The sequence below is a fragment of the Diabrotica virgifera genome, chromosome 8, assembly GCF_917563875.1.
Source record: "Diabrotica virgifera virgifera chromosome 8, PGI_DIABVI_V3a".
NCBI classification, from domain to species: domain Eukaryota; kingdom Metazoa; phylum Arthropoda; class Insecta; order Coleoptera; family Chrysomelidae; genus Diabrotica; species Diabrotica virgifera.
Window position 1 is genome coordinate 164,978,888 of NC_065450.1, and position 144,179 is coordinate 165,123,066.

Here is a 144,179-nt window from a genome sequence, read left to right on the forward strand (position 1 = left end):
CTTCCTCCGGAGTAAGATGAGTATTATTAAAACATTTTATTGTATATTTATTATATACCTTGTCTGTTTGTTACCGTGAATTGCCATTAGGTACGTCCGAAACGATACAGACACAGTCCTCGTAGCGTATTTGGTATAGCATTCGGCCAGAGATCGAGAGTTCGAATCCGGTGCAATCCTATACTTTGTTTTTATTTTTTTGAAAGCAGTAAGCACAACTTTAGTTTGGTGTTTAAAAAAAATTAAAACAAACTGTTTAAAGCATATTTATTTTTAAGAAATCATATAATAGAAGTATAACTTCTTACGTGCGTACAAAGTACACACGCATTCTTTTTTTACATATCTAGGTTCACTAGTTACCGCAGATCACAATGTCAGCGAAGAAGTTAAGAGAAGAATACATATTGCTAATAAAACATATAATGGACTCATTAAACATCTAAGATCTAACAACATCACGAGAAAAACCAAATGCAAAATATACAAAACCCTGATAAAACCGGTCCTTATATATGGATCAGAGACATGGACACTGTGGAGAAGCGATGAGAACATATTAGGTACGTTTGAACGAAAAATCCTTTGACACATATATAAGGGGGTGAAAGAAAATGACGTATGGCGGAGAAGATATAATTTTGAACTATACGCAGCATACAACGAACCCGACGTCATAACATCCAAAAAGATCGGACGTTTGCGCTGGATGGGCCATGTTGAACGAATGTTGGAGACCGAAACACCAAAACATATAATGAAGCAAACACCAGTAGGGAGAAGGTCAAAGGGAAGACCCAAACTTAGATACATGGAACAAGTGGAACAAGATCTGAAAACACTTGAGATTAACTTTTAAACTTATTAATTACTAGGTAGACTATGCATTTGCAATTTACTTAAATTTTGCAATTGACTACTTCTGTTTAACTTCATTATTATTGTTATTATTGTAAATATATTGACGATTTATGTAATTTTAGTAAATTGGATTGTTATTGTTTTGTTGTCTTGACTTTTTATAAGCTTTGTCGATAAAATTGTACAATTTTTCATGACAATAAAGCATATTTCTATTCTATTCTATACCCACTGGAAGAACAAAGCATGGAACAGAACAGAATGGTGGAAAATCCTAGAACAAGCCAGGACCCAAAAAGGGTTTTCAAGCTACTGATGAAGATGAACGGCTTCTGGATTCCTCCTTTCTATTTGTCCCATCCATCTGAGTCTCTGTGCCTTGATAAATCTGACGATGTCTTCTCCTTTCAGAAGTTCTCTTACTCCGTGGTTCATAAGTTTTTTAAATTCATTACATATTACTTAAGTTTAGTAGTCCTGCTATTCTCCGAATTATTTTCCTTTCTAGGATCCTCAATCTTTCTTCCTCTTTCTGTGTTAGACACATTACTTGAGCACCATATGTGATTATTGGTCTAATTGCTGCTTTGTAAATTTTCAGTTTTGTATTCTGAGTAAGCTCCTTATCTTTGAGGAAGTTACTGTATTTCCAGTAGGTTCTGTTTCCTGCCTGGATTCTTTCACTAATTACGATGCTTCTATCATTAGTTCTATTAACAAAAACTCTAAGATATTTGAAGAGTTCTACATTTTCAAATTCATATTCACCAATATTTAAGGTTGTCACATTAAGCGCCGGACTCCACTTGCGATTTTCTAGTCGCGCGATTGTTTTGTCGCGGAGATTGGATACATTGGTTCAAATACAAGTCAATCCACGATTATTTAGTCGCAAATGGATTGACTTCTATTTGAAACAATGTGTTCAATCTTCGCGACAAAACAATCGCGCGACTAGAAAATCGCAAGTGGAGTCCGGCGCTAACTGTGTTTTTTCTTGATCAAGTTAGGTATTCTGTTTTGTTTTGATTTATTTCTAAACTATTTTTGGATGCTTCTTTGCATAAAGAAGCATCGTAAGAAGAATTTGCTTCGTAAATTCTTCCTTTAAACTGTTTAGGTTTCCGCTAATTAATGCTGTCGTCAGCATACGCCACAAGTTGCGACGTCGATGTTATAATCGCACTTTTTACTTCTGTAGCTCTTATTGTTCCTTCTATATTACAAATACCTTCCTACATTAAAAATAGTGACGTTGATAGAGAGTGGCCATGTCGTACTCCTTTTGCTATTTCTATATTTTTGGTAATTCCGTTATCTGCAATTATTGCTGCAGTCGATCCTTTCATTGTCATTTTCGTAAGCTTTTTTTTTAGAAGCTTTAATGTGAGCAATCCTTAAGTATTCTGCCGTCTTAGTTGAGTAGGGCGTATCTGCAATTTTAGTGATTTTGAGCTACTACGTGGATCTAAAACTTTATAAATAGTTGCATCTTTATATTAACGGCAAAAGCCGTAACTGTGATTAACAAGCCTGTATATACCTAAAAAAAATAGCCGTATCTACAAAATAACACTTATTTTTAGTTAAATTGGCCGTATCTACTACTATTAGTCGATCAGGGCGTATCTGACAGTCACACTCGCGCGCTTACTCGTAATGCGCAAGCGTGGGAATTTACGATTCTAACCTAAAATATTTACTGGTTTTTCCACGTTGAATCTGGATTACGATAAGTCTTTTAAGACGGTTTTTGGTAAACATTTTTAGTAAATTGACTTTTAAGTTATATGTACTGCCGTCTTAGCTGAATAGGGCGTATCTGCAGAATGTTAGTTTCGAGAAAATAAGAAATTTCTGTTTTTGATGACGCCGTCGTCTTATGTTACGATACAAATAGAGTTTTATTAGGAAGTTATTTTACGTATCATGGGTCGGTCAAAGGAGAATATAATAAGTACTTTTTTTGTATACTTTATGTCAATTAGGGATGTGCAACATGTTACGCTCTGGTTAGACAATTGTTCTGCCTAGAATAAAAATTGGACCCTCTATTGTTTTTTTGTTTATTTGGTAAATTCTTCTGAAACAGCTTTAGATTTTCTAGAACTTAAATATTTTGAGAGAGGTCATACCTTTATGGGCGGGGACAGTTTTCACCATCAAGTAGAGGCTGCCTTAAAGAAGAAAAGCAAAGTTTATGACTTTCGGGACTTCAGAGATGCCCTCAAAGAGTCTAGTAGTCACGTTAATGTTCTAGAGATGAACATTGGAGACTTCCACAAATGGGTTGATCATACATCCCAATATATGAGTCCATATTTGAGAAGTATGGTCCATGTTATTTTCAAAAGACATGAAAATAATTTAATATACAAAAGCTCTTTTAATGAACTTGAAGGAACTAAATTGAATTTTCTTATTGCAAAGGCAAATAAACAAGGTAGGTGTATGTATATGTATATTAGAACTCTAGGTGAGCCTGAAAATTCATCTAATAATATAATGATAATAAACCACTTAATACTTACATTGACCAGATAATATGAGTCTAGTAGCATCTAAGTTAGACCTTAAATTTTATCCCATATGGGGCCAAATTTAAGGTCCCACTTAGTTGCTGCCAAACATATACTTTTCGGTAACTTAGATCAAAGACTCAGTACGTTCAAAATATGGATTCCTATCGCATGGATTTTCAAGCTCGCTTCACTATCAAAATACATAAGTATAAACATATTAAGTAGGTTGTCTTTTTAGAAATATACAAACCTAATTCGCATAAACAATGCAGAGGCTTTCCTAAAAAAAAGGAATTCAGTAATCAGTAAGCTCAGCGAGATGGCCCCGGAAAGCAGATTGGTTTTTTGGAAAAATTTACCAGAAGTTGCTGGAGCCGAATTACCAATACCTAATGATGAATAAGTTATGAACCTTTTATCAATTAATAAATCACTTTCATAAAAAAATGAAGTGTTTCATTTACGACTTTTTAATTTAACATATTTGTTCTAAATTATTGGGTAAATAGGGCGTAACTAACAAGTCATGTTTACAGTTAATTTCACTCGCATCTTATAATTGTTCAATAATTAGAATATAACGTAAAATAATTCCTAATAAAACTCTATTTGTATCATAAGATAAGACGACGGCGTCATCAAAAACAGAAATTCCTTATTTTCTCGAAACTAACATTCTGCAGGTACGCCCTATTCAACTAAGGCCGATGTCACATTATGCGTTTTGAATGGATGCGGTGAAAACGCATCCGTTTCCAACGCAACCGGACCGACCTGTCACACTATGCGTTTAGTCTGGTGCAGGTAGTAAGCGCGTACCGATGACTCAAAACGCATCCGCTTCCAACGCAACCGGACCGATCTGTCACACTATGCGTTTTCACCGGATGCGTCGGAAACGCATCCGGTCAAAACGCATAATGTGGCATCGGCCTAAGACGGCAGTATTATCGATCAAAGATCTCTCTTTTTTCTATTAAACTTATTCATCTTTCAGCGAGCGCACCTGATAGTACGAGATCTGAATCTAGGTAGACCTTCACCCATCTGCTTTCCTGATGAAAACATTTTTTTTTTTTATTAAATTTCATACATAGACAAATATTACTCGCATGGGTTAGGGCGGGGGCGTAGGGTTTAAAATCAACATTTCAAGCACATTTTTGTGAATTTTTTTTTAAAGTATGATAGAATTATTTTATTTTTAAATTAAATAAGCATATTCAGTACAATTTATAGATAATTCAAAAACAAATCAAGGAAAAATATTGAGAAATTAGCCAGATATGCGAAAATATATATACAGTCAAATCCGCTTATTAAAATAGCCTTCGTGTCAAGCAAAAGTATTCCTATAACCGGAATATTCTAATAACCGATCATTGGTGGCAAGTAGAAACGTTTCGGGACCTCAAATTTCTATTCTTTAAACCGGGATATTCCTATAACCGATATTCCAATAAGCGGGTGCGAGTGTATTATACCGGGTGTCCACTTATATTTTCCCCCATTTTAACTGCCTATAACTTCTAAACGGCTCAAGATAGAAATATGCGGTTTTCGCTGAAATGTTTTATTTTAGTAAAAGTTTTGTCTGAATGGATTGAACTTTTTATATCGCTTTCAAATACAAAAACAAAAATGGCGGATTTTTTAAAACAACTTTGTTGATTTTTTTTAAAGGAACACCCAGTATATTTTTTTGTAAATTGAAAGAAAGGTCCTTCACCTATCCAGCAATATAAATTTTTTCAAAATCGGTTGTCAAATCACTGAGTAATTAATTTTTAAAATGAGAGGTGTAACATGAATATCACATAACATATTATCAATTTATGTGATTTCCACATTGCATCTCTCATTTTAAAAATTAATTTCTCAGTCATTTGACAACCGATTTTAAAATTTTTTATATCGCTGGAGAGGTAAATAAACGTTTTTTCAAGTTTTTAGGTAAATAACCACTTTTTATAACGCTTTTAAATAAAAAATTGCGGATTTTTGAAAAAAAAAACCGTTGTTGACTTTTGTTATTAAAACACCCAGTATACTTTTTTGTAACTTGAAAAAATGGTCATTTACCTATCCAGCGATATAAAAATTTTTAAAATGGGTTGTCAAATGACTGAGCAATTAATTTTTAAAATGAGAGATGCAATGTGGAAATCACATAACATAATCAATTTGCTTATATTAGTCATGTTATTTAGGTATGTGATATCCACGTTGCACCTCTCATTTTAAAAATTAATTACTCAGTGAGTTGACAACCGATTTTGAAAAACTTTATATCGCTGGATAGGTGAATGACCTTTATTTCAATTTACAAAAAAATATAGTGGGTGTTCCATTAAAAAAAATCAACAACGTTTTTTTTTCAAAAATCCGCCATTTCTTTTTCGAATTTGAAAGCGATATAAAAAATTTAATCCATTCAGACAAAGCTTTTGCTAAAATAAAACATTTCAGCGAAAACCGCATATTTCTATCTTGAGCCGTTTAGAAGTTATAGGCAGTTAAAATGGGGGAAAATATAAGTGGACACCCGGTATATAAACCGGGCAGTATCGTCGCCCTCGCTAGCGAAATTATTCCGATTCGATTTTTTTGCACAAACTTACTCAAAAAGAGGTCCTTATAACATATCCACAAGGTGCCGGGCGGTGCCGTGGTCGAAAAATTGTTTAAACAATTTATTTTAAGCAAATTCACAAAAATAATTTTTTCATTTCGAGTAATTTTTTTAGATATTTTGTGTCATTCTGAGCAGAAAAGGTTTCTTGTCATTTATTTCTTAAATTGATTGTTATCGAGTTATATGCGATTAAAAATTTGAAAAATGCGAAAATGCACCCCTTCTTCAAGGTCCTGAAGAGATTTTTGTCATTATTTTATTACAAAGCTGTTATTTTTAATTATTAACCATTAGCTCTATAGTCCAGGATGTATCGTCGCCCCCATTAGTGAAATTATTCCGATTCGATTTTTTTGCACAAACTTACTCAAAAAGAGGTCCTTATAACATATTCACAAAATGCCAGGCGGTGTTGTCGAGTTATGCGCAATTTAAAATTTGAAAAATGCGAAAATGGCCATATAACTCGACAACGATCAAATTTAGAGAAAAATGACACGAGACCTTTTTGCTCAGAATGTTCCAAGTTATCTAAAAAAAACTTGTTCGAAGTGGAAAAATTATTTTTGTGAATGTGTTTACAAAGATTGTTTAAACCACAGCACCGCCTGACATTTTGTGAATATGTTATAAGGACCTCTTTTTGAGTAAGTTTGTGCAAAAAAATCGAATCGGAATAATTTCACTAATGGGGGCGACGATACATCCTGGACTATAGAGCTAATGGTTAATAATTAAAAATAACAGCTTTGTAATAAAATAATGACAAAAATCTCTTCAGAACCTTAAAGAAGAAGTTTGAAACTTGATTTGATCACTTTTTGAATTTCATAATAATAATTTTTAATCGAGTTATTAAGCCTTGAAAATGGCCATTTTCGAATTTTTCAAATTTTTATTCGCATTTAACACGATAACAATCAATTTTAGAGAAAAATGACACGACACTTTTTTGCTCAAAACAACCCTAATTAACTAAAAAAAATATTGTTCGAAATGAATAAAATATTTTTGTGAATTTGTTTAAAAAAATTTTTTAAACAATTTTTCGACCACGGCACCGGCGGGCACCTGTGGATATGTTATCAGGGCCTGGATTCCGTGCACTGTAGATATCTACAGTCGCCTTCTATCGATGTCAATTGTCATGAAAATATTTGAATTTTTAGCTTTAATTGAATTATTTTCTAGTTTTGCTAGGTTATACTCTAATTGATGCTGAAGTGACACTTAGTAAAACAAGAAAATATTTGAATTAAAACTAAAAATTCAAATATTTTCATGACAATTGCCATCGACAGAAAGCGACTGTAGATATCTACAGTGCACGGAATCTAGGCCCAGGACCTCTTTTTGAGTGAGTTTGTGCAATAAAAATCGAATCGGAATAATTTCGCTAGCGGGGGCGACGATACTGCCGGTCTAATACTGATGTAACTTTATATTAGGGCGTAAACACATACAATTTTTAGTCATTTTAATTTTATCTTCTTCCTTATCTAACTTTTCTGTCGTTATTTACTGTTCAAGCTGGTGTTATTACTTTATTAATATGGGAAGTAACAGAAGTAATCACAATGCATACTAAAGTTTTAAAAGAAAGCTTCGCAGATATTATTCGTATAGATCAGATAAAGGATCGAAGAATACGCATTAATTTATGGCTATTATATCATCTTCATGTCATAAGGTAGGTAGGTACATAATAAAATATGTTCTGAATTGAATTTCTTTATGTCGATGTTTTGTATCTGTCTTAATTATATAATAGAATAGAATAGAATAGAATTGATTTAATCAAATATACAAAATTTCTTTTGTTTTTGACAAGTCAAAAGAGTACGTACATTACAAAATTTTGACAAAATTTAAAAGATAAATATTATAAATTATAATGAAGATATATACAAACAGGTACTAACAAATTTAAACAATTTAACACACTATGTAAAAACGTAAAGACATGAAATAAACTTAAAAACTTGAAATATCGTCATAATCGGCAAAAAAACCCTGACCAAACTAGTACATATTATAAGCGGTACCTAAGTAATCTGTCTTTGTGTAAAAACAATGTTTTAAAAAGTGTGACTTTATCTTATTTTTAAACGACTGTAATGAAGACTTTTTACTTCTTCTGGCAAAAAATTGTACAAACTAACATCAGTCGAGTTTTTTATACTTTTTGTCAACCTAAAACGTTGTGCTCTATTAGCATCTCTCGATCTTGTATGGTGATCATGGAAGTTGGAGTTTATGTTAAACTTACTTTTGTTGGAATGAGTTTCAATCAGCGTCTCATATATATAGAGTAAAGGTAGTGACATTATACCTAACTTCTGAATAATATATCTATCTATATAAATAAAAATGAATGTTTGTATGTATGTACCTTATAGTAGGGATGGCGGTTTTTGACAAAACACCGGTTTTCGGTTATACCGTTTTTTTTTACTTACGGTTTAACCTGGCGGTTATAACCGGCCAAAAAAACCGGTTATTACAAAAACCGGTTTTAGGTTTTTTGAATAACATATTCAATAAATACCATATTCAATGAATAACATATTCAATAAATACCCAATAGGTTAGTTTAGTGCTAGACCGTTACATTTATATTGCACTTTAGGTATGTAGTTTGTGATAGTCCACATGTCCATTTTCATTATAAAATCCCTACAGTTTTCTTTATATTAAAAAAATCAATTTTCATTTGGTAAATCCAAAGGGCTGTAACTTTTTTTAAGTACAAATTTGTACTAAGTTAAGTTAGGTTCAATCGATCTATTTTTGGTTCCAGAACATGTGATTTAATTTATGACCTACCTCTCTGTTACAATCTTTATAATAAACTAACGCAATGAAAATTTCGGGCCCAATCAAAAATAGTAAAACTTATAAAATCATTCTTAAAATTCTGAACTGGATATACTACTGTCCTAAATGATATTGCAAATTTGTTGTATGTATTTCCGAAAAAAATCCTTTTTACACAACAGACACAAAACAATTTTATTTTTTTCATTTTTTTCAAGTCATTCATAAGTTCATCGAGATAGCCAATTCAGCTTATAGTCCAGAGAAATAAGGTTTTTGTCGGGACACTTGAGCAGCCAGGTTGCAAATAGATTTTTTGGGTACTATATACCTAATACATTATAAATACAAAAATGCCCGTCACAGTTCGGACGAGAAACTTAGTTATTAACAAATAAGGGTCAAAAATGGCAGTTTTTTCGTTTAAATCGCTACAGGTACAAATAGGGTAATTATATATATTATTTAGACTATTCGTGTTTTAGTAGATCAGCCAAGATTTAAAATGGCACTTTTTGAATTTTCGTCCTATCATTTTTTGCTTCGGAAATTGCAATATAAAACTAAAATTTCAAAAATAAAAAATGTGCTATAACTTTTGCAAAAATGGCCTTCAGACTTTGATATTGCACGAAAAGTTGAGTCAAACATTCCATATAATGCACAAAAGTTTTTAAGACGATTCGTCAATTATTTTAAATTTTATTCAATTTGTTTATCGCAATGTTATTGTTCAGAAAATAATAATGACATAGCAATTCTGTGGAAACCACATGCAAGAAGAATAGTTATGTTTTCAAAGTGTTGAAAAAAATCATTAAAAAGTCGTTTTTATCACTCCGAAAAAAGTTTAGCAAAATAGAGTCATTTTTGGCTTATAAATAATTTGAATAGCTTTGTTAATATTGACTATAGAGTAAATCTACTTTAGGATTTCAAAAGCTGGTATTTTTACACGAATTTTCAGAAAAAACTTTTTGCCTAGGTTAATTAGGCTCAAAGTTATCCACTTTTATTATTTAATTCGCTGTTACTTCTATATACATCAAATTCTCCTGTAACAGTGTTAGTTACCATACTACTCCGAAACGGCTTGGCCGATTTTTATGAAATTTTACACTTATAGGACGGAGAAGAGGTTTTAACCTATTTTTTATACCCATAAGTTATAAGGGGGCTGCTCCCCTGACATTTTTTTTTATTTTTTTGGACAAAATTATTTACCTTAATTTTATATGATGTAGAATTAAAAAATACATTCAACCCTTAATTTTCACTCTTTTATCACCAACCACTATTTGTTAATAGTCATGTATATATTTACATCTATAAAATTCTCCTGTCACAGTGTTAGTTTCCATACTCCTCCGAGACCGCTTGACCGATTTTTATGAAATTATATATGTATATTCGGTAGGTCTTAGAATCGGTCGTAATCTATTTTTCATATCCCTGAGTGATAAGGGGAGTTCCCCCTAACATTTTGTAATGTTAGGTGGGGATGTGGGTACATAACGTACTCTATAAGACTACGAGTACATACAAATTAAAAAAAATATGATCAAAATCCATCAACAAGCTCCGGCGATATTAATCGCAGCATATGTTTGCAGAATCAATTTCAGTTTTTGAGTGCACGGATTTTATTAATTCCCCTCCACCGACCACGAATTAATTCCGTTCGGACGCCATTTTTGAAACTTTATTAACCACTCTGTTGAGGTTCAAAGTTTACTCAAACTTTTACAAATAAAGTATATATCTTCAACTTCAAAATAGCTTAAGCTAGGTTGCTTAATTGTTATAAACAAAGTAGCCATCAATTAAATAAAAAAAGTGGCTAACTTTGACCGTAATTAACCTAGGAGAAAAGTTTTTCTTTGAAAATTCGTATAAAAATACTAGTTTTTCAAATCCCAGTGTCGTTTTAGCCTACAGTCAATATTAACAAAGTTATTCAAATTGTTTATAAGCCAAAAATGACTCTATTTTATTAAAATATTTTCTGAGTGATAAAAATGACTTTTTAATGATTTTTTAAATGCTTTGAAAAAACTATTGTTCTTTCATATTGTTTTCACAGAATTGCTATATCATTATTATTTTCTGAACAATAACATTGCGAAAAAAAAGCTCTTTACGATAAACAAATTGAATAAAATTTAAACTAATTAATGAATCGTCTTAAAATTTTTTGTACATTGTGTGGACTGCTTGACTCAACTTTTCTTGCAATATGAAAGTCTTAAATTCATTTTAACAAAAGTTATAGCAAATTTTTTATTTTCAAAATTTTAGTTTTATTTTGCAATATCCGAAGCAACAAATGATCGGACCAAAATTCAAAAAGCGCTATTTTAAACCTTGGCTCATCTGCTAAAAGAAAAATATTATAAATAAGACATTTATGTTGTTCTGAAGCTATTTTCTTGTGGCATTTCTACAACGGCACCCGATTTGGGCGTCGAAACGTTAATAAAAATCATTTTTTAATAATATTGTGGCTTATTTTATACAGGGTGTCCCAAAAGTAGTGGAACGGTCGAATATTTCGCGAACTAAACATCGGATCGAAAAACTGAAAAATACGTTTTCAATTATTTTCAAAAATCTATCCAATGACACCAAACACCAACCCCCACTACAGCCCCTGGAGGTGGGGTGGAGGTTAACTTTAAAATCTCAAATGGAAACCCCTAGTTTTTCTTGCAGATTTGGATTCGTTACGTAAAAGTAAGCAACTTTTATTCAAGACATTTTTTCGAACTGTGGATAGATGGCGCTATAATTGAGAAAAACGGTTTATGCTGATACCATAGGGAAATTATAGAAACGGTCTAATATCTCGAGAAATACACTTCCAAACGAGAAACCAAAAAAAAGGTTTTTAATACTTTTCGAAAACCTATCGAATAACATTAAACATGACCCTCCAACCCACCCCCTGGAGGTGCTAACTTTAAAATCTTAAATAGCAACCCCCACTTTTTATTACAGATTCGGATTCGTCATGAAAAATTAAGCAACATTTATTCAAAACATTTTTTAAAATTGTTGATAGATGGCGCTTTAATTGGAAAAATACGATTTATTAGCGCCATCTATCAGCAATTTTAAAAAATGTTTCGAATAAATGTTGCTTAACTTTTCATGACGAATTCGAATCTGCAATAAAAAGTGGGGGTTGCTATTTAAGATTGTAAATTTACCCCCCACCCCGTCTCCAGGGGTGGGTTGGAGGGTCATTTTTGGTGTTTATCGATAGGTTTTCGAAAAATATTAAAAACCTGTTTTTTGGTTTCTCATTTGGAAGTGTATTTCTCGAGATATTAGACCGTTTCTATAATTTACCTATGGTATCAGGATAAATCGTTTTTCCCAATTATAGCGCCATCTATCCACAGTTCGAAAAAATGTCTTGAATAAAAGTTGCTTACTTTTACGTAACGAATCGAAATCTGCAAGAAAAACTAGGGGTTTCCATTTGAGATTTTAAAGTTACCCCCCACCCCACCTCCAGGGGGTGTAGTGGGGGTTGGTGTTTGGTGTCATTGGATAGATTTTTGAAAATGATTGAACAAGTATTTTTCAGTTTTTCGATCCGATGTTTAGTTCGCGAAATATTCGACCGTTCCACTACTTTTGGGACACCCTATATAATAAATAGTTAAGACACTTAATTACCCTATTTTTACTTGTAGCGATTTAAACGAAAAAACTCCCATTTTGACCCTTATTTGTTAATAACTAAATTTCTCGCCCAAGCTGTGACGGGCATTTGTGTATTTATAATGTATTATGTATAATATAGTACCCAAAAAACCTATTTGAAACCTGGCTGCTCAAGTGTCCCGAACATGGTATATTTTTGCCTTATTTCCCTGGTGTATTATCACATGTCTTAAACATATTTCGGTGAGTGCGAGAGTCATTAACGAATATAAACATTAAACAAATCAAGAATTATTGATGAATTTAAATAAAATTTTTTTCTTATTCCTTATTTTTTTTAGAAGTAACTCAACTTGTACTGTTTTTCACCGGTTATTACTTTAAAAAGAAAAAACCGGTTATAACCGGTACAAAAACCAACCGCTAAAACCGGTTGTTGCGAAGTCAAAAAACCGGTTTTAGGTTATAACCGGTATGTTTTTCCCATCCCTACCTTATAGACTCACAAACTATGCATGTGATCATATTGATGACCTTAATCAAAGTTGTTGTATATGAACCTGGGAAGGTTTCTGAGTTGGTACGACCAAACTAAGTAAAAAGGCTTGCCTCCCCATAATTATTTTTTATTTTTTCGGATAAACTGTTCTTTTTTAATTTTATACAATGTAGAGTGGTATTCTAGGTTCAGATTCAATGGTTGTTTCACATGGTAAAACAGGACAATCTATTTCACGATGACCTTTTGTCATGCACTTAGAGCAGTTTAAATTGTCTGTGGATAGATAATATATTCGATTGTTGGTATTGTCGAAAGATATTGAAATGAAGTCTGGTAGACTTATATTTTCATCATGAGTGATAAAAACTTGACGACGGAAACTTAATACGTGGTTATAGGCAATGTCCGGTACTCCAACTCGCAGAAACGTTATTTGAGATACTGCATGAAGCCCCAATTTTTTTAACTCATCTTCTAGTATTGAATTCAGCATAGTGGGAGAAACATTCCAAATGATCAGTCTTGTGGCAGGATTAATTTAACGGCTTATTTTGACTACGGTATTGTTGATGGATAATGATGTGTGTGATTTTAGCAATGTATTGACGACTTCAGTATTTGCAAAATAGATACAAATTCTGTTGTTAGAGATGCGGGATACAAATAATACATTTTTCTTCTTCTTTGAGTGCCTCTCCTATCGGAGATTGGATATCATTAGGGCGATTCTAATTTTATTTACTGCTGTTTTGAACAATTCGTTAGTGGTACAGCCAAACCACTCTCTCAAATTTCTCATCCAGGACATTCTTCTACGGCCTGGATTTCTTCGTCCTTGGATTTTTCCTTGCATTATATTTTGTAGGAATGTGTACTTTTGTCCCCTCATCAGGTGGCCTAAGTATTCAAGTTTTCTCTTTTTTATATTCAGTAGAACTTCTGGCTTGTTATTTATTCTGCGTATTAATTCTTCATTTGTAATTTTATCCACCCAACTTATTCTTAGTATACGGCGGTAGCACCACATTTCAAAGCTTTCAAGATTTTTAATATTCCTCTGTTTAAGAGTCCATGACTCAACACCGTAGAGCAAAGTACTGAATACATAGCATTTTAACATTCTAGTTCGTAGATGAATACTAATATCACGATTACAAAATAATTTTTCATTTTTATAAAAGTAGACCTGGCAATTTCAATACGTCTTTTTATCTCGTGATTTTGGTCACCTGTTTCATTGATAAGGGTTCCCAAGTATTTGTATTCGTTTACTTTTTCAAGTTGGGTACCGTTTATTGTGATACTAGTGTCATTTATTGGATTCTTACTGAAGGTCATATATTTGGTTTTTTTGACGTTCATCCTTATTATATATATGCCGTAGTTTTTACATATCTCATTCATACTTTCAACTAGATGTTGTAGATCTTCCGCTGTTCTTGCCATTATCACAGTATCGTCAGCATATCGAATGTTATTGATAACTTCTCCATTGACTATTATCCCTTCGTTTGCATATGAGAGAGCTTCTTGGCATATTTGTTCGCTGTAGATATTAAACAAGAGCAGTGACAATATACAACCCTGTCGTACCCCTCTACGTATTTCTATTTCGTCCGATGTTTTGTCTTCTATTTTTATATTAGCTCGCTGATTCCAGTACAGATTTAATATTATTTGTATGTCTCTGGTGTCAATGTTCTTACTCTCCAGGATTTCTTTGAGTTTACTGTGGCGTACTTTGTCAAAGGCCTTTTCAAAGTCTATAAAGCAGGCGTGTACCTCTTGGTTAACATCTAGGCATCTCTGTGTTAGAACGTTCAAGGCAAAGAGAGCATCCCTTGTACCTAATCCTTTTCTGAATCCCATCTGTGTATCGTTAATATCGATGTCTAGTTTTTGATAGATTCGGTTGTGGATGACTCTAAGAAATATTTTAAGCAGGTGATTCATCAAGGAGATTGTTCGATGATCTGAACATTGCACTGCCTTAGTTTTCTTCGGTATGGTGACAAACGTAGACAGCAACCATTCTTGTGGTATTATACCAGTACTGTATATTGTATTGAATATATGCAATATTATGGTTACGGATTGATCATTAAAAAGCTTCAGCAGTTCTGTAGGGATTTCATCAGGTCCGTTTACTTTTTCATTTTTAGCGTTTCTTATTGCGTATTCTACTTCTGCTTTCAATATGTCTGGCCCAGTTGCATTGATTATCTGAGTTAAGTTGTTAATACATTTTTGGGTTGTATCAAATTTTCTATTGCAATAATATATTCGTGTATTTTGACTCACTTTAGAGCAGATAGAACAACGGCTTGGTTTTTTTTTTGGTGTTTTTTTTATTGTTGTAATATTTACAATCTGTCCTTAACTACGAACAATAGGTAAATTCTTTGACAAAAATTGAAAATTTGACCTGTAGAGGGAGATCCAGTGATCACCCTCTTTACATAAATTAAAACAAGTTAAAAGTTTAGTTATCACAGATTATTCGAATCTTCTTGCTAGGTCCACTACTTTGAATCTCTTCAGGCGTCGTACATCATTGTGGTCATCAGTGAGGTTGCTGGCTAACTCGTTTGGATGAGATTCTGATCTCTTGGAATATTTTTTGTAATATTCTGTTATTACTGTTTTTATAGATGGCACATTGAGGTCTTGCTCTATCACATAGTTTGGCACGTACCAAGGGGCATTCAGCATTGTTCTAAGGACTTTGTTCTGGAATCTCTGCAGTATTTCTAGGTTAGTTTGACTGGCTGTCCCCCAAAGTTGGATACCATAGGTCCACACTGGTTTTAATATAGATTTATATATCAGCAGTTTGTTTTCAAGAGATAGTTGAGATTTACGACCGATGATCCAGTACATTTCTCGGAATTTTATTCCTAGTTGTTTTCTTTTTGTAAAAATGTGCTTTTGCCAAGTTAATCTCCTATCAAGATGGATTCCTAGGTACTTGACAGTATCGGTTTGTGGGAGTTGCGTATCATTTAGTGTTACAGATGGACATGTTTGTCTTTTCATGGTGAAGGTTACATGGATGGATTTACTCTCATTTGCCTTTATCTTCCATTTTTTAAGCCATCTTTGTATATTATGAAGGTCTTTTTGAAGGATTCCGGATGCTGTATTTGGATCATGGTGAGAGGCTAGTACAGCAGTGTCATCAGCAAAAGTTGCACACGTTGATCTGTTACTTGTGGGTAGGTCAGCAGTGTAGAGCAAGTACAATATCGGTCCCAAGACACTTCCTTGTGGTACTCCGGGTTTTATTGGTCTTAGGCTTGTGTATTCATTATCCTGCTTGACTAGGAAATGTCGGTTGGAAATATAGCTTTTTAAGATTTGATAAAAAGGATGGGGAAGGTTTTTCTTTAGTTTAAAGAGCATACCAGCATGCCATACTTTGTCGAAGGCCTGACCAATGTCCAGGAATGCAGCAGAACAATACCTTTTATTTTCTAAATCACTTCTGATTTGTTTTACCAGTCTATGTACCTGTTCTATTTTTCTGAATCCAAATTGGTGTTGGGGAATTAGTTTCCTTTCTTCTGCCACTGGGGATAATTGTTTAAGGAGAAGTTTTTCCAAGATTTTTGATAGAACAAGTAGCAGGCTTATTGGTCTGTATGAAGTCACCAGAGGATTATTTTTCCCTGGCTTAGGTATGAGAATAATTTGAGCAACTTTCCATTGTTCTGGGTAGTATCCTAGCCTAAATATTGCCTTAAATACTTGCGTTATCATTTTCAGACCTTTGCATGTCAATTGCTGCAGTACTTTCCCGTTGACCAGGTTATACCCTGGAGCTTTTTTGGACTGATTTCATGCTGGATAATATTTCTAACTTCTTTAGTGGTGATTTTTTGTATAGGCAAGTCCATCTGGTAGGGCGATTTCAGGTAGTCATTTATTTCTTTCTCTGTGTCACCATCTTCTATGGGATGTGGCTGGAATACATTTGTGAGGTGATTTGATAATGCTTCGGCTTTTTTTTATTATTTCTACACCAGTTTCCCTCTTGGTTCCGTATTGGTGGTATTTGTTGTTTCGGGTGTTTGATTTGTCTCGTGGCCTTCCAAAGGGAATATTCACTATCTGCGTTTGCTAATAAACCTGTAAGATATTCTTGTATTTTATTATTTTCGATATTATGCAATTGTAGTTTAATTCCCTTGGTGATTTTATTTAATTCCTCCTTTATTTTTCCCTTTCTAGCAATCATTTCCTTTATTACAGTTGGGCAATGCTCTTTAAATTCTGTTTGGTAGCAGTCAGGGATAGCATACCAAGCAGCTTCTTGTATAGATTTCTGAAGATTTTCTACTGCTGCGTAGATGTCACTGTCTGTTTTCAATGGGATGTTTATGTCAATTATTTCATCTAGTTTAGTCTTGAAAATGCTCCAGTCTGTTCTGTTACTGTATAGTGATGGTTGTTTAGTACTGTTTATTATTTGTGCATACCATATCGCGATTACGCTAGAGTGGTCAGAGGGTAGATCGTAAAAAGATTCTACTTTTGCCAATTAAAGATTAATTCCTTTAACAATATAGAAGTCGAGTAGATCAGGTATTTTTGCATTGTCGGTAGGCCAGTAAGTTGGTTCCCTTGTGGTGAGATAATTTGCATTGGTCGCGTTTATAGCTTTAAGAAGTTCTATGCCTTTTGTGGTAATAATTCTGGATCCCCAGGTAGTATGCTTAGAATTAAAATCTCCTCCTGCTATAAATCTATTTCCTAATGTTTTAAAGAAATTTTCAAACTGTTCCGTTTTGTTACTGTGCTTTGGCGGACAGTATATAGCTGATATTGTTAGTGGGCATAGTTGATTTTCCACAATATGCTGGTGGCCTGTAGATAGTCGCATTCATGTTTTTGTATTTCGTAGTGCTTTGTTTATTACTAACTGGGTATTTAAATGAGGTTTCATTTTAATATGAACTTGGTTGATTATTATTAGAATAATTAATCCAACAGAATCTTCATCCATTTTTATTTATATTTTCATACCTCGGTATAAATAATTATTTGGAGACGATACTATTTTCACAAGAACAAAACGACAATGAGCTGCCGATAAAACGTACTTGTTATGATGAATGTGTAATACTCACAGTTGTGATTTTTCCGTAGAAAGTCACTGTAACTAGAGTGTTTCACTGGTATAATATTTATGTATTTATTTAATATATTTCTTACACAATTTTATATAAATCTCGGAGTTAATGTATATTTTATTTACTCACTTGCAAAAAGGACTTTTACTCAACAAAAGTTGAAACTTTGCAAAAAGGACAATCACACACAATTAAAATATTTTAAGTAATTTTAACTAATCTATGACATTATGTCGTGTCCATGGTTCGTTGTTCAACATGTATGAAGTATGTACCATTTCTTTAGAAGGAAGCAAAACCAGTAACAATAGTTTATTATAATTACATTTATTATATTCGAAATTATATATATTTTTATATAACTTTATTTTTAGCTTATCACACCGACTAAACTTTTTAGCAAAGAAATGCATGGGTATATATTCTTTTGTTGCCGCCATGTTATTTGGATGTATTGTCAATCAAATTTACAATAAGGTGAGTAGGGAAAATAGTGGCTTCATTTTTATTGAATACAGCAAAAATTTGGATTCTGGAATAAATGGACTGCTCTGAATTTTCTTAAAGGCTAACTTATTAATTAAGTTATTTAATTAACGTTAAATGAAGTAGCTAGTATTTGTCTATGTCAAAGTTTAAGTCAATATTTTAGAAAGCAAACAAAAAACACCTCAAGAATTCCAGAGACACCCTCCACAGGAAGTGACTCGAAAATGACAACAATACCAACAAAATTAAATGATGTGTTTTGTATTTTACACTGATTATTTTATTCATATAGATTCTGACCAATAGAAAGCTACAGAAATAAAAACTACAGTGATTAAAAATCATACTGATTAAAAAAATCAGATTAAAATTATACTGAGAATTATCTACTGTAGAAAATTACCGATATAATTTTTTAAAGTAGATTGTTTCTGTATAATGGCAACCAGTTTCCTAGTTTTTACAACTGTCACATTTAAGAAAATATCCATAATATACGTATTAAAAAATAATCTTAAGAATATCACACGACAGTAAGAATAAATAAGAAAATAATGCTTCATTTTTACTCAAATTTGTTGTCATTGGGCAATAGCCACTCGAGCCCTGCGGGCTCTCATGTCTATTGCCAGACAACAAATTTTCGAAAAACTGTCGCATTATTTTCAATTTATTCTCACTCTCTTGTGATATTATACCCGATTATTTCATTCATAGGAGATTCTGACCAATAAAAAGCTACAGAAATCTAAATTAGACTGATAATTTTTGATAATTTCTCGTCGTCAAGTATATTACGTCAGATGTCCTTCGTTTCTATGAAAAAATACATTCAGTGACATTAATGACAATAATTAATGTTTTAAAAATTATAAAAGTGATGACTTTCAACCGTAAAATATTTATAACAACTGTGTGTTTAATTTTATCAATTTTTAATTACATAAATAAATTACAGATCGTGTACAGATGCAATATTCGTCATAAAGCAAATTACTGAGAAATCACTAGAGTATAATAGACCAGCATTTCTATGTCTGATTGACTTAAAGAAAGCATTTGACAGAGTAAGACTCAGGGATGTAATCCACCTTCTGTATAATAGAGAAATCCCTCTAGATATCATAAAAACTATTGAGAACATCTACCAAAATAACAAGATGGAAGTCAGAATAGATGGACAACTTACAGAACCTGTAGATATAGGCAGCGGAATAAGACAGGGAGACTCATTGAGTCCTCTGCTTTTCAATTTAATCATGGATAAAATCATCAAAAACGTCAACAAAGGAAGAGGATATAGAATGGGAAACAAAGAAGTAAAAATACTCTGCTACGCAGACGACGCAATATTGATAGCCCAAGATGAAGATAGTCTGCAAAGATTAGTCCACAGATTTAACATAAGAGCAAAAGAATCCAATATGACAATTTCATCTCAAAAAACTAAAACTTTAGTAATCAGTAAAGAACCAATCAGATGCAAAATAGAAATTGATGGTATCAGTATTGAACAAGTAATGGAAGTAAAATACCTTGGAATTACATTGTCAAGTTACGGAGACCTAGACAAAAGAAGTGAGAAATCAAGTACAAAAAGCAAATAGATTGGCAGGATGCCTTAATAACACTATATGGCGAAACCGACATATTAACACTGAGATGAAGTCAAGAATTTATAAAGCCAGTGTAAGACCAATAATGACATATGCATCAGAAACAAGACCCGATACAGCCACAACACAAAGACTACTGGAAACGGCAGAGATGAGAGTACTGAGAAGAATTACAGGAAATACACTGAGAGATCGAAAGAGGAACGAAGATATTAGAAGACAATGTAACGTACAGTTTATAAACGAATGGACACTAAATAGAAAAAAAGAATGGAACAACCATATAACCAGAATGGGGGAGACACGTGTGGTCAAAATAGCACGAGATAAATCACCAATCAGCAGAAGAAGTATCGGCCGACCGCGCAAAAGATGGAGCGACAACCTTCCATAGAGGTATCAATCCGCCAATGAACAAGCAGAATTGCTTATAAAGAGGAAGAAGAAGAAGAAGAAGAAGATAAATAAATTACATAAAATTTTGGTTTTGAACAGTTTTATTCATGAAATAATCGAAACAAATTGCACTCGATCTCTAAAATTAATATTTTTAATAATAATTTTAGAGCTTTTATGCAATACTATTGATAATTTTTGATAATTCCCCGTCGTCAAGTATTACGTCAGATGCTCTTCGTTGCTACGAAAAAATGAACATTAAGTGACAGTAATGACAATTCATGTTTTACAACTTGTCAAAGATAACACCAGGCAAGATATCAATCAAATATTAGTTAAAATGATTTAAAAAAACAGTTATATTTATGAAATAATCTTATCAAATTACACTAGAACTCTTAAAAATTATGGACTTATTTTGCCCTCGTGACACTTTGAAATAATTTCACTCCCTTTCTTGTCGTGAAAATAATAGGTAGTCTCAAACTTCCATTCGGGATACAAATCGATAATTTTAGAGCTCTCGTGTAATTACTACTGATAATTTATGTTTTCGTTCTTCTTCTTCTTTTATATAGGCAGTACTGCCTGTTTTTTTTTTCAACGGTGCCTTTCATTCTGCCCCTAAGTTGCAATTCCATCTTCTCCTTGGGCGTCCTATACTTCTCCTGCCTAACGGTGACTTGTACTTGTATGTTTTCGTTGATTGTCTAAAAATACATATTATTAAGAAAGAAAAATATTCTGATATGTTTGAATTTTAGGACTTTATTTTTTATTGTGTCGGTGTGTGTCTACATGAATAAACCGGCTGCGATAGAGACCAATATTACTCGAGTCATTGGTCAAATACCAATCGAAATTCTATAACGCGTCATCGAGAATTGGAACTTAAAAAGATTGAAACAGAAAAAAAATATTTTTTGGGCAATATTTTTTGGATAAATAACATCTGCCTCTTGAAAGTTTGAACAATGAATTATAGCGAAAAGCAATGTTCATATTTATCAAATAAACATTTTCTTGTCTGTTTTCTGACAGCAGTAGAATGCATTTTGAATTAAATAAATTACATATATTCTTCTTTTTGTGTTAATTGATTTAATATACAATAATTTTTCTTGGACAGCCTGTATAAATAATTATGTCAATATTTATATTCCTGAATAGAGAATTAAATAACCTTTTAAATGAGCTAGCACATGACTCATAGTCTCATTAAAAAATCAATTACATCATCACGCCCAGAAGGATGATGTGACTAGTGTGATATATTTATATGTCAAAGAATCATAATTCAAAAATAAAAATCGACCTATTTCAGGATTTTTCCTTAAAGTCACTGGCTTACGAAATAACGAATTTATTCCAAACATTTGCACCATACTGTATACAGCATTGCTAACGCAATGGACAAGACATCAAAGGACGTGACTCACATACGGCAGACTAAGGCCGCTATTATATTAGGCAACTGGTGACGCCACCAAGTTGCTCCACCAGTGACTCATGACGTCACAGGGCATTTAAGTAAATGAGACCTATTAGACTACGGCAACTGGTTGCGCCACCAGAAATTGTTGTCGATCTGGTGGCCGAACCAGTCCACCAGCCGGGTAACCGGGTCTGGTGGCTCCACCAAGCCGGAGCATTATGTTATATGGACCCTATTAGACTGAGCAACTGGTGTCGGCCACCACTAGTTCATTTGTATTGTAATCAAGTGCTTCGTATTTCTTTTCTATTAACTTCTATATTTTCTATTAACAAGCGTATATTTTTCTAAAACCTTTTTTGTTGATTTATAAATATGTTATATTAAAAAGTTCTTCTCGCAGATTTAGCCGTTAATTGTTTATTCATTGTTTAAACAATAAAAGCTCTTTTTATATTTTAGAAATTTCGGTGAATTCATCACTTTACTTTGATCAAAAATGTTTCTATTTTGTTTTTAATTATGCTGTTCCGAATGTGACGTTAATTGGAAAATTTAAAAAAATTTAGCTTTTATATATAGGTACAGTATGTCTGCGTAACTTGGAACCATATGGGAAACTTTTTTCTTATCAATTTTACGAAAAAAAATATTCTTTATAAAATGCTCTGCATAGTCTATGTTACGAGGTATGTCAAAAAAATTGTATGTAAAGTACCTTTAGATTTCACAACATCGAAAATTGTTATTATAAAAAGTTGTTAAGAATTAAAAAAACTATGTTTTGGGACGCATTAATTTTATTACATCATTCTAATTGAAAAAAAATGCAATTTTTTTTTTAAATTACGGATACCCAACATCATTTTATTACAAATATCTATAAGTATTTTATTATTAATTTTACGAAAAAAGTTATTTTTTACAAAAAGCTTTATATGGTCTAAAATCTAAGATGCAATCATAATATATAAACTTTTATCAATTCTATACGAGGTATGTTAAAAAATATGAATTTCGTCCGAGAGTAAAGTACTTTTACAGTTCACAATATATCAATTAGAAGAATGTAATTGCATATTCAAACATAGCTTTTAATTCCGAACAAACTTTACTCTTGAGCGAAATTCATCTTTTTTGACATACCTCGTATAAAATTCACAAAATTTGAATCTGATTGTTGCATCTCATATTTTATACTATTAAGAGCATTTTATGAAGAATACCTTTTTTTCGTAAAATTGATAACAAACAAGTTTCCAATTGCATTTGATTATTTTTCCAATTCCAATGCATTTTATTATTTTTGCTGGTGGCTATTCTCGGCCACCAGTTGCCCGTGCTCACAATTTGGTGGGCCCACTAGTTGCGCCACCAGTTACCTAGACTAATAGAGCCCTAAGACCGCTATTATATTAGGCAACTGGTGACGCCACCAAGTTGTTCCACCAGTGACTCATGACGTCACGGGGCATTTAAGTAAATGAGACCTATTAGACTACGGCAACTGGTTGCGCCACCAGAAATTGTTGTCGATCTGGTGGCCGAACCAGTCCACCAGCCGGGAAACCGGGTCTGGTGTCGGCCACAACTAGTTCATTTGTATTGTAGTTGACATGCTTCGTATTTCTTTTCTATTAACTTCTATATTTTCTATTAACAAGCGTATATTTTTCTAAAACCTTTTTTGTTCATTTATAAATATGCTATATTAAAAAGTTCTTCTCGCAGATTTAGCCGTTAATTGTTTATTCATTGTTTAACCTTCCGATGACCAACCTTTTTTTGTTACACGGATGACCAAGGGGGGGGGGGAAATGACCCCAGGTCAGAAATGTCAAAAATGACAATTACCAAAAAAATAAAGTTTTTTTTTTTAATTTTTAATTTTTTTTTGGCATGGACTTTATGTCATTCAGCCAGTCAACATGAGTATTACTGTCATATGTATTGTGTATGTTGAGTAAGTGTCTTGTTACTTTGCAAAGTCGACGTCATTAGCGTAAAACTACTTGTAATTACACATAATAGACGCTATTTTACTAAACATCAACTTTGAATATATTTTTTATTTGTAAAATATAGGGAATTTTTTTTATTTCAAAATATGAGGATATCTAGAATGATATTAAAGTCAAATAAAAAAATAATAAGTTAAAAATTAAAAATACTTTTGAATTTATTAAAGAAAAACATACGCTGGGGTCACAATTTCCCCCACTTGGTCATCCGAAGGTTAAACAATAAAAGCTCTTTTTATATTTTAGAAATATCGGTGAATTCATCACTTTACCTTGATCAAAAATGTTTCTATTTTGTTTTTAATTACGCTGAATCCGAATGTGACGTTAATTTTAAAATTTAAAAAAATTGAGCTTTTATATATATAGGTACAGTATGTCTACATAACTTGGAACCATATGGGAAACTTTTTTCTTATCAATTTTACGAAAAAAAAATATTCTTTATAAAATGCTCTGCATAGTCTATGTTATACGAGGTATGTCAAAAAAAATTGAATGTAAAGTACCTTTAGATTTCACAACATCGAAAATTCTTATTATGAAAAGTTGTTAAGAATTAAAAAAACTATGTTTTGGGACGCATTAATTTTATTACATCATTCAATTTTTGCAATTTTTTTGAAAAAAAAATGCATTTTTTTTAATTACGGATACACAACATCATTTTATTACAAATATCTATAAATATTTTATTATTAATTTTACGAAAAAAGTTATTTTTTACAAAAAGCTTTATATGGTCTAAAATCTAAGATGCAATCATAATTTATAAACTTTTATAAATTCTATACGAGGTATGTTAAAAAATATGAATTTCGTCCAAGAGTAAAGTACCTTTACAGTTCACAATATTTTAATTAGAAGAATGTAATTGCATATTCAAACATAGCTCTTAATTCCGAACAACTTTTTATAAAACATTTTTTGATATTGTTTAATATAAGGATACTTTACTCTTGAGCGAAATTCATCTTTTTTGACATACCTCGTATATAATTCACAAAATTTGAATCTGATGGTTGCATCTTATATTTTATACTATTAAGGGCATTTTATGAAGAATAACTTTTTTTCTTAAAATTGGTCAATTTTCCAATTGTATTTGATTATTTTTCCAATTCCAATTCATTTTAGTATTTTTGCTGGTGGCTATTCTCGGCCACCAGTTGCCCGTGCTCACAATTTGGTGGGCCCACTAATTGTGCCACCAGTTACCTAGACTAATAGAGCCCTAACAGTGCCAAGCCAATTAAAGAGTGTTAAGAGCCGATGTTGCAATAAACTAAATCTCTCTCTCTCTCTCTCTCTCTCGCTCTCTCTCTCTCTCTCTCTCTCTCTCTCTCTCTCTCTCTCTCTCTCTCTCTCTCTCTCTCTCTCTCTCTCTCTCTCTCTCTCTCTCTCTCTTGGACCATCATTCCTAGTGGAGTATTGGGCGCATCTGCGCTTCTTGGCCGATAGTGTAAGTGCGATGCCACATTATGCGTTTTGACCGGATGCGGTGGAAACGCATCCGTTTACAACGCAACCGGACCGACCTGTCACACTATTGCCCGATTTCACCAACTATACCTAAATATTTAAGAATTACCTAAGTGGGTTTAGGTACTTCCTAACTCTAAAACGCATTTCACCATACGATAAGAATTACCTAAACCGCTTAAGCATTACCTTGCGTTAGGATACGGATTTCGATATCCCTAAAGTTTAGGTATTACTTATCGTTGACAGTCAGGTTATATTTTTACAATTTTGACTAATGTATTTGTGACGTTTGTCAATAATTTGCTTCTTACCTTAATTTTTCTGTTATTCTGTAATATTAGGTATATTAGTTGTAATTTTGTATTTTCTTTTATATTATTAATATAATATGTCGTGTTGGAAAATATAGAAAATCCTTTGGAGTTTTTTACAAGTCTGTTGACAAAATTATGTAGTCTACCTACTACCTAACAAACTAGTGTTGTGTTTCAAAAACCCATTCATGATATAACTAGAAGTGTGTAATTAAAAAATTAATAACAAAAAGCAATTTTTAACATATTATTTAATTTAAAATTATTTCATTAATGACAATTCAACTAACTTCAATTTTTCGTCAATATGTGAAATTTAGAACTCTTTTCTTTTCCTCCATTTCACTGTACATACACAAATAACATACAAAACTATATTTGTTATATACAAACTTAATGCACAAATAACTAACTACTGATTAAAATAACCATAACAGTACAAAACTGAATAAAACCAAATTGGCAAACAAACAATTATGACAAATAATCGAAAAAGTAAGGAAATGTCATCTTATTCTTCTTTTTATTTATCAAAAATAGTTCAAACGTACCCTAGGTAATACCTAGGAAAGCATTTCCTAGATAAGCAGTTCTTTTAGTTGTGAAATGCGATTGTTCCTAAGTATTGACTTAAGAAGTTCCTATCGATAAGAATTACTTAATAAGGCAACCGTTTAGGTATCGTTGGTGAAATCGGGCATTAGCGTTTTGACTGGATGCGGTGGAAACGCATCCGGTTAAAACGCATAATGTGGCATCGCACTAAGACGGTTGGTGGCCAACTCAGCGCGTCTTCTTGTGTTTATGCTCTGGTTAATTTGCGTACCAGTTCCTTCCACTTTCCTCTGTTTCTTGCATTGTTTTTCACTTACGTTCAACTTAAGCCGATTCTGTTGTGTTCTCTGGTTACTGTTTTCTTCCAGGTATTATCTCATCGTCCCCTCTTCCTTGTCCCCTCAGGTTGATATTTGAGTGCTTGTCTTGTGATGCTAGTAGAATCTTTCCCTAAGGTATGGCCGATCCATTTCCATTTCTTCTGTTTGATTGTTGCTATTATACTGGTTTGTTTCGTTCGTTTCCACAGTTCTTCATTCATTATTTAATTGAGCCAGTAAATTTTTAGGATCTTTCTTAAGGACCTATTTACAAAAGTCTGTAGCCTCTTTGTTGTGCTTTCGTCGTGCTTCCAAGTTTCTGCTCCGTAGAGTAATATGCTTTTCACAAAGGTATTGAATATACTGATTTTTATTGACTCTGTTATTTCACTTGTTTGCCAGATTTTATTTAAGGCATTGAAGGCGAATTGTGCCTTCGATATTCTTGCTTGTAAGTCTTTCATGCATCCTCCTTTTCTTTCCATGATTGATCCCAAATAAGTGGCTTTCTTTACTCCTTCAATTTCCTTGTCTTTTTTTTATTTTATTAATTTGCGGGTTAACATTTTTTTAAATTATTGTCTTCTCTGTATTTATCCGGACACCAATCATGTCAGAGTACTCTGTTAGCTTATCGAATTTTGTTTGAATGTGAGTTCTGTGTTCTGTTTACAGGCAGACGTCGTCAGCAAATTTAAAGATCTTGAAGCTGATTGAAAAAGTTTCATCTAATGCCTGTCCGATCATCTATTACTTTCCTCATAATCCAGTCTACCAACATAAGGAATAAATTAGGAGATAAGATACAACCTTGTTTAACACCGCTTTTAATAGCTATTTTGATGTATGAATATTGGAACAGGGAAAGTTTTAATTGTGGAACAGGTCAAAAATTTGAAACATCAGACTACGAAAACGCTCCATGTTTTTTGTCGGAGAGAACTTCCAATTAATTTTTTACCATGTCATTAAACTCTCATGCAAAAATCAGACTGGTGTTTATCACCAACTGGGCATTTTAATGAGTTTAACACGAAGAACATGTCAAATGACAAGAATCATATTGGTTAGCGAGTGACACTTTGACAGTTTTAAGAGTCACGAGGTTATAAGTGTCACGAGGGCAAAAATTCGATAATAATTTTAGAGATCGAGTGCAATTTGTTGTGATTATTTCATGAATAAAACTGTTCAAAACCAAATATTTTATTGTAATTTATTAGTACAAATTAGTACAATTAAACACACAGTTCTTCGAAGGCGAGTGAAATTATGTCAAAGTGTCACGAGAGCAAAAATTCTATATTAATTTCAGAGGTCGAGTGCAATTTGTTGCGATTATTTCATGAATAAAACTGTTCAAAACCAAAATGCTTTTGTAATTTATTTATGTAAGTACCATTAAACACACAGTTTTTATAAATATTTGACGGTTGAAAGTCATTACTTTTATAATTTTTAAAACATTAATTGTCATTTGTGTCACTGAATGTATTTTTTCGTAGCAACGAAGGGCATCTGACGTAATATACTTGACGACGGAAATTATCAAAAATTATCGGGTATAATATTACAAGAGAGTGAGAATAAATTGAAATTAATGCGACAGTTTTCCGAAAATTTGTTGTCTGGCAATAGACACGAGAGCCCGCAGGGCTCGAGTGGCTATTGCCCAATGACATCAAATTTGCCAGTAATTTGACAGTAAAAATTAAGCGTTATTTTCTTATTTATTCTTACTGTCGTGTGACATTCGTAAGATTATTTTTTAATACGTATATTATGGATATTTTCTTAAATGTGACAGTTGTCAAAACCAGGAAACTGGTTGCCATTAAACAGAAACAATCTACTTAAAAAATTCTAACGTTAATTTTCTACAGTAGATAAGTCTCAGTATAATTATTTATTTTTTATTTAGCGTATGGCTTAAGTATATCACAGAATATATTTAGATTTATGCATTATACAATGCATCACAAACAGATGTCCAATTTTTTTATATATTCGATTGACCCTTCGGTTGCCATTACAAAGTCTATAGGGTCGCCTGTGTATGCTCTGTGTGGGCAGTCCTGAACAATGTGACTGATCGTCTGTCCACAATTCGATTAAGGGCTGCCCAAATCTTACGGGGACGTTCAAATTCGCCAGGTTTCCCTATGATGTCCGGTAGACTATGGTAATGCGGATCTGTCCTACTTTCCCAATCTTCTCTCCATCGGGTATTTAAGTCAAAGTTGGATTGCTGCAGCGCTTGAGCAGATTGTAGAGGGGGTAACCTGGATCGGAGACGGTTTCCAAGAATATCGGGGATGTCGTTGTGGACTAGAAGCTGGCGACTGTCCATTATTTTGTTATATTCTTTAACCAATGCATGTTCGCGGCGTAGGTTGGGTGGTGCTATATTACTAAGGGTAGGTAGCCACATTGTAGGGGTGGGCTTAATTGTGCCTGTTATCATACGCATAGTACGGTTTAGTTGGGTGTCGACCAGGTGGGTATGCCTGCTATTTAGCCACACTGGAGCACAGTATTCTGCCACCGGATATATCAGGCCAATAGCAGAGGATCTTAATGTTAATGCTGTGGACCCCCATGTAGTGCCGCAGAGTTTCTGTATTATATTGTTGCGTGTTTTCAATTTTGCTGCTGTTTTCGTCAGGTGTTCTCTGAATGTGAGCGTTCTGTCTAGAGTAACCCCAAGGTATTTCGGGTATTTATTGTGTTTTAACAGCTTGTTATTAAAATACACTCGCAATTCTCTGTTTGCCAACTTGTTGTTTAGATGAAAAGCTGATACTTCAGTTTTTGTAGTACTTGGCTGTAGTCTCCATTTCTTAAGGTATTCGCTGAGGATGGATAAGTCATTCGTGAGAGTGATTTCTGTAGTTTCTAAAGATTGGTGGCTTGTTGCAAGGGTCCAGTCGTCAGCATATCCAAACTTCCGAGATTCGGTTTCAGGCATGTCAGCAATATAGAGGCTGAAAAGTAAAGGGGCAAGGACAGAACCCTGTGGAAGACCATTGTTAAGTTTCATCTGTCTACTCGTCTCCTTTCCCATTATAACCTGGAAGGCTCTGTTGGTCAGCATGTTGTCAATGTGGTTAATTATCTTTCTGCAGGGGATAATGCGGGCCAGTTTATATATTAATCCCTGTCTCCAAACAGTATCATATGCTGCTGTTAGATCTATAAATACTGTTGCTGTCTTTTGTTTCTTTTGAAAACTAGCTTCTATAAAATTTGTTAATGACAGCACTTGGTCCGTACAGCTTCGATGAGGGCGGAAACCAGCTTGTTCAATGGGGACATTTTCTAGTATCCTGTGACTAATTCTGTTGAGGAGAAGCTTTTCTAATAGTTTATATACCATGCTGAGTAGAGCTATGGGGCGGTAGTTTTCTGGTTTATCGTTTGATTTGCCCGGTTTCGGAGTTGCAATTATCTTTGTTCGCTTAAGTGAGAAAGGAATGTTACCTGACTGAAGTATATCATTAAAGAACATTGCAAGCCACTGTTTCGTGTATGCACCACTGTGTATCAAGAACTCTGGATGGATACCATCAAAGCCAGGTGCTTTACCTGATTTCATTTCTTTCAGCGCATGTGTGATTTCAGAAATAAGTATTCTTGCTGAATATTCGGAGTTCGTTCTGTTCATAATTTGTTTTAATGCCCTTAGGTCTCTTTTCACGTTGGTAGTATGTGTTCGATCTCGTGAAGCTCTGGATAGAGATACTATATGGGAGGCAACCTTGTTAGGAGACATTTTAGACTCTCTAGATTCCAGCTGGTTAGCTCCTCTAATTTTCCGCAACAAGGGCCATGCCTGCCGGCTTGATTTTTTGAAGTCAAGGTTTTCGACAGTCTTTATCCATTTTTGGCGTCTAGCTGTATCGATGTTGTGTAAAAGCTCGTCGGCTATTTCTCGGTAACAACTTTCGAGAAACTTCGTGTATAAGTCTTCACATGTTTCAGTCCATCCAGGCACATATTCTTTGCGATACCCCCTAGGGATGGTTTTCTTGGCAGTGCTTATTACTGCGCCCACAAACCTCTCATAATATTTGCTGGTTGGAGGGACCCAGCTCAAGGTCCGGTCTAGTTGTTCAGAGAACTTCTTCCAGTTTGCTTTTCTAAGATTCCACCTGGGTCGAGGATATGATCTAATTATTGGAATTGATATTCCGATGGTGATAAGCACCGGACGATGTTGAGTATGTGGGAAGTCTGCAAGGACACTTCTCGCAGTTGTTAGTGGTCTGTCATTGGTATCTTTTGAGACAAAACATAGGTCTGGGTTATATTCTTTTCTCCATGCAGCTGATTTAAATGTTCCTCTGTCTTTGGCATCAAAAACTAGATATGTGTTTTGCTCTTCGGACCATTCTACTAGTGCCTCCCCATTTTCATCATTCGTGGTGTACTTCCACATTTCGTGGTGGCTGTTGAAGTCGCCGATGTATATAGTAGGATGTGGATGAGTCTTTAGCACTTCTGGGTTCCATGTAGTGGCTGGAGGTTTGTATATGTTAGCTACGGTAATATCTCCAATCTTGGTGACTACTTCATGTATATTATTTTCATTGGAAGCAGAAAGTAGGAAACCATTTTATATATTGCAGCGAATGTAGGTTGCGACGCCGTAATGTTTATCATAGGTGGCTCCCAGTAAATCGTAGCCAGGTATCTTTCCCCTTAAATCAAGCTGGACTTTGTCTTCAGTATGGGTCTCTTGTATGGCAACCAGGTCAATGTCGTTATCGTGTAGGATTTTTTGCAACACTTGGCATTTTGCCTGGCTTATGCCCTCGATGTTAAGGTGACAGACTCGGATACACGGTCCGAGATCTCTAGTCAGTTGGTTCTGAGAAGAACCTTTATTTGTTCCCATCGTATGTTTACGTATAGATAAGATTTCTATTTGTGATCTGTGATGTTGGCAGGATATTGTTTTTGTTTTTCGTTCGTCTGCCGCCAAATTTTTGCTAGTTCATTTAGCGTTACCCAGGGTGCACCACATGGAGGCGAACTAGCATTACACCCCAGTATAATTATAATCTGATTGGACAGAATTAAACACGTGATCAAATACCTTACTATACGATTGTAAGTTAAAATCATCAAAAAATAATCAGCTTAATTTAGAATTCTGTAGCTTTCTATTGGCCAGAATCTATTATGAATGAAATAATCAAAAATTATCGGGTATAATATCACAAGAGAGTGCGACAGTTTTCCGAAAATTTGTTGTCTGGCAATAGACACGAGAGCCCGCAGGGCTCGAGTGGCTATTGCCCAATGACATCAAATTTGCCAGTAATTTGACAGTAAAAATTAAGCATTATTTTCTTATTTATTCTTACTGTCGTGTGACATTCGTGAGATTATTTTTTAATACGTATATTATGGATATTTTCTTAAATGTGACAGTTGTCAAAACTAGGAAACTGGTTGCCATTAAACAGAAACAATCTACTTAAAAAATTCTAACGTTAATTTTCTACAGTAGATAAGTCTCAGTATAATTATAATCTGATTGGACAGAATTAAACACGTGATCAAATACCTTACTATACGATTGTAAGTTAAAATCATCAAAAAATAATCAGCTTAATTTAGATTTCTGTAGCTTTCTATTGGCCAGAATCTATTATGAATGAAATAATCAAAAATTATCGGGTATAATATCACAAGAGAGTGAGAATAAATTGAACATAAGGCCACAGTTTTTCGAAAATTTCTTGTCTGACAATAGACACGAGAGCCCGCAGGGCTCGAGTGGCTATTGCCCGCAATGACAACAAATTTGAGTAAAAATGAAGCATTATTTTCTTATTTATTCTTACTGTCGTGTGATATTCGTAAGATTATTTTTTAATACGTATATTATGGATATTTTCTTAAATGTGACAGTTGTCAAAACAAGGAAACTGGTTGCCATTAAACAGAAACAATCTACTTAAAAAAATTCTATCAGGAATTTTCTACAGTAGATAAGTATCAGTATAATGTTAATCTGATTGGAGAGAATTAAACACGTGATCAAATATCTTACTATACGATTGGAAGTTAAAATCATTAAAACATAATCAGTTTAATTTTTATTTCTGTAGCTTTCTATTGGTCAGAATCTCCTATGAATGAAATAATGAAGGAAATCAACTTTGATTCTCAAAATTCCACGAGAAAATGGCTATTTATTGAATTATAAAGTATAGCTTTTAGCTTTTCATTTTTTTATTGTAGGAGAATATTAGTGGAGCTGTTATAACCTTTTTTGGGTTTTTTGGGTCAATTTTTCTTCTTTGTCAAGCAGGAGAGAAGATAGCTCAACAGGTAGGTACATGACCATAAACTCATCAGATATAATAATATATAACTAGATTTTTTAGGTAAAATATATAAAAGATGATGATTTACTCATAATCAGTTTAATTCCCTATTAGGGAGTTTTTGTTGCTACGTAACGTACGCATCTCCGTATACGTAAAGCCACTAACGTGTCGTAGAGGATGAACGTTAAAATAGGTAGTTTTTGTGACTGCCTTAACGTAACGTAAAGCAAATCGTAAAGTAATTTTTAAATTCCGTTGACATTAAAAAAATAAAACAATGTTCACACAATATACAATTAATATACAAATGTAAAAAAAGATAAATGAATGATGAAATTGTATGGTTTTTATTGCTTCTATTTAAATATAAAAATATTATTTTTCCTTAGGTTAAAATTTTTTTATTTTTGTTTATACCTACTTTTTAGTTGTAAATTATTGTACCTACATCAGAATTCCAGTATAATGTAAATAGTTTGTTCATATTTATTTGAAAATTTTACAGAAATTAGGTCATTTATTTATCAAGTTATTAATTGTGGTGATCACAGTATTTCTTAAATTAATACAAGATTTGTTTGTTTTGCTTTATTAATAGACAACTTGAAAACAATAAAATTTTAAATCTATTATGAAGTTCCAATTTCCAATTACAAACACAGAATAATTTTACTCAATTAGACTAAACCAATAACCAATATAACCTTAAATATTTATAAACGGGTAGTACGCTGATGAAATGTTCATTTGGTAGCCATTGGTAGGTAATCGCCAATCGGGCAAGATCCTCGTGTGCATTCGGTGACTTTCGTCTCGATAGGGATGCGTTCTCACGTACGTATCAGAGCGCTACTTTAGGTAATACGCATCGAGATACGGGAGTTCAACCATTAATGCGCAAGCGTATATGTCAAAAAGATGGGTTACGTTTACGTATTTGTGTGCACAAAAACTCCCTATTAACTAAGACCATTCAACGTAGAATTAGAATATTTTTTTCATAATTTAATCCAGCCATTTCTATAGCTTTTCATGTACATTTTATGGCATTTAAGTGACCTTACATATTCCATAAGATATGTGTGATGTCCTTTGGTCAGTGCTTTTATTTCTTTACAGCGTTTTTTCGATAATGATTTTTTATACAGGGTGGTTGGTAAAGAATGGGCCAAACTTAACCTTAGATTCCTGAGCTTAAAATAGGTCTATTTAAGCTAACTTACCTTAGTACCAAAGTTGATAATAACTGAAATACAGGGTGTCAAAATTAAACTTTTATTTTATTTATTCTTGAATATTTCCTGAGAGGCATGAGCTCTCAACACGAATTTGGGTAAGCGGGGGTTTCTTAGGACGATAAATCTAAATTCACCACCAAAAATAATATATTACCCAGAGGGCGCCACATACTTCTTTCAGGGCTCATTTAATACGTTCAATATTTTTTGTCCCCCACTCTACATACTTTTGAATCAAAATTTTTATTCTCTTAATATTTTTACTTAAAAAAGATTTACTACATTCATCTCGATAAACTCAGCGGTTTTCAAAATAAACGCATTTTAAGTCTGCGAGAATACACATTTTTTTGCATAATATCATTGTAGAACACCAGAAAAATAAACTTAAAACCATCATAATTTCCAAAAATGTATCGGACATTTCTTCTATTGGAATTTGCGATGCAATAACATAAATATGAAAACTTGTACAATTATTATGGTTTTAAGTTATTGTTCGGGTGTAACTACAATGATATTATGCAAAAAATTATGGCACATGGCAGATTTTAAAATGCATTTATTTCGAAAAAGGTTATGTGTAGCGAGATAAATGTAGTATCTTTTTCAACCCGGGAGCAGTCGCGCTCACTTCTGTAAAGTAAGTAGTCGCGCGTAGAGAAAAAATATCACAATATAGATTTAAATACGAATTTAAATCAAATTTCTATTTTATAATATTTTTATTTACTTGTTATGTTAAAAATATCTATTTCTAACAATTTTAAAGCAAATTAGTTCTGACCAAAGCCATAAATTCTACACACAAAAAATAAAAAAATAAAAAGAAAACTAAAAAAAATTGAAGCACCCGTGGGAGTGCCGAGAGAAGCGAAAACTTCTTATAGTAAATAAATTACGAGCTTAATGCTTTTTCCCCATCCAAAAAGAAGTGCTATACCTATATCATACACGCGATGCTTATGCCCTACGCTATTTATGTATACATACGCATAATTTATATACGTACAAAATTTATTCCAGCGAAGTGATGACGGTCGCAAATTCAATACTCTTTCCCCTTCTAAGAAGTGCACAACGTCCCTAAAGAAATTTTCAATTTAAAAACTTATTTATTTCGTCGAAGCGATGAAGTTCCCTAAATTAATATTTTTCCCCATCCAAAAAGTGCACAACGTCCGTCAAGAAGTTTTCACTTCAAATATTTATTTCATCCAAGCAATGATGGTCGCGATGACGGTCGCTAATTTAAAAATTTTTCCCATTTAAAAAGCTCACTACGTCTCTAAAGAAATTTTCAATTCAAAAATTTATTTCGTCGAAGCGATGACGGTCGCTAGTTTAATACTTTTCCCATCCAAAAAGTGCACAACGTTCCTAAAGAAGTTTTCACTGTTACAATTAATGTAAACATTAATGTAACATGTATAATTTGTGTTTAAGTTTAATTTCAAACTCAAAATATTTGTCACATTTTCAAATTTTATTTACCCGTTATCGGCATAGTAGGCACGGCCGATTTTCGTCGATTAACTGGTTCCGTAAATAGATCGAAATAAATTATTTTAAACAATTTTATTTTGAGCTTTAGTTGTTCAGTATGTGTTAGCTGCTCAAAGGCGATTGTAAGTACTTACTTCCAGCTTCGTTTTTTCCTTCATTAAGGTAATTTTTTCTCTTTCGTTTTCTTTTAGAGAAATCGCCAATCAGGTTAGGGCGTGTGGCCTGTCTTTTGAGGCTGAATTAAAGCTTAAATTGCCTAATCCTCTGGATGTTACTGATCAAAGTAGTCTAAGATAAACCCTTATTATTAAGGATTTCTGGAGCTTTTCATAGGATGTCAGATTTTTGGTTTGGTTTATTCCCGGTGTCCCGATATAGAGGAGCACGTTCCGTAGGATTTGGGTTATTAGGATGAATATGGACTTCATGGTCTAGTTCCGGAGTGAGCACGTATTTTATGGTTGGACGAGTTCACATTTTTTGTTTGGAGTATGGCAATGTCAAAGTTAAGTACATAGTGTTTTAATCTTAAGAACTATTTGGGAATTTAACTTGAATTCGACTACAAATTATTTTAAATATTTATAGCTGTTCTGGGCCCTAGATGCGTTAAGCATAGTGGTACATTTTTCTTATTAAGTTAATTTTTTGTATCGGGTGACCAGGCGAGAAATTATCCGATAATTTTTTTCCTGGTCATTAACAAGCGATTCAAAGGTCCAAGATACATTTATAACGAACAACCTTGTAATTAAGTTCGTTAGTATAGAAAGATTTGTAAATTTTTGAATTAAATTATTTGATATGTTTTCTTTGTAACTTTTGATTGATCCTTCAGGAATTTATATAAAATAAAATAGAGTTTATTTTCTTTCAATAAATATATTCTTAGATTTGGTTATGAAGGTACGTTGTTTTATTTTATGTTTTATTTTATGTTTTATTTAATACACCCCAGGACGTATCTTGTTCGATGGTGATCCATACACCGTAAATACTCTTTCTTTTTTGTTTGCGTTTTGCTATTTAGTTTTTTTAGTAGGTACCTTGATGGTATTCCCAGGGTACAGTTATTGTAATAAGTAAGTGAATACCTGGCGCCCTATAGAGTATTTATTGGTGGATGATTCATTTTCGAACCTCCTAAGAAAGAAGCAATTACCTTAGGAGAATACTCCCCTTGAAGATTGAAGAGGTCTCAGTGAAATTTTAGTTTCAAAGCCGGAGCTTTAAATTTTTTTGGCACTTTTGAGTAGTAAATTTTCTTGTACCTTCACAATAATTTTTTATTCTGTAACAGTGGCGCCCAACGTGGGGCCCGACTTGAATTTTTGAGATTTTGATTTAAATTATTTAATTTCTGTTCATGTAAAACAACTGCCTTCATAGATTTATAAATTTTGTTAGATTTGTTGACCATTATACGTACTGTTGTACTTAATTTTTGACATACAATTTGTATTTAGATTCTAATACCTACTGTTTTATGTGTTTTAGTTTGGGAAACCATTAGAAACCATTTGTAATCCATACCTACGCATATGTAATACTGGACCTTTGAGTAGAGAATCGAAAATTGGATGAAGTAGATTTTTTAGTCAATATTTCAAGCTGGAATTAGCTGTTACCATACCAAAGTGGACAGAACATCTGTTATTAAGAAAAATTTAAGGGTAAGATGCATTGTAAATTTATTTTATAACCTTTATCTGTGTTACCTATTTTTTTTGAGTTTATTGGTTTGTAGTACATTTTTTTTTTGGGTTTTTGTGTAAAATTTTTGAGTAAATATGGCGACTAGGTTTAAGGTAGAGCATTTGTTGACTGGAGAGTTGGAGTATGAGTTGAGAAGTAGAGGAGTATTGGTTCCTGACACAGTAGAGTTAAAGAGATCAGTTTTACGTGGTGCTTTAAGTCAGGAGGCTTCTAATCGGAGTGTTTTAGATCCTACAGTGTGTGATTATGCTTTAGAGAAAGCAGGTATTGTAGCTACAGTTGAGGATTTAGTAGGTAAGGTAGTTAAATTTTGTGGAGGTGTTAGAGATCCAGAGTATGGTAGGCTATTGTCTAGGTTGAGTCATGTTACAGGTCGGATTCAAAATTGTACGAGTAATGAAGATGAGAAGGAGGCTGAAAGGAAAGCATTTTTGTGTCAAGTCTTAGGTTTAGAAGGAGATTTGGAAGTTAAGGTACATCCTAATCCCCCTGCACAGTCAACACCTGTCTCTTTTGCTACTAATCAGTTTACCTATTCGAAACCTTATTCGATACACAAACTAGGTCTGACTTTTGATGGTGAGTCTGAGGAAAATTCTGTTGTAAATTTCTTAGAGAAATTAGAATGTTTGAGATTATCTCGAGGTATTTCCGAAGCTGAGCTATTAGCATCTGCAGGGGATTTATTTGTTGGAGTTGCTTTTACCTGGTATCTTAATAATAGATCTTCTTTTGTTGATTGGAGTGATCTGGTGAAGCAGTTAAAGCTTGAGTTTTTGCCATATAACTATCAAGAGGACTTGTTAGATGAAATTCGTGCAAGGAAACAAGAAAGTAGGGAACCTGTGTCTCTTTTTGTTAATTCGATGCAACGTTTATTTGACCGGATGGAGACAAAGTTAGATGAGGCAACGATGGTGAAGTATATTCGTCGTAATCTTTTGCCAAAGTTCATGCAGTCGTTAGCTTTAGTAGATATCTCTTCAGTAGCAGAATTAAAGGTTAAGTGTCGACGATTAGAAGAATCGTTTGATTTAACAGAAGCTTCTAGTAGTTCGTATCGTCCTAGGAATGATATGGAGTCCAACGTTAGTACTCGATCTTCAGATACCCGGACTTTCCGTCCTATCCGTCAACAAATAAATGCTGTTACGTCCAATAACAGGAAGCCAGGCTGTTGGAATTGTGGAGGAGGTCATTTTTTTGTTCAGTGTACACTCCCCTTAAAAATGTTTTGTTATGGTTGCGGACTTCCTGGAGTTATTAAGCGTAGGTGTAAGGTTTGTTGTGCAGGCTTACGACGTCCCTCTAGCTACAAACAACCCATCGTCAAACGGTCCTTCTCAAAGCACCGACAAATCTCGCAAAAAGGGGTCCCATACAAAAACGTCTCCATCAAAAGACAAATAAAACACTTGTCAACTCGTCGTCCATCATCTGTTAGGTTTAGTAAGACGTCCAAGGATGAGTGGTGTTCTTGGCTTCAAGTTGTGAAAAAATTTTGTTGTGCAGATGTTTCGTTACCTTTGTCTATGAGTACTCTGTTGTTTAAGAAGGAGCATGATAATCGTCCTTATATCACTGTGAGTGTACTAAATAAGGAAGTTTCTGCTTTAATTGATAGTGGTTCGAACATCTCAGTTTTAGGTTTTGGGTATAAAAAGTTGATGGACGCGGATGTTTTACAGTTTTCTTTTCTGGAAGGTGTTGCAGTTACCACCGCTGATGGCCAGGTTCAGAATGTTAGTGGTTGTATTGATATTCCAGTATTAGTTTCAGGAATTAGCAAGGTTATTAAATTCTTTGTTATTCCAACTGTCACTTGTCCTATTATTTTGGGAATGGATTTTTTGCGCTTATTTAAGGTTCAGTTAGATTTCTCCCTAAATTCTTTTGATGTGTCGTCTCTCTCGCTTATGGTTGTGAATACAATTACGGATTTTTCACGGTTGTCGGATTTGCAGAAAAGTCAGTTAGAGTTAGTCTTGGATCAGTTCAAAGAGATTGGACCTGAAGATCGTCTTGGTCGAACACATTTGTTGAAGCACACTATAGATACTGGTGATTCACCACCTTTTAAGCAACGTCAATATCCATTGTCAGTGGCTATGCAGGATCATTTGTATACAGAAGTTGATAACATGCTTAAGTTGGGGATAATTGAGGAAAGTCATTCTAGTTATTCTTCACCAATATGGTTAGTTAAGAAATCTGACGATACATATCGAATTTGCTTTGATGGTCGTAAATTAAATTCTTTAACAGTTAATAAGGATGATTTTCCCTTACCATTAATTGATACCATTTTAAATAAACTTCGAGACACAAAATATATTTCTTCAATTGACCTTAAACAGGCATTCTATCAAATTCCGTTGGATGAAGAATCTAAATGCAAAACTGCATTTGCTGTGCATCAGAAGGGATTATTTCACTTCAATGTTATGCCATTTGGTTTAGTGTCTGCACCACAGACAATGTGTAGATTGATGGATTTAGTTTTGGGTCCTGCGTTTGATCAGTATGTGTTTTGGTATTTAGACGATATTATTGTTGTTACTCCTACATTTGAAAAACATTTAGAAATTTTGAGTCAGGTTAGAGAACGGTTGAAGGCTGCCAACCTTACTGTTAATTATAAGAAGTGCAATTTTTGTCGACCTTCGTTGAAGTATTTAGGTTACATCGTAGATGATAAGGGGCTTCGTACCGATCCAGAAAAGGTTTCAGTTATTTGTGATTTTCCTACCCCTAGAACTACTACTCAGGTTCGTAGATTAATTGGTATGATTGGGTATTATCGTCGGTTTATTGCAGATTATTCTTCTTTGGCTACCCCAATTACGAATTTGTTGAAAGATCGGAAAAAGGGACAATCTATTGAATGGACATCAGAAGCTGAGGAAGCTTTTACTCGCATCAAGTCGTCGCTCACCACCGCGCCTGTTTTAAGTAGCCCTGATTTTCAGAAACCGTTCTTTTTGATGTGTGATGCTAGTGATTTTGGTGTTGGTTGTGTTATTTTTCAACTTGAAGATGGGTTGGAGCATCCAATTGCGTATACTAGCAAGAAATTCAATAAGTGTCAAAGAAATTATACTACTACGGAGAAAGAGTTAATGGCTGTGTTACATGGGGTGGAACATTTTCGTTATTTTTTGGAAGGTCGACATTTCACTGTCTTTACTGATCATTCATCGTTAGTGTGGCTGCATAACATGAAAAATCCGTCACCAAGATTAGCTCGTTGGATTGTTCGTTTAGCGCAGTATGATTTTACTATACATCATCGTAAGGGTTCAAGTAACGTGGTAGCTGATTGTCTTTCTCGTATTCATGATGTCAATGTTCTGGATTTATCGTTATTGAAACCAGACTCGTGGTATAAACGAATGGTTACTCGAGTGTCAAGTGATCCTGAGAAGTATCCTACATTTAAGGTAGAAAATGGTGTGTTATACAAGCATATTTTTAACCGTTTCGAACCTTTGTCTAATGCTTCGAATTGGAAAATTGTCGTTCCTTTCTTGAACCGTAGAGAAATCATTTCAAAATTCCACGATGATCCCACAGCTGCACATTTTGGAGTGTACAAAACTTTAGGTAGAGTACTGGAGTTATATTATTGGCCGAATATGCGACGAACCATTTATAATTATGTTAGGAAATGTGAGGTATGTGCAGCTTGTAAAGTTGACAATCTTCCACAGGCAGGTTTGTTAGGGTCCTATAGGAATATTAATTTTCCATTTCAAATGTTGTCTTGTGATTTATTAGGTCCTTACCCTCGTTCGAAGAATGGAAATACTTCATTATTAGTTGTTGTGGATTGGTTCACTAAGTTTACGTTGGTTCATCCTATTCCTAAAGCTACAGCGGCTCGTATAGTTCGTTTCTTGGAGAACGATGTGTTCTTGATTTTTGGTGTTCCGCAAATTATGTCGTGTGACAATGGAAGGCAGTTTATCTCTCAAAATTTTAAGGATTTGATGTCGAGGTATTCAGTCCAAAAGATATTCTATAACGAAAATTTTCATCCTCAAATTAACCATACAGAGCGTGTAAACAAATCAATTGTAACTGCTATTCGATCTTATTGTCACGACAATCATCGTGATTGGGACAAGAATATTTATCAGATTGCCCAAGCTATTCGGTTGTCCAAACATGAGGTTACTGAGCAGACTCCTGCTTATTTGACTTTTGCTCGTCATGTGCCAATAGATGGTGGTTATTTTGGGAAAATTAGTGAGAATGCTGTTAATTTATTTGAGATTGAGGATAAACTTCACCGTCTTGAAGATGTTCAAGTGATGCCGAAAATATTTAGTGATGTTAGGAAGCGAATTCATAATTCGTATGTCAGATCGAGTCAGAGGTATAATTTGCGAAAACGAAATGTACAGTTTCATGTGGGTGATGCTGTTTGGAAACGGAATTTTACGCAGTCTAGTAAGGTGGATTTTGTTGCAGCGAAGCTGAATAAGAAGTATATTCCTTGTGTGTTTAGTAAGGTAGTGTCTCCAGTTATTTATGAATTGAAATCGAGGGATGGTAAAAATTTAGGTCGTTGGCATATTAAAGATTTAAAGGCTGATACAAGTAGAGTAGAGTCAGAGTCACAGTCGTCCTCTGATTCCTCCGAGTCATCCGTTGAGTCGGATCAAAATTAGATGTGACTTTTGTGTTGTAAGGACGTACGGAATGCACTTCATAAGTATGTACTTTCATTTAGTATTGGGATGTAAATCCACTTTAGCGTTATGTTACTTATTGCATTGTTTTGGTCAGGGTTGAGTAAATTTAAGGTAACACTTCCTGTATTCCTATATTTCCCTACAATGCATCTTTTCTTGATTATGTATATTATTTAATATCTACCTTTATGTTGTACTATATATACTTACATGAGTTAACATGATAATAATCAGTCTAATTAACTATTAATTTGATGCTTTATGTAAAATGTTTTAAACACACTTATTTGTTATATTTTAGGTACCTTTTAGTTAACCTTTGAATGGTGTGTTATGAATCATTTTAGGTATGCATTTTTATTTTTTTTAATGAACGTATAGAGTAATTAGATTGTGCGAACTGGACTGTCATTATAGTGGACGCATTATAAGGATGGTTGTGATTGGTGTTGTGCGAACTAGTCTCTTTATAGTGGACGCATTGTAAGGATGACTGTGATTGGTACGAAACCATGGTAGTAGAATACTTGTTATGGTATGTATAGTGTATAGGTATAGAAGGTATGAGATTTTTTTTTTTTTGATATTGAGATTTTTCGGTTTGGTGTAGTGTGTATGGTGTCGGTAGTGAAAGATCTATCCGCATGCCCATAATTTCAGTTTTGAATGTGACCTGGTCAGTAGTTGTAACGGATGAAAGACTCTTAGTCTACGTGATGATCACGTTTTTGTCAGGTTTTTCTGTACAGTATTTTGCATACGTTTTGAATGTGGTTTTGTCAGTGCAAGTATCGGATGCAAGACTCCTAGCGTACGTGACGATCACATTATTGTGAACAAGTATATATGAGCTTATTTAGTTGAGAATTTTTAGGTTTAGGTAAGCTTGTTTATATTGCCATATTGATTTTGACGTTTATATTCTCGATTTAGACCATTTACCGATTTTGACGTTTTGTAGTACCGATTGTGACGTAGTTTGTTAGTCCTCTTTTGTATATTAAGTAAAACTTAATATCTGGGTTTAATTTTTTTAGTAAGAATGTTTGTATTGGTAAGCTTATATTTGACATATATTGTTAGGTTTTGTGCTTCCTTAATGTATACTAGGATGAGTAGATTCGGTGGTTGTTTCCTTGTAGTGTCGAAGTTATTGTAGTAGTGGCTATGCATGATAGAGGGAAGGAAATTATGTTTGAATTTTCAAACCACTTCATTGGTGATCGTTCCTGTATTGAGTGTCATATGTCTGTGGTTCCAGTATCCAGTGGTACACGAAGAAGGGTTAGGGTGGTAATGCGAATCCCACTCGCCAGCGACTTGTATGTTTAACATTGATATGGTTCCATTGGCTTTATCGTGTTTGTGCAGAGTTGTCCATGGGTGGTAGTTGTGAATTTTCTTTCCTTTTATTCTCTATAGTTTTCCTTTCGACGTGTGAGGGGAGAGTTTACCGGATTTGCTTGGTTCAACAAGTTCCCTTGATTAATTTCTATTGTACACATGGTTTGGTTTAGTGGTCAATTGTCACCTCTATTCATGAAGAGTGAAGGTTGCGTTAAGTTTGAAATCGTGTTTCTCTTTTTTGATATATATTGAGGTTGAGACATGTTGTGGTATGTAGATGTGATCATATATAATTTTTGAGATATGTTGAGTTTGAGATATGTTGAAGTTGAAATATGTTGAGGTTGAGATATGCTGTGACATGTAGATATTAGATCATATATGGGGGATGAATTTGTGCGTCTGTTGGGTATGTCAGTGTTTGTATAAGTGCGGTTTGATAAGATCACCTTACCCTCTCTTAAAAGACTGAATATTATTGTGTTTTTTTTATTAAATTTAAGTTTGATTTTGAGTAACTTGGATATTGCCATGTTCTTTGACCAGTTAGTAAACTTAGGGTTGTGTGTGTTAGAGAAGTAAATGTCCTATTAAAAAATTTTTCGCAAGCTGCAAAATTTTTTTTCGGGGGTTTTGGGAGTGTGTTACAATTAATGTAAACATTAATGTAACATGTATAATTTGTGTTTAAGTTTAATTTCAACCTTCTCAAAATAATTGTCACATTTTCAAATTTTATTTACCCGTTATCGGCATAGTAGGCACGGCCGACTTTCGTCGATTAACTGGTTCCGTAAATAGATCGAAATAAATTATTTTAAACAATTTTATTTTGAGCTTTAGTTGTTCAGTATGTGTTAGCTGCTCAAAGGCGATTGTAAGTACTTACTTCCAGCTTCGTTTTTTCCTTCATTAAGGTAATTTTTTCTCTTTCGTTTTCTTTTAGAGAAATCGCCAATCAGGTTAGGGCGTGTGGCCTGTCTTTTGAGGCTGAATTAAAGCTTAAATTGCCTAATCCTCTGGATGTTACTGATCAAAGTAGTCTAAGATAAACCCTTATTATTAAGGATTTCTGGAGCTTTTCATAGGATGTCAGATTTTTGGTTTGGTTTATTCCCGGTGTCCCGATATAGAGGAGCACGTTCCGTAGGATTTGGGTTATTAGGATGAATATGGACTTCATGGTCTAGTTCCGGAGTGAGCACGTATTTTATGGTTGGACGAGTTCACATTTTTTGTTTGGAGTATGGCAATGTCAAAGTTAAGTACATAGTGTTTTAATCTTAAGAACTATTTGGGAATTTAACTTGAATTCGACTACAAATTATTTTAAATATTTATAGCTGTTCTGGGCCCTAGATGCGTTAAGCATAGTGGTACATTTTTCTTATTAAGTTAATTTTTTGTATCGGGTGACCAGGCGAGAAATTATCCGATAATTTTTTTCCTGGTCATTAACAAGCGATTCAAAGGTCCAAGATACATTTATAATGAACAACCTTGTAATTAAGTTCGTTAGTATAGAAAGATTTGTAAATTTTTGAATTAAATTATTTGATATGTTTTCTTTGTAACTTTTGATTGATCCTTCAGGAATTTATATAAAATAAAATAGAGTTTATTTTCTTTCAATAAATATATTCTTAGATTTGGTTATGAAGGTACGTTGTTTTATTTTATGTTTTATTTTATGTTTTATTTAATACACCCCAGGACGTATCTTGTTCGATGGTGATCCATACACCGTAAATACTCTTTCTTTTTTGTTTGCGTTTTGCTATTTAGTTTTTTTAGTAGGTACCTTGATGGTATTCCCAGGGTACAGTTATTGTAATAAGTAAGTGAATACCTGGCGCCCTATAGAGTATTTATTGGTGGATGATTCATTTTCGAACCTCCTAAGAAAGAAGCAATTTCCTTAGGAGAATACTCCCCTTGAAGATTGAAGAGGTCTCAGTGAAATTTTAGTTTCAAAGCCGGAGCTTTAAATTTTTTTTGCACTTTTGAGTAGTAAATTTTCTTGTACCTTCACAATAATTTTTTATTCTGTAACATCACTTAAAAAATGTATTTCGTCAAAGTGATGACGGTCGTTAATTTAATAATTATTCCCCATCCAAAAAATGCACAACGTCCTTCAAGAAGTTTTCACTTCAAAAATCAATTTCATCGAAGCGATGACGGTCGCAAATTTAATACTTCTTTCCATCCAAACGTGTACAGCGTTTCTAAAGAAGCTTCACTTCAAATATTTATTTCGTCGAAGAGATGACGGTCGCTAATTTATTACTTTTTTTCATCCAAAAAGTGCACAACGTCCCTAAAGAAGTTTTCACTTCAAAAATTAATTTAGCCGAAGCGATGACTGTCGCGATGACAGTCGCTAATTCAATACTTTTTCGTCATCTAAAAAGTGCACAACGTCCCTAAAGAAATTTTCACTTCAAAAATGTATTTCGTCGAAGCGATGACGGTCGCTAATTTAATATTTTTACTTCATCCAAAAAGTGCACAACGTCCCTCAAGAGGTTTTCACTTAAAAAATTTATTTCTTCGAAGCGATGACGGTCGCGATGACGGTTGCTAATTCAATACTTTTTTCCCATCTAAAAAGTGCAGAACGTCCCTAAAGAAATTTTAACCTAAAAAATTTATTCGTCGAAGTGATGACGGTCGCGATGAAGGTCGCTAATTTAATATTTTTCCCCATCCAAAGAGTGAACAACGTCCCTAAAGAAGTTTTCACTTCAATAAATATACGTACAAAATGTATTTAGTCGAAGAGAGGACGGTCGCGATGACCGATTTTCCCCATCCAAAAATAGGTTTTACGTTTGAAGGGGTGGCTGCAATAACCAGGTAGCTCCAAATTTTAAAACTTGTGGGAAATCGAAAAAAAACCTCCTAAAAATTCAAAGGAGGATTCTCCAGGAGCTGCCCGGTTCTTGCTTCAAACCGAAAGCAAGGTAGCTCCAAATATCGTTGCCAGTTATGTGCCGTTATTAAGAGATACCCGTTCGTTGCAGGGAACGATCGGCCGATTTTTGTTAAGAGTAAGTGGAGCTGCCTGGTTGTTGCAGCCACCGCTTCATTTATTTTAAATTTAAATATTTCTATACAATTTATGTATACATATACATAATATAGATGCGTACAAAATTCATTTCGCTGAAGAGATGACGGTCGCGAAATAAATCCTTTTTCCACATCGTAAAAGCGGATTTACATTTATTTTAAATTTAAATACTTCTATATAATTTATACAGAGAGAGTCTGTAAAGTGGAATAAATTCAATATCTCAAATACTAATTGTTTTTTTGGAAAATGCTCAGACCCGTCGATTAGTATTTCAAATTGTCCTTTTTGACATTCAATAATAATGTATACAGGGTGTCCCAATTTAGAGATATGACGTCATCGTCGATTTTCTTAAATGGCGACACTGTCATTTTGATAGCTAATTTGATAGGGTTTGTAAAGTTATACATAACTGCAAAATATCAAATTTTTATTCTCTACCATTTACAAGATAATAGAAAATAACAAAGTTATATCTGTAATTTGGAATATATTCAATAATTAAAATACTAACTGTTTTTTTGAAAAATGCTCAGACCCGTCGATTAGTATATCAAATTGTCCTTTTTGACATATAATAATAATGTATACAGGGTGTCCCAATTTAGAGATATGACGTCATCGTTGATTTTCTTAAATGGCAACACTGTCATTTTGATAGCTATTTTGATAGGGTGTGTAAAGTTATACACAACTGCAAAATTTCAAATTTGTATTCTCTACCATTTAGATGATAATAAAAAATAACAAAGTTATGAAAAAGAAGTAATCAACTAATAATTGAATTTAATTATTTCAATAAATTAAGCAAAAACTCATAATGTTGCCCTCAATTATTGTCAAATTGTCAATGGGCAACGTTATGAGCATTTGCTTAATTGAAATAAATAAATTCAATTATTATTTGATTACTTCTTGTTCTTCATAACTTAGTTATTTTTTATTATCTTGTAAATGGTAGGGAATAAAATTTTGAAATTTTTCAGATGTGTATAACTTTACACACGCTATCAAAATAGCTATCAAAATGATAGTGTTGCCATTTAAGAAAATCAACGATGACGTCATATCTCTAAATTGGGACACCCTGTATACATTATTATTATATGTCAAAAATGACAATTTGATATACTAATCGACGGGTCTGAGCATTTTTCAAAAAAACAGTTAGTATTTTAATTATTGAATATACCTATTCCAAATTACAGATATAACTTTGTTATTTTCTATTATCTTGTAAATGGTAGAGAATAAAAATTTGATATTTTGCAGTTATGTATAACTTTACAAACCCTATCAAATTAGCTATCAAAATGACAGTGTTGCCATTTAAGAAAATCGACGATGACGTCATATCTCTAAATTGGGACACCCTGTATACATTTTTATTGAATGTCAAAAAGGACAATTTGAAATACTAATCGACGGGTCTGAGCATTTTCCAAAAAAACAATTAGTATTTGAGATATTAAATTTATTCCACTTTACAGACTCTCTCTGTATATCCTCTTCAGCCACAAGAAAAAATTTTTGTTATTTTAACATTATATTCTATTTTCTCTCCTCATTTGTGAAAACAATAAACGAAAATCTATAAAAACTATAATAAAATTATTTGACAAACATAATATGACATGTCCAGCATAATGGACATCAGGACTTAGCTTTCATATAATTTAAGTATGAAACTGAAAAAACATTCTGGTTCAGGAGAAATACACATATACATTTTGCATTCTGTACCAAAGAATCTCGTCTTCTTAGTTCATCCAAGAGGTTTAGGCAACGCGATCAGAATTTCTATTGCTGAGAGCAATAGAAGTTTCTTTCTACAGCATATTGGCAAATGATCATGGCATCTATAGGCGGTAACTTGGTGGTTTTCTTGAAATAGACGCGCTAGCTTGTCTCCCACTTGAAGGTTTACCACCTAGAGCTAGTGACCTTCCAACATACAGCTTAAATCCCTGTAAATCCATTTTCTTTGATCATTATCGCTATCTTCACTGACGAAAAAATCGTTATCTGTCAAAATAGCCTCCAATGCACTTTCCATCAATATCCTTTTACTATCTGTAACTAAACTTAAAAAATGTGAGTATGGTAACATATTTGGCTAACTAAGTCCCAATGTCCAAAATGCTGGACAAAAAGTTTAGACGACCGCTAACGTGTCCAGTTGTAATTATTTTCAAATATATATTTACCACAAATACGTCCAATGATCAAGTAACAAACAGTAAAAACACTCAATACTTTAAAGTACAGAAAAACACTACAACTTACTGTATTTTTATGGAGCCGCCATCATAACTTAAAAAGTTTCACCACATGTAACAACAAACTACCTAGGTAGGCGCTGTTGTCGAATTTTTCAAATGAGTAAATTTGATTGATAAATAGGAAGTCCAATATGCTGCAATATAGGACGCAGCGATGCCCAACCCGAATAGTAACCGTGTAATAAATTAGTAAACATTGTCCAGCCGGCTGGACCTATGGACTGAAGAGGTTATACATAAAAATAATATATATCATAAGCGATGACGGTCGCAATGACGGTCGCGATGACGGTCGCGAATTCAATGCTTTTTCCCCTATCCAAAAATCGCACAACGTCCCTAAAGAAGTTTTCACATCAAAAAATTTCTTCGCATTACTACGATCTTCCTCGAGGTACTTACGAGTGGAAAGCAATGATGAAAAATGTTTCATCAAGTTATCACGGAAAAGGATAAAATTATGTGAGACATATCAAAATGAATGTGTTAAGGACCAGATTTTGTTATTCTGTTTTTGGGGTTTTCGGCACTAAATTGATATAAACGGATTACTCGGGGTTTTTTGATGGCTGAACACAAATAAGCTGAACACAAATAAGTCATCAGAACCCACCCCAGGAACATCTGGTGCAGGGGTTACTGCTGAGGCACGTTATCTTCTGGAGAGTTTCGTGGGTTTTCGGCACTAAATTAATGCAAATAAATTACTCGGAGGGTTTTGGAGGTTGCTGAACACGAATATGACATCAAAATTGACCCTCGGAGCGCTTAGTGTACAGGGTGACTGATATACAAGTCATTCAGAATGTCAAGGGTTTTCGGTTTTCAGAGGTCGGTTCTGGTTCTGATGGAACTAAAATTCGTGTACACCAACCCCAAAAACCCCCGAGTAAAATATTTGCATGAATTAAGTATCTAAAAGCCTCGAAACACCAGAAGATCACGTGCATTTATGAAATTAGAAATAATCGCAACTTTCTACTTTTTAAAAAGTATAAAAATAATATGTAAAATAATATACGAGAAAAAAATATTTTCACCTTCGTCTGTGCTGCCATCTTGAGAGCACTTTCGCCATCTATGGCTCATCAGTCAAGCTATGCAGAACAGACGAAGACGTACAATATTCTTTCCTTTTACCCGAGTCCGCAAGATAGCCATGCAGTCATTATGAGACTAGCGCACTCTGAATTAGTTAGAAGCAACCTACCTTGCTCGTTTAGGTAAGAAACCTACCTGTCCCTCTACTTTGAGGGCACTAGGTAGCGCCTGATATTTATTAGAAAATACCTACGACGTCAAACAAGCCGGAAATAATCGCACCTTTCTAATTTTTAAAAATTATGAAAATAATATGTAAAATAATATACGGGAGAGAAATATACGGACCTTTGTCTGTGCTGCCATCTTGAGAGCGCTTTCGCCATCTATGGCTCATCAGTCAAGCTATGCAGAACAGACGAAGACGTACAATATCTTTTCCGTATACCCAAGTCCGCAAGACAGTCATTATGAGACTAGCGCACTCTGAATTAATTAGAGGCAACCTACCTTGCTCGTTTACATATTATTATCATACTTTTTAAAAAGTAGAAAGTTGCGATTATTTCCTGCTTGTTTGACGTCGTAGGTATTTTCTAATAAATATCAGGCGCCACCTAGTGCCCTCAAAGTAGAGGGACAGGTAGACTTCTTACCTAAACGAGCAACGTAAATAGGTCTCTAACCTCGATCGTATATCCACTAGATTGTTGATCGAGCGCGCCTCAGCCCACTGCCCCATCTGATCGACGACCATAATATCGATGGGTTTTTGACAAAACAACGCATCGTAACCGACAAAACGCACATTTTACAGGAGACTACTTTTTCTTCTACCGACTTTTTCGTTAATATAATTCAAATTTTGAAACTATGATAAACTAGTACAAAAAAAAATAAAAAAAAACTGTAATATAACATTTTTTTATTAAATTATGTGATATACGATATTTTGTTAGACCTTGTCTGTGTAAAATTTAGTTGAAGCTTGTCGCTTAAGATAAACATACGATAGTTTCAAGGTATCAATCTATAAATGAATATTTATAAATAACGTAAGTAACTTAACAGAAAAAATATTATTAATAATAAAAATCGACAAAGAAAAATAAAATTAAATACGTATATTAATCTGTGACACTGTATTAAATGATGTACTATTAAAAAAAATCTCAAAAATTGAATTCAAATGATACGACGCGACGTCCCAAAAAATGTAATTTTTGAAAAATTCGTAGTTTTACAGAATTACTACCACCTTTAGAGCATTAAGATGTAGCTTAAGATATAATCCTTAAAATGCACTAAACTATTTTGCTTTAGACATGAAATAAACAACTTCTTTTTGAGAAAATTAAGAAAGATAAAAAAAATGTAATAAAAAAGCCCAAGAATATCAGTTAATAAACTGTCTGTACAAAGTCTTCAAAACCTTTTTCTGTACAACTTACCTAAAATACATTATTTAATAACAAGCTTTTTTGAGCTCTTATACAGTATGTCTGCCTAACTTGGAACCTATTGATAACTTTTTATTATCAGTTTAAAAACAAAACTATCAGATAATAAATTTTTATTAATTTCATACGAGGTATGTCAAAAAATATGAATCTTGTTCAAGAGTAAAGTAGCTTTATTAATATCGAAAACTGTTAATAAAAAAGTTGTTTGGAATTAAAAACTATGTTTCAATATTCGTTCTATATTGACTCACCTACATTTGTTTCAGATTTCAGTGAACTCACTACAAGTTGATTTATTTTTTTTGCAAATATATAATATTTATGATATTTGCACAAGAACAACTAAAAAGCATAAGTTATGTCATTACCAAATTAGTCAATTAGACTTAAAATTCTATTAAAAAGACAATAAACTAGGGCTTACAATACCGAGCCAAAATCTTAATACCGGTATTTGGTATTTAAAATTTCAAATACCGGAATTCCGGTGTTAAAACCGGTATTATGAATAAAATATATACACGTTATTTATACTATCCTCAGTTGTTATATCGACTTGTTATTAAACAAATTATGAAATAATAATATATTAAATTTTGTTTTGAAATGAGTAGATGTTGTTTATAACATTACATAGAGAGTAGGAATAGATAGATACAAAAAATGTGCAAATATAAAAACTATACAGAGAGAGTCTGTAATTTGGAATAAATTCAATATCTCAAAGACTAATTGTTTTTTTTTTTGAAAAATGCTTAGACCCGTCGATTACTATTTCAAATTGTCCTTTTTGACATACAATAATCATGTATACAGGGTGTCCCAATTTAGAGATATGACGTCATCGTTGATTTTCTTAAATGAAAACACTGTCATTTTTATAGCTATTTTAATAGGGTGTGTAACGTTATACACAACTGCAAAATTTCAAATTTTTATTCCCTGCCATTTGCAAGATAGTAAAAAATAAAAAACTTATGAAAAACAAGTAATCAAATAATTTACCTAATTATTTCAATTAAGCAAATGCTCATAACGTTGCCCATTGACAATTTGACAATAATTGAGGGCAACATTATGAGTATTTGCTTAATTGAAATAATAAAATTCAATTATTATTTGATTACTTGTTTTTCATAATTTTGTTATTTTTTATTGATTTGTAAACGGTAGGGAATAAAAATTTGAAATTTTGCAGTTGTGTATGACTTTACACATCCTATCAAAATAGCTATCAAAATGACAGTGTTGTCATTTAAAAAAATCAACGTTGACGTCATATCTCTAAATTAGGACACCCTGTATACATTATTATTGTATGTCAAAAATGACAATTTGAAATAATAATCGACGGGTCTGAGCATTTTTCAAAAAAACAATTAGTATTTTAATTATTGAATTTATTCCAAATTACAGACATAACTTTGTTATTTTCTATTATCTTGTAAATGGTACAGAATAAAGATTTGATATTTTGCAGTTGTGTATAACTTTACACACCCTATCAAAATAGCTATCAAAATGACAGTGTTGTCATTTAAGAAAATCAACGATGACGTCATATCTCTAAATTGGGACATCCTGTATACATTATTATTGTATGTCAAAAAGGACAATTTGAAATACTAATCGACGGGTCTGAGCATTTTTCAAAAAAACAATTAGTATTTGAGATATTGAATTTATTCCAAATTACAGACTCTCTGTATATGTATTTGATTCTAGGCTAAATTTTGCATATAATAGGATAGTACTTTTACTTATGAAATTTGCTATTTGTAAGTTAATTTAAGTTTAAAATGTATTAATACAAAGATTAACTTAAGTGTGACAAATATTTTATATGGATTACTCTGTATTTAGACCGCTATATATTTTCAATTATTATTAAGAATTCAGAACATAAGTGAGCCTAATTTATACACCACAATACACAAAAAAATGAAAAATAGATCTGAAAATGTAAAAACAATTCTGATTAATAAATATTACGGCTTATTTATAAAATAAAGTAGTCTAATTTTAAATATTTCAAAATTTTTATATAACTCATTTTATTTATTTTTATAGACGAGATTTAATAATTTGGTTGTATTAGAAGCTGATATAACCCTTCGCCTTAAATTAACGACATTCACGCTTTTAGAAAGCGCTATACTTGACTTGTATGTGTAATAAACGTGATTAATATAGTTATTTATGAAACAGTTCGTGAAGTATGCTTTTTGCGAACGCACGCGATGTTTAGAGCACGAGCTACAGTGGAGCGAGTGCTATACATCGCGTAAGTTCGCAAAAAGTACTTCACGCACAGTTTCATACAATATTTTATCTACGATAAACAAATAAAAAACTATAACTCTTCGTCACTGGAATTCATTTCTATTCTACAATTTTTAGAACTTTGACATTTGAAAATTCTAACTTCTTTCAAACCACAAAACTGTCAAAACTTTTGTCGTAATTTATTGCTGAAAATGTCATCACCATGACAACGCGAAAGTTAAGGATATTTGATTACTTATATGAAAGTGTGCCAAAAACGGTGCGAAAAAGTAAATCCCATTTAAAATACATTGTTACTTCACGCACACTTTAAATCCTTCACGAACTGCTATCTATAATGACAGTTTTCACAAACTAAAAACTTATACATAATATGAGATAGAGTAGATAAAATATTTTTTACATCGATATTGGTTGTTTATCTTCAAAAATAATTTCTTGTAATAGCAAAAAATATCTTAGAAGTTTATTGTGCATCAATTCACTTTTTATAAATTAAACTAATATCGAAATACCGGTATTTTTATTATAAATACCGGTATAGAATACCGGAGAAAAATCGTCCGGGATCCCGGTATTCGGGATCCCGGAATTCCGGTATTGTAAGCCCTACAATAAACCATGAAATTACCGCATCTATTGAATAAGAGGATTGATCAAAACTACCACTATTTTCGTTTTAAATTGTACTAGCGAAATAAAGTTTGCACTGACTGAGTTCTAACTAATGAACTGTCAACACGGATGGAATGGCCCCGTCCCATTCAAACAGTGAAGCTAGATTGCGGCCAACATACAAGTGAGAGGTCCTAGAGAGAAACAGAGCTTGCCAGGGAAAATTTGCTACAACATACCACCAGAGTTGCCAGATGTGATTTTATAAATCCCCCACTTAGAAACTGATATTCCCTCAAATTGAAGCTCAAATTCCCTAAATTTAAATTTTTGCCGCATTTTAATAAATTAATAGTCAAATGTAGAGAACAGTGAACCAAAATTATAGTACTTATCAACAGAAGGCCCTGGAAATAATTCATAGGTCTTATCGTCTTCGATTATATGAGAGTATAATATACAGTTCTATGTATATAAGCAAATTTAATTTACGATGACGCCTTAAAATCTTTCATATTTGTTACTCCCCAACCATTTCTGCTTAGAAAAAATCCTCTAGACGCTTTCAAATTACTCCAAAGTTATGGGAAAATACCCCAAGCTGGCAACCCTGACTACCACTATCAATTGCTTTGTTTACGAAAGATGGCGATTATCTTCTATCCTTCCCTGACTAGACTCTCTCATCCTGGCCGCATTAAATTCATTTCTTGCCCATATTCCATCCGTGTTGACAGTTCATTGGTTCTAATACATTTAAGATAACACTGAGTAATCCTCCTAACGGTCATTTTGGTCATTTAATCTTATCGTAAGCGGTAAAACATGCAAACGTAACCGACAAGATTTATGGCACTTACTATCATCTGTCGGTACTACCTTGCCGTTTACGATACCAAAGGCACAAAATAAGCTTGAAATGCGGTGGTTACGATAAAAATTAAATTCAGTTTTAGACACTTAAAATGTTATTATGGGAAAAATAATTTTGAATCAGCTGTAAACTATCGTAAGGAACCATTTAAGGTAAAAATCCCATTTTCGGAAAATTGATGCTTACGATGTTTTGTCAAAAACCCGTCGACATTTAAATATATTTATTAAAAAAAACTATATTAAGTAACTTTTTATTTTTTGTATCGAGAAAACTATTGGAAATTTTCCAATGATGATCAATTAATTCATGATTTTTGCGATCACCACTGTTTTCATATCCTAAGCTGAATTACAGCATATTTATAATATATTAATCTGGTTATTTCTAATCATATTAATTTTTTAGAACAAAGATATAACTGATGCAGTCTACCACTCGTTATGGTACATGACGGATATTAAGACAAGGAAAGATATTATATTTATCTTAATGAGTAGCAACATTACGCTTCAGCTTCAGGCATTACCATTAGGACAAGTTAATTTCGCTCTCTTACTTATGGTAGATATAGCTCTTTTAATATTATTATAATATGTGCTTTCTGTAGTTTTCCTGTATTTACTCCACGATGAATAATTTTGGTCTTTACAAAAACCATTATTTTGGTGACATTTTGACAAGGTCGTACTTGCCATTGTCAAGTCAGGTAGTTCCACTTCTCGCTTTTGCTGGAAGTTGACTAGAAGTTTTTTGAAAAATATCTATGGTTAACGATTTAAAATGAACGGTTCTTCGCCGATAATTGGAAGATAAAAATTAAGTTCTGTAGAGAAAAAGGCCGATTTAGTCCAACTCCCTGCAAGAAGAAGCTTTGATCCAGAAACTTATGTGTTTAAGGATAAGAATGGTGCTGTGGTTTCCTCGCCTACATCGTTAGAAAATAAAGTTTCTGTTGATATCTCCAAAATTTCGAGGGACATTGTGTCTCTGGAGAGCAAAGTTTCTAATGAAATATCTCTTTTGAACTTCTGGAAAGCAAAGTTTATACATAGATAGAAGATATAGAAATATGCTTTATTGACACTGAAATTTATTTATTATCACAAAGCTTACAAACAGTCAAAAGAAAAATAATATCAATAACAAATAACAACTACAATTTATTACTAAAATTAGATAAATCGTCAGTATACAGTATATAAGATATAAAAGCAAAGCCAAAAACAATATATTGCAAAATTTATATACATTGCAAATTGAAAATACTTACAACAAATAAAATACAATATTAGGAACAGATACCTTATTGCTCTTTTTTGCAATTTAAAAATAACTTTAAATTAAGCAGCTGTATTAGAACCCCAAAAATGGAAGACCATATCGAAGATGAGACTCGAACAACGAAAAATAAGTTATTTCAGAAGATGCTAAATTGAGTATCCTTGAGACAGATCTTATTGCATAGCAAGCTGAGGTGAGTTTCTTACTTAACGAATCGATAAGAAGGGACCATTTGAGGTTGCTCTCTAAAAAAATACCAAGAAATTTTACAGAATCAACGGTACTGATCTGGCTGTTATTAAGAGCCAAAGGTTGAAGAGCTCCTTTATAGGATACTGCTACTGTTTTATCTACGTTAAAAGAGCGTAAATTAAACACAGACCAGGTCTTTATCGTCAGTAGATCCGAAGTTATAGTTTCATGAAGAGATGCAATAGCTGAGGTGCTCCAATTGATACTGGTATCATCAGCAAAAAGAAAAATTTTCATATCGATTTTGAAATTAGTGATGTCATTTACAAAGATAAGGAGCGGAAGAGGACCCAATACTGAACATTGTGGTACTCCACGTGTAATGTTTTTGAGACTAGAGCCAGTATCATTTGCTCTATTTGCAGGATTATTTTTATAATTCTTCTTAAATATGCAGATTGGTTTCGTTTCGATTTAGAGGTGTTCATTAGGGTGGATCGAAAAATCGAAGTTTCGAAAACTGTTTTGGAATAGTGCAAAGTTGCCAATTAATATTACAAACCTAATCTTTATTTGAGATTTTTCAAAAAAATTTCATCTTCTGCCCTCTACCGGGGGTTGAAAAAATAAAAAAAAAATACGAACTTATGATTTTAATTGAAAAGTTAAGTAATATAAGTACTTACATGTTATTATTGTAAAAATGATATCCAATTAAAATATTTTTGACATATGTCATATTTATTCTTCTACCCACTTCCTACCCTCCCCCTTAATTTTGATTATATATTGTTTGTAGTCTCTTTTTGACTCAAATTTTGGCATATCTTTGCGCGAATCAATTTTTTCCTTAATAAAATTGTCTATTTTTGTGACCCAATAACCGATGAAGATACTTCAGTTAAGAGCTTCACGATTCTCTCTACAGATTGGGTGTGACAGGGAAATGTTTCGATGACAATGATTTTCTCAGGAGATCCGGAAATAATATTTTTCAAATCCTCTACTTTCAAACCTTGAAGCAATGGAGGGCAAGTTATTTTATTGTTTTGTCAATCAATAAAATCAATCTAGTCATCTGCTTCAAAATTAATTTGTGGAATAATAAGAGGTCGGATGTTAGATGAATTATTATTGGCCTTAGTTTTTGCATTGAGAATACGACGAAGTGCAAGCTCTCTTATATGCGGGCGAGTGTCATGCAGCCTGCGTAGCAGAAGATTTTCCGGATGTACAAAATAGGCATTTCTTTGAAGTACAGGGTCTATAAAACTTTTCAAATTTTGCTCTTAGTATCAACTACGCTTAATTGTTTGTAAAACATGCTTTTCACGATTTACACATGATGAATGGCATTTGATCTAAAACCATAAAGGAGCATAAACCGTGACAATAAATTTGGTCAGTTCCTTTAGTTCTAAGGTTGGATTTTCAGTGCATAAAGACGTATAATGCGATTCACCAACGGTAGCCATCGAGAATGACTTAACTTTCCAGGGCTTTGGTTTAATAAATCCACAGAACATTCCCCTGTAGAAATTGCGACACAAATTTAAAACAAATATTTCTGATCGGCACTTAAGTCAATTAAATCTACTTCTGGTTACTCACAGTCCGGCATATTTCCGCAATGCACTATTTGATTTCCTATAGTACCTGCAAAAGCTCTTGGACTTTGAGTTTGACCGTCAAGCTTTTGGAAAAGATGCCGTAAAAGCAATTAATTAGCGTGAAGCTGACAGATAAATCTTTGTAACTGGCGGCCTAATTTTAACTCCAGTTTAGAAATTATACCATTTTTTCTTCACGTATTTACCACAGTTCCGTCATATCCTACTACCACTAGTTCTTCTAGATTTTACCTACAACTCTCTAAAACGTTTACTTTGACAAATGCTTAGTTAGAGCCGATCCAGAAAGGGGTACTGTGTGACTTAAAAATATGGGGCATGGCTCTTAAACTAGTGAAACGTGCTCTTCAAGTGAGGTCCTCCTGTGGGGCTTGCCTTCAATATTTTCCATAACGAAGGTTTTATCTTTCCTTCCGTCAAAATATATGGCCTTCAAAGTTTCGGGGGAGTTTTGCGTAAAACCTTTTCTTGATTGATCTCTTGCGCTTCTCAGGTTGTTTCTTGAAAGTCCAAAGTCGCAGCACCCCGCACCCCGAAGGTGGGACTAATAGACTAAACAAACCAAGACCGGGCTTCTGTTAATAATGCCAAAAAATTGTTTTTTTCGGTTTTCAAAAGCCTGTAGAGGGCAGAATATGTAATTTTATCCAAAAGACGTAATAATACTTTCTTGTTGTCGTTACTAAAGGTAAATTTTGGTGGATATTCCAATTCAATTTGTCAATTTTTTTTTATTTTGTGATTATTACGCCAACATTTTTTTTTTCGTTTTTCAAAGGCCGGTAGAGGGCAGAAGATGCAATTTTATCAAAAAGTTGTAATAACAGTTTTTATTGTCGTTACTAAAGGAAACTTTTGGTGGGTTTTCCAAATCAACGTGTTAATTTTTTTAAAATATTGCGATAATCGATCCACCCTAGTGTTCATCTAGCCCCATTGAAGAGGTCTGGAGGGACCGAAACGTACGCATGGGGATGGTGGATCACCTCTGAACCGAAATGAAACATAAGCTATTTTTTTTTTATTTTTATTAAAAATTTATTTGCTTGTTTATATTTTATTTGCATTCCAAATAAATTATCTGATGTGATATCTGATACATTTTTAGAATAAGTAGTCGTGTATTTTTAACATGTACTTATTTTGTTTTCAGATAATGAAAGGCGCATTCTCCTATTTAACTCTACTCCAGAATTCAGCCTAAACTCTATGTTTTTTTTAATTTTAGATTAACAAAATATGCTTATATAGAAAAGGAGATTAGAACTAACAAGAACTCACACGCTTATGTCTATTGTCTCTTGTATCAATAGAACAAACACCTTAAACGAAATACCTTAAGGATATCCAATTTGCAACTAATGAAAATACTATAAAATTTTTTTTTAAACTTACACATATATATGTTCTTGGTTGGTTGTTATATTTAGAGTATCTTAAGAAAGGATAATGTCTCGAATTTAACCTTTAACTACCCGCGCATCAAGTTATAACATAAGTATACGCGTGGCGTACTTAAGTACAACGGTTTTGTTTATATTTTCTTGAAAAAATACACTTAGTTGTTTGTTATAAACATTATTCGGCATCAGCGAATACTTGGAGTTCTTTTTCAGTAAGTCAAATGGGATTTCTAACTGGAATCTGATACTTTGAGAAATAAAATTAGTAATAAAAAAATGTTTGAAATGTGATCCTTTACATAAGAAAAAGTATTGTTTATAAAGAAAAATATGTTTTGTGCCATAATCGCTAAAAACAATTGAAAGATGTACTTACATTACTAAAATCGTGGCATATTTTATACACCACTGGAAACAACAAATTAATAATAATTGCGATCTTCTCAGAACGCCGATTTTAACGAAACTAAAACCGATTTGTAAAGCACATTTCAGTGATAGATTAGATAAATAATCAGGGTCAAAAATTAAACTTTTAAATATATTTGCAGTAGAATTTTTATATCTGGCGTACAAAATACGCCAGCGCGTGTAGTTAAAGGTTAAAGATGTTAATAATTGAAATTACAATTAAATTATTATTTTTTATTGGTACACATTGATCACACTGTATGTTAGTATAAATAAAACATTAAAAATATATACCAAACAAATTTTTTGTTTTATTAACATTGTTTTATTAAATTTCAGTGGTTTACTGTAAGGAGTCCGAAATCATTAGACCGAAAGCAGTAGACCGAACTTATTAGACCGAAAAGCATTAGCATAATACAGGGTGCTCAAACAGGATTGTAATCTGAGCAAGGGTAACATCAACCTCCAGGCTTAGGACTGGCAGCACAAAGTACTGGCGAGTTTAGAGGTTGTTTTTTGTCTATTTCTTTGTTTTTATTTGTTTTTGGTTTATTTTTTATTTATTATGTACTATATTAAAACTTAAATACAATACTAAAAATTAAATACTAAAAATAGTTTTGATGTTGTTTTTTCTTTGCTTGTTTTTTGTTTATTTTTTTGTTTTTATTTGTTTTGGGTTTATTTTTTATTTATTATGTACGATTACTAAAAATTAAATACTAAAAATAATTAAGAGGTTGTTTTTTTTGCGTTGTCTTTTGTTTATTTTTTTTGTTTTCAATAATACATACAATCAACAAAAAGATAGATATACAAATAAGAATAATTTACTGCAATCTTTTTTTAATGTATGTACCATTTCGGTCTAATGCTGTTCGGTCTAGTGAGGTTTCGGTAAAGTGCTTTTAGGTCCAATGAGTTCGGTCTACTGCTTTCGGTCTAATGATTTCGGTCTAATTTTCGTGTACCAACTTCAGTACACATCCAGTTATACAGTATGGTGCAAATGTTTGAAATAAATTCATTATTTCTTAAGCCAGCTACTTTAAAATTCCTGAAACACGTGGATTTTTATTTTTAGATTATGATCTATTAAAATTAACTGTTTAGATGGGAAATAAGCCACAATTAAATTGAAAAGAATAATTTTATTAACGTTTCTACGCCCAAATGGGGTGTCGTTGTCAAAATACAAAATACTACTGTTATTATGTTATATTGTCGAAACGTTAATACATTTTTTTTTAATTTAATTGTGGCTAATTTCCCATCTAAATAGTTAATTATAAAAATGCCATAATGAAAGAGCTTCAGAACAACATGATCTATTAAAGTTATAGGAAGCCCCAAAAGCCTTAACATTGACAAGCTCCTGCTATAGATGATTATACAGATTAATTTATATCAACGTATAAATAGAAAAAGGTTAACACTTACTATTTTTTTTAATGTCGCCAAGGAATTAAGGCAGTGTTGCACCATGCCTCCTCTCCTACTTAATCTGTATGTAAAAGCTGCGCTTAAAAGTTGGAGGAGGAGATATGGTGGAATGGGAATATCTATAAATAACAATAATACGAATTTTTACTTAGTTTTGCAGACGTACAAGTTGTGTTGGCCCAAGTCTCGAATTCAAGAATAACTTACAAGCTGCAAATTGTTCAAAGTTATTTTTTGCAATTTTCTCTATAGTTTTAAGCAGGTCTAGGAACGTTGGTCGACAACACTTCGTCGACGGAAAATTAGTCGACAACATTTGGTCGACAAACAGTTGATCGAATGCACAATTCATCAAATGTTCAATTCGTCGACGAACATTTGTTCGAATGGATTTTTCGTCGACAAACTATTATCCATCTTTAGGATAAAGGTATTAATGGTGACAAACGACGGATTATTGGTTTTTATTTTGTTAACTGGAATATTGTATTATACATATCTGAATTTATTTATTTTTTGGAGTTTTGTTAATTTTGTTTTCTAAATCTTAATTATTTTTAAATTTATTGAAAAAATTGGCTGCGGTGGGAGAGTAGACAGCAAATATAAACCAATATTTTAATTAGTGATGTTGTACCGTTCTTCTTTTTGGTGTCGACGCACTTGCGAACGGAGCATTTCCGGATAATTGATACTTATCAACATTTTAGACTACAGCGAAAATTTAAACAAAATAAAAAAAAAATAAAAATCAATAATCCTTTATTTGTCACCATTTTTCCCTTTGGGTCTTTGTCGACGAAAAATCAATTCGATATTCGTCGACGAATCATACATTCGATGAATTGTGACCAAATGTTGTCGACTAATTTTCCGTCGACGAAGTGTTCTCGTCCAACTTTCCGACACCGGTTTTAAGCTCATTTACTTTTAGATGAACTGAATATGTGTATGGATTCATATACGAAACGTCTTCAATAAAGGATGAAGTAAACATTGATTTTTTTTCTTTTCCAATATTGTGACCGATAAACCTCCCACAAGGGTCCAACCTCAGATAAACAGGCATAAATGCAAAATAGATAATTTTCACCAGAGCGTCCCTAGCTTTTTACAATTAGAACAGTTCGAAGTTTTAGATCCGAACATAATATAGGGTGTCAATTTGAAAAGTTGCCAATCCCTATAATTTGGTCCCTATAGAAAATCTAAAAATACACAAAAACACGTCAAATTAATTTGTGAGAGGGACATTTTATAGACCACTTTTCAACTAAATTACATAAACCCTCTAACGGGGGCAGACACAACCCCCAAAATCTTAAATGGAAAGGGGGTTGAGTGATACCTCATTCTAAAGATAGTTTGATTACCTTTTCAAAAATACAACATGCGTTATATTTATTTTCAGTACTTTTGGAAAAATTAAGTGAAACTATACAGATATTAAGCATCCAGTTCAGAACTCCAAAAATTTTTTTTGGAGTATTGAACTCAAACTTAAATTTTTTTTTTGGGTATTGGAGTACTTAGAGTATTTTTTGGAAAAATCAAGTAAAACCGTAAAGATATTAAGTATCGAGTTCAGAACTCCAAAATTTTTTTAGAGTATTGAGTCCAAGATTTTTCCAAAAGTACTAAAAAGAAATATAAGGTATGTGGTATTTTTGAAAAGGTAATTGAATGACCTCTAAAATAAGGTATCACTCAACCCCCCTTTCCATTAAAGATTTTGGGGTAGTGCCCGCCTCCGCTACAGGGTTGATGTAATTTAGTTGAAGACTGGTCTACCAAATGTCCCCCTCACAAATAAATTTGACTTGTTTTTGCATATTTTTAGATTTTATATAGGGACCAAATTTTAAGGGGTGGCAACTTCTCAAATTGACACACTGTATAAAGAGTTCTACTCTAACCAAGTTCTGATAATCAACCCAAATTCGTGGTTTCTAAAACTTGCAATGCAAACAAACGATGAATTCGAAGAAGAGTAGGGGAAATCTAAAATTGCATTCCGCCATCTCTATTCATCTAGGTAAAAATTCTATCGAATCTTGGGATAACTGAGTACAGTTATCCCTCTACTCAGATAGGAGTAGAACTAATACAGAAAAATAAAATGAAGGAGATCTTATACTTCAATTCGTTTCAGATGTTACCAACATCCTTTTGCGTACGTTTTACCCTCTTAGAAATCATCAGATAGGCTCTATGGTCTAATAGGCCTGGATCCCGCGTACCAAAAAAAGTTTATTATTAGCAAGCTGAAAATTTGTTAATAGCTTAACGGTGTCTAGTCGGACCAACTTTGATGTATAGGGACACTGGAACGGGGGAAGTTTTAATTGTGGAACGTGCCATCCTGACAAGTTTATGATTGTGAAAACTAGCAGGTTGTTTTTAAGTTTTTTCAATAGCAAACTTTATAAGATAATAGCTGACACGGCGAACTTCGCACCTCCATAGAAATGTATAAAATTACGTCAAAGTTCAATAAATAAAAATTAAAAGAAAACAAAAAAAAACTTAAAAATATTAAAAATAGTATGTAATAAAACAGAATTAATTTAGTTATTTCTCATTAGCAATGTTTTATTTGCGGTGTGCAAATCTACAACGACAGCGGTTTTCCAACGCTTGATTAATTTTCAATGCCCGTAACATAGACACTCTTAAGTTCCAATAAACTTAATTTGTTCATCATAGTGGCAAAATCCAAGGGCACGGTAAATTGTAGATACTGGAAATCAAATGGAAAATCTGTCAAAAACCTCGGAATATGCGGGATAAATATATCCTCTCCTTTGAATTTCTATTTGGTGATTGTCTCATATGTCCTTAGAACTTATTTATGTTCTAAGACTATGACAACCACCATGGCCAACTTCAGGCAACGGGAACATAACCCTCTCTTGCGAAGATGTAACATGTGACTAAAGTAAAAATACTAAAATATTAAAAGGTATATTATTTCAAGAATATTAAATATAAGACATGGTGTCAGGTTATTAAAAATTCAGATAGATAAAAATCTTAATATGGAGGGAAACTTCAAGCCGCCGAAAAACCTGGTGTTCGACCGGAACGTCCACGTGAATTTGGATAATTTTTTAAGAAGCTTGGACATTTATTTGAAGGCGACCGGTTTGAGCGAAAAAGATGATGAAATCAAAGTAGCAATATTACTCAACCTTGCTGGTGAAGAAGCCCAGAAAAAGTTCGAGACATTTAAGTTGTCAAATGAAGACCAAAAAATATTTACTAAAGTTGTTGGGGCCTTTCAAAATCATTGTAAGCTAATGAGGAACGAGACTTATGATAGATACAAGTTTTTCACGAGAGTGCAGCAAGAAGGTGAGAGTTTTGACCATTACGTCACCGATATAAAGACCCTTGCATCTCCTTGCAACTTTGGGGACCTGGAGGATTCCTTAATAAGAGATAAGATTGTAAGTGGCATAAGAGACTTGTCCTTACAAGAAAGATTCCTTCGTGAAACTAATCTAACTTTAAAAAAGGCAGAAGAATATTGCAGAGCCGCTGAAATAAGTTCAATTCAAGTAAAAGAAATAAGAAATGACATGGAAGTGGATTTTGTAAGATATAGTAACAAGAAATCAATGGGACGCAGTAGTAACAGACAGGGTGATGATGTGTACAAATGTTTCAAGTGTGGAACAACCCATGGTAAAATGAACTGTCCAGCATATGGTAAAAACTGTCAAAATTGTGGAAAACTTAATCATTATGCAGTAGGTTGTAAATTTAATAGAAGACAGGTAGGATCAGATCAGGCAGGTCAGTCTAATAGTAGGTATCATAGTAAAAGTTTTGGTTATAAAAATAACAATCCTTTAAGAAAAAATGTACATGCGGTTGATAATGAGAGTTCAGATGAAGATGTTTCACTTTGCATTGATTATTTAACAATAGATTCAGTTGATAATAATAATAATAAGGCTTGGTATGTACAAGCGCAGATTAACAATCAGGTAGTATCGCTAAAATTAGATACTGGGGCTAGTTGTAACTGCATGCCTCTCAGTTTATTTAATAAATTAAATCTAAACAAAAATAAAATTGACAAGTCTAGTGTAACGATTGTGTCATATGGCAATAATAAGGTTAAAACAGTTGGGAGTATCATAATAAAATGTTTAATAAAAAGTGCTTTCTATAATATAAAATTCTTGTTGGTTGAGGAGGCGTCGGTGCCTATTTTGGGTCTGAACGCCTGTGCAAAACTAAATTTAGTACAAAAAATTGATTCTCTAAAATCGCAGTGTGATGACAAGGAAAATTTTATCAAAAATAACATTGAAGTTTTTGAAGGGACAGGCAAAGTTCCTTTTCAATATAAAATAATGCTTAAAAATGATTATAAACCATATATAAGTTCTTGTCGTAGAGTTCCAGATACAGTAAAATCATTGTTAAAAAATACATTAGAAGACTTAGAACGTAGAGACATAATTTGTAGGTTGGATGAACCAACGGAGTGGGTTAACAACATTGTAATTGTTGAGAAGCCTAATAAAAGTCTTAGAATTTGCTTAGATCCAATGCATTTAAATAACAACATATGTACCGAGCAATTTCCTATACCCACTGTGGATGAGTTGTCATTGAAGTTACAAGGTAAGTCAATATTTACAGTATTAGACTTGAAAGAGGGTTTTTATCATGTCCCTCTTGACAAGAAAAGTATGAATCACACTGCTTTTATCACACCTTTTGGAAAATTTTGTTTTAAGAGGTTAGCATTTGGTTTAAATATTAGTCCACAAGTATTTCAACGTATAAATGAAAAGATTTTTGGAGATTTAAATATTGGGATATATTTTGATGATCTTATTATTCCAGCATCTGATGAGGAAACACATGATTTAATTTTGTCAAAAGTGTTGCAAAGAGCAAAGAAATTTGGAGTAAAATTTAACAAAAATAAAATTCAATATAAAGTAAGGGAAGTAAAATATGTAGGTCAAATATTTTCAAGAGAAGGGGTAAAACCAGATCCTTCCTATGTTGAAGCCGTCTTAAAAATACAAGATCCGACTAATAAAAAAGAGTTATTAAGAATAATTGGTATGATTAATTACCTAACTAAATACATTCCAAATTTGTCTCAGTTGTTAACTCCTTTAAGAGAGCTAACTAAAATTAATATACCTTGGTCTTGGACTACAGAACATAAAACAGCCTTGAATGATGTAAAATGCTTAATTACTAAAATTCCTAATTTAAAAATTTTTGATGCAAATTTGCCTATTGAAATACAGTCTGATGCGAGTCAATTTGGAATTGGTGGGTGCCTTTTACAACAGGGACAGCCAGTTGCCTTTTGCTCAAGCAGTTTAACTGAAACAGAAAGTCGATATCCACAAATAGATACAGAGCTTCTGTCAATTTGTTTTTCACTGTCTAAGTTTCATAACTATGTATATGGTAGAAAAATTTTAATAAAAACTGATCATTTGCCATTGATCTCAATTTGTAAAAAAGATTTTTATAAAGTTAGTGGTAGACTGCAACGTTTAAAATTAAAACTGCTTAACTATGATTTGGAGGTACAGTATTTACCTGGGAGATATATGTATATAGCAGACTTACTCTCTATGTCATTCATACAAACCAAGAGTAAAGTTGATACAGAAATGTTGGTAACAGTGCATTCTCTTGAGATAGATTTGCCCATATCTGAAGAGAGATTAATGAAATGACCCAAATTTGTCTTCAGTTAAAAACTTTCTAAGTAATGGCTGGCCACAAAATTCTCAAAATTTTAATTCTGAATTAAAAACATTTTTTAAAATTCAAAATGATTTATATGAAAAAAATAACTTAATATTTTATGATGAGAGACTAGTGGTTCCCAAAAGTTTACAAAGCCTTATGCTCTCTAAATTACATATTGCACACTTGGGAATGGAAAAAACTAAGTCAAGAGCCAGGAAAATTTTCTACTGGTTAGGTATGACCTCAGATATTGAAAATTATATTTCAAAATGTAATACTTGTCTAAAATTTTCACGTAAACCAACAAAAGAACCTTTAATTCCACATGATAGGCCTAACATACTAGTCCTGTCGCCAGGGGGGGTACAACGGCCTCGTTAATTCAGATGGACTTACCCAAGTTTTTTTTATGTATTTTGACCCGTAGAACCCGAATTTTTTGGGTAACAGTTGATCCGGATGTCGATAAGATTGTTACAGACCAAGAACTTGAGGAAACAAACAAAACAAAACAATATTTTGTATTTTTTGGGTCATTTTAAGCAAAAAATATTTCTACAAGTTTTTTAGTAGGATGCACAGTTTTCGAGATAAACGCGGTTGAACTTTCAAAAAATCGAAAAACTGCAATTTTTAAACCCGAATAACTTTTGATTAAAAAATAAAATAGCAATTCTGCTTAGCGCCTTTGAAAGTTCAAGTCAAATTATGTCGGTTTTGATTATTTGCATTGCTAAAAATTTATTGTGTTATTGTTAAACAAAGCTACAAACAACTAGTGCGTGAGTGATGTTTCTATGATTTCTCATTTAAAATCGAACGAGTAGGTAGAATAGGTACTAGTGCAATCAAGACTATTTCTACGTTACATGCGTTAAAACGCATGTAAAAGCACGGGAAACCCTACGTGTTTATAGCTTTGTTAAACAATAAAAAAATAAATTTTTACCAACGCAAATAATCAAAACCGATATAATTTGACTTAAACTTTCAAATGCGGTAAGCAGACTTGCTATTTTATTTTTTAATCAAAAGTTATTCGGGTTCAAAAATTGCAATTTTTCGATTTTTTTAAAGTTCAACCGCGTTTATCTCGAAAACTGTGCATCCTACGAAAAAACTTGTAGAAATATTTTTTACTTAAAATGGCCCAAAAAATACAAAATATTGTTTTGTTTTGCCAAAAATCGCTGTTATTTGATTCCTCAAGTTCTTGGTCTATAACAATCTTATCGACATCCGGATCAACTGTTACCCAAAAAATTCGTGTTCTACGGGTCAAAATACATAAAAAAAACTTGAGTAAGTCCATCTGAATTAACGAGGCCGTTGTACCCCCCCTGGCGACAGGACTATACCTTTTTATAAAGTTGGATGTGATATTTTAACTTTTGGTGGTATAGATTATTTGGTACTAGTGGATTACTACACGAATTGGATTGAGCTAAAAAAGTTAGAGTCAAAAACCTCTGGTGATGTGATTAATAAATTAAAACAAATATTTTCAACTTTTGGTATACCTATGATGTTGATTGCTGACAATATGCCATTTAACAGTGCCGTCGTCACAGTTTTGCTAAAGACTGGGAATTTAAAACAAACATCAAGTCCGCTATATCCAAAATCTAATGGTCTTGCAGAAAGGGCAGTAGGTATATGTAAAAATATTTTGAGAAAAAGTCTAGAAGCAAATACAGACGTTTTTAAGGCGTTACTAGAATATAGGAATACTCCTTTAGCAGGGTGCAATATTTCACCTGCAGAATTGATTTTTAAGAAACAGTTACGTAGTGTCCTTCCCCTTTCAGGTAAACATTTGGAACCATCCTTGAATAATGAATCACAGAAACTAACCGAAAAAAGGAACATGGATAAGATTCATTACGATCAAAATTCGAAAGGTAGGTCAGAGTTTAAGGTAGGTGATAGTGTAATAATCAGGTTAGAAAAAGAAAAACATTGGATACCAGGGGAAATAGTAGGGAAATGTGATACTCCTAGGTCATATATGGTTCGGGATAACTTTGGCAGAGTAAAGAGACGAAATACTTCATTTTTAAGACAATCACCAAATGAATGTCCTCCCATTCAGAAAGAAGATAATATGTTTCCATTCATTAGGTCTGAACCTAGCTCCTCACAAACAAATTTAAATATTAATAACTTTAAACCTGAGATTTGTTCAAACGAACCAATTGTTTCAACCAAAATTGTAGCTAGTAACTCAAATTGTAATAGTAACTTGAATTTAGGTGATAGTGAGACAGTTACAACAAGGTCTGGTAGAGCTGTTGTTAAACCAGCTAGGTATAAAAATTAGTTATAAGTTAGACATAATATTTTGTAGATGTATTCCTAGAGTATAGTCAGAATAGTTGTTTTTGTTAGTTTTTTTTTAAAGAAATATAAAGGGGGAGATGTCTCATATGTCCTTAGAACTTATTTATGTTCTAAGACTATGACAACCACCATGGCCAACTTCAGGCAACGGGAACATAACCCTCTCTTGCGAAGATGTAACATGTGACTAAAGTAAAAATAGTAAAATATTAAAAGGTATATTATTTCAAGAATATTAAATATAAGACAGTGATTGTGGCCCAGCAAATTAATAATAAATTTATTTGTGAGTTACACTGAGAAGGTAAAATGACAATAATTATAAACGCCACCACTATTCTCGATACATAAACAACTATGTTGCTATTACCTTCCATTGAATTCATTAATTTCGTCGATTCTCGATAATCACGGCGGAGGCGGCAGCGGCGCCGCAGATTAAGATCATCATACGATCAAATGCATAGTTTGCGAGTCTGTAAGGTGCATACATACAAACATTCATTTTTATAACATTGAGAAAGAACAGTTTGTCCAAAAAAATAAAAATAAAATTCGGGCGGCAAGCCCCCTTTTTATTTTGGTTGATCGTACCAACTTAGAAACCTTCCCGGGTTCATGCACAACAACTTTGATTAAGATCTAGACCAGTAAGGATCTGTTTTTAGGTGGATGTGAGAGGTGGCATTCAGATTTTTGCGGATAAAGTTAGGTGATAACTTCGTTAATAATAATTGAATTATGCTACTTCTCAAATATGCCCGGAAAATTAATAAAAAAAATAAAATATTTAAAAATTTTAAAAAATGTCATTTTTTTTTCTAGTTTTTTTGCTTATAACTTAAAAACAATTCATTTTAGAACAAAGTCGTATAGTAATAAAACAAAGATAATTAAATTTTCTATCAGATGCGATTGGTTAAAAATGTCTTAATTTATCACCCTTACTTCAAAATAGCAATAAATTTAAAAAAGGGGGCAAAACAAGCCTGTCATTTTTCAATGATTTTCCATAACTTAGGTTAAATTTGGAACCTTCCTAATTCGCTACAAAAAATTTTTGTAATGTGCTAAAACCGTACACCAAATTTCATTAAAATTGACTTACTAGATTTTGCATAATAATTTTGCAATCTAAACTTTTTTTAAAAAATTCAAATTTTTTAAAATGTTGCACAACAAAAACTAGAGCATACAAAGATTTGTCAATTTTTTTACATATAAAGAAGCACTCCACCTATCCAATGCACTTTACAGAATTGAAATCGGATTATTTAAGCAGCCTCAGCAATGTTTTAAAGTTATAAACAATTTTTTGGCTTATAAACAAATTAGTGCTGTGCAGGAGGGGGTGCTACGGGTTCCTTTATTTAGATGGACCTACCCAAGTTTTTTTATGTATTTTGACCCGTAGAACACGAATTTTTTGGGTAACAGTTGATCCGTTATGTGTTAATCCGATGAATTACATAACATCGATTTTTCGCAAAATAAAATATTTTTTTGTATTTCTTGGGTAATTCTAAGCAAAAACGTTCTTACAAGTTTTTTCGTAGAATGCATAGTTTTCGAGATAAACGCGGTGGAACTTTCAAAAAATCGAGAAATTGCAATTTTTGAACGCGAATAATGTTTGATTAAGAAATAAAATAGCAATTCTGCTGACAGCATTTGAAAGTTTAAGTCAAATTATACCGGTTTTAATTATTTGCATTGCTAAAAATTAATTTTTTTATTATTAAACAAAGCTATTTGTTTATAAGCCAAAAAATTGTTTATAAATTTAAAACATTGCTGAGGCCCCTTAAATAATCCGATTTTAATTCTGTAGAGTGTATTAGATAGCTAGGGCACCTTTTTATATGTAAAAAAATTAGCCAACTTCTAAATGGTCTACTTTTTGTTCAGAAAGATTTTAAAAAATTTGAACTTTTTTAAAAACATTTAGATTGCAAATTTATTATGCAAAATTTATTAAGTCGATTTTAATGAAATTTGGTACACGATTTAAGTATGTTACAAAGAATTTCCTAAGCAAATTACAAAGGTTCTAAGTGCCACCAAAGTGGTTAAAAAATATTGAATAACAACAGACTTATTTTGCTCCTTTATTTTGTATTTATTGCTATATTGCAGAAAAGGTAATAACTTAAGACATTCTTTACCAGTCGTATATCATACAAAATTCAATTATCTTTATTTTATTTCTGTATGACATTGTTCCAAAACGAATCGTTTTAAAGTTATAAGGAAAGAAAGCAGAAAAAAATCGATGTTTTTCGAAATTTTTAAATATTTTATTTTTTTTTTATTAATGTTCAGGGCATATTTGAGAAGGAGCATAAGTCAATTATTATTACTGAAGGTGTAACCTAACTTTATCTGCAAAAATCCGAATGCCACCTCTCACATCCAAAAATAGACGTTTTTTCGCAGGTCCTTACAGGTCTAATCATCTTACGATCAAATGCATAGCTTGTGAGTCTATGAGATACAGATACATACATACAAACATTAATTTTTATTTATACAATAGGTAATATGTATATGAAAAAAAGAATGTGTGTGTACTTTGTACGCACGTAAGAAGTTATATTTCTGTTATATAATTTCAACGAAATAAATATATGATTCTAAAAAAGAACACACCTACCGCCTAAATATTTCGTGTTGGTATCATGTTACAAGGTATGACGCGGATGACGTGCAACGGTAAGTAAATTGGACGAAGTATACTTAACAGTTACAATACAAAAAATTAACAATAATTACCAAAAATTAACCAAAACTTAACAATACCAAATATTAAAAAAAAAAGAAAAAAGTATGAATCGTCCGGGATTTGAACCAGCAATCTCGCGATTTCTCGATCTCTGGTCCAATGCTCTACCAACCAGGCCATCAAGGCACATGTTACTGACGTTTCAGATAAACATAATTACACATCACGGTGACAAGTGAAATATAAAAATAGATGTTTTATTATTTTACGCCCAAGGAAGACAAATCCAAAGACGCAAAATTATAATAAATAATACATTTACTAAAAAACACTAATATATTATTTTAATGGCTTATTTGCGCTGATACATAATTTGGAAGATTAGCAACTAAACGTCATACTGTCTGTGTGCGCATGCGCGCTGATTTATGAAAAATTTTACTCTCAATCGCGCCTAAAGAAGTATAACTTCAAAAATGTTTGTCCGGCAAATATGTTGGGCATTTCAATAAGTCCGACACGTAGAACATGTCAAATGACAGGGAATATATTGGTGGTAAAGAGCAGTCTGATATTTGCATGAGAGTTTAATAAAAGGGTAAAATCGATTAGAAGTTCTGTCCGACAAAATACATGGGACATTTTCGTAGTCTGACGTCCGAAATGTGTAACCTGTTCCACAATTAAAACTTCCCCTGTTCCAGTGTTCCCGTACATCAAAATTTGTCCGACCAGACACCGCTACCAAATTTTCAACTTGCTACTAATAAACTTTTTTTGACACGCGGGATCCAGACCTATAATGTCTAATCTGAACAGAACAGAAAATACGCTATCGCCCTGTGCCGAATTATACACATAATTCGCTTACAGACGCTGCTAGCAACATCTAGTACTTAATTATCCCTTAACTACTGTCATGGATGTTTCAGGATGTAGACTCTGGCATGCGGTATGTCATACCGTTGCCTATTCTCTTTTGTTTTTAATATGAATTTGTCTTATTTTTAAACGCTTTTATTTAGTTCAATAGTTTGCATCAAATCTTTAGACGTTAATTTGACTGCCTTTTCTTCAATGCAAATGAATGAAAATTTTCAGACATATGTATTCGCGGGAACAATACACGAATACTCAAATAAAATTTTGTTTTATGTTTATTAATTGTTTAAATAAAAAAAAACGATTTTAATGGAAAATGCTTAAATTCTCTTGTTTTTTACAATGTAGAAAATTGAAACTTTACCTTTTGTAGCTAATGATATGAACTATACATAATTTCCACTTTTTACGTTAATTGTTTACGTTATGCTTCATAGATAAACAATAAAGTTTCAAATTTTGAACGCTTATATTTGTTTATATAAAAATCGGCGCTTATGGTAGGGGAGCCCAATCGGGGATTTTTGCAGTTACTTGAGCTCGTCAGATTATCATATGGGGAGAAACCTGGTACCCTGCAGATGTACCTCTGCCATATATTGGCTCTTAACACTGGGAAGTTCGTTATAGGGGGCCCGAAAAAAAATCTATCCTTAAAAATATTCGAAATTGTCAGATTAAGATAAGGTAAGTTAAGTACATGCAAAAGAGTGTATATTTCAAAAATCTAACGATTTGAGCGAGGCGTAAGGAAATGCGTGAATCAAAAACTTTCACAAAAAAAGCGAATATTTCGTACATGGGGGTAAATTTAAAATTTTAAATTCAAACCCGCGATATTTCGCAAAATAAACATCAGATCGAAAAACTGCAAAATACATTTTCATTATGTTTTTGAAAAATTTATCGAATTGTATCAAACATAACCTCCCACGGAGGTGGGGTTTGAGGTTACTTTAAAATCTTAAATGGAAGCCCCAAATTTTTATTGCTGATTTGGATTCCTTACGTAAAAATAGGCAACTTTTATTCGAAACATTTTTTCAAGCTATGGATAGATGGCACTAAAATCGGAAAAATCGATTGTTGGAAATGGAAAATTAAATTAAAAAGTGGAAAGTTTCCACTAAAATGGAAAATTATACTTAACTTTTTTTGGTTTTAAGACCTAATAATCACAACCCAATAGGTCCCCATAACGCTCGAGTGACTGCAAATTTAGCATACTTTGCTCCCCTATTATTCGTGTCAAATTTCAATATAATACGAAACAACAACCAAACCTCGAATTAAAAAAATTCCTGTTTTTATCGTAGTCTTAGAAAAACCACCGGTAGAGAGGTTTTGTGCTACAATTAACATTAACGCATTCGTTTTGGCGTATTAATGAAACGCTTTTCTTTAGTTCAATCGTTTGGATCAAATCTTTGGACGTTAATTTGACTACTTTTTGCTCAATGCCAATGACTAAAAATTTGCAGACATTTGCATTCGCGGAAACAATACACGAATAATCAATAAAAAATTGTTTATGTTTATTAATTGTCTAAATAAAAAAACCATTTTAAAGGAAAATGATTAAAATCTCTTGTTTTTTACAATGAAGACACTTGAAACTTTTACAGATTGTAGCTAGTTATATGAACTATACATAATTTCACTTTTTACGTTAATTGTTTACGTTATGCAATAAAGTTTCAAATTTTTTGCCGATTCCGACTACTTTTCATGTTTGTACCTACATCATAATATGTTTAATACATATTTTAATAAACATGACGATATATTTTAATGTTTGAAAAGTGTAAGACTAAAAAGTAAAAAATAAAAAAATATGAAAAAAAAAATTTTTAAGAAACGCTTTTCTTTAGTTATGAGTGCCTAAAATTAAAAATATAAAAAATCAACTAAAAAGCAAAAAATAAAAAAAATTGAAAAAATCTAACACATTCGTTAAAGAAAAGCGTGGGGTGAAAAAACTGTTTATTCGATGAAGACGCGCCACGCTTTTCTTTAACGAATATGTTAGATTTTTTAAATTTTTTTAATTTTTGCTTTTTAGTTGATTTTTTATATTTTTAATTTTAGGCACTCATAACTAAAGAAAAGCGTTTATCAAAAAATGTTTTTTCATATTTTCTTATTATTACTGTATTTTTTTACATCAACTACGTAATGATTCTTCATACTGCTGTGGAACAAAATACTGCTCCAAATAAACTAAACTTTGTTTTTTCAAGAAAATAATTATGGACGCATGCGCAACATTAAAAAAATAGTGGAGGTTTTTACAAAATCCTTTATAACCTGAATTACAAAAAACTTGAGTATTGGTAATTCAAAAATAGTAAAATAGTGCATTCCACTTGAAGGAAGAAAAAAATGGATGAATTTGCTGCCATACTAATAGCGAAATAATAAACTAGATTGCTTTTACATACAGGGTAGCGAGAAAGTATGGAAACACCGTAATTTCTCGGAAACCGCTTGACCGATTTTTATAGATTTTGGTGGGTAAGGGTCTTCTAATACGACCGATATTATAGTGGTAATTACATTGTTGTCACATCTTCCGTTTTTCTGAAAATCTAATGAACTTTCTTATTTTAAATGGAACACCCTGTATATTTTTGCTTTTTAAAGTCCTTAAGAAATACTGAATATGTTTTATGTTATATTTCCTATACCTAAATGCCATAATTACGGAATTATTGCTACATTTATTAAAAAAAAATAAACAAATTTTAAAAATTTTACATTTCTTCGGTTCGTGTAGAAATTATTTTAGGTTCTTTAGATCATTGGGAACAAAAAATGTCTTTAGTAATTTTCCTCAAATGTTAATCGTTTTCGAGTTATAAACAGTTTAATACTGAAAAAAATCGAAAAATGACAGTTATCATGGTTCAAAAACACAAGAAAAAAATTTTTTTTTTTGAAATTACAAGGTACCGACATACTTAAATTCAAACTCAAACCATCTTCTATTAGCTCCCTATAAGAATGTTTGGCATATTTTATTCTAAAAGATTGTTTTTTTTAATTGTCAATAAAGCGCATATGAGAGGACGGGTGATCGGGATGCATTAACAACTAAAAACCAATGTTTTAAAATTACACACCAAATTACTTATAGTCTAGGCGCCAGAGGGGTCACCGTGTCATATTCAATTCTGATGGACAAATTCAACGGTTTCTTATGGATTTTTGGCTGCTGATTACAAATTTCGAGGGGGGATTTCGATGCGAGTGGTCAAAAAATTGGTATAAACAATTTAATTGTTTATAGATTTTTTATAAGGCTCTGGCTCATAAACCAAAAGAGATAAAAAATATGTTTCAAATAAAATTTGTTCCCTAATAAAAAACGAAGAAAAAACCGTTTACTAAACTTAAATCTAACAATTATAACTCAAGATATTGTAAAATTAGTGCACAATGCAAATTGCAAATTGCAAAATAAGTATTTTTCGAAGCTTTATCGATCGTAACTCGGCTTTTACGCAAGCAAATAAGTCTTAGAAGGTGTCGTTTTAAATCTTAATTAATAGGATTCCAAACAAAATTTTGTTAAATTACTTGATCTTCATTTGTTTTAAAGTTATATCCGTTTGAAGTTACAATTTTCTTAAAAATATTGTACATTCATTTGTTTATAAGGGTTTCAAGCAAATTTGAGCTATAAACATTTATACTTTAATGAACAATAATGATAGAAAAATTCAAAAGGAACAATTTGAGGTTAAAAAAATGTTCGTAAGTTTATTTTTGGCCAAGATGTCGATATTTTAATGGCGCGCGCTATGAGGCGCAAGATCGGCTCACCGCGTAAAGGTTCACGCGCTAACTTCTCGATGCAAATTATAATTTCTATGTATACATACGTTATCTTCATTTTTCATTTTTGAAGATCCTAATAAAATTTTATCATATAATTCTTATAATTTAATCATCATACTGTACGTCGTATCACCTTTCATTCTATTTACATTGTCTTCTATTTTTTGCACTAAATGAGAAAAAACCATTAAAAACTAATATTTCAGAAGTATAACTAAAAAGTAAGTTGATATTATTCATTAATACTATTTTTACAAACTTTTTTTCATGCATCTGCAAATCTGCATTGAGATATACAGGGAATATCAGCTTTTTTACATCTGCATAAGTTCTTAGCGAAATTTTAACAGTTACATGGTGGTACAAGTCTGTTCTTCTAGGCAGTAAAACTAAAACTTTTCGAGGCTTCAGAGTCTAATTATCTAATATGATATCCATATAAAGTGGATCTAGTTCTTTTGCAGCATCATCAAGGCCCGTCAATTGTGTGTATGCCGCCACATCATAAATGCTCGTTTTATATGCAATGATGATGCTGCAAAAGTACTCGATCCATTTTTATATGGATATCACATATTGGCTCATTTTCATGCGTAGAAGCCGAGTTACGATCGATAAAGCGTCGAAGAATACATACTTACTTGACTGTGAGCCAATCTTGCGCCTCATAGCGCGCCATTAAAATATCGACATCTTAGCCAAAAATAAACTTACGAACATTTTCGTAAGCTCAAATTGTTCCTTTTGGGTTGTTTTATCATTATTGTTAATTAAAGTATAAATGTTTATAGCTTAAGTTTTCTTGAAACCTTTATAAACAAATTAATGTACAATTTTTTTAAGAAAATTATAATTTCAAACGGGTATAACTTTAAAACATACAAAGATCAAATAATTTAATAAACTTTGTTTGGAAGCCTCTTAATTAAGCTTTAAAATGACACCTTATAAGGTTCATTTGGATGCGTAAAAGCCGAGTTACGATGGGTTAAGCTTCAAAAAATACTTATTTTGCAATTTGCATTGTGCACTAATTTTACAATATCTTGTGTTCTAATTGTCGGATTTAAGTTTAGTAAACGGTTATTTCCTCGTTTTTTATTAGGGAACAAATTTTATTTGAAACATTTTTTTTATCTCTTTTAGTTTATGAGCCAGAGCCTTATAAACAATTTATAAACAACTAAATTGTTTATAACAATTTTTTCACCACTCGGATCGAAATCCCCCCTTGAAATTCGTAATCAGCAGCCCAAAATCCATAAGAAACCGTTGAGTTTGTCCATCAGAATTGAAAATGACACGGTGACCTCTATTTGGCGCCTAGACTATTATCGGTACCTGATAAAATAAGATTTGAACTTGAATTTAGACGCTTTGTGGTTTCAAAAACAGTATTTTTACTTGTGTTTTTGAACCTCGAAAATCGTCATTTTTCGATTTTTTTCAGGTTTAAATTGTTTATAACTCGGAAAATATTAACTTTAGAGGAAAATTACAAAATACTTTTTTGTTTCCAATGATTCAAAAAACCTAAAACAATGCCTACTCGGGACGAAAAAATTGATTTTTATAATTTGGTTAAATTTTTTTTTAATAAATGTAGCAGTAACTCCGAAATTATGGCATTAAGGGATAAGGAATATAACACCAAAAATAATCAGTACCTTGTAATAATTTTAAAATGCAAAAAATATATAGGGTGTTCCATTTAAAATAAGAGAGTTCATTAGATTTCCAGAAAAACTGATGTGATAACAATGTAATTACCACTATAATATCGGCCGCATTAGAAGACCCTTACCCACCAAAATCCATAAAAATCCTTCTAGCGGTTTCCGAGAAATTACCGTGCTTCCATACTTTCTCGCTACCCTGTATAGAAACGTAAACATTGACGTGCAGTACGTGATACCGAAAGAAAACTTTATGTCAACTTAGCTCAAAAACTAAACCATACTAAAAGTGCCGCAGTTGGGAGCAGGTACAACTACACACCACTTGAAAGTACACAAATGGTGTTCAAGAAACACGTTTTACAACAACGTTATGAAATAGTTCGTGAAGTATTCTTTTTGCGAACGCACGCGATGTTTAGAGCACGAGCGACAGCGGAGCGAGTACTATACATCGCGTAAGTTCGCAAAAAGTACTTCACGCACAGTTTCATACAATATTTTATCTACGATAAACAAATAAAAAAGCTGTAACTCTTCGTCACTGGAATTCATTTCTATTCTAGAATTTTTAGAACTTTGACATTTAAAAATCCTAACTACTTTCAAACCGCAAAACTGCCAAAAATGTTATTGTAAGTCATTGCTCATATTGTCATCACCATGACAACTCGTAAGTTAAGGATATTTGATATAAAAGTGTGCCAAAAAACCCATTGAAAGTGTGCGAAAAAGGAAATCCCATTTAAAATACATTGCTACTTCACGCACACTTTAAACCCTTCACGCACTGCCATCAATAATGACAGTTTTCACAAACTAAAAACTTGACATAATACATCATACATAATATGACATAGAGTGGATAAAATATATTTTCAGCAACGAATGATATACCGCATGTCAGAGGTTAAGCGTTAAAACAGTTCAAAATTTTAGATCCGAAGATTTTAAGATTTCTATTGGAACCAAGATGATAAACAACCGAAATTCGTGCTTTCTAAAACCTGCAAAGCAAACCAACGATGAACTAGAAGAACACTAGGGGGAATATAAAACTGAATTCCATTATTTGTTTATTTATCAGTGGCGGTTGGTCAGGGTCGGCAGGGTCGGCAGTGCCGACCCACACATTTATGGACACATTATAGATTTTTTAAAATATTTAATTTAATCAGAGTTGATGATATTCGTTTCTGTGAAATAAAAAAAATATCTGTGAGATAGTACAGACTAAATTTTATTCATTGTTTTTAAAAGAATTCGATCAATCCCATACGTTAAGTGATCCCTGTGCGCTGTGCGTAAGAGACTTTTCAAAAATGATCCAGATCCTATGGCCATGGATGTGGAAGCCGTCCCCAGATTGAAGATTTGCTTGTAATAAGAAGCTATGGAATATTAGCCAATAGGCAACCAATTATACATTTCCCGTACTATTTGAATGGCAAGTTCGAGTACGGCAGAAACCAATCTGCCAAGCGGTGATCTGCAAACGGTAGCAAGGCACGTCGTACAGCCACGTACCTTGCTATCGCGCCCGGGATGAAATTATGAAATAGGTAAGTAGGTAGTTTTACGTCGTTTAATGATTGATAATGTAATTTTTTTAAGTTGTTAGGAATTACCATTTAGGTGACAGGATGAATCGGAGGATTCGTTACATCAAATTAATTATAGAGAACAAATAAAATTGTTTAACAAATTTTCTAATTTACTTTCACACTCAAAGACATCTAGCGGCGTACCTAAAACAGCACAGAATGAAAGAATCAATTAGTAGTTACATTTTGATGTTTTTCGGTAGAAGTAGACGAAACTACTGATAGAGGTAACATGTCATTCACAAGTATCAATTGTTCTTCGATACGCGTTACGTATAATATTTATGAGAGGTTTTTAGATTTTCAGACGTGAGTAGAAGCCATAAGACAGAATATATTTCTGGTGTTTTAAGGACATATTAAAATTTTTTTATATCAAAAATAAATTGGTAAGGCAAATTTATGACGGCGCTGCCTTGATGTCCGGTGAATTGTATGGTCTCCAGGCAAAAGTTAAAACTATTGCACCAGGCAGAACTATTACTATTATTTACTCACTGTTATAAGTCATTGACCTCTTTGACGATTCAAAATTTAAAAGTTACGCCAAAGAATTTTCAAAATATCTATTAGACAAGTTCATTAAAAATTATCCATCATTCTTTAATCAAATAAAATAAGAAAATGGATTAACAGGTTTATATGCTGATCCAAATATTTTCGGAAAGTGGGATAAGTTACAAAATATGTATAATTTTATATCCTGCAATTCATTAGGTACAACAAACTGTTCCCGAAATTAATAAACTATTGTGCTCAAATGTGGGCAATTTCCGCCTCAAATGAACGGGATTTCTCTTGTCTGAAAAGAGTCAAAACGTATTGTCGAAACACCATGAAACAAGCGATAATGTCAAACTTGTCTCAAATTTCAAATGTCAATAGAAAAAAACTTTTAAAATATCTCCAAAGCAATAATAAATTTTACAATGACGTTATAACCCATTTTGCTACTTCGAAACAACATAGACTAAATATGCCTAATTTATAAACAGGTTTAAGTTCTAATTATAGGAAAAAAACAAAAAAAAAACAAAAAAAAAATAAAAAAAAAAACAAAAACTCCTATGAAATTAAAGCCTTTTAATTAGATGGCATACCTATCTGAGGAGACCAACCTTGCCGACCCTGTCCTTAAAGCCACGAGCCGCCACTGATATTTACCTTTCATATCAGGTAAAAAATCCATCAAAGCTTACAAGCGGATACCTAGACATTCTCAGCCATCGTCCCGGCACAGGAGCGCTTGCGCGAAAACTATTTGTAATTTTAAATCTCAACAATTTGTTAGGTTATCAAATTATTGGTTACATACAATAAGAAATAATTGTTTTTCTATTTTACTAGTCTATTATAATTAATGGGTTGCCAGAGTTGTAGCTAGCCAATATTATTCAGACTAGGTGTATTGTTTACTTTTCTGACGATAAAATTAAAAATACCCTCTCTATTATAATAATTATTGTACCTATACCTTGGTAAAAGAATTCGCGGTTGAAACGGAATATAGAGGGCAGGTGGAATGCAGGAAAATGGCCGATATAAATGGTATAAACATTTGAACATGTAATTTAAGCGAAAAGCAATGTTTATTTGCGAAATAAACATTTTTTTCTATTTTCTGACAGCGACAGAATGTATTTTCAGTTAAATAAATTGCATACATTTTTATTTTTTCGTCAATTAATTTAATTCAAAAATGGTATTTTTGGCCACCCTGTATAAATAATGATATTAATGTTTATATTACTGAATAGAGAATTGAACGCCCTCTCAAATGAGGTGCCACACGACCCCTATTCCTGTTTAAAAAAAATCATCGATTACGTCATCAAGCTCAGATAGATGACGTCACTAGAATGAAATATATGCAAAAAAGTTGTACTTTTTGAAAACAAAAATCTACCTGTTTCGGGATTTTTCTCTATAGTCGTCCATTTTAGAGAAAATGAATTTATTCCATGATTTTTAGAACCTCTCTGTATAATAAGTATTGGTATTAGTAATGAATTATTGTAAACTAAATCCAACAAAATGCTTAGGTACTATACAGATCCATAGACTCCTAAAACTGAAACAATGTGTTAATTTGTCTACAAGACACATTTTGTTGTAAACAGCCTGCACAATTCAAATTATTTTGAAATATTATTCTTCTACCAAGGTATACAATAATTATTAGAGGCGGTATTTTTAATTTTATCGTCAGAAAGGTATTCTTGTTCTCATGATCATTTTTCAGTGCGTCACTAATTATGACGTCATATACTGTATTGGGTGTGTCGAGACTTATTTCATGTAATTATTGACGAATCTGACAGATGCCAGAATCGTACTTAGCCATAGGTGAAAAGCTTGTGGAATTAAACTACAGTGGTACCTCGATATACGAGCGCCCTAATATACGAGTGTTTTGAGATACGAGCCGCCGAGCGAGCGATGTTTTGCTTTGAGATGAGAGCAAAATTTGAGATACGAGGAACAGCTTTTAATAAAATTCATGCCTCTTTTTGACTACCTATTTCTAACTTGAAGGAGGTGATAAATGGTATAATGCCAGCTAAGGGCGTTACAATAATTTCCAAGCTCCGTACCTCCCTCAATGAAAAGATGGAGAAACTACTGATGGTGTGGGTGACAGAGAAGCAGCTTCAAGGAGGAACCTTAACACAAAGCATCATATGTGAGAAGGCACGAGCGATTTATGAAAGGGAGGAGAAACAAACCTCTTTGGACAGTTTTTTAAACGAGCTGCAGATGAAAATGAGCAAAGTGTGACGAAAATAGCGGAAACAACTGACGAAAATTAGCGCTTCCGTAAGCACCTCACTTTTTCTTATGTTTTTACAGATTATGTGTGTATATTTTGTTATTTATAAATTAATGTTTCTTCTTGTAAAAACATTTTTCTTATTTAAAATCACTTAACAAAAACAACTAAGGTGGTTTTTTTGGGGCTGGAACGGATTTAATAACATATCAGTTAATTTCAATGGGGAAAATAGGTCTGGATCCCGCGTATGAAAAAAAAGTTGATTAATAGCAAGCTGAAAATTTGTTAATAGCTTAAGGGTGTCTAGTCGAATAAACTTTGATATATGGGAACACTGAAACAGGGGTAGTTTTAATTGTGGAACAGGTTAATAATTTGGAACGGTCACAGCACGAAAACGGCACATTTATTTTGTCCGACAGAACAGACTTAAACTCTCCGAACAGAGATTAAACTCTCATGAAAAAATCAGACTGCTATTTATTACCTGTCATAATTCCTGTCATTTGACATATTCTACATGTTCCACTCATTAAAACGCCCATTTGGTGATAAATAGCAGTCTGATTTTTGCATGAGAGTTTAATCTCTGTTCGAAGAGTTTAAGTCTGTTCTGTCGGACAAAATAAATGTGCCGTTTTCGTGCTGTGACCGTTCCAAATTTTTAACCTGTTCCACAATTAAAACTACCCCTGTTCCAGTGTTCACACATATCAAAGTTTATTCGACTAGACACCCTTAAGCTATTAACAAATTTTCAGCTTGCTATTAATCAACTTTTTTTTCATACGCGGGATCCAGACCTAAAATTGCTTTGACATACGAGCAAGGTTACAGAACGAATTACCCTCGTATGTCGAGGTACCACTGTAATTAGTAATTTGATAGATTTGATTTTTACACAATATTTTAACATGTAGGTAATTTTTATAAAGGGGAATAAAATTAAAAAGTAAACAATATTGTTAATTAAATTTATAAATATGGAAACATTAAAAAATGACACACAACTATCCATAAACTGTGTTTTTATCTTCTTCTCTAGGTGCTGTCTCCGCTTCAAAAGTTGATAATCATCAGAGCGATCTTTATTTCTGAAACCGCGGCTCTAAATAATTCATTGTTATTACATCCAAACCATTTCCCAAGGTTCTTCAGCCATGAGTTACGTCTCCTTACTATGGATATTTTTCTTGCATAAAGACCTGGAGTATAAACTAACTTCTAACGAATTAAATTCTAAACCAAAATACAAAACTAACTTTTAACGAACTAAATTCTAAACCAAAACACAAAATAATGCACAAAAACGTTGTGAAACACAAGGGAAGTCGAGTTCGAAATTTCAAAATGACAGGTACACAAAATACTGACCTGAATAATAACCGTCACTTGACTCTTTGACACTTCTAAAAAATGGCCAAAATGGACGAAGTTTTCGTCAAATGTTCGTAATACGTGTATTTGATTAGCTAGAAAAAACGCGCATTCTAAATATCAACGAATCAAACGTAGGTTAGGAATAGACATCTTATGTATATGTTACAGTTCAAGTTGATTCTCAGTTAGAGTTGACTCCAACTAGTTGGAGTCAACTCCAACTGAAACGAGCAGTAAATGTTGATTTTAAAATTTTAAATCAACTTTTACTAGTTGGAGTTGACTCTTCCTGGATCGATTCAGTAAATGTTGATTATACGAGAATCTCAAGTGCATTTTTGATGAGTGTGCGTTTCTTTGTTTTGACCGTTTCAACTACTTATTAGTATTATAGTCATTATAGTCTGTAACGTCGCCCCCGTTAGGTAAATTATTCTGATTCGATTTTTTGCACAAACTTACTCAAAGAAATACATCCGTATAACAATCCTTATAACAAATACACAGGGTGTCAAGCGGTACCGCGGTCGAAAAATTGTTTAACCAATTTCAGTAAAGTCAGTCAGTAAAGTGACTCTTTATCGAACGAGTCTGATATTACGAGCAGAGGAACAGACGCGTTCGATAAAGAGTATTGAGGTGGTGCGTACAAAATTGTATTGTTAATCATAAAAAACATTAACACTTACTTACAACTTTGAGGAATTTTTTTTAATTTTAGACGAAATAAAAAAATTCGTATGACAGTAATGACAGTACTGACAGATGACTTTTGCATGATGGCCGGTTTTGATGTTTAATCGACAGTTATCAATATTGTATACCTACCTAATTACTAAATCTGTAAAGTTTTGATTTATTTTGTATGAATATAATTGCGAAACACTACAGAATTTTACTTTTTGACATAAATTTTATTAATAATAAGATAAATTTTGTACAATATTTTTAATAATTAAAGTAAATAAATTTTAATTTCACTCAAATAAATAATCGATTGCTGCCATTGACCACTTACATTCAATCTCGGTTAATTTGATTAATTATCGCGGCAGGTAAAGTAACATTCTTCTTTCAATACAACAAAGTGTTACTTTACTGCCGAAAATGAGTACAATAATGAATGATTTTAGTGAAGTTTGGCGATAAACAATGATTTTAAACAAATTCGCAAAAATATGTAATTTTTTCACTTCGTACAAATTTTTTTTATAGATCCGTTGGGCCTTTTTTTCTCTAAAACTGACTGTTGTCGAGTTATTAGCGACTTAGAATTTGAAAAACGCCAAAATAATCATTTTCGAGGTTTAATAACTCGGTTAAAGATAATTATTGTGAAAGTCGAGCGAGCGGCCGTGGAGTAACGGCATAATCGTTGGCCTCATACGCCAGTGCACGTGGGTTCGAGCCCTGCTAAAGACAAACCATTTTCATTTTCAATAATGACACGAGCCGTCTCACCGTGCCTCGGAGAGCACGTTAAGCAGTCAGTCCCCTGGGCTAGTGTACATCGACACTAGTTACTTGAATCAGGGTTAAAGATGTAATTGGCGCCGGAACTGTCCGAAAGGCAAAAATGCCATACGATAATATATATTATGAAAGTCAGAAACTAAAAAAATCAAAGATTAAAGCTACCTCTATAATATCCTGAAGAAATTTTTGTCATTATTTCATTAATAATATATTATTTTTAATTATCAACAATGAGCGCTAACCGTATATTGAGGCGCCGTCAATGTGAGTGCGAGTGAGATTCACCATTGGATGGCTGGAATGGTGCATCTCTTTCATTGACGGCCGCCTAATACGCACTTAGCGCTCATTGTTAATAATTAAAGATAAAGCTTAGTAATAAAATAATGACAAAAATTTCTGCTGGATCTTGTAGAGGGGGCTATAAACTTTGATTTGGTCACTTTCTGACTTTCATAATAATGGATTTTAACCGAGTTATTAAGCCTTGAAAATGGCTATTTTCGCATTTTTCAAATTTTAAATCGCGTATTTTTTTTTTTTTTTCCCTGGAAGCCGTCTGTTGTGAACCGGTTGTACTGCAGCCACTTGGCTTATTGTACATCTTCCATTGTTTATGAAACCCATTCCCGAATTCTGGAACCATGTACCAGCTTGTACAGGTCTAGTGGGTGGGTGCCATATAATTTTGGAGTCATTTCGATGTCTCCGAAAAGTGTTTGCCGCCTCCGATCCAATGCCTCACAGTCATGCAAAATATGGTTGACTGTTTCAGGTTCTCTGTTACAGAGTCTGCAGCTCAAGTCTCCATGAAACATCCCCATTGTATGCAGGTGACCCTTAACTGGCGCATGTCCAGTGAGGAAACCTGTTATGACTCTGAGCTGATTCCTGCTTGTTTTCAGCAGTAACTCAGCTCTACTAGCACATGTCCGTCCAATATACATCTTGCCATGTGTTTGACCGGGTACACTCTCCCAGTGTGAGTTGTGTTGGCTTCGGATCCAGGCTTTTTTTCGTTTGCGGACGGTGCTTTTTGGCACTCCCACGGCCGGCTCTGGACCCAGGTATTTTGTAGCTGATGCTCTCTTGGCAAGTGCATCAGCTCTTTCATTGCCGTATATGCCCCGATGACCTGGAACCCATACCAGTATAACACTGTTATGTTGTGCCAGTCTATCAAGTTCTTGTCGACATTCCCACACCAGCCTAGAGTTCACCTTAGGGCTTATAAGAGCCCCAATGGCTGCTTGGCTATCTGTGCATATGTTAACCCGCTGCAGTTCGAATGCCCTCAGGTTGTTTTCTCTTGCACACTGCAAGATTGCAAAAATCTCTGTCTGAAATACGGAGGTACATTCTCCCAGTGGAATAGAAATGTTGAAATTTCCACCACTATAGAATATTCCTGCGCCCGAACCGTCTGCAGTTTTAGACCCGTCCGTATACCAGGTGCAACCCTGCAGTCTGGGTCGAGAGTTTCCTCTGTCCCATTCGTCTCGTGGGCAAATGTCCACTTGAAAAGGTACTTCAGGCATATATCTTGATGTCATATGGTCAGAAATCATCATCCATTCGGCATCATTAATTTCATTCGTTATTTTACTATGTCCTGATTTAACTGGTACGTTGCTCAGGTTTTCTCGCAGTCTATAATAGCCCATTCTCGCTTCACCTCTTATTGTTATATGTAAAGGAGGGAGATCCAGTAGTGCCTCCATAGCTGCCGTAGGTGTGCCCCTCATAGCCCCCGTGATCCCGAGACAAGCAAGTCTTTGCACCTTGCTTAATTTGATGATGGCACTTTTTTGCTGCACTTTTGGCCACCATACCACTGATGCATATGTAATTGTGGGTTTTACTACCATGTTATAAGTCCAATATACCATGTCTGGTCTCAAACCCCACATTTTTCCATGAGTACGTCTGGCTACCATTAACGTAGATACCGCTCTCTTCGTTATTCTTTCTATCTGCTGATTCCAAGTAAGTCTTGAGTCTAATATTATCCCGAGATACTTTACTTCACTCACCAGATTTAAATGTATACCATTTAGACTTAGAGGACCCAATTCCTCTGAATTCCTTCTTTTAGTAAATTTCATGATTTTGGACTTTAGAGGACTGATGTTAAGCCCTACATTTGAAGTCCATTCTGTAACTACTGTCAGAGCCTGTTGCATTCGATCTCTGACTGTACCATTAAATTTTCCGTGGGCTAAGATGACTAGGTCATCCGCATAGCCCAGGACGTGATGCCTATCGTTGTCGAGTCTAGCTATCAGGCCATCCATGACCAGATTCCACAATAGAGGAGATAAGACTCCCCCCTGTGGGCAGCCTCTGGCTACCTGAGCTGACACTGTATCCCCTAGCAACGTAGCATATATCACACGGCTTCTCAGCATGCAGTCTATCCATCTACAGCTTGTTTCGTCTATTCCTTTTAGACGGATCGCCCTTGTGATCGCTTCGTAAGAGGTGTTGTCAAATGCTCCCTCAATATCGAGAAATGCACCCAACATCACCTCTTGGTTTTCTAGAACGTACTCCACTCTCTGTACAAGATGGTGCAGTGCCGTTTCTGTGGAGACTCCCGCTCGATATGCATATTGTCCCCGATGTATCGGACTTTCAACCAATACACCATCCCTGATATGCCTATCGAGCAGTTTTTCTAAGGTCTTCAGTACGAATGACATCAGACTTAATGGCCGCAGAGACTTGGCCCTTTCCTGTCCGATTTTGCCAGGTTTGGGTATAAAAGCCACCCTTATCAGCCTCCATGCTTTTGGTATGTACCCCAGCCCTAAACTAGCCTGCAGTATCTTACACAATTTTTTGAAAAGAAGGTCGTTTCCCTTCTGTAGAAGTATTGGATAAATCCCGTCCGGACCCGGTGATTTATATGGCTCGAATGAGTTTATTGCCCATTTGATTTTGTCCTGGTTTATAACTTCTTTTGCCACATGCCAGTTTTCCCTAGAACCATAATTCATGATATCCAGTCCGGTTTGCCATGTGTCTAGTGGTATCAGTTTTGTCTCAGACTCAGGAAAGTGCACCCTGAAAAGCTCTTTCAGGGTGTCTTCACCATTCTGAGTGTATTCACCTGACTCTTTTTGGAGCGAGGGAATACTTATCTGAGGGTCCTTTGAGAGAACTTTATGGAGCCTTGCCATTTCTGAAGTCCCTTCTATCTCTTCACAATGCCTTCTCCACGATTCTCTTTTTGCCCTTCTCAGTTCCTTATTGTAGTCAGTCAGAGCTTTGCGATAATCGCCCCACTCGCCTGACCTTTTGGCGAAATTAAATTTTCGTCTAACCTCTGTCCTTTGATTTGCAAGATTATGATTCCACCAGGGAACTTTCCTGTTGGAATTCCTGACTATCTCCGGACAGTTGTCTTCGAACGCTGACGTGACAATCTCTTGAAATTGTTCGGCAGCCATGTCTAGGTCCAATGTATGCCTTATCTTCCCGTTAATCCTGCCTAAGCTATATTCTATGTCTGCTTGATATGCTTCCCAGTTTGTTTTACGAGGATTACGATAAGTTTCCTTGATAAGCTCATTGCCTGTCATTTCAAAACAAATGTGTCGATGGTCTGAAAAGGACACCTCATCTGACACATGCCAGTTTTTCACAGTTCTAGCCACGTTAGTCGTGGCAACTGTTATATCAATCACCTCCTTCCGTCGTGAAGTCACGAAGGTTGGTTTGTTTCCTACGTTTAATATGTCTAAATTATGTTGCATTATAAACTGTAGTACTGACTCACCTCTTGCATTGGTGTTTGTACTGCCCCAAGTCAGATGGTGCGCATTCGCATCACAGCCAATGATCAATTGCAATCCATTTTTCCTGCAATCTCTCACTAGCTGCTCCAATTCCCTTGATGGTGGTTGTTCGGGATCATCATATGGGAGGTATGCTGATCCTAAAACTATCTGCTTCACCCCTCCTCCATCTATGATCTTCATCTTTACCGTGGTTAAATCCCTGGAACAGTGATTTATCAACGGCAGTGTTTTGATGTTTCGTTTGACTATTATGCAAGTTCGCGGGACATCGGCAGACCGGCTATATATAAGCTCTCCACCAATACCCGATAGACCTCTTATTTTGCCCTTGTAAACCCAGGGTTCTTGTATCAAGGCTACATCAAACCTTCTCATGGCGACAGTAAGTTCTGCCGAAGCTGACTTCGGTTGCTTCACGGTTGTCAAGATGGCGCCGAACGATGCGCACGTGAAATTACTCCTCTCTGTAAATGATGAGAATTTTAAGGAAAAAGCATTCAAATGTTGCCAGAAAACTACTAACGTTATAGTGTGCATAAAATGTGGAAGTATTTTTCATTTATCTTGTTCATCAAGAAAAAAGCAGAAATGTATAAAGTTATGTGATACTAGAATTGTATGTGAGACATGTGAACAATCTGAAAATCCCAAAGGAAACTCAGTAAGTCATACTCAAGAGGTAAATGCACATATCCTACAGTTGGAAATTGATTTTCTAAAAACAATTTTAAGTGAAAAAGAGGAAAAATATAAAATTTTATTTGATAATAATCAATTGTTAAAAAGAACTAACGAGCTCCTTGAAGAAAAAGTAAAACAAAAAACTAAAGAACCTGAATTCAAGGTAATTAACGTTGACAAAAGAAAAAACTGGACTTCCCCTGGTAAAGATGATAAACAACTACAAAATGTTAATGACCTTACTAATAGTAAACAAACTGAATTAGTAGTGACTAAAATTCCTGCAGACGGAACGCTAGCGCGATCCTCAACATCGACAAACTTTGGAAATGAAGTGCCAAATGAAAAAAAATACATTACATCAAGACAAATGAGTGCCGCAATGCAAGAAGCCAAAACTCAAACTGTTTTACATAATCTGTTGAACACTGAAAATAATGCTCCGGTTCTTTCAGAGTCTTCAAGCAACGGTGCGTGGACACAGGTAGCTCATAGAAAAAAGAGGAAGTTCTTAGTTGGAAGTACCGAGTCACCTTGCAACATTGAGGCTGTTCCACAAATGATCAACCTACATGTGACTCGCCTAAAGCCTGACACAAAACCGGAGCAATTAGAAAAGTTCCTGGAAAATCATTTAGATGGCGTAAAATGCGAAATCCATCAGTCCAAAAAACCTGACATATATGCATCCATGAAAGTGACCATTAGACGAGACTTAATTAAGAATGCATGGAAGCGAGAAATCTGGCCCAGCGGAGCATTAGTCTCGTTTTTCAGGATGAGGAGGACGCTGTCGCATTAGGTGGGTCCTCAAGCAATACAACTATTTCACGTATAGTAAATGACTTTAAATTGAAGTTAATCTCGGTTAATGTACAATGTTTAACAAACAAACTTTTAAATCTTGAGCTTTTTTCTAATGCTGAAAAACCTGACATTCTATGTATTCAGGAGCACTGGTGTAATGAGGATAATATTAATCTTATTTATATCCCAGGGTACACTTTAGTAACCCACTTTACTAGAAAAAATAAAATACATGGTGGAACTCTTATTTTATCTAAATCTGGGACAGACAAGTATGCAGTCTCAGTCGTTGATTGCCGTAAATTCTCTGAGGAAGAAAGCTTTGAATGTTGTGCTGTGACTATTTTAATCAGTAACTGTAAATTTCTAGTCATTAATGTGTACAGAACGCCTAACAGCAATCTAGATTCTTTTATAAATAATTGTTTTAATATTTTAGGTCATTTTCACAACCGTGTTGATAAAATTTATCTCTGTGGAGACTTTAATATCAACTACTTAATTCAGAGCAATGAAAAACTTCGATTAGATGATCTTTTTCAATCGTTTGGTTTGTCTCTTAATATCCCAAATATACCAACACGTATTTTCATGAATAACAATAAAGTAACAAAAACAAAAATTGACTACATTGCTACTAATAATATCACTATGAATCATACTTGTCAAGTCAATCAACCCAATATGGGTGACCATCTTGCCATTATTTTTGACATTGTTGTAGGTCGTAATCAGGATAGGATGGAATCTAATATAAAACAGCAGTGTTTTAGGTGTTTAAATGATAATAATTTAGACATCCTAAAACAAGACTTAATGAGGATTGGTTTTTGCGAGGTATACAATGAAGGTAATATTAATAACGCTTTTATCGAATTTATGGATACTTTAAACTTTGCTATTACTTCAAACTGTCCCCTTAAAAGTAAAATAGGTAAGGACGTGCATAAAAGTAAAGGTTGGGTTGATCATGACATATATGCTAGGAGTAAACAATTAAAAAACCTATTTAATGAAGCTAAAAACTCTAATAATAGTAACATCTGGAATGAGTATAAAGCTACCAAGAAGGAATACAATAATCTTATTGCTGAAAAGAAAAGGGAATTCAATTATCTTCAAATTGTAAGTAGTAATAATAAACAAAAAACTATGTGGAGTATAGTAAATAAAACTATAGGGAGAAAGCAAAGTACTAATAAAATTAAACTCAAAATTGAAGACAAACTAATATCAGATGATAAAAATTTAGCTCAATATTTTGCATGCCATTTCAATGACAAAAATAATGCACTAAAAAATAGGCTTGACAATAACCCTCAAAACTGTACTTTATCACATAGGTGGACTATAGACAGTTTTGTTTATTTTCCAGTAACATCTGATGAAGTTCTTGATATTATTTGTGGTCTTAAAAATAAACATTCTTTTGGAAATGATGAATTGAACACAAGAATGATCAAACACATCAAGGATGTTATATCAGAACCGCTGGCATATTTAATTAACCTAGTATACAACACAGGTGAATTTCCTGAAAACCTAAAATTAAGTAAAATTGTTCCAGTATATAAAAAATCCGATCACACTTGTATTGATAATTATAGACCTATTTCTTTGTTAAATGTAATTTCAAAAATTTTTGAACGAGCTTACTACACTAGGATCATACAGTTTTTGGACAAAAATAATGCACTGTGTTCAGAACAGCATGGCTTTCGATCCGGAAGATCAACAGAGGGGGCTACTGAAGTATTTATGGAATCTGTCTATAGGCATCTTGATGATGGTCTTCTTGTAGTGGGTATCTTCTTTGATCTTTCCAGAGCATTCGACAGTCTTAAATTTGAATTTGTCCTTAACAAATTGTATGTCCACGGAATAAGAGGTAACATGTTAAATTTATTGAACTCATATCTTCTGGAGAGGAAATTCTATGTTGAATTAAACAAGGAAAGGTCAGACATCTTCAGTGTAGATGTAGGAGTGCCGCAGGGATCTGTGTTGGGACCACTGCTATTTCTTATTTTTGTCAATGACCTACCCGATCATATTACTCATGACCACATTGTAATGTACGCAGATGACTCATCTGTGATTGTATCAGCACATACATACGTAGAGCTTCAAAATAGAGTGTCAAGGGTTATCAGATTATTCCAAACATGGTGTACACAAAACTTGCTACAACTGAATATTGATAAAACATCGTATATACATTTTAGATGCAAACGAAATATGCCAGTTGTGTCTATTCCTGAAATTGTAAATATTCCAAACATAAAATTTTTAGGTGTATTCTTGGACCAGTTTATGAGTTGGGATGTTCACGTTGAATATGTTAATAAGAAACTAAATTGTTCATTCTATGCTTTAGTACAGTTGAAGAGAACACTCAGTATTAAAACTCTCATTAATGTATATTATTCTTTGGTTTATTGTCACCTTACTTATAATGTTACGTTATGGGGTAATTCCACAAAATCAGACACAGTGTTTATTAAACAGAAGAGAATTATTAGACTTATCTTCAATATTCCTTTTGGGCATACTTGTAAGCAAGTTTTCATTAATAACAATATCTTACCGTTGCCTTCCATATATATCTTGAGATCCATATTGTATATTAAGCATAATTTACATTCATTCAAGAGAAATTCTGATTTACATGCATACTCAACTAGGAATGCCAATCAGTTTGTTACTGTTGGTCACAAACTATCCAAATTTGAGAAGTCCACAGATTATGTGGGGGTCAGGCTATATAATCATCTTCCAAATGAAGTTAGATCTTTGCATCCGGTGAAATTCAAAAGAGTTGTGAAAAGTATACTATGTAAACATGCATTCTACAGTGTAGAAGAATACTTAGCAACTAGATTGCTGTTATGAGTTCTGTCTAATATTAATAATTTTCATATTTATCAATGTACATTATGTTAAACCTAAAATTTAAGTGTATGTATAGGTATTTGATTATGTGTCTGTGACTATATTGTGTTGTATATCTGACGTGTATATCCATCTTTATGATGGCAGCTGTAAAGCTATACCAATAAAGTATTCTATTCTATTCTATTCTATGCTGGAGATTCGCTTGCAGGATTCTGATTGGAGCCATCAATGCCTCTGATGGTTTTGAAGGATATCTTTTCAAGTCTGTAATACGCCTTGAAATTTGCAGCCTTCAACGTTTTATAGGAGACCTCGTCGATCGTGTATACGAGGATTTGCATGTCCTCTCCGACCTTCCGATTTTTCAACAACCAGTCTTCCGTCTTAAGGTCTTTATTTTGCCTTACTAAACGGGTTCTGACTGTTGATTCTTCAGCCTCTTTCTCGGGGATGCGGGCGAGGACCATAGGGCGTTTTGGCATGTGGCTGGGATCGACCACATTTAAGTCGACTCCTTCCCACAGGCCCTCCATAGTCCTTACCACCTCAGTAGTCCATTTTTTGGTATGTTCGTTAGCACAGTTTACCCACAGAGTACCTGCGCTAAACGATGTTTTATGGAACTGTAGCAGTTGATTTTGACTTCCTACACGAGCCTCATCCACTGCTAGCTTTAGTTTGTTGATGATCAGGTCTGCGTGAGCCTGATCTAGTTGAGTATCCGGATGGTGCCTGTGTGCCACCGCTATCCTGAATGCTTTTGTGACATTGCTGTATGACCTAGTCTGCTCATGAGAGCTCCTTGGTCTCTTAGCAACCCTTTGTTGCGGGGGGGTAATGGTATTCTCCCGCGGTCTCTTTTTACCCTCGGGTTTTACCAGTACTCCCGTTTTGTTTTTATGGGGATTTGCTGTGGTCCATGTTCCAGCAGCCATTTTTGCCTTTTTCGTCATCTTTCTTTTTTGAGCTCCAGAAAGGCGTTTTTTGCTACTTTGTGCAGAGTCTGTTCCGCTTGGAACAACTTCTGGCTCAGTATTTGGGACAGATACAGAATCCACGACTGAAGTCGCCTCTGTGTCCGTTCCCGTTTTTGTGTTTGTTTTTTCAATCTCGTTCTCCATATTTGTTCCCACGAGTTGGGACGAATTGCTGTCAGGCACGGCAGTGCGCCCTTACCGTGCTAAGGCTATAATCCCCCAGAGTTCGCCATCTCTCTAGGGCATCGCTTTAGATACACTTTACTCCCTGTACCATGCATCCCGTCGGCACGATGGTGTTACACCTTAGGATTGGGAGGATGGATCATTTGGCGTTACCCAGGGTGCACCACGTGGAGGCGATCCATCGCTACACCCCTTAAATCGCGTATAACTCGACAACAATCAATTTTAGAGAAAAATCACAAAATACCTTTTTTTGCTCAGAATAACCCAAATGATCTAAAAAAAATTGTTCGAAGTGAAAAAATTATTTTTGTGAATTTGTCTAAAAAAATTGTTTAAAAAACAATTTATCGATCAAGGTACTGCCTGGCACCCAGTAGATTTGTTATAAGGACCTCTTTTTTAGTAAGTTTGTGCAAAAAATTCGAATTGGAGTAATTTACCTAACGGGGGCGACGATACAGCCTAGACTAATTTGAACATATTCAGTAACATTTAATTTCTAGAATCGGCTGTTTGTGTGAATCAGAATCAACTTTTACTAAATGGCATTGGGAAGAGTATACTTTTCCTAGTTGGAGTCTACTTTTACTAGTAAATGTTGAATATAAATCTTCATTTTATATTTATAATCAACTTTTACTGAAACCAGCCGTTAGAGTTGACTCCAACTAGTTGGAGTCAACTCCAACTGGATAATCAACTTGAACTGTAACATATATAACCATTGTAATGCTGCATTATTTTTGTGTTTAATCACGGAGCTACCGCTTTTTCCGTCTCATCAAACTTAATGCATTAGAGAGAAATCGAAAACTGTGACGCACTGAAAAATGATCATGAGAACAAGAATAAGTAATACCTACGTATTTTTTATGGGAAATAAGCCACAATTTTACTAAAAAATGAATTTATTAACGTTTCGAAGCCCAAATCGGGTTTCGTTATCAAAATACAAAATACTATTAAAATAAAACAAACATGTTGTTGCTAAGTAAAAAAAAATTCTTCTAATAATTTATTTAATCTGACTCATTTATATTGGCAATTCAGACGTATATTATACATTTTAAAGTAGAAGACTTTAAAATGATATCGCCAATATTTATGAGTTGCGTTCCTGTGACGACTTTACTAAAAGATAGTTCATTCGATTACATGAAATCAATCCCAACTTAAGAATATCCGTCGCAAAAAAATCATAGTATGTGATCTATCATTAAAAAGACAACCAAATGCAACGATGACAGTAAAATTCTCGCGTTATAGATTCCATAGTAAATCACGAGGGAAAACCAGTAAAATTGTGGCTTATTTCCCATAAAAAATACGTAATTATAAAAATGCCACAAGGAAATAGCTTCAGAACAACATTAAGTAATACCTAGTCTGAATAATATTGGCTACAACTCTGGTAACCCATTAATTATAATAGACTAATATAAAAACAATTATTATTTCTTATTGTAACCAATAATTTGATAACCAACAAATTGTCAAGAATTAACATTACCAATAGTTTTCGCGCACGCGCTCCTGTGCCGGAGCGATGGCTGAGAATGTCTAGGTATCCGCTTGTTCAAAGCTTGGTTCCCTGTATTCAGACAGAATCAAAACTAACAGAAAATGAAAATGAGAGACAGCCAGTGGCGTCGGAACAGTGTGGGCTGGGTGGGCTTGCGCCCACCCATGGATTTTGATGGGTGGGCGCAGCCCACCCATTAAAATGCATGAGATTTTTCTTTTTACATTACATTTTCTATAGAATATTTGATATCAGTTAAGATGATATCATAAAGCTGATATCACTCTTCATTTCAACATTCATATTTCAAACAGTTTCGCGCGCTCATGTTTCACTCACTGTGTGTGCGTGACTCAGGGATACTCTCCCTTCTCTCTCTCTTGCTGCCCCTCATCAACAGTTTCTCTTCGACGCACATCGCATTGCTTCGTCTCTGTCGGGAACGTTCGAACCATAGACGAGGGGCAGCGGCGGCAAAGAGGAGAAGAGTATCCCTGAGTCCTCTGTGGCTATATGCACATCATATAACCTATAAATAAACTGTCGATTAAGTGATTGCCAAGCAACCTGAAGAGAGAGTGTTTTCAGTAAAATCTTTTCCTTGATTGAGATCGTCGCTAGTTCAACTTCAAAGGTAAGAATGAGATAGTTATTATATTGTTACGTCAGATCTATCGTAAATTACGAATTATTCGTAATTCATGTAAATTTACGTAATGTAAATATATGCAGTTATATCGAGAATTTTTTTTATAAAAATTTTGCTTCTTCTACATATTCATTTTTATATTCATTTTCCACATATTTACTTTGTTTGTATTGAAATATAACAACCATATGTTTTTGTTAATAAAATATTTTTCCATATAATTTAATTGAAAATCTACTTCTAGATGCTCTTCATGGAAAAGACATTCCGAGCTTGGATGATATCCAAGAGTTATTGAAACCTTTCTCAGACGACTTCGATGCAGATCTTCTCAGAACAGAGCTGAAGATGTTGTCAAGTCTTCAATTGGACCAACGCCCAGAATGTTGTCAAGATTTAGCTGAATTCCTTTCCAAAGAATCTAAAACTGTCAAATCGATGCTTCAGCAAGTCCTTCAACTGCTAATTATCGTGTTGACTGTTCCGGCATCAGCTGCTTCAGCGGAACGTTCGTTCAGCGCTTTGCGACGTTTGAAGACGTACCTTCGCAGTACTATGACCCAAAAACGTCTTAATCATGTGATGCTTTTACATGTACATGAAAACTTGGCTGGCCAACTCAAACTACAGGACATAATGCGTGAATTCGTTTCCAGAAATGACGAAAGAAAACGTGTTTTTGGTCGAGTGTAGACCTATATGTAAAAATTTTATATGCAAATAAAGCATTTTTGTTCGTTTCATACTATTTTAACATGTTTTATCTGAGCCCACCCATCAAAATTTACCTTCCGACGCCACTGGAGACAGCTTATATTTCGATTCGTTTCAGAGGTGTTTAAGAAAGTCAAGAGCTTAAGGGATGCCAAATTAAATTTATATGCCAAACTAAAGCAAAAATAAAACACAAAAACGAAGATTTTTATTTAAATCACATGCAAGCCAACACGTACAATTTTAGTTTATCGTTTTATTTTAGAACACTAGTTTTTACTTTAGTTAAATTAAAAAACAAATTATGAAGAATTCTGAAGAAGTGCCATGTAGGAAAATGCCCCTTTCATTATCTATAAACAAAAGAAGCACAATTAATAGTAATATCAGTAATGGTATTCTTGTTCTCATGATCATTTTTCAGTGCGTCACAGTTTTTCGATTTCTCTCTAATGCATTAAGTTTGATGGGACGGAAAAAGCGGTAGCTCCGTGATTAAACACAAAAATAGTGCAGCATTACAATGGTTATATACATAAGATGTCTATTCCTAACCTACGTTTGATTCGTTGATATTTAGAATGCGCGTTTTTTCTAGCCAATCAAATACACGTAAGGTAAATGTCCCAGTTATAGACACTGTCCCAGTTATCGACAAAATACGTGAAATTATGCAAATATTAAGGGTTCCAAAGTTGTTTTTGTCATGCGTACACCTCTAGTCGTCCACCTCTAACTGTTTCCTGTCATAATTAGCGCCAACTAGCGCCAATAGATCTACAGTTTTCAGCAGTATTTAATAAACGGTGGTTAATAGAGGACGTGTTTCGGTCACCGTCTGCTACGACTAGTTCACTTAGTAAAAACGCTTAGAATCCTTCTTGAGGGAATAAGCTTATAAGAGTTTAAGGTGAGATATATTACTTGTAGTGCATGTTCTATATGTTTTTTAATATATTTTCTCCAATATTATCAATAAAAAATAGTTTCTGATTCTTATAATTCCCGAATTTTTTGGTTATCCTTTAGTGTCTATTACTGGTACAGTGATAACCAGTTATTGACACAGGTGTCGATTACTAGGTCTCAAAAGAGAAAGATTTTATACTTATCCTTTTCTAATCTGTTGAGTTTATCTATATTCCAACTTTCTCTATAGTTTCTACAAAAATCAATCTAACTACGTACCAGTTATTGACACCCTTTTTTATGAACGAGTTAGTGATAATCTTCTAAATATAATCGGTGTCTATAACTGGTTCCCGTGGGTGTCAATTACTGGTGCTAGAGATATTTAGGCTCTGAAATGTACTATTATACTTTTTAATTGTTCTAGGATGGCTCCAAAATTTAATTACAGTCAAGAACAGATGCTGAAAGCTTTGGAGGCCGTTGGTCAAGGTATGCCGATGAAAACAGCTAGCAAAACGTTTGGTGTCCCTCGAGTTACCTTGATGTACAAATTTAAAGGGAAGTCTCCTGTTAATAGAAAAATGGGACCAACAACTTTTCTTACAACAAGAGACGAAAGTGAGCTTGAAAGATGGATTTTTTATTGTGGAAATTCTGGTTTTCCCATTACGAAAGAAATACTGTTGGATAGCGTACAGATCCTCGTTAAAAATCTATAAAATTTCCTAAGAAGGCATCCGCAAGTTTCTGCAAGAGTTTCACAGAATTTAGCACCTGGTAGAGCTTCGGTAACGGAAGACAACATAAGGTCGTGGTTCTCTGAAGTTAGGCAACATCTGAATGAGGTCGATTGCCTTAAAGTATTGGACGATCCTCAAAGAATATTTAACTGCGACGAAACAGCCTTTTTTCTTTCTCCCAAAGGATCTAAAGTTCTTGTGAGAAGAGGCGACAAAACAGTGTATAACTTTATAAACTGTGACGAGAAAGAATGTATTACAACATTATTTGTTGGAAATGCTTCTGGAAAACTGGCTCCTCCAATGGTTGTGATGAATTTTCAAAGATTTCCTAAAAATATTATACAATCTATGCCTAACAATTGGTCATTTGGAAAGACAGAGAGTGGTTGGATGACCTCAGAAACGTTTTACCAATACATAACAAATGTCTTTTACCCATGGTTGACTAATAATAAAATTCCACTTCCTGTTGTTTTATACGTCGATGGGCATTCATCACATATTACGATGCCTTTAAGCCAATTCTGTGAAGAGAATAAAATAATACTTGTTGCCCTGTATCCTAATTCAACTCATATAATACAACCTATGGATGTCTCTCCTTTTCATCCCTTGAAAAATCAATGGAAAAAAATGATACATAATTGGCGAATGGAGAATAATGGAGAACGATTAAAACGTGAAAATTTTGCTCCAGTATTGTATAAAACCCTTGACGCTATAGATATTGAAAAAATATTACCAAAAGGATTTAAGGCTTGTGGTTTATATCCATTTAATCCTAATGCTATAAAATATTCTAAATTAATTAAAAAACCTTGTATAAATGTCGCAAGCCAGCGTCAAAATATTGATGAACTCAGATCGCAGCTCATCTTTTTTGAAAGAAGATTACCTACAGAAAAGTTGTGTTTGTTTAAAGCAACTTCTACAATTTGGAATGGAAATATCGAGGATACAAGTTTGTACGAGTACTGGAAAACTTTGGTAAATGATGCAAATCCCGATGCCAATAATACTGTTCGGAAAAGTGTAGATGCCTCAGAGTTAAATTATATCCACAATGAAGACCAGTATACATGGCTAGATGCAGTTCTTGCCAACGGTACAAGCCTGGAATTGGAAGTCGGTGCAGATGGTCAGGTAAGAACATTAATAAATTTAGAAGATGTGCTTTCTGGCGATACTGAAGATGATACTGTTAATGATAAAGTATTAGCAGAAAAGGACATATCAATCGAAAATAATGAAGGAATTGTATTCAAAGAAGCAAATGAAACAGTTTTAGCGGACAACTGCATTTCTGCTGTAGACGAAATTAAATTACAAAATCAGACCAATCTAGAACCATTAGAATTCATAACAAATAATACTACTATTCGACCGCAGACTTCAGAACTCGTGAATTTAGAAACTGTTTCCACTCTAGAGTTACAAAATCAGACCAATATGGAACCATTAGAATTAACAACAAATGATATTTTTACTAGACCGCAGACTCCGGAACTCGTGGATTTGGAAAATGTTTCTGCTGTACAGAAATTCAAGTTACAAAATCAGACCAATCTAGAACCATTAAAATTGACTGCAAATGATATTTTGATAGATCCTGATCATTATAACCCCACCAAACCAGTTTTAAATGATATTACTTTGGAAAACCAGAATAATTTGAATATTCAGTGTAATTCATCAACAGCAACTGATGCCGAAAATACTATCGTTTCGCTAGAACAGTCTAGCCCTAAGGAAAATATATTAAATCAAAAAATCCCTAATGATGTACCAAGCCCATTTAAGAAATCATTATTTTGGCCTGATCCGCCAAAGCCCAAAAAGAAATATAAAGAAAAAGTTCCTTCGGTTGCTACATCTCAAGCCTGGAAGGACTATTACAATAAAAAAGAGGAAATGAAAAAAAAGAAAGCCGAAGAAATTGCAGAACGAAAACGTAAACGTCAAGAAAAATCAAAGGCAATCGAAGAAGCTAAAAGAAACAAAATAAACAAAAAGCAGAAAAAACAACTGATGTCTCGGATTCCAATTCAACCCAGTCATCTATAATTACCGGACAAATTGAGCAGAAAAAAACAACTGAGGTCTCGGATTCCAATTCAACCCAGTCATCTATAATTACCGGACAAATTGAAAAAGGCTCGTATGTCATCGTAAGATATGATAATGATATATTTCCAGGGGTTGTGTTGAATAAAACCGATCGAGAGTTCCATGTTAATGTATTAATAAAGAGTGGTTTAGGATGGAAGTGGCCGAGCACACCAGATGTACTCTGGTATCCAAAAGACGATATTTTGAAAATCATTAATGAACCTAGTATGCTTAATAAACGAGGTGTATACTCTGTACCAGAGATTAAAGACTTTATTCAAAATGTTTCAAACTGATTACATACTTATTGTTTTATATTTTTTAATCAACTTTTTTAAATATTTTTTTATTAGTTAATTACTTGCACATTTAACAATATTATCGCAATTAATTAAATAAGTAAGTTCTTACCTAAGTACTTTAAGCATTTTCGTATGCTAAACTTCCTAGTGTCAAATACTGGGACATGAAATGTCTATTATGAGGACAGTTAAAAACTGCTGGTGTCGATTACTGGTACAAATGGTATTATTCTTATTATTTTATTTTTCATTTTAAAATATGAAATTTTCCGCCATTTTAGAACATACCAATTAAAAGTAAAATAACAGAAGCTCATGAGGAGCTTAATATATTATATTAATATTAAAACAATATTGACATATTGAAAACCACATTTCAAACTTTACCTTAACGTGTCTATTACTGGGACATTTACCTTATTACGAACATTTGACGAAAACTTCGTCTATTTTGGCCAATTTTTAGAAGTGTCAAAGAGTCAAGTGACGGTTATTATTCAGGTCAGTATTTTGTGTACCTATCATTTTGAAATTTCGAATTCGACTTCCCTTGTGTTTCACAACGTTTTTGTGCATTATTTTTTGTTTTGGTTTAGAATTTAGTTCGTTAAAAGTTAGTTTTGTATTTTGGTTTAGAATTTAATTCGTTAGAAGTTAGTTTATACTCCAGGTTATTATGCAAGAAAAATATCCATAGTAAGGAGACGTAACTCATGGCTGAAGAACCTTAGGAACTGGTTTGGATATAATAACAATGAATTATTTAGAGGTGCGGTTTCAGAAATAAAGATCGCTCTGATTATTACCAATTTTTGAAGCGGAGACAGCACCTAGAGAAGAAGATAAAAATACAGTTTATGGATAGTTTTGTGTCATTTTTGAATGTTTCCATATTTATAAATTTAATTAACAATATTGTTTATTTTTAATTTTATTCACCTTTATAAAAAATACCTACATGTTAACATATTGTGTAAACATAAAATCTACTAAATTACTAATTAGTTTAATTCCACAAGCTTTTCACCTATGGCGAAGTACGATTCTGGCATCTTTCAGATTCGTCAATAATTACATGAAATAAGTCTCGACACACCCAATACAGTATATGACGTCATAATTAATGACGCACTGAAAAATGATCATGAGAACAAGAATAGGGGAGCCCAAGCGGGGATTTTTGCAGTAACTCGAGCGCGTCAGATTATCATGTGGGGAGAAACCTGGTACCCTGTAGATGTACCTCTACCATATATTGGCTGTAAACACAGGGAGTTCGTAAAGGGGGGCCAGAAAAAAAATATATCCTTAGAAAAACTCGAAATCGTCAGATTAAGATAAGCAAGTTAAGTACATGCAAAACTGTGTATATTTCAAAAATCTGACGATTTGGGCGTGGCGTAAGAAAATGGGTGAGTCACAAAGTTTCACAAGAAAAAAGCGAATATTTCGCGAAATGAACGATAGATCTAAAAACTAAAAAATAGAGGGGTGGGGGGTAAATTTAAAATTTTAAATACGAATCCTGCGATATTTCGCGAAATGAACATCAGATCAAAAAATTTAAAAATACACTTATTCAATACGTTTGAAAAATCTATCGAATGGCACGGAGTGCGACACGGAGGAATAAACACGACCCCCCACGGAGATGGGGTAGGGGGTTACTTTAAAATTTTAAATAAGAGCTCCCATTTTTATTGAAGATTCGGATTTGTTACGTAAAAATAAGTAATTTTTATTTGAAACATTTTTTAGAATTATGGATAAATGGCGCTGTAATCGGAAAAAACAATTATTAGAAATGGAAAATTAAATTAAAAATGGAAAGTCGCCACTAAAATGGAAAACTTTACTTAACTTTTTTTGGCTTTAGGACCTACTCTTCACGAACCAATAGGTCCCCAAAGCGCTCGAGTGACTGCACATTTAGCATACTTTCCTCCCCTACTATAACATTTATTGGGTTTATCCCATAGGCGTGTTACCGTGAGTATGGCACCCACCCGTAATCTAGATGGGGAGCTGTAATGAGATAAAATTTATCTAGCATTATTTAATAATGTAGTCTCCTAAAAATATAAGAAATAGTTATTTAAATAATCGAAAATAAACCACCCACTCACATTGTAAACTTGCATACTCTGTGGTTTTCAAAATTTTGGAGTTTCAAAAAGAGTGATCTGTTAATCGACATTAAAATAAAAAATCTTCACTTCACCACCATCATAGAATTAATACCAGAAAAACAGCTTATTTTGTACGGACAATACAAAGAATGTCAGGCCATGGCCTACCAAGCTAATATTGGAATGATAGCCATCTGAGCGACAAAAAAAAAAGACGTTCACATACGATGTAGCATTTGAAAGAAGAGCATGTTTTTAATCTACAAGATTATCTATTGTATTTTGTATAGGTAATACCATTTATTTAAATTTATTTAATATTGTTGAATTTTTTTAATCCACCCTGCTGTTTTAAAAAAAGGTTATAAGTAAAGTTTTGAATAAACCCTTGGATCATATCCATATGTTTTGTATATTTATACTACCCTCTGGGAAAAATGTTAACAAAGTTACTAATATAAATGTAATGCGAGTTTTAGTACAAAAGAAACAGGAAAAGTGGCATAAAAGCCTAAAACGAAGGAAAAGTTGCCAAGTTAGACTCAAAAGAGGAATCTCTTGTGACTGTCGCCCCAAATGGTATCATTAAGTCGAAAAATCTACCCAGTAAGTACCCAGTAGAGAATTAGAGGACATTTTCCAAACGGCGTCCTTTTTTAAATAGTAGGAAGGTCGTACAGTCTGCGTAAGTATCCATTGTTCATTTGGTAATGGTAGTTAGCTTTTCTTCTTAAACCCTTCATTTCTACCCCATTACCTAAATAGTTTGTGTTGACCCCTGACCCCATCTAAGCAAGCATTCTAAACGCTTCAACGAAAATATCGTAAACACGCCTATGGGTTTATTATTCCAAACAAAAACTGACACAAAATAATAAGAACACATATACCTACCATAAGCAACAAAGCAAAATTCATTTGTCCTAACGGTAGTGCCTCCAACTGAAGCGTGATATTACTGCTCATTAGAATAAATATAATATCTTTCCTTGTCTTAATATCCGTCATGTACCATAACGAGTGGTACACCGCATCAGTTATGTCGTAATTCTAAAAATATATACAGCAATAATCGATCTACTTTATTTAACAACAGTGGACCATAATTTTCATTAAAAATACGATTTATTTTAATGTTTCTATTTCTACCTCCAACATCATTCATAGTATGTATTTTATGAACCATTTCAAAGATTGAAATATATCTACCAAAAATGGCGTATGTTCAAATTAAAATTGTAATTTATTTTTAACCCTCAACTGGTATGGTGGGTCAATATTGACATAACAAAATTTAATTAGATTATTTAATTCATAGAGATTCTGGCCAATACAAACCTAGAACAATAAAAACTACAGCGAGAATTTTTTTCGATAATTTCCCGTCGTCAAGTATTACGACAGATGACCTTCGTTGCTAGGCAAAAATGAACATTCAGTGACATAACCGACAATTAATGTTTTACAGCTTGTCAAATAGAACACCATGAACAGGTTTAGCAAATATTCAGGCGGATTTATCAATATAATTTTAGATAAAATGATTTAAAAAGACAGTTTTATTCATGAAATAATTTTACCAAATTACACTCGAGCTCTTAAAAATTACCAATTTGTTTTGCCCGCATGACATTTTTACATCTCAAAACTGAAAACTGTAACTTGGGATACAAATCGATAATTTTAGAGCTCTCGTGTAATTACTACTGCCATTTTAACCAATATTGCAATCTGCGCACGGCACTGGCCAGTTGTGAATTCTCCTATTTTCTACAGTACATTTCTACAGTACAGTTTTTTTGAAAACTTAAGTTTTCAAATAATTTCAAGGTACCAACAACTCTAGACTTTTTGAGATTTTGACTAAAATGGTTATTTTTTCATTTCTTTTTTTATAGGACGAACATAAATAATTTGTAAAAAAAGTATTTAACCAGATTGGCGTTTTTTTTTAATATTTTCCATTATTATTTTGTTAGTCTTTGTATTAACGTGCAAAAAATGCAATTTTTATGTTTAATTCATAATATTAAGGTATATAATCTGTATCCATTTATTTTCTTGTTTTATATTTTTCCTAAGGAAAGAATGATATAGACATAATATAAGCAGAATGGGAGAAGGAAGACTAGTAAAGATACCACGAGATAGATGACCAAACGGCCGAAGGAGTATAGGAAGGCCAAGGAAGAGGTAGTGACAACCTGGATATCTGATGAGGAGGCATCCGAAGATTGAACAGGTGCTAGCCTATTAAGGAAGCAGGAAGAAGAAGAAAATAGTTATTTTCCTAACTAGTGCGTAAAGTGATACTTTCACGCACGAGATTGCCGTTGATCCGAACGACGCGAATAGCGGAGTTCGGGTAAGCAGTCGAGTGGAAGACGCTTTCAAATCACCGAGGAAAAATTCAATGTAGAATCAGTACGGAACGACTCTACAAGAGAAATGTACCAAAGGAGGCTAGCACAGAAGATTGAAGAGGCAGCATCAGAATCTCTAGGAAAACGCAAAATCATACTGAACAAAAAAAAAACAACAACAATACACCATGGTTCAGAAAAGAAATTAAAGAGAATCGAGAGGCCTACATAAAGTGTAAAACATCAAATACTCCAGAATCCAGAGATACCTGTAGAAGAATAATACGAAATAAAACAAAGCAGTTAGTAAAAAGAACAAAAAATGAACACTGGAAACAGATTACAGAAAGGATGGAAAGCAACTTCTACGGCAGAATTAAAGGAATACAATAATATACCAGCAAACGAATAGGAAAGATAGTTGTCCGAACTGTTTAAAGGAAAGGAAAATTATAATCAACACAATAATGTACCTGAACTAAGACACGAAATAGATCTCAGTTTTCAGGAAGTAGAGATAGCCATAAATTCGCTCAAAAATAGAAAGTCACCAGGACCAGACGGAATAACCAGCGAGCTTATAAAATACGGAGAAGAAAGTATAGCCCTAGAGATGACAAAACTTATACAAAAACTAATATTGAACTGCAAGATACCAGACGCATGGAGAAAGAGCATAATGATACCAATGTTCAAGAAAGGAGACAAAGAAGACCCTAACAATTATAGAGGTACAAATCTACTGCTCACCGCACTTAAGCTAACCATAAAAGTCCTAATAAAAAAAATCAATAAACTAACAATTTTATCAGATGAGCAACAAGAATTCAGATCCGGAAGATCCTGCGTGGACGCCGTATTTGTACTAAGACAAATCACAGAAATGGCCATCGAGTACAATAAACCAGCATATCTATGTTTTATAGACCTGACAAAGGCTTTCGATCGCATCCAAGTCAAAGACGTCTTACACTTACTGTATAGAAGAAGCACACCAATCAATATTATACAAACTATCGAAAACATCTACTACCATAATCGAATAAAGGCAAAGATAAATGGAAAACTAACACAGTTTATACCAGTACAAGGCGGAGTCAGACAGTGACTTGTTAAGCCCACTGCTCTTTAATATAATAATGGACGAAATAAAAGAAGCAGTACGTAAAGGTGATGGAGTGATGGTTACAGAATGGAAAACAAAGAAAACCAAATATTATGTTATGCAGATGACGTCTTATTAATCGCCGAGACAGAAGACGATCCCCAAAGATTAACTCACATCTTCAATACAACAGCCAATAAATACAATATGATAATATCAGCAGGAAAAAACCAAATATGTGACAACATCTAAATACCCACTATGATGTAAAATCGAGATTTAAAGCAGCAAGCAAGGTTTAGATATCTAGGAATAGATATAAACAGTTACGGAGATGTTGAAGAGGAAGTACGACAACAAAGCTTAAAAGCAAGTTAAGCGCCGGGATCTTTTAATGACACAATCTGGAAGAACAATCACCTAAGACAAGACACAAAAGCAAGAATCTATAAAGCAGCAATTAGACCTTTATTGACATACATGGCGGAGAAAAGACCTGACACATCTAAAACGAGACGACTACTAGAATCAACAGAGATAAAAATACTTCAATGAATATCAGGGACAGGTCTGTTGGATGGGAGTAGAAGCGAAACCTTAAGAAGATCATGCAATGTAGAAAACAGAAATTAATGGGTGACAAAACGGAAACAGGAGTGGAATGAACACATTAGTAGAATGGCAGAGGGTAGGATAGTACGAATAGCACGAGATAACTGACCAAATGGACGAAGAAGTATTGGGAGACCAAAAAAAAGGTAATGCGATAATTTAAAAAATTTAGGAGGCTAATATTGAAGAAGAAACAATTTTAAAGCCTACAGCCTACATACAATAAGGAAGAAGAAGGTGAACTAATTATAACATAAAATATTTCGCATATATGTAAAATGGTGCAGGATTTATACTCGCGGGTCACCATTGTCCCAACATACCTTAGATGGTTATCTAAATCACCATACTAGTTGAGGGTTAACACTAGATAATATCAAAAATCTAAAAACAAAAATTTCAGAACTTTAAAAATGAATCCATTGAGAAAAATCTGCTTAATTTCCAGCCAGCACTTAAATAAAAAAAATTAATAAGATAAGAGAATACATCAAATATATATTATTATCGACAAAAGTAAAAACATTAGAGGCAACAGTAGCGATCAACGGGTAGCAACAAACGCGGTCCAAGATTGCGGCTATAATTTTGAATAATTTATCGAAATATTTGGCACACATATCCGTAATATAGTAAAGAATGGCGATACAGAGCCCAATTTGAGAAATATATTAGTACATAAATATGTGGAAATTACTCTGTAATTAAATAAAATATTAAAACAAGGAGCCTGGACCAGATAACAGCAAAACTACAGGGTAGCATCCCATGGTGCCTAATGTATGCTGATGATGTGGTGTTAATAGGAAATAGTGAAAGAGACTTAGAACAAAAACTGGAACAGTGGAGACAAGCTCTGGAGGAAAAAGGTTTAAAACTTAGTAGGACAAAAAAACAGAGTATTTGGAATGTTCATTTAAAGATACAAAGGAGTTACTAAAAATAAAATGGTATCTTTGGATGGTGACATGATTGTGAAAAGCAATAGTTTTAATTACCTAGGATCGGTATTACAGAGTAATGGAGAAATAGATGGAGATGCATGCAATATAATTGGGGCTGGATGGATGAAAGGAAAGAAGCGAGTGGTGTGTTGTGTGACAGAAAAATTCAATACAATCTAAAATCAATCAGAAGAATCTAAAAATGTAAACAGTACATTTATTTATTTAAAATGGATGAGGGCGTTTTATGAAAAAAATATAATTTTGTGTCACCCTGTTAATACGGGTGACCCTGTATATTGGAAAATATTTTTAAATTATGGTACTGTCTATGTTCCCAACTTTCACCTAAATATTTTTTTCGTATCTCTTACGACAAACGAGAAATTTGAATTCCTTGCACTAATGCATTAGCCTATATTTAGGAACTCCAAGCACTCCCTGCAACGAAAATATAGTCCGATATATTAAGACAAATCGTAAATTGGAGGAGCTAACCAGCTGGAATCCAGAGAGTCTAAAATGTCTCCTAACAAGGCTGCCTCCCATATAGTATCTCTATCCAGAGCTCCACGAGATCGAACACATACTACCAACGTGAAAAGAGACCTAAGGGCATTAAAACAAATTATGAACAGAACGAACTCCGAATATTCAGCAAGAATAATTATTTCTGAAATCACACATGCGCTGAAAGAAATGAAATCAGCTAAAGCACCTGGGTTTGATGGTATCCATCCAGAGTTCTTGATACACAGTGGTGCATACACGAAACAGTGGCTTGCAATGTTCTTTAATGATATACTTCAGTCAGGCAACATTCCTTTCTCACTTAAGCGAACAAAGATAATTGCAATTCCGAAACCGCGCAAATCAAACGATAAGCCAGAAAACTACCGCCCCATAGCTCTACTCAGCATGGTATATAAACTATTAGAAAAGTTTCTCCTCAACAGAATTAGTCACAGGATACTAGAAAATGTCCCCATTGAACAAGCTGGCTTCCGCCCTCATCGAAGCTGTACGGACCAAGTGCTGTCATTAACAACTTTTATAGAAGCTAGTTTTCAAAAGAAACAAAAGACAGCAACAGTATTTATAAATCTAACAGCAGCATATGATACTGTTTGGAGACAGGGATTAATATATAAACTGGCCCGTATCATCCCCTGCAGAAAGATAATTAACCTCATTGACAACATGCTGACAAACAGAACCTTCCAGGTTATAATGGGAAAGGAGACGAGTAGGCAGATGAAATTTAACAATAGTCTTCCACAGGGTTCTGTCCTTTCCCCTTTATTTTTCAGCCTCTATATTGCTGACATGCCTGAAACCGAATCTCGGAAGTTTGGATATGCTGACGACTGGACCCTTGCAACAAGCCACCAATCTTTAGAAACTACAGAAATCACTCTCACGAATGACTTATCCATCCTCAGCGAATACCTTAAGAAATGGAGACTACAGCCAAGCACTTCAAAAACTGAAGTATCAGCTTTTCATCTCAACAACAAGCTGGCAAACAGAGAATTGCGAGTGTATTTTAATAACAAGCTGTTAAATCACAATAAATACCCGAAATACCTTGGGGTTACTCTAGACAGAACGCTCACATTCAGAGAACAGCTGACGAAAACAGCAGCAAAATCTAAAACACGCAACAATATAATACAGAAACTCTGCGGCACTACATGGGGGTCCACAGGATCAACATTAAGATCCTCTACTCTTGGCCTGATATATCCAGTGGCAGAATACTGTGCTCCAGTGTGGCTAAATAGCAGGCATACCCACCTGGTTGACACCCAACTAAACCGTGCTATGCGTATGATAACAGGCACAATTAAGCCCACCCCTACAATGTGGCTACCTACCCTTAGTAATATCCCAGATAGCATGTAAACTTGTAGCAAGTTTGATTCTTCTTTGATTTTTCATTGCCGCGTCAAATATGACGAGGCAAGTTTGTGATAAGTTTGCTGCAATATTGTTATGACAAAGATGACTAATCAAGTTTGTAGCAACTTTGCTGCAAGCTTAGTTTTGCACAGCCCGGTTCGATTCGGTTTTCGTTCGGCACCCCGACTGATGTCCCGCCCACGACAACGAATGTGTTGCCACCCGGAGGGAAATTTCCGTGTTTGCGAGAATTTTCAACATATAATTGAAAAAGTTATCTCAAAAGGGAATTTTTGCTCCAGTCCAAATTGCACAATTTAAAAAAAATCAAAATATTTGACAATAATTCAACATATTTTCGCAGATTTTGTAAATAGGAGTGAATTTTTTCATAAAAGTGAGAATTTTTAAGGAAAGTTGAGGGAAAAAGTTTACTCGACGGCTGGCAACACCGGAAAAATAATCTGCTACGCGCCGTACGCGGTGATTTGTTGTGGTTATGTTTTATGTTGAATGTTGATATTTTTCTTAAAAAGTTTTTTACAACTTAAATTTTCCGTACAATTCTCCGAGACTATTACCTTACCTTAATTATTATTACTAAGCTGAAGCCTATTTTCTTCATTGTTAATAGACCAAACTGCATGCTTACTGCATTACAAACTAGTACTCCTACTCATTTTGCTCTGGTGCCATTGAGGTAAGTCTTTTTATGTTTTTTTTTTGTAGCTTCTAACTGTACTCACATACTATTTAAAATAAATTATATATTATAAAATAGGTATAATAAATAAATTTTAGGTTTTATTGTAAAATTGTTACTTTAACATCTTTTTCCCTCTTTAATAACATAGATTAATTCTGTTCACACAGCAAGAGTTTTTAACAATTTCTATTTGTTATTTGTTTCAGAGCTATTAGACAAAACCAAACATCGGAATCTGAAGCTAGGGCGTTTAATGTAAGTTCCAATGAATAATTTTATACAATAGATTGAATTTTAGTTGATTGATTAATAAATAGTTATATAAAATGGTATTCTATTTTTTATTCAAATAAAACAATTATTCAAATTGTGGCTAATATGTCAAAACAAATCTTAATCAAGTCTGTATGAACTTTGAAAAAACAAAATTTATGCAACAAAACAAAACAAACCTTCAGCAAGTTTGTTAGATATATCAAGTTTGTATCAGGTTTGAAAAAACAAACTTCATGCAAGTTTGTCACACTGTAACTAGAAAGTTTGATTTAAACTTGCTGCTAGTTTGCAGAGCTGCCATGGCAAACTTGCAGCAAGCCTTTAAGTTTGATGTATCAAACTTGTTGCAAGTTTGAAACAAGTTTATATTGCTATCTGGGATAGCACCACCCAACCTACGCCGCGAACGTGCATTGGTTAAAGAATATAACAAAATAATGGACAGTCGCCAGCTTCTAGTCCACAACGATATCCCCGATATTCTTGGAAACCGTCTCCGATCCAGGTTACCCCCTCTACAATCTGCTCAAGCGCTGTAGCAATCCAACTTTGACTTAAATACCCGATGGAGAGAAGATTGGGAAAGTAGGACAGATCCGCATTACCATAGTCTACCGGACATCATAGGGAAACCTGGCGATTTTGAACGTCCCTGTAAGATTTGGGCAGCCCTTAATCGAATTCGAACAAACTGTGGAAGATGCGCCGACTCCCTCTACAGATGGGGTAAACTCCCCTCGCCTTCTTGTGACTGCGGCGCTGCAAGACAGATGATCAGTCATATTGTTCAGGACTGCCCACGCAGAGCATACACAGGCGACCCTATAGACTTTGTAATGGCAACTGAAGGGTCAATCGAATATATAAAAAAATTGGACATCTGTTTGTGATACATTGTATAATGCATAAATCTAAATGTATTCTGTGATGTACTTAAGCCATACGCTAAATAAATAGACAAATCGTACAAGATGAGCAGGACTTCTTCTGGAAAGGTGCCATAAAAAGGTCATGTCCGGGGTCCTCTCATCAGACAGTTCGGTATGAATACAGTATGATTAATGTAGAAAGTCAACATAAATAAAATATCTGTAAATATTTGGAGAATTTATGAAAATATCTAAATAACCCTATAGTACAGGAACCGAAGCTTTCCACCTCGCAATTATTACAGAATGGATCGATTTGCTTAAAAATTTGAGAATAAGTAGTGGATAGTCTAAGGATCAAAATCTATATGATGTCGAAGGGAGCTTTTACCATGGGGGTCGTTGCCACCCCATATCTAGGGGGGAAATTTTTTATTAAATTTTGACCGCAAAAGTTGATAAAAAAAGTTCATTATAAGCAAAAAATGTTATATACATTTTTTTGACAAAATCAACAGTTTTAGATTTATTCGCTGTTGAATGTGTTAGTTTTATATCGAAAAAATCAATGTTTTCGAAATTACACTCATTTACGATTCACTCAATTTTGCCGTAGAAAAGATTTTTTCGAACCAAGTTCTTGGAAATTAAATAACCTACAATTTCATATTTAAACATTTTTTCGCATCTCTGATGCTAATCTTTCTAGTCTGAAGAAAATGGCATTTTTTACCAAACTACAAAAATTCGTTATTTGTTTTTTACTCCAGTTATTTTAAAAATATTCTAAGCCAGTCAAACTTCCAGAATCTATTAAAAATATCTAAATAAATAAGAATAAATAAGGCTAATGACTAAAAACACCACTAACTTACATTATTATGCTTTCAATTGGATTCCTCCTTGTTTTTTTTTTTCAAAAAAATATATTGATTCTTTACCCGTAATTTTTTCATTTTTCGTCTTAGAAAGTTTGCTAAAAAAGAATTTTGTAGGTTTTTACAAGGTCTATAAGGCTGTTAATATTAAATCCTTTTAAAGTTCTTAGTCGCAAAAAGAAGTGACTTTGAAAGGGTTGGTAAAGGTGGTTTTTGCATGTTATTACAAGATTTAATTGTGACTAGCTCACTCAATTTATGCCGTAGAAAATGTTTTTCAAACTCTGTTCTTGGGAATCTAATAAGCTATAATTTCATATTTCACATTTTTTCTTATCTCTGATGCTAATCTTTTTATTCTGAAGAAAAGGCATTTTTTACCAAACTTCAAAAATTCGTTATTTGCTTTTAACTTCCATTTTTTTTAAATAATCATTTTAAGCCGTTTAAACTTCCACAACCTATTAATCATACACAAATAAAGAAGACCAAATAAGGTCAATGACTAATTTAAATTAGGGTGGTGATTAGGAAGTTGTGTCGGATCACTTCTTCGCTGAAAGAAAATAGGGACTGACATTCTTTTCATTATAAGTCACTTAATTATTGAGCTATTTTTTTATTTCTAGAGATAGATATTTTTAAACACTTTAAATTAATTTAAACAAGTTATCCTCGAAAATGCATATTTTTCCCGTCTTTTGACTTTCAAACTACAATATTTAGCATTTGACGAAGAAGGGGTACCATATATTAAAGTGTAGCTCGATTACTATTGGTCTTAAAGAAAATTAGAAACAACTATTTTGTTTATTTTTTTAAAAGGTTCATTTTTGTTAAGCAAAGTTGTTTTGATAAAACGAAAACTTTTTGAGTTATCAACAGAAAACTGATTAAAAATATTTATTTTTTTGATATAAAACTAACACAACATAAAAAAATATTAATTTTTTCGATATAAAACTTTTGATAGCGAATAAATCGAAAACTATTAATTTTATCAAAAAAATGTATAGAACGTTTTTTGCTTAGAATGAATGTTTTTACCAACTGTTGCGGTCAAAATATAATAAAAAATTTCCACTTCCGAGATGTGGTGGCAACCACTCCCATGGTAAAAGCGCCTTTCGGCATTATATAGATTTTAAGCCTTGGACTAGCCCAGGGGTGGCGAACCTTTTTATATTAGAAGGCCAATTTTCATTTTACCATTTTTGAGAAGGCCGCATCCATATATATATATATATACGATTTAATTAAAGGGATTTATATGCAAAACATATAATATATCCAGAACAGAAACATACTCATCCAAATTTTGAGGGGAATAATTTTGCTCCATCATAATTTCCGATAACTGTGGGAAATGTTCTTTAGAAATTTCTAATCGACTTAGTAAAGATTTAAAGAATAAAAGTTTTTTTCGAAAAGCTTGAATTTTTTGCCACATTTCGTATATAAATATATTTAGTTTTTCCCTGCAAGTTTAAAGTCAATTCATTTTGCTTCATTGTCATGTCACATAAAAAGGCAGCATTTCTACAAAATTCTTTATCTGATAAATCGCAATATTTCTTTTGTTCTTCAAAAAATTTAATTATTTGTTGACGCAGGGTGAATATTTTTAGCAAAACTTGTCCTCTTGATAGCCAACGTATTTTGCTATGATATGGTAAGTCTCCATTGAATGTGTCATTATCTGACATTATTTTATCTCGAAACTGACGATGACGCATTGAACTTGATCGAATAAAATTTGCAATACCAATAATTTTTCCTTTATGCAACTGCGAGGATCGTTTTCATGGACGTATAAATAAAGATGGACTAGGCATGCTCTACTCTTTGTTCACCGAAATTTGAAGCCAAACAGTTTATAGGCGCGGGGAAGGAATCGAGGTGATAGCAGATAGAATGTGACATTTCCTTCTTAGTCAGTGGCGTACCTTCCAATAATTGAACGGTATTTGAAACAATTTTTTTGTTTGAATAAATTATTACTAATGGTATTTTTAGTATCGTAAACTTTTTTTTATCGTTTAGTATCGTAAAATTTTTATAATTTTTAATTTATGAAAAGGTCACAACTTGGGCAAGAAAAGGCCACATGCGGTCTTAAGGCCGCACGTTCGCCACCCCTGGACTAGCCACTACTTATTCTCAAATTTTCAAGCAAATCGATCCATTCTGTAAAAAATGCGAGGTTTTGTCCTATTTTAAGCTTCATTACTTCTTGGACTACTAGCAGACAATAAATGAAGGGGTCAGAAGCAAAACCGAATAAGTAGCAAAATACACATTTTGAGAAATAAAGCAAGTTTTTGCTCATTTAAAAATTCTGGACGTTTAAAATTAAAAATTTTAAAGTATTAAACCATTCAAAATAAGTATAAAATTTTAAAGATACTTCTGGGGAGAAAATTTTTTTATTTTTTTAATTCTTTTGACAAAAAAATACACTTAGGTTGTTTTACCTTTAAGCAAAAATGACTTTATAACACATAAAAGGAACTAAACAAAAGCTTAATTTTCAATTAATATTTATTTTTTCTTAAAAAAACACAAATTTTACCTTTTTTGTAACACTAAAGTTACTCATAATCTTACAAAAAATCTATGTACTCGTCTTGTTAGTCGTTGGCATCTTCTTTAGAAACTCAACAGCAGTGCTTGCTTTTTTCATTCTGTTTTTGCGGCTTTGACTCATGGGGGTAAATGGGGGGTATGAAACCTGGCAGCTGTTGTAAATTATCCCATTTTTGATACTCCACTTTTAATTTTGCTTGATCTCCAAGAGGCTCCAAAGTAACATTATTCACAGGTCGTCCAACAGGGTCTAGGACATTTCGCCGTCGCCATTTCGCCGTCGCCGTTTCGCCGTCGAGCCATTTCGCCGTCGCCGTTTCGCCGTCGAGCCATTTCGCCGTCGCCATTTCGTTGTGACCATTCGTACTTATAATTTCGGGATGATCATTACTTGTATATATATAAGTTTTGAATGGTTTTCGAACGATTATATACTATCACTTTTGCATAATGAAGTTTTTTATTTTTGATGCAGTAAAAACAATTGAAATTGAAATCTGTAAATATTTTATTTTTCAGACGAAAACAATGTATAGTTGAATACGAAAATATAACTTGGTTTTACTAGCAACATCAGCATTTTATTTACACTGACATTTAGTATAAAAAAAGTTAGAACGTTATCATGTTCTTGCGACATTTAGTATAAAAAAAGTTAGTATGTTATCACGTTCTTGTAAACTTAACCAATGCCGGGATGGCGACGGCGAAACGGCCGACGGCGAACTGGCTCGACGGCGAAACGGCCGACGGCGAAGTGGCTCGACGGCGAAATGGCGACGGCGAAACGGCGACGGCGAAACGGCGACGGCGAAACGGCGACGGCGAAACGGCGACGGCGAAACGTCCCAGTCCGGTCCAACATTCTTATTGCATTTTTCTTCGTCTTCGTCTAAAGTATTGTTAAAAGAAAATTGGTATGTTTGGTTTTTATTATATTTAAACCATTTAATGTCTCTCCATTTGATCACATGATTTTCGCTATCCTTTTTTGGATCTTTAATGAAATTGTTTAAATTTGAATGGGATACAAAATCTGTCATTTTATGAAAACCAATTTTTTTGAACACTTTTTTTATTAAGTCACACCAGTTATCAGGTACAAATATCTCAGGATTTTTATTTTTCAGTTTCTCTATTAGAGCGAAACTCCGATCACACTCCATACTCCATATAGGTGAGACTAGGTTCAAAAAATTTGTGGTCAATATTTACATTATGTGTAGTGCGAACTATGTGCATGAATAATTTGCTTATATTTTTATTCTTATTCTGACCGCCGCATGAGGCACTGTAAGTAATCACATTTACTTGATCATTTCTTAACTAATAGATTCTTATTTTCTCTTTTTCCAAAAATCATTATAACTTACCTGACTCAAAAACATCATCCAAATATTGTAATGACAAAATATATAATTTCTGCAAACAATAGTATCACTTAAAACACTGCTATTAATCTACTAGAGTAGTATAATTTACACTCCATAAATAAATCCAAACCGTTGAGTGAAACCCAAACAACATAAGTAATTAAAATATATTTATTTCCAGTCGCTTGTTTGGAAGTAAAACAGCCTAAGTGCACTAAGGCGATTTCTGCTCTTAACGGTTGGTGAATTTCATTTTGGTTGTTTTTTCTATTCATCGAAAGATGGCGATAAAGTAGGATTAGAGCGTAGTCGATTTTACTACCAAACAATATAAGATATTCAGAACGTGAAACAGCACTAAAGTCATTTTCGTGAAAATTGCACTTAGGCGGTTTTACTTCTAACCCCTTCAAATATAGAATGTGCAATGATTAAATGAAAAATAAATTGGAATCTCCGTATACATTACGGGTAATATCTGTATATTTTTACCTGTTGTGCTATTGTCTCTCCCCCATGACAAAGAATAAAAATTGCTACAAAAAATCCTAAAAGGACTATCATTCCTCCGAGACTATTTTCCTGTAATATTAAAAAAAATAGTTATTCAAATTAATTATTACATATATGTATAAGCAAAATTATTGGCTAATACTCGTAAAGTGAATGTGAATTTAAATGGAAATATGTATATAAAAATGGTGAAGGGTCATCATTCCATACATTTCTGGGCAACTATATACACGTGCTTCGGCCTAATTGAACCTCATCAGTATAGTGTAGCAAGTTAAAAAAAGTTGTATGTTAACTTGTAAAAGGATCACTACAGGAGCAATGTTATAATCGGTTCGCTAAACTCAGACACAACTGGCTGGAGATTTTAGTCGGTAATTTTTTTGTTTTTTGCCAATTTTGCAAAAAAAGTTTTTAAAACATCGTGTTTAACTAACGGTACTACAATAATAATTAAATTGGAATGTACACAAAAGGTTGGGCTTAAGGGAACAAAACCCCCATAAAATTTTTAAGGGGTGTCCAAATTTCACCATAATTTTTTCTTAAGATACTACTACCATAAGAATGCCACAAGTCCATTTTCAATAAAAAATCTCTAATAGTTTTCGTTATATTGGAAAAAATCGATTTTCATTTTGTAAATTCAAAGTGCTGTAACTTTTTTTCTGTGCACATTTGTACTAAGGTAAGTTAGGTTCAATCGAACTATTTTTGTTCCCAGAATATGTGATTTCATTTATTACCTGTATTTTTGTTACACCCTGTATACAGGGTGTTTGGTAAAGAATGGACCATAGCTTAACCTTAGATTTCTAAGGGTAAAATAGGTTGATTTAAGCTAACTTACCTTAGTACAAAACAAAAGTTGATAATAATCGAAATACAGGGTGTCAAAGTTAAACTTTTATTTTATTTATTTCTGAATATTTCCTGACAGGCATGGGACAACAACACGAAATTTGGTGAGTGGTGCTAGTATTATACAATTTACTAAATTATGTTAAACAAACGTTTCTGGCTACTACCAGAGGCGTACGACGGGGGAACATGAATGGTTGACCCTTCCCAAATTCTACGTCACTGGCGGAATTGCTATTTTAGTGCAATTTTTTGATTCTCCAATACCTTCTATGTAAAAAACATACTCTATATTCCTAACGATAAAGCCATTAGTTTTCGAGATATTTGTAGTTAAAACGAAGGAGCATAATAGATTAATCACAATAAGTGTGCCTTTTCATTTTCAATTTCAAATATCTCGAAAACTAATAACTTTATCGTTACGAATGAGGAGTATATTATTTGCATAGAAATTATTGGAGAATCTAAAAATTATGCTAAAACAGGAGTTTTATCAGTGGCGTAGAATTTGGGAAGGAACAACCATTCACTTTCCCCTGTCGTACGCCTCTGGTATTAACCATAAACGATTATTTAACATAATTTAGTAGGGTGTACAGTGCCTACACTTTTTGCCAAGTATCACACGGTAATGTCAAATTATTTTAAAGTATTCTTTTTTTTTTAATAATTTATTCTTTATTTAAAACTTCAAGAAAAATATGTGCCCGGTACTATAAAACTATTTGACTTGACATATCCTTATGGTACTTGGCAGAAAGTGTAGGTACTGTACACCCTACTAAATTATGTTAAATAATCGTATATGGTTAATGCCAGAGGCGTACGGCAGGGGAAAGTGAATAGTAAGCCCTTCCCAAATTCTACGTCACTGATGAAACTGCTACTTTAGCATAATTTTTAGATTCTTCAATACTTTCTATGCAAATAATATACTCTTCATTCGTAACGATAAAGTCATTAGTTTTCGAGATATTTGAAGTTAAAAATGAAAAGGCACACTTATTTTGATTAATGTATTATGCTCCTTCGTTTTAACTACAAATATCTCGAAAACTAATGGCTTTATCGTTACGAATGAAGAGTAGGTTATTTACATAGAAAGTATTGGAGAATTAAAAAATTTCTCTAAAATAGAAATTCCGCCAGTGGCGTAGAATTTGGAAAGGGTCAACTATTCAAGTTACCCCGTCGTACGCCTCTGGTAGTAGTCAGAAACGTTTGTTTAACATAATTTAGTAGTGTGTACAGTACCAGCACCACTTACTAAATTTCGTGTTGTTGTCCCATGCCTGTCAGGAAATATTCAAAAATAAATAAAATAAAAGTTTAACTTTGACACCCTGTATTTCGGTTATTATCAACTTTTGTGCTAAGGTAAATTAGCTTAAATCGACCTATTTTAACCTCAGAAATCTAAAGTTAAGCTATGGTCCATTCTATACCAAACACCCTGTACATATACATTTTATTAAAATATTTAACATTTACCTGATTGTGAATTTGATTAATAATACATCCAAATAACATTGCAGCTGTCAAAGAATATAAACCCATGCATTTTTTTGTTAAAAAGTTTAGTTGTCGCGATATGCTAAAAACAAACTGTAATTTCATCACAAAAAATATTATTAGGAAATATAGGGGGGTCAATAGAGATTTTGATTTCGGAGAAAATGAAACAAGATAGAACTTTTTGTAATTTGATTAAGAAATGTTTAATAAACAACATATTCTACTCCAGAAGTGGATGCTTCATTTTTTATTAAACAAATTATCTTAATTACGAAATTAATTGTTTTTTTATAATTTACGAAAACATACATCTTAGAAAAAAACTGAGTTAACCATTGAAAAAATCAGAATATTTTACACAAAAAACCTTATATAAAGATTTTTCCAAAATTAAATCTATAGCTTCTACAATGTTTTGTTTATAACCCTAAAGTCACCCTTTTCACAAACATTGGCGCAGTGTATACTAGAGTTCGGCGAAGCGCACGGTTGAGTTATTTTAATATAATCCTTTAACTAATGGATCAAATGAAATTTTACAAATTGCACATGAAAGAAGAATATTGAAACTGTCATATAGTTATAATAACAAGAAAATATATGGCCCTAAGTGCGGTGTTGGCGGAAAGTGAGACTTACATGAATTTTGTTTAAGAATGATTTAAAAATGTGTAACTAATTTAGTTTTACTTATATAACTCTTAAATTTTCACAACTTACTTTTCAAACTTCTTACTAAATGATGTTTCATTAAAAAAAAAACTCAAAAATTTAATTCAAAAAAATGTAATTTTTGAAAATTTCGTAGTTTTACAGAAGTACTACCACTTTAGGAGGGTATTACTCATGTTTGAACAGATATGCTACAATTTTATAGGTGTTATTTTAAAGCCTAAGATGTAATCGTTGAAATTCACTACATTATTTTTTTACTTTAGACATAAAATAATCAATTTATTTTTGAGGAAATGGAGAAAGATAAAAAAATGTAAGAGAAAAATCGAAAAATATCAGTTAAAAAAATGTTTGTACAAAGTCATTAAAACTTTTTTCTGCACAACTTACCTAAAATACATTTAATAACAAGTAAAAAAAAACAAATGTTAAAACAATTTTTTTTGAGCTCTTATACAATGATATGTCTGCGTACATTTTTATTATCCATTTTACGAAAAAAGTTATTCTTTATAAACTACTTTGCATCGTATATAATCGAAGATGCAAATATCAGATATCAAATTTTATTAATTTTATACGAGGTATGTCAAAAAATACGAATTACGCTCAAGAGTAAAGTACCCTTATATTTTACAATATCGAAAATTGTGATTAAAAAAAGATGTTTGGAATTAAAAACTATGTTTCAATATTCGATTACATCCTTCTAATTGATATATTGTGTACTATAAAGGTACTTAACTGTTAAGCGAAATTCATATTTTTTATATACCTCGTATAAAATTGTAAAAGTTTGATGGTTGCATCTTAGATTTTAGACCAGATAGAGCATTTTATGAAGAATAACTTTTTTTCGTTAAATTGTTATCATAATTGTAATGAGATGATGTTGGGTATCCATAATTTGAGAAAAATTTACATTTTTTTTTCAATTAGAAGCATGTAATTGCATATTAAAACGTAGTATTTAATTCCAAACAACTGTTCATAATAACAATTTTTGATATTCTGAAATATTAAAGTAATTTACTCTTTAACGAAATTCATATTTTTGACATACTTCGTATAAAATAGATAAAATTTGATATCTGATGTGTGAGTGTTAGATTTTTTTAGACTAAGCAGAGCATTTTATGAGGAATAACTTTTTTTCGTAAAACTGATAATAATGTTATCAGTGAACTGATGGTTCCTAGTTACGCAGACATACTGTATAAGTGCTCAAATTTTTTAATTTTCAAAGTTTAATGCCATATTCGGATTCAGCATAATCATTTTTAAAATATTTTATCAAAGTAAAATGATGAATTCAACAATATTTTTAAAATTATTTATACAAAACAATAATTGTTATTGTTTAAACCATTAATAAACAATGAGCGGCTAAATCTGTGAGCAGAACCTTTTACCTTAACATGTATATAAAATAACAAAAAAATTTTTAGAAAAAATAAGCTTTTTTGAATTTTTCCTAAACAATGCATGGTTTCGTTCCCTATTGACTCCCCTAGTAGTATTCTTTTAAACTTTATTAATATAGTACAGTAGGTACACTGCGTGTCAGAGAAAACGCATAAAACCCATACAATTTATTATTTTTTTATTTATATCAAATTAAATCTATTGTGTATTAGGTCAGTTACTCTTGTAGCACGTAATCGAGCATTTCCATTAGTAAAAAATAGAAAACAAGAAAACATTTGAGAAAAAAATAATTTAAATATTTTAATTTTATATTTAGAACACAATTTTATACACCTCATGATATGTAGATGATACGATAGCCATAAGGTAAGACGTTGCCTTTTTTGATTTATATCTTTAATGAAAAGTATTTCTTCAAAACTTTGTTTTAAAACATCGGTATGCATCGAGATAACCATTGTCACTTCCCATATTAAAAAAGTAACAGCAGCAGCTGGAACAGAACAATAAGAATATATTTTTAGAGTGTTATTCTTTTAACGATATAAAATATTACATAAATAACTAAAATATTTCGAAAAATAAAAAATTTTAGAGTTGGAGAATCTAGAAGAACTTCACCATATAAAGGAAATAATTCATTCTCTCGGCAGAAAATATGTACTACGTAAAATAGGTGGCTCTAATACAACAGCTAAAAACCTTAAAAATACAAATGCTACCGACTAGTTTACATACTCATCAGTAGGGATGGCGGTTTTTTACAAAACACCGGTTTTCGGTTATACCGGTTTTTTTTACTTACGGTTTAACCTGTCGGTTATAACCGGTCAAAAGAACCGGTTATTACAAAAACCGTTGTTCGGTTTTTTAAAACCCTTAAAGGACGGACTTTTGTTTTTATTTAAAAACTGAAAAATGTTCGTGATTTATGTTTTATTTTGAACAAATATTAAAATTATAATGAAAAAATAAACAATTTAAGGATTTTTTATAAAAAAAAAGATTGCCATATGGCAACCGTAGTCCTTCCTACTACCTATATTATAATAAATATAAAAAATTACTACAACTATGAATAACAATAAAAACTATAAAATATTTAGTGTGAAATTGCACATTGCACGCTAGGCATAAGCCAACATTACATTTAGAGCACATCGTTCTCATTATAGACTTGCGACTTGCACTTTTTATTTGCACATTTCTTTTTCTTATTTTCCGGAGTAGATATCAGAAAATAAGATTATCATACCTAATGTCATGTCATATTCAATGTCACAGTAGTATTTTTTGCCAGGTAATTCGTTATATCCAGTTATGATCAAAATTATTATAAAACATTTCATGTCGTTGATCGTAATTTGGGGATCTGCTAGATTTTAAAATGTGCATACCTCGTAGATTCTGTAACCAATAGTTCGATTAATTCGTCATCAAAAATTTTTTCGAAGAGTTCAAAGGGCGTGCAGTTACTGTATCCTTCGCAGCTGGATGCTGGAAATGGCCTAGCAGTTGCTTCCAAATCTCCCTCTTTGTCCCAGTTTACCTAAAATAAATAAAACTTTATCACCTATATTTTTCGTAAAAATACAAAATATACCTTGGCAGCGTTTATTTTCTCCATTGCAAAATCCTTTTCGTTCGAATTGCGAACCTGAAGCTCGGCTGGAGCTCGTAATTGGCTTGCTGGTAAATTATCTACCACACCACCATTATCCTCATCAGCAGAATCTTCATCGGTCAATTCATTTGTGTCTGGTGGTTCAATGTAGATTCCCTCCACATCTAAATCGTCCGCGTACGTACGCCATTTGTAACGCCTCTTCAAGAGTAAAGCCTCTTCAAAAATAAAATAAAAACATTTAATAATAGGTACTGAAAGTGACTCTGGTTGCCATATGGCAATTTCAGTTTTTCCCGCCCTACAATAATTACACAGTAAAAGAAAAAGCCAAACTAATGCAACATTTTTAAAATCTAGTATATTCTTATAAATAAAATTTTTATACTAAAAAAAAATAATTTATATTAGGTATTAAAAAGTTACTTACACAAATCTGATGTCCATTTTCTTGCACCAACAAAAATCGAGTATATACACAACGATGTTAATCAAACAAACACTAACTTGAGACTGAACCACACTCTTCTATGGACTGAACTTTCAGTACTACCTTAAAATATACTTATTTTACTATTCAGAACAGCATGCGCCATCTGCTTTTTAATAGAGAAACCTACTGAAAAAATTATTTAGATCACTGCTTACACAATGGTTGCCATATGGCAACCATAGTCTTTTAAGGGTTAATCAATAGACAATACCAATTAGGTTACAATGTCACATTTACATTTCTCTTCTTCTTCTTCCTTTTTTTTGGGTTTCGATTTTTTTTTAATCATTTACCCAGTACATGTTATTGGTTATGCGCGTCTTGCTCAAGGCAATGCACAACCAGGTGTCCTGTCAACTTCAGATCTATTTTTTTTTTTTTGGTCCTATGTGGTCCTTGTCCTTCTTCTTGTTTTTCTGTAGCTAGAGGGGGAAAAGTGTTACAACATTTAAGGTTAACTTAAGACTTTTCTCGTTTGGGGGTAGCTTCCAAACATTTTCACATAGGTTTAGGGCTGGCTACCTTCGGTTAGGATTAAGGATTTTAAGGATACAAATATAATTTTTGACATTTTAGGAGATTCCCTGTATTTTCTGAAGTATTTATTTATTGTTATTGTTATTATTATTATTTTTTCAAAATTCTATAGATCTACTTGAAAAAATTTGATAAATTTATTGATTATCTTAATAACTTTATTCGAGGGTTTATATAAAATGCTCTGTAAAGATATTGGACTGTCTGTTCCAGCTTTTATTAGTTCTAGATACAAATCCATATCTTTATGTTTATTTATGGGGCACTCAAAGATGATGTGTACCAATGTTCCCATAGTACCGCATTCGCATATCGGTGTTTCCGTTTTGCCTATTTTGTGGAGATAACAAGGAGTTTTGCAATGTCCACTTCGTAAACGATTAAGGTTAGTAATATTGTTCCTACCCAAATATCCACATTTGTTATACCAAGGTTTTATAGGGAAACTATCCTGCAGTCCATAATAGTCCGGATATTTACCTTTAATTTGGGAATACCAGTTATTGTAAAATTGAGTCAAGATGTTCTTTTTTGTAACACAAAAGATATCTGTGCTGATGTTTTTTACATCATATGGTACTCTTAATTCTCTCCCAATATTGGCCAAGCTATCTGCCACCTCGTTGCCTTTAATCCCCTGATGTCCCGGTACCCATTCTAATCCTATTGAAAATCCCATATTATTTGCATCTACCAGTAGTTTTTTGGTCATTATAGTTACATAATCCATTTGGTCCCATTTGTGACTAGATATTTTGGATAAGGCACTTTTTGAATCTACAAAGATCACTGCTTTCATGATTTCCTTTTCAATACATACCGACATGGCTTTGTATACCGCTATTATTTCAGTTGTGCAGATTTGTGTGTAGTTATGGAGTCGTGACGAATATTTATAATTGATGCTTGGGATGTAAATTCCAAATCCCGATTGATTTGTTTGTGGGTCTATTGATCCATCTGTATATACGTGGGTATGATTATTATATATTCCACCATATTTAGCTATGAACCTTTCGTTCGATTCAATTTCATATTTTTCAAATTCTAGACTTTTAATTGTAATGGGGTATAGAAGAGTTTTTCTTTCTACCTCATATATAGGATTGATTTTATATCTAATTATGTTTTTTGTTTTTTTGAGTATATTTGTATATGCTAGTGAGTAATCAGGTATGACCTTGTTCCTCCAGAATCTATTGTTTGCATTTATTGCTTCGTTTAGCTTATTTAGACTCTTTACTATGATATTGTTTTTTTCCGGCATTTGTTTGAGTATATATTTATGTGCTAGTATCTCCCTTCTAACTTGTAACGTTGTTACTGAACATTCTGCTTGCAATATTAAGATGGGTGTAGAACGTAGACAACCCGTTACGATTCTCAAGGCAACATTCTGTACTTGTTCCAACCTCATCATCAAACTTTTACTGCAGGGGTTTAAAAGATTGGCTGCGTAATCTAAATGAGATCTAACTATTCCTTTGTATAAACTCAAAAGAATGTTCGGGTCAGCTCCCCATTTTGTACCACAAATTGCTCTCATGACATTTATTCCTTTGTTTGCTTTAGTTATCATGTCGTTAATTTGAATTGTCATATTCAAATTGCACTGTAAATGAAATCCCAGATACTTTATTTCATTTTTCCATGGAATTTCCATATTTTGATATATCAAATGTGGGAAGTTATAAGCCTGACTTCTTTTTCTAAATATTATTGCTTTTGATTTGTGTGCTGAAATTTTAAAGTTGTGTTTCTCAAACCACTCCTGTAAATTTATTATATGGGTATTTAAGGAATTAATTAGCTTGTATATATCAGATCCTTGCACCAGAATTACAAAATCATCTGCATATTGAAAACACTCCATCTCATGGTTTATTAAATCATGTAGGGATCTAGTATAGAGATTAAATAATATTGGACTGAGTGGAGACCCTTGAGGCAATCCAGTGGATGCTTGCATTGGGCCTAATATATTATTTGATTTGTCTTTAACGTAGATATTTCTGTTGAGCAAAAATTGCAAGATCAAGTTTGCATAAGTTATTGGGATGTCATACTTTAATAAGTATTTATATAGCAAATATATATTGACTGTATCATATGCCCTACTGATATCCAAAAAAATTCCAATTGTATTTAAATTTTTACTAAATCCAGTTCTAATATAATTAATTGTTAAAGCTAAGTTATCGTTGCACCCTTTGTTTCTTCTGAAACCTAACTGCTTAGGGCTTAGTATCGATTTTTTTTCCGTTATTTGTTCTATTCTTAATTTAATTATATTTTGCAAAATTTTGCCTACACATGACTCTAGAGCTATGTTTCTATAATTATCCTCACATAAAGGGTCTCTATTGGGTTTTAAAAAGGGAATGACAAGGGTGTTTTTCCATTCTTGTGGAAAACCTGTGTTTCTTTTAACTATTTGATTAAATATTTTTGACAATGTATCTAGCGCCACCAGGGGAAGTCTGTTTATCATGCTATATGTTACAAGATCTAAGCCAGTAGCCTTATCCTTTTTATTTATGACACTTATTATTTCTTGCCTTGAAATGTCCTCCACATCCTCGTTAGTTAGGGTAACCATGAACTCAGGATCTGTTATGTCAATTGCCAAATTATTTAATATGTTCTGAGCTATGTTTTTGTTGGGAAGTTTAGCAGGGATTACAGCATTTTGATATGTGGAGAATAGCTTAACTGTTCGCCATATTTCAGATAGAGGAGTGTCCCTTGTCAATCCATTGCAAAAGCTTTTGAAGCTATTTCTTTTTTTTGTTTTAAATATTTTTTTACTGTATGCAAATATTTTTTTGATTTCAATATAATTTTCATTGCTTGCTTCTTCCTTATATTTTTTAATTTTTTCTTTTCTTGTTTTTATTAAATTAGAGCATTCCTTATCCCACCAGGGAGGGCTTTTCTTTTTTCTTATAGATTTTTCTGTTTTCAAGAGAGGTATTTCCTCATCACTCACCATTTCCATAATTTGTGTAAATGAATTATAGTCTTCACACCCATTCTTCATCAAGTCTTCCATTTTTGAAGCATAATTCTCCCAATTGACATTCTTTGTATTTCTTTTATGACTTTTTTGTGTTACTATATTTTCATTTACAATTGCGATTTTGCAAGAAGTTGGAAAATGATCACTGCCTCCAGAATCCTCTAACACATCCCATTGGCATATATTTGCAATTTCCGAGGAAATTAGTGTTAGGTCTACCGCTGAGGCATTCTGTCCAGGTAGGGTAATCCGCGTGGGTCTCCCATCATTGCAGCAAACTAGATCCAAATCCTCTAAGGATTCAGCAATTATTCTTCCATTAACATTAACAGACACTTGACTTCCCCAAAGTGCATTATGTGCATTCATATCCCCCATTAAAATTTTATTTCCCCTGATTTTATTTATGCGTCCAACCCAACTATTTAAATTTATTTTTGCCCTAGGATGGATATAAATGTTAATAACTGTAATGTCCCAATCTATTATTTTTATTGCTAAAATTTGAATTTTACTAACATTATTATTATACCTATATACTATTTTGTGATCCAGACTATTATGAACCACAGTAGCTAGGCCACCATAACCATCCCCTCGATCCAACCTATGTATTTCATATCCTCTTAGATAGAAGTGATGATTATTTTTTAGCCAAGTTTCATTTAATAGAATTAATTTGGGTCTATGTTCGCTTATGAAATATTTCAGACTGTTATAGTTACTGCTTAAACTTTTTATGTTCCATTGGATAATAAGTGGATTCTTGATATCCATCTAAATCTAGCAACTTTTGGTTCGATGAGCTTTCATGTATAAATAGCTGGTTCAAGTAATTGATTATATGTTCCTTATGTTTCCAATCTAGTTTTTTTAATATCGCATTCAGTGTTTTTTCTGTGTCCCTCTCTAGTTGCTCTGTACGGGAACATCCAGGAGTCTCATTGTTTACTGCACGAGCTCTCTCTTCGCTTCTCCCATTTGGAGATAATAAATATTGATTGTGTACTTCTTTATTGTATGTCTTATTTGTTTCATTAGCCTTTCTTTTATTTTTGTTTGAGTTATTCTCCATTTTTCTACTAAACAGGTGTTCAGGGTTACTCTTTACATTTTCTATCCATCGCATATTGATGGGAATTGTCTCTAAATTATTTATTTGAGTTTTATGTAATGTTGGGAATTCCTCCTGGCTCATTCTGAATATATTATTCTCTTGCGATTTTCTAGTAGAAACATAAGGAAATCTCTCGCATGCCTCGTAGTATGAAAGATTGTCCAGAGACATGACAGCCTTAATATTCCGCTGTCTCACATACTCTGGACACTCCTCATAGGTACTTATATGAAAGCTGCTATTACAATGTAAACATTTCATCGAACAATCCCCTTCATGTATTTTTTCCGCGCAGTTTTTGCATTTTTCTCCCCCTCTACAAAGATTTTTTGTGTGTCCAAAAAGAAAACACCGATAACATTGAACCACTGGTATCATGTATGGTTTTACCCTAAAAGGGATCCCATATATATTCACTTCCTTCGGGATTACTTTTCCCGAAAAGGTAAATGCGACCGTTTCTGTATCAATATATTTCTCCGTGTCATATTTAGACTTCCGTTTAAATCGTCTTATTTCTAGTACTTTAATGTTGGCCGAAGCCAATCCCGAAAATTTGATTAGATCTGCATCCGATATACTAGTATCTACATTATTAACGACTCCCCTACATGTTACGTTATTTGCCGGAATAAACAATTCATATCCATCATTTCTGACCACGTCATTTAAAACAAATTTATTAGCATCCTCCCATTTCTTGAAAGCAACGCTAATTCGGTTTTTTCCTTTTTTGCTAAGTTTAAGTACATTCTCGATTTTTTTGTCATTTATGTATTTTGCTAATTTCAAAAAACTATAATTACCGACGTTATCGCCTTTTGACTCCATAAATACCTCAAAGGGACCGGTATCAGTGTACTGATAATAGAAATGTTTTTTTCCTTTTTTTATTTCATTGTTATTATTAGTGATTGAATTAGCATTGCTATCAAGTAATGGTGTATTCTTTAAACTACTATTATTTTCAGTGTTTTCTATATTATCTAACATCTCCTCATCACCGGGGGGGTTAGCCCCCCCGGTAGTATCCCCCATAATTAACCGTGTAATGCAAAGCTGTCTCTTTTTTACCTAACTAGATAATGTATAATTTATTTTATTCAAAGAAAGTACAGGAAATTTAGGAATTCAACAGATAGGAAATTTGTTAGTTACCTCTATTATGTAGTTCCTATTTTGTTTTTGTCGCCTGCGTTTTTTTTGAATTATCACTTCCACACTGAACTGTCACACAACCGAACGTTACGAAAGCTCATACAGCTATCCCCCATTTACATTTTACTTTAGTTTGCGATACTCGTTAGAATCGGTAGATAATTATGGATATCGATACTTTTGAGAAAATATATCGACAATAAAATTATTGATACTTTTGAGAGAATATATCGATACCAAGATTATCGATACTTTTGAAAAAATATATCGATATATAAACGGTTCAAGATGGCAAGACATATCTGGATTCATTTCTCATAATGTGTCCGAAATATTGTAGCTTTCGAGATTTGATGGTGGTCTTTGTTATTCTTCATTCTTCTGAGGACTTCCTCATTTAGGAGTCGTCAGTATATAGGCTATTGATTATGTACTATAGAAAGGAACTACAACGTTAACGGGGTTTTATTATTTCATATGGTCAATGAATCTCTATATATGAAAAAACCGTGGAGTGCTACCATTTAAAGGGGTGCGTTTTTGAGAAATGGGTGAATTAGTCCCTGGGCACGGTTACATTAGGATGAGTTCTATGCACTTTTGGTTCAAACACGTCTACATAAACATAAAAATGGTTCCTGGTTAAATTTCCTATCTAAATATAACTTTTTAAAGTCAAAGATACTTTTTTTTACAAAAATATATTCAAAAGAAAAAGTACAAAGAAACCCAAAAGAAAAAAAATTTGTTTTTTGTCCCATAACTTTTGTCCACGGGGATATAGGTATAGACATTGCTTCACAAAAAAAAACATACATATTTTGTATTTAAAATGATGTTTGGTAGAGGTCTTTAGGATTTACAGTTTCCGAAAGGTGATTTTTTAAATTTCGTCACTCACAGCAATTTTGGGCAATTTTCCTTGTTATTTCGCAAATATTGTTTTGTAACTTTTTTCTACGTAACTTTAGGCATAGGCAATGGTACATGTAGGAGGAATAGAAATCAATTATCTTTAAAATGTTCTACAGTATAATGTTGTACGACTTCCTTTAAAGAGGTTATCTTTTTCAACACTTTATACTTTTAACGAGTTTTTATATTTTTTACGATTATTTTTTAAATTTCCCATTATAACTTTTTTTTCTACATTTAGGTACATATATATTATATAATAAAAAAGATAGCTTTTTCTGTTTACTTTAAAATGGTGTATTATAAAAAATTCTAGGATTATTTTTGAATAAGATATGTTTTTTCAAAATGTAATAAGTACTTGCAACGATTTTTGATTTTAGGATTATTTTTTAAATTCCTCATTATAACTTTTTTATGTGATTGTGTGTTATGATTGAATCTTATTTTTTATAGGTAATACTTTGGATCCACTTAACTCGGCCGGGCAAATTTCAAAATATGGATTAATTCCAATATTTACTGTCAAAGCTCCTGCACTACAAGCTTTGCTTGAAAAAATAGCATGTAAATGCACCAAAGGATGTACAAAACACTGAGGTTGTAGGAAGATAGGAATTAGTTGTTCAATATTCTGCAAAGGGTGCATGTACATGGGTACTAATTGTGGGAACTCTAAGCTAACTGAGGTGTCAGAGGAAGATATTGAAAATAATGCTAACGAAGAGATGGCCTTTGATTTTGAAAATTTTTTAAATGTCAACGTTTCAATAATTTTATCTAAGGTGATGTTTTCTAAGCCCAGCCGCACACCAAAGAAACATGAAACGAAAAACATGAAACATGAAACGAAAAACATCTTTCATGAACCTAAAACACTGCTAAACAAATCTCAAAGTCCGCCTACCAATGAAACGAGTGTGATTCATGCTCATGACACATTTTTGTTTTCGGAGAGTTTCTTTGGTGTGCGGCTGGGCTAAGACTAACGTTTATGTGTAATTTTTGTAAAAAAAAAATAATTTTAATTAATACAGGTAAAAAAATATCAAAGAATCACTCGGTGTCCATTACATATTTAAATAGAGATGATACACCATTTTAAAGAACAGAAAGTAAGCCCTCTTTATTGAGCAATATATAGTATATTCATGTACAAGAAAAAAAAGTTATAATGATAAATTCCAAAAATAATCGTAAAAAATGTAAAAAATATTATTTTTTTATATTAACTATTATAATAAGATATAATATACTATAATATTATATAATATATAATATGTTATATAATAATATTATTTTATTTTTATATTATATTATAAAAAATCGTTAAAGGTATAAAACCTTGAAAAACCATAATCTCTTTAAAAAAAGTCGTATAACGTTATACAGTAGACCATTTTAAAGATAATAATTGATTTCTATTCCTATTACTTGTAGCATTGCATATACCTAAAGTTACGTAGAAAAAAAGTTACAGAACAATATTTGCGAAAAACCAAGGAAAATTGACCAAAATTGCTGTGAGTGGCGAATTTTGAAAAATCATATTTCGAAAACTATAAATCCTAATTACCTCTACTAAACAACATTTTAAAGAAGAAATATGTAGGTTTTTTTTCTGTAAAGCAATATCTATACATATATACTCGCGGACAAAACTTATGGGACAAAAAACAAAATTTCTTTCTTTTGGGTTTCTTTGTGCTTTTTCTTTTGAATATATTTTTGTAAAAAAAAAGTGCTATTGACTTTAAAAAGTGATATTTAGATAGGAAATTTAATCAGGAACACTTTTTATGTAGATATGTTTGTACCAAAAGTGCATAGAACTCACCCTAATGTAACCTGTGCCCAGGGACTAATTCACCCATTTCTCAAAAACGCACCCCTTTAAATGGTAGCACTCCGCGGTTTTTTCATATATAGATGTCCATTGACTATATGAAATAATAAAACCCCGTTAACGTTGCAGTTCCTTTTAGCTATCTTGTTTTGAATGTAATCAATAGCCTAATACGAGATGTAAGTATTTTCCGATATATGAATATCTCGAATGCTTCCAATGTTCTGGACATACCTTCGTTTTAAGATCGTATTCAACATCGTAAAAAGGAGATATAAGACGTATTCGATAGGTTTTCGAAAAAGATTAAAAACCTGTTTTTTGGTTTTTCATTTGGAAGTGTATTTCATGAGATATTAGACCGTTTATATAATTTACCTATGGTATCAGGATAAATCGTTTTCCTAATTATAGCGCCATCTATCCACAGTTCGAAAAAATGTCATGAATAAAAGTTGCCTACTTTTACGTAAAGAATCCAAATTTTCAAGAAAAACTGAGGGTTTCCTTTTGAGATTTTAATGTTACCTCCCACCCCACCTCCAGGGGGTGTAATGGGAATGGTGTTTGGTGTCATTGGATAGATTTTTGAATATGATTGAAAACGTATTTTTCAGTTTTTTGATCTGATGTTTAGTTCGCGAAATATTCGACCGTTCCGCTACTTTTGGGACATCCTATATAAATGTTTATACTACTGAATAGAGAATTGAAGAAACTTTCAAATGAGCTAGCACACGACCCCTATTCTCATTTAAAAAAATCATCGATTACGTCATCACGCCCAGACGGATGACGTCACTAGTATACCATATATGCCACAATATCGTAACTTATAAATAAAAATCGACTTGTTTCGGTATTTTTCCTTAAAGTCGCCAGTTTACGAAATAACGAATTTATTCCTTTCATTTGCACCATACTGTCGTCGGTGGAAAATAGTGTCGCGCACGATTGATTAGCAATTAAAAAACAAAGGATTTTTGAATATTGTATTGCAAAAAACTCTTCGGGATTTCATCAGTCGATATTTAAAGAATATCTACCTACCTTGGCAACATGCAAATTTTTAGTTTTTCACATAGTTTTTGAGGGTTAAAAATGGCTAATTTCGCAATTTTTCAATTTTTAATCGCTTATATCTCAAAAACTATCAACTTTAGAGAAAAGTTATTAAGACCTTTTCTGTTTGGAATGATCCAAAAAACCTACAAAATATTTGTTCTATGCAAAAAAAATAATTTTAGGAAAAAAAAAACAAAAAAAAAACGTTTAAAAAATTTTTGAACAACTTTTGGTCCTGGCAACATGCAAATTTGTTAAAAGGGGTCCTTTTTGAGTCAGATTGTGCAAAAAATCCAATTCGGAATATTTTTCCTAGCGGATGCGCAGTGGCTTTCTGGACTAAATAATTCCATTAATTTTCTACTAATTAACTAGAATAGATGAAAACATAAGTTTTTCGGTGTTTAGAAAACCAACTCAGACTGACCATACTATCCCTAGATCTTCTATCATCCTTATCAACAGAAAACGGCTTATTTTTATTGCTATATCCCTCGAGTACTTAGCTAACCATTATCAGATACAAGCTTTAAGTCAGAATTGGAAATTATCAAAAAACTTGTATAATATAGTAATGGTTAATCTCCTACTTTGGTTGATAACATACTGAACAAATTAGAGAATAAAACAAATATATCTCTAGCTTAAAACCCTGCTCCTGACAATTCCAATTCAGAAGTTAGGGAGGCATCCAGTGATACATCACTTTCTTAAATTTAGTGTACAATATTGACTATATCTGACACATATTTATACACATTTATTAACTGGGCAGTGGTCGCTATATCAGATTTTCTCTCACAGTTTCAGAAAATTGCGCACAACTTTTCCTTTTAGTCTCCTAACTATCCTCCCTCGACAATCTAATAGACTCTTCCACTCAGATAGTGACCCAGTCAGGCCCGGACTGGGCCGCCGGCCCACCGGCCCGCGGGCCGGTGCGCCTTTTGCCTTGGTTAGTGTCTATCCATTAAAAAAATTACACGCTGACAAAAAAGTTTTTTGAACCTTTACACAAAAATGATGCAACTATCATTCCCCTAAAAAATGTTTTTATTTGCTTCTGATTTCGCCGTTTGGCACCGAAGGCGCACCATAAACCTACATAATAAAGCCAGTGGGTACAACAAAATATCAGATATCAGATAATCAAATAGCTTAGATACGATAAGCGGCGCCCTCGAAGACCATTTTTACTATTCGGGCGCCTTTCGTAGGTTCAATATCCTCTGTTTCTATTGTAATAAATAGCTTAGATGCGCGGCGCCCTCGAAAACTATGTTTGTGATTCGGGCACCTATCGTGGGTATCAATTTCCGCTGTTTCTATCATAAAAAAAGCTTAGATACAACAAACAGGCGCCCTCGAAGACCATTTTTACGATTGATGCACCTTTCGTGGGTATTAATTTCCACTGTTTATCAAATAACGGATATTTATACCTATAGAAGGCGCCCAAATCTAAAAATGAGCTTCGAGGGCGCTGCGCGTCGCATCTAACCTATTTGAGTATCTGATACCTGATACAAAGAGTGTTGCATCCCAAAATTGGACTAAAATATACAGGTGTGGTTTTCAGTGCTCCAAAACTACATTAGACATGCAGGACTGTTGTGTCCCAAACTCCTAAATAATGAAGCCAGTGGGTACAATAAAATACAACTTGTATCAGGTATCAGATAATCAAATAGCTTAGATGCGACGCGCAGCGCCCTCAAAGACCATTTTACGATTCAGGCATCTTTCGTAGGGTCAATATCCCCTGTTTCTAAATATTATAATAAGTAGCTTAGATGCGACGCGCGACGCCCTCGAAGACTATTTTTATGATTCGGTCGCCTTTCGTGGGTATCAATTTCCGCTGTTTCCATTATAAAAAATAGCTTAGATGCAACGAGCGGCGCCCACGAAGACCATTTTTACGATTGGGGCACCTTTCGTGGGTATCAATTTCCGCTGTGTATCAAATAACGAATATGTATACGCGAAAGCACTACGCGTCGCATCTAAGCTATTTGGTTATCTGACACCTGATCTCTCGATCAACTCCTTCTCATCCTCTCATATCGGACCAATCAAGCCAAGAACATCCACAAAAGCTTCCTGATTTGAAAATCTTTTTAGATCGCTATCTTCATCTTTCCGTTGCTTCGTTTTTGCTCGTTAGTTCAAAACTCACATACTTATGGAAGCTCAGCGATTGTTCTTCCAAACCAGTCCAGATTATGACACTGTTTAGAAGTGATGTTGAAACCAGCGAGAGGTCCAGAAAGGATTCACTATTACTTCTTACAAACGTAAGTGGCTTACCGTCATTTAGCACGGTAAGCGCCATGGCGTGGATCCATTCTGATAGGTATTCCCCTCTCGAAGCGGGACGTTTGGTGAAACATAACAATTGTACTCCAGCCGGTCTACAACTTATGCCTTAACATATTTATTAACATTCTTAACAGAGTCTCTGGTGATTCCAATACCTCGGTTCACCACGTATACGGTCACGTCAGATCTCCTATCTTTAACGATTATCTGTCGAAAGACCAAATGTCATACCTTCCCTTCATGCGAGTGCCTCTGCAACGTCGTGAGCGGCCCTCACCCTTCCCACATTTATTTAAAGAAACTGCGTATTAGATGGTTCTTATCTTTCTAACTTACTTAGCCATACGCTGTCTGATTCCTGGTTCTAGGTGTTTTCACCCACCCTTTTCTCATCGCTTGTGGCAGGGTGTCTCTTGAGGCCCCGCTTTTCCAGGATCAGTTTTTTACACTCCGGGCACTGTAAGCTGTCGGCACTGTGACCGGATTCTTTAAAAGTAAGGAAAAAAGTCGTCTCACTATTGCACTCTCGTGACTGGTGCCCCCTCCTTACCACATCTATAGTAGGAGTCCTCCCTGTTTTCTCTCTTGCAGTCCGTTTTACTATGCCTGAACTGCAGGCATCTAAAGCACCCCTGGACACGCAGTCTCTCTCGTATCTTGCATGAGTTCCAGCCAATAAGTATTTGTTCTCTTTCCAGTGCCTTCTTGGCTGCGATACGTGTCAGTTCAACCGTGACGTTTGTGTTCTCTATTTCCCTTATACAGACGAGTTTGAAGTCGTCAGGCTCCCTGCTGCCGGTATACCTCCGAACTTGTCTCAGGATTTCTACCTTGGAACTCCTCCGTCTATATCAATAGGTACACCTGGACTTGATAGCCCTGGACAACCTCTACTGCATTTCCCTCCGTGCGGGTCACGATAGTCTTCTTCAGGCGCTCGGTCTGTTATTTTCCTGTCACTTCGAGGATGAGGTCCCCTCTTATGCCTTCTTTAGAACTTTTAACGCTAATCCCCTTCTTCCTTGCGTCTACGCTACCCTTGATTTGCTTGAGCAACTCGACGTAGGATTTTCTGCCTCCCTTCACGATCACCTTCTACGCCTCCACTCTCCTTTCCCCGAGTTTATACTCCTCCAGCGCGAGGTGGAGGTTCACACCCATAAAGGTGAGTTTCAGGAGCTTCCTGAGGTTGCTACCTCTGTAGCCCCCACTACTCTTAGGTATGCCTCTCTGGTCTCCATGTCTTCCCTCAATTTATAAATAATTGCCAGTATTCTCTTGTCCCCGTCCATTTCCGTCACCCTATTCTCTACGGGGGACCATGAAAATAGTTTTGATGGTTTCCTCGGTTCTCGTCCTTCTGACTCTTCCTTGTAATTGTAGTCATAGTGCACCTCTACTGGTGTGTTTGCACCTCCTGCACATATTCCCAGTTCATGCTTTTCCCTTATCAGTTCGTGGAACCTTTCTTCCTCACCGAATAGTCCATGTTCCATGACCACTACTAAGTCGCCTGCAAGTTTATTCCCTCTCTCCGGTTTAGCGACTTTTTAGTGATCCTCTTCCAATTCGACTTTATAATGTCCTTTATTTTTTCAAAGCCCCTTTCCCCCGAGTTCAGGACCGTGGCAATCATTTGTATCTCTCCTTCACTAAGATTTTCGGGGAAGAACTCCTCGAAATCCATCTGTGTGGACACTCGTACAGTCTCCCTAGTCGTTGTTTTCCTCACCGGTTTTCTACACTATTCTATTTCGTTTCTTAATGCTGCCGAGGGCGACTTGTCTGAAAGTAACCTCCATGTCTTCGGTGACTCTCTTAAGGTTTTGTACCTCATTCTTGATCTCGACCTTAATGTTTGTTTGGTCGGACATTAGTTTCACTAAATTATTTGTAACGCTGGTAAGTTTCTCGATTGCTCTTACCATGGCCGTTATGTCCGAGCTCTCCTCCTTCTCTCTAAGTTTCTAGGTGTTTTCTCCCCAAGTGAGGAGCTCCTTTGCAAGGTTGTCTCCTCTGGAAGATCCGTCTTGATCAGGTCGTTACCCTTGACTGGAGATCTTCCAACAGATCTTCTTCCGAAGATCATAGTCTCCTCCTTCCTCTTCGCTGAGTACTTTCCTTGTGTTCCCTTTACTGCAATGAACACCTTATCATCTCATCTCATTTATAGCTTGTTCCAGCTGCACCATCACTAGTGACTCGCTCCATTATCCCTTCGTTTTGTTGTTTCCCTTTTTCCTGCATGATTAAATACTTATCCATATAGTTCCCACGAGTAGGGGCGAATTATACTGTCTGGCGAGGCAGTGCGCCCTTGCCAACGCTAAGGCTTGAATTACAAAGGAGTTTCACCAGTTCTCCGAGAGCTCCGTTTGCGACCGTCTGACGTTAGGCCATTCACCACTTAGGCACGGATCGCCTGACACCGTGTGTGGTTGCGGATTTTTTGTCGAGGTTTACTCTTATGCTATATGGAATTTAGTAAAAAATTTGAAAAAATTCAAAAGGTGATTTCTATTGAACACAAATCATCATGATTTTTTGTTAAATGTTTTTGAACCAATAGTAGCAAGTGAAAATTACTCACACTTTTCGAAAATTGTTTTGTAGTCTTCAAAGAGTATAAAAGAGTGTAGCAGAGTAAAACGGATACTGGGAAACTGAAGCTATATTTTTGGAATCTTAAAATAATTTACTATTCTCAATAAAAATAGCAAATCATTTTATGGATTTAAATTAAAATTAGTAATATTGATTTACTTTACACGCATTAGGATTTCAAAAAAGTTTGATGTCAAAGCTTAAGAGGGAGGTCTGGCGTCATTGTTTAGATATTAGGTTGGAACCTTTTTTTAGAATTTGGGCTGGCGCCTTTTTTATAATTTGGGCTGGCGCCTTTTTTATGAGCCAGTCCGGCCCTGGACCCAGTTCACTTAGTATCACCAGATTGTTGAGTCAGTGTGAAGTGTGCAAAGTTTCACAAGAAAAAAGCGAATATTTCGCGAAATAAACGACAGATCGGAAAACTAAAATATACATGCTCAATATTTTTTAAAAATCTATCGAATGATACCAAACACGGCTCCCCACGGAGAGGGGTGTGTGAAATTTAAGATTTTAAATACGAATCCCGCCATATTTCGCGAAATGAACATCAGATCGAAAAACTAAAACATACACTTATTCAATATTTTTGAGAAATCTATCGAATGGCACCAAACACGACCCTTCACGGAGGTGGGGTGGGGGTTACTTTAAAATCTTAGATAGGGCCCCCCATTTTTTATTGAAGATTTGGATTCCTTACGTAAAAATAAGTAACTTTTATTCGGGATATTTTTTGGAATTATAGATAGATGGCGCTATAATCCGAAAAAACGATTATTGGAAATGGAAAATTAAATTAAAAAATGGCAAGCGCCCGATCAAATGGAAAATTTTACTTAACTTTTTTTCATTTTAGGACCTAATAATCACAAACCAATAGGTCCCCATAACGGTCGAGTGACTGCACATTTAGCATACTTTCCTCCCCTACTATTATTTATATTATGTTATATTATTATGTTCTTATTATTCATTAACCCATTAACCGCCAAGCAAAGAAATACTGCAATTAATATGTAAAATATTTAATTAACTAGAGTAAAATAAACTTAAACATTGGTAAAAAAATTGTTTTACACTTTGATAATGGCAGGTGTCACAACAAAAAAATGGTTCGTTTTCGAATCTTTGGCGGGACTGAGATATAAAAATTGAAATACACAATTTTATTTTTTGTGAGTACCAAAAGTCTTAAAACATTTAGAGCGTAAATGAACCTGGCATTTTTGAAAAACAAAAATAATATGGTTAGAACATTTGTCTTATGGTATGGCTGGAGTCTCCTTATTAGGAGCTCAGAGAAACTGCCTAGAGAAATGGGGCCTTATGTACACTAGAGTACTACTTGGTAGTGCCAGCGTGACGAGTGTACCCCCCAAGAATCTTGTTGACTCTTGTTAATGGATGGATGGGGCCCTTGCTAGGCAGTTGTCGGCGGTATTGAAGAGAATTAAGTGTAGAGACGGAGAAGCGAAACAAGTGGGGCCTTTTTGGTTAGGTCGCGGAATTTTAGGTTAACTTTGATAATTCCAGAAAAAGAGCACTTACTGGGATTTCACAGGATGCACTCCACTTCCCTGGGCACTAGCAATTATCACCTCGCTATTTCCATTATGCTCACTGTTATTTTCTGGTTTTTCGATGAGAAACCGCGATTTGCCGATTTATAGCACGACAAACGCGTGTGCTCGGTATAACGACCAACAAGCAACCTTGAGCTTCTTTGTCAAAAACGAAGACGAACGACCCTGTATATTTTTTAGATATAATTTTAGATGTTTCCAGTTTACACTTTTCAATCCTGTTTCTCGCACTGCCAGTTGCATAAATTCGACAAATCGACATATTGTCTACAACACTACAGAACCTCCCTTATGTAAACAACCCCCACCCCCTAATCCCTAGATTTTAACAAAACTGAATACCAGAATACCCGTCTTTCTAAACTTACGTACCCACTATGTTCGCAATATTGGACCACCGAGGCGGAGCGCGCACTGTTGCAACGGTCCGGGAGCGCCAAACAACCACTATGTTGACGAACCTCTTGCGCTCCGCGCTCCCTGCAACTGCTCCAATCGATACGGCATGCGCTCCTCTACATACAGGGTGAGTCATGAGGAACTGTACATACTCCTACCTCGTATAGAGGCTCCTACGGGGAATAACAAATGACCATTAAAAAGTATCTGCTCCAATTGTTTAATAATATACAGGGCGAGTTTCGCATTTTGACAGAAATTTGTATTCGTCATAATTTTTGAACGGTCAAATAGATGTGTCTCTTATTTTGGTCAATTACACCATTACCACCTAATCAACTAATTATTCAAACTAGAAAAAAAGCAGGTCCGGCTGTAAAAAATTAGTTCGTTTCGACCGTAGAAAAAATTTCACCCTGTATACGCTTTTTGAAAAGTCTAGTACGGATTCTACAAATTAGACAAATAGGCAATTAAAATGGCATATTTATTTTTTTCCCCACACAATTACTTAATTTTTTATAAAATATCAAATTTTACCATGAATTAAAAGCTTGATAAAGTGAAACATAGATTTAAAAAAATTTACTTTTATTACAAATTTTTTTTTTAACCAAATATTTAATTTATGTTACCACCCAATCAACTGATTTATTCAAGCTAGACAAAATCAGGTCCGGCTTTAAAAAATTTGTTTGTTTGGGTCTTAGAAAAAACCCTGTACACGCTTTTTGAAAATTCTAATATGAATTTTACAAATTAGAGAAATAGGCAATTAAAATGGCATATTTATTTTTTCCCCACACGATTACTTAATTTTTTATAAAAAAAAAATCAAATTTGACTATGAATAATTAAAAATTTGGTAAAGTGAACCATAGATTTAAAAAAATTAACTTTTATTACAAAAATTAATTTTTTTAACAAATTTTTAATTTATGTTACCACCCAATCAACTGATTTATTCAAACTAGAAAAAAAAACAGGCCCGGATTTAAAAAATGATTTCGTTTTTGTCTTAGAAAAAATTTCACCCTGTATACGCTTTTTGAAAACTCTAATATGAATTTTACAAATAAGACAAGAGGCAATTAAAATGGCATATTTATTTTTTCCCACACGATTACTTAATTTTTTATTAAAAAATCAAATTTGTCAAAATCGGAATTTTAACCAAAAATTAAAAAAAAATGAAATCACGTTAACTCGCTACAACTTCGTTCCATTTTAATAGTTTTTTTTCTGAAATTTTTACAGCACATATCTCTTACCGTTGTGAAGACTAGGAAAAATGTTGTAGACTTTCAGTCTTCTTCTCGTAAAAGTTATGAATTTTTAAAAATAAAAGGTGCAGATTCGTGAATTGCAAAGTTAAATCACAAAAATTAAGTGAAAAATGTATCTATTTGATCACGTCTATGTTAAACTATAGAGTCCAAAGAGAAGTCTTATGCGGAGTTTTAGATCTAGACGTGCTATAAAAAAAAATGGTGAAACTTTTAATTTTAAGGAAAACGTTGTTAATTTTTTTTTTATTTTTATGGTAAAATTGCGATTTTGATTGCACAAATTTGATTTTTTAATAAAAAATTAAGTAATCGTGTAGAGAAAAAAGTAAACGTGCCACTTTAATTGCCTATTTGTAAAATTCATATTAAAGTTTTCAAAAAGCGTATACAAGGTTAAATTTTTTCTAAGACCCAAACGAACTAATTTTTTAATGCAGGACCTGATTTTTTTCTAGTTTGAATAAATCAGTTGATTGGGTGGTAACATAAATTAAATATTTGTTTAAAAAAAAATACTTTTTGTAACAAGTTAATTTTTTTTTAACTATGGTCCACTTTACCAAACTTTTAATTCATAGTCAAATTTGATTTTTTTTATAAAAACTTAAATAATTGTGTGGGGAAAAAAATTAATATGCCACTTTAATTGCCTATTTGTCTTATTTGTAAAATTCATATTAGAGTTTTTAAAAAGCGTATACAGGTTGAAATTTCTTCTAAGACCCAAACGAACAAATTTTTTAAAGCCGGACCTGATATTTTTCTAGTTTCAATAAATCAGTTGATTAAGTGGTAATAGTGTAACGATTAACCAAAATGAGAGACCCATCGATTTGACCGTTCAAAAATTATGACGAATACAAATTTCTGTCAAAATGCGAAACTCGCCCTGTATATTATTAAACAATGGGAGCAGACACTTTTTAATGGTTATTTGTTATTCCCACTCTATACGAGGTAGGAGTATGTACAGTTCCTCATGACTCACGCTGTATAAACCGCCACCTATTGGAACGCTGAAAGCGGTCGCGCGGAGCGCGCACTGTTTCACGGTCCGAGAGCGCCAACCATTATTTCGTTATCGAACCATTATTTTCAAACA

General features: G+C 33.5%; 2 protein-coding genes and 1 long non-coding RNA gene across 3 annotated transcripts; 1 reads left to right on the forward strand and 2 right to left on the reverse strand.

Annotated features, from left to right (window-relative positions):
* The first annotated feature begins 7,547 nt into the window (after positions 1 to 7,547).
* Positions 7,548 to 60,462, forward strand: LOC126889578 (uncharacterized). Its single transcript, XM_050657975.1, has 5 exons — positions 7,548 to 7,708; positions 18,516 to 18,618; positions 33,028 to 33,117; positions 55,669 to 55,824; positions 59,521 to 60,462. Exons 1-5 carry the CDS (start codon positions 7,596 to 7,598, stop codon positions 59,569 to 59,571), a joined length of 513 nt encoding a protein of 170 aa, XP_050513932.1. The 5' UTR covers positions 7,548 to 7,595; the 3' UTR covers positions 59,572 to 60,462.
* Positions 60,463 to 98,529: 38,067 nt separating this feature from the next.
* LOC126890306 (uncharacterized) lies at positions 98,530 to 124,727 on the reverse strand. Its single transcript, XM_050659164.1, has 5 exons — positions 124,704 to 124,727; positions 124,515 to 124,649; positions 123,535 to 123,633; positions 105,386 to 105,541; positions 98,530 to 98,649 (listed from the first exon to the last, which is right to left on the reverse strand). Exons 1-5 carry the CDS (start codon positions 124,725 to 124,727, stop codon positions 98,599 to 98,601), a joined length of 465 nt encoding a protein of 154 aa, XP_050515121.1. The 3' UTR covers positions 98,530 to 98,598.
* Positions 124,728 to 125,520: 793 nt separating this feature from the next.
* LOC126889579 (uncharacterized) lies at positions 125,521 to 131,152 on the reverse strand. The gene is made up of 2 exons (XR_007700084.1): positions 131,049 to 131,152; positions 125,521 to 125,639 (listed from the first exon to the last, which is right to left on the reverse strand). It is a non-coding gene; the product is annotated as an uncharacterized LOC126889579 (long non-coding RNA).
* Positions 131,153 to 144,179: the final 13,027 nt, after the last annotated feature.

What these genes read in the sequence shown, in the direction of transcription:
- LOC126889578 (XM_050657975.1), top strand. Translation starts at nt 7,596, where the DNA reads ATGCATACTAAAGTTTTAAAAGAAAGCTTCGCAGATATTATTCGTATA. An exon ending in TATCATCTTCATGTCATAAG is followed by an intron (nt 7,709 to 18,515) that starts GTAGGTAGGTAC and finishes CTTTATTTTTAG; the next exon opens with CTTATCACACCGACTAAACT. An exon ending in TCAATCAAATTTACAATAAG is followed by an intron (nt 18,619 to 33,027) that starts GTGAGTAGGGAA and finishes TTTTTATTGTAG; the next exon opens with GAGAATATTAGTGGAGCTGT.
- LOC126890306 (XM_050659164.1), bottom strand. Translation starts at nt 124,727, where the DNA reads ATGGAGAAAATAAACGCTGCCAAG. An exon ending in AGAAAATAAACGCTGCCAAG is followed by an intron (nt 124,650 to 124,703) that starts GTATATTTTGTA and finishes TATTTATTTTAG; the next exon opens with GTAAACTGGGACAAAGAGGG. An exon ending in ATTTTGCTTTGTTGCTTATG is followed by an intron (nt 98,650 to 105,385) that starts GTAGGTATATGT and finishes TTTTGTTTATAG; the next exon opens with ATAATGAAAGGGGCATTTTC.